Source organism: Sus scrofa, chromosome 6 (assembly GCF_054392235.1).
Source record: "Sus scrofa isolate SSC_HxYL_T2T_F1_AM1 chromosome 6, Sscrofa_HxYL_maternal_Yorkshire_Landrace_v2.0, whole genome shotgun sequence".
In the NCBI taxonomy this organism is placed as follows: Eukaryota; Metazoa; Chordata; class Mammalia; order Artiodactyla; family Suidae; genus Sus; species Sus scrofa.
The window spans coordinates 115,346,498-115,490,676 of NC_139388.1; the positions used below are offsets into that span (position 1 = coordinate 115,346,498).

The following is a 144,179-nucleotide window of genomic DNA, read 5'->3' on the forward strand; positions in this document are numbered from 1 at the left end:
TCTTCATTGAGAATATTGTATGGTTCCACTTAATTCATTCACTTAAAAATATTTATTAAATACCTCTTCTGTGCAAAGCATTTTGCCAGGGGGCATATGGAATATACGATGAATCAGACATTTGTGGAGTCGTGGAAAGAGATGTACTTTGATACTATATGGTCTATTCAAATTCCCAGCTTCATGGATAAATTACTCTTTTTTTTTTTCTTTTTTGTCTTTTTAGGGCCGCACCCAGGCTAGGGGGTCGAATCAGAGTTGTAGCTGCTGGCCTACCCAGAGCCACAGGAATGCCGCGTCTGTGACCTACACCACAGCTCACAGCAATGCGGGATCCTTAACCCGCTGAGTGAGGCCAGGGATGGAACCTGCATCCTCATGGATGCTAGTCAGATTTGTTTCCATTGAGCCATAAATTCTTCTTCTTCTTTTTTTTTTTTTGGTCTTTTTACCTTTTCTAGGGCCGCTCCCGTGGCTAGGGGTCTAATCGGAGCTGTAACCACCGGTCTACGCCAGAGCAACAGCAACTCGGGATCCGAGCCGCGTCTGCGACCTACACCACAGCTCACAGCAACGCGGGATCCTTAATCCACTGAGCAAGGCCAGGGATTGGACCCGCAACCTCATGGTTCCTAGTCGTATTCGTTAACCACTGCGCCACGACGGGAACTCCTATAAATTATTCTTTTAACTGCAGTTTTTAAGTCAGTAAAATGAGGTCGTTGTTTAAAAAAAAAAAAAAAAAAGACAGAAACAAGGAAATGTACCTCCTAGTAACCGGCACATAGAAAATGCGCAATAAATTTTGTTTTCCTCTCAACTCCACTTGAAGTTTTCTATAAAGTAAGTGATCAAGTAAGTCTTCATAAAGTAGGGATGTTGCTATGATTTCGATCATGACATGGATTCTTGATTCGGACTGATTGAGAGGTGGAAGACAACAAACGCAGTAAAGTGTGAGGACTGAGCAGATCCTGTCCACTGAAATAAACAAGGAGGGAAGAGAACTAGAAGCTGTAAAGGTCAGGCTGCCTTCCTACCTGCATAATCTCATTCAGTATAGTGACATTCCTACAAACACATATTAGGACAATAGCCCGAAATCAAGGCATCTTCTCTGACTAGATCTCTAAGGGGCAACTTTTCCATATTTGACTGTATTATTGATTCATTCACCACACACTTTTTTCCAAAGACTACTTAGGCTTGTACTTAAGATCTAAGTGCTAGAATTTGAGGATTAAGAATCAAAAGATATTGTCCTAGTTTTCAGACACACACGTAAATAAATTTAAGTAAGCTTAAGGGTGATAGAGACATTTCCAGCAGCGCTAAGGCAGAAAAAGATTTTTCCCTTGGGGCAACTCAAGGCACGAAAATAGGCACATTTTACAGAATGTTAAATTATACGCCATGCTAAACATCTTGAAGAAAGAAATGGACATTCAAAGATTTTTTTTTTCACAGTGTCAAATGTAACGCTCGTTCTAGCAACACTTTAGAGCCAAACCCGCAGATAAAACAGTGAGGAGGTGTGATTGAGTTCCTATCGAGTTACCGTTCACGGAAATCAGTTCTCCACATCGTTTCCTTAAAAAGTAGAAGCCTATGGAAAGTAACCCTGGCTTTTCAAGGAAAATGAAATGCATCTGGGGATACCAAGGAGAAAGAAGAACGCGGATGCCGCAGTTTTCCAAGTGCAGTCTGCCCTTCCCACGTGGTAGATTTTTGTCAACTCGCCCCTCCTTCCTCCGGATTCTGGGCAAGATTCTAACGGCCTCTGGAGCTGTCTCTAGTGACGTCTAGAGCGCGATTCCAGTCTGTGGCCAATCACAGGACCGGATTCCGGGGGAAGCCCGGGGCGGTGGCGGCGGCCTGTGCGCGTGCGCGAGGTCTCCGCGTGGCTATATAAACATGGCTGGCGTGGCCGCGCGGCCCGGCTGTGCCGAGTGCGCGTAGGGGGTTTTGGGGCGCTCGGGGTTTGTAGTTTTGAAATTTCTGGCGGGGGATCCGCGGCGCAGAGTTTTGGTGGGAGGTGGGAGCCGAAGTGACGCCCTTCCGGGAGCCGCGCAGCCGGGCTCTGCTGCATCGGGTCCTGAGGCTGAGGCGCCGGGTTGAGCCGGCGCACGTGTGAGCGCGGCTGAGGAAGCGGCGAGCGGCCGAGCAGGTGTGGCTGTCGGCGGGGCCGCGCGGACGGGAGGAAGGTCTGGGACGCGGGGGTCCCGCTGTCCAGCCGGCGTCAGTACCTGACCCCCTGTGTCGCGGTCCCGGCGCCTCTCCCTAGCGATGCTGTGGAGCCGGAACTGCACTCTAGTCGGCTCCCGCTTATCAAGCCTCCCCTTGCCTCTGCTCCCGGAACAGCGGCGCCGCGGCTGCCGCTGATCCACCTGGGGGATGCCCGCGGGCCTCACAGAACCGACCGGCGCCGCTCCCCCCGCCAGTGTGGGTGCCTCCGGGACTGTGACCATGGCCCCCGCCGCGGCTCTGCCGGTCCGGGTGGAGAGCACTCCGGTGGCCTTGGGCGCCGTGACTAAGGCTCCTGTCAGTGTCTGCGTGGAGTCCACGGCGTCCCAGCCCCTGCGGTCCCCCATAGGGACCTTGGTGACCAAAGTGGCTCCTGTCAGTGCTCTTCCTAAACTCAGCAGCGGCCCTCGTCTGCCGGCTCCTCAAATTGTCGCTGTGAAAGCCCCCAACACCACGACAATCCAGTTGCCTGCTAATTTGCAGCTTCCTCCAGGTATGTCGCTCACCTTTTCCAGTTTACGGTCCAGGCAGTGGTGACACGGGAAACGTCGCAGCCCCAGCTTGCGCCTTCTTACTGGGAGTTATAAAAAATTCAGCCAAGAGAACCTTTCATAATCTTGACTTGCGGGGCAGTGATTTGGCTTTACGATTAAGATAAGCCTCTTTGAGTCCTTATTGCACAGTTTTTCTTTTCATATTTAAGGAAAGCATTTTTTCATCTAAGTGACACGGTAAAAGCTGGAGCGGCACATTCAGGAGGGCCTTTGAGGCACTGGCTGTTAGTTGGGGGAAAATAGTATCGCTAAACTTAATTTTCATATGAAGGATCAATTTTATATCTACACGCTTAGATTACGATATTTTTTTTTTATTTTTAAAAGGTTCTTGTGTGTTAAGACTGAAAGAGAATTTTAAACAAGCCCCCTAAAAGTTTACTCCATTATAGTGCCAGAAATGAATGTGTTGCGTCTTGCGCAATCTTTACACGAATGATAATTGTAACTTTTAGTTAGAAGAATCCCTTCCATGGGGAGCAAATGCCAGAGTTGACACATCAGAGCCATGGATGGGGTCGTTATTTGTGAAGCAGCATGTTAATGCTGCATTTATGAGCATGCGACTACTTTTTATCCTAGGGTTTATTTCGTTGGGCTGTTTTTCATCAGTGGGGAAAAGCTTTTGCTTTGTGGTCATTTATTTACATGTTGTAAACATGTTGCATGATGTTTGAATGTTCTACCTGATTCTTTTTCCTCAAATGAAAGTTGCTTGAAATTTCAGTGGGAAAAAAATTTCTTCTCTTCTTTGGAGTAAACTCACTCATAATTATACTGTCTTCTATGTATTTTGCTGAGGAGTAATGGGAACTTGGACCGGCCGCGATGTTAAAGAAGTGGAAGCTTTTGATTGATATGATGTCAGTTTCCCCTAGCAAGATGAGAGGGGCTCTTTAGTTACTGTTCTCTTTGGTCACAAACAATGTGGAAAGATTACATTCTTGACTTGGTGAAGCTCTGTTTCAGTTTGGTACATAAGGTACCTGCATTTAAGGCTGTCGGCACCACTGGATACATTTTCTGCTGGTTCTAAATTGTCATCCTACATACACTCTTACAAAGTAGTTATGAATGTGTTTGAATGAAGTTACTCCCTAATTTTTAAAAAATGAAATTCCTCTCTAGTCAGTGACGTTTGTTTAGAAACAAACAGAAAAGTATTTAAGAGAGAAGAACTTTCAACAGTGGAAAGTTCTTCAACATTCCCACTTGCTCTTAAGTGGGAATGATCACTTACTGAGTGTGTACTGTGTTAAGCACTTTTAAAAAATATTATTGAGGTAAATTGACATGCAACATTATATTACTGGGCACTTTCTATACATTATATTCTTTTGGTCGTAATTGATAGGTATCAAATAAGGAAAAAAGATCTGTAAGAGTAAATAATTTGCCTAATGCCAGACAATTCATAGATGTCAGAGGGAATTTGAATCCAGGTCTGTTTAACTCTACTCTTTCCATAACACTGTGCTTACTACTTGGTGTGTGTGTATGATATGCCTCCTTGAGTAGTGCTAAAAGGCGATTTATAGAATTTTAGAGCCTGATCTTTTTTTACACAAAGAAACCAAAACTGAAACTTGCCAGAGCAAAATAGCAGCAAACCAGGACCACAGCCTAAGTATGCACTACACTGAAACATGTTATGCTTTTGACCATGGAGAAATTTCCACAGAAGAGAAGAGTTGCCGTAAGGAATTGTTATTTAGAGAGGAGGGAAGAAGGTACTTGAAGAGCAGCTTTAGTAATTTCTGCTGAGGTGTGGCAGAAGAGCATACTTATGTTTGCACTCTCATAGGTGCACAATGAGATAACTAACATTTGAGGAATGACATGGAAACACTGATTAAAGTAATGTTTTTAAAAGGTTATCAGTCTAGTACTCTTGTTTTTTTTATACCAAGGATTAGCATGTGATTACTCAAGAATGCTTAAATTATATAGGAGTCAGCTCTGATTTTTCCAAAGTAATGAATACTTGAAGTATTTGATTTCTCTTTATCTCAGAAGTTCCTCTGTGAACAGAACTAGTTTTAAAAAATATAGGTATATACCGCAGGTCTTTCTAGGAAACAGGAGCTGGAAACAAGAGGGGTCATTGTGAAGAAATGAAAGGAACTGTAACAAAGCTCTGAAAATTATTCCCTGTTGAATGTTTTTGATAATCTTGTGAACTTGTGGAATTTAGGCCAGACTGTGTGGCTCTTTCTGTTTTTGGTGTTCTGTGCGTCTCTTCTATCATGTTTGAGAGTGATGAGTAAGGACCTGATTGCTACCTTTATGTCATAGACTGTACTTCATAAATTCTACTCCCCGGTCTTATTGTATAGAAGTTTGTGAAAATTACTTGTGCAACGGCTCAGGTTATTTTTCATCAACTGCTTCATGCTGAGACAGACGTGACAGAGGTTTTGCATCTTTCTCAAATTCCTGAATCAGTTCCTAGATAAGCTCTGTGCGTCATCTGCTTCCACAGCTGTCACAGCTACTGGACTTCACGAAATGAGAAGTGATAGTCTTCAGTGCTCACCATATGCGACATCCACTGTTTGGATTTTAAAGGCTGTGGAGTCACTTTAACTCCACAGACTCAAAGGTTGCTGACTTTATGGCATTAATAACAACTACTACCAATAACTTTAAAACTCATAATTTTGCTCAAAGGTATTGTCTCATTTGACTCCAAAAATGATCTTTCAAAGTAGGTATAAGTCTCTCAATTCACAAGCATGGATGTCTTATTTAGATCATCTATAATTACTTTCAATATCATTTTGTAGTTTCCAGAGTATTGATTTTGTATTTATTTTGTTAAGTTTAGTCCTAAAGTATATTATTCTTTTTGATATTATAAGTGGAATTTTTCAATTATAGAAATATAGTTGATTTTTGTTTATTGATCTTGTAACCTGCTTTCTAGCTGAACTTGTTTATTAGTTTTAATAGTTTCTTTCACGGATTTGTCAGGAGTTTTATATACAAGATCATAATATAAGTGAATAGATAGTTTTACTTTCTATTCTGGATGCCTTTAATTTTCTTGCTTAATTGCCCTGATTAGAACTCTCAGTACAACATTGAATAGAAGTGGTAGTGATTGTAGGCATACTTGCCTAATTCGTCATCTCACAAAACCTTGTCTTTCTCCTGATCTTAGGGGAAAAGCATTTAGTCTTTCACCATTATGTATGATGTTAGCTGTGGGTTTTATTTTTTATTTAAAAAAAATTTTTTAGGCCTACAGCCTGGCCTATGAAAGTTCCCAGGCAAGGGGTCAAATCGGAGCTATGCTGCAGCCATAGCAATGTGGGACCTATGCTGAGTCTGTGACCTATACCACAGCTCCTGGCAGCACTGGATCCTTAACCCATCACATCCTTATGGATCCTAGTCAGGTTTGTTAACTGCTGAGCCACGAAGGAAACTCCCTAGCTGCGGGTTTTAAACCAGCCTTGCATACTGAGATAAATATCACTTGGTCGTGGGGGTATAACATTTATTATACGTTGCTGGATTCAGTTTGTTAGTACTCTTGAGAATTTTTGCATCAGTATTCATAAGTCATTTTGGTGTCTAGTTTTCTTGTGATGCCTTTGTCTGATTTTGTAATACTGACCTTACAGAATGAATTGAGCCATGTTTCCTCTTCTGTTTTTTTTAGAGGAATATTTGAAGGATTAGCATGTACTTTTCCTTAGGTGTTTGGTAGAATTTATCAGTAGAGTCATCTGGAACTGGGCTTATCTTGTGGATACTATTTTTTATGGGGGGAGGAGGGCAAGCCTGTGGCTTTTGAGGAATTTCCAAGCCAGGGGTCCAGCCTGTGTCCCAGCAGCAAACCGAGCCACTGCAGTGACAATGCCAGATCCTTATCCCAGGAGAACTCCCTTGTGGATTCTATTTTTTATTATTAATTCAGAGATCTATGCCTCTTTTCTTGAGTTAGTTCCAGTAGTTTGTTTCTAAGAATTTGTCCATTTCATATAAGTTATCTAATTTATGGGCTTACAGTTGTTCATAGTATTGGCTTGTAATCCTTTCTGTAAGGCTAGTGGTAATGTTTCCTCTTTCATTCCTGAATTTAGCATATTTTGAGCCTTCTCTCCTTTTTTTCTTAATCTAGGTAAAGATTTGTCAGTTTTGTTGATCTGTTCAGAAAACCAACTTTTGTTTTGATTTTTCTCATTGTTTTTCTATTTTCTAACCTGTTGACCTCTAATCTTTATTAATTTTCTTTCATCTACTTGCTTTAGTTTTTATTTTGTGTTTTTTACCCAGTGTCTTAATAGGAAGTTAAGCTATCAATTCACATTTTCCTTCTTTTGAATATAGGCATTTACAACAACAGTTGACCTGTGAACAACACAGGTTTGAACTGCACAGGTCCATTTATACTCAGATATTTTCAATAAATGCATTACTATGGTACTACATGATCTGCAGTCAGTCGAATCTGTGGGTGCAGAACTTCAGATATGGAGGGCCAGCTGCAAAATATATGCAGATTTTTGACTGAACGGGGGTGGGGGGTGGGGTCAGTGCCTCTAACCCCTGCATTGTTCAAGGGTCAGTTGTATAAAATCCCCTCTAAACACTACTTTAGCTGTATCCCACAAATTTGGGTATGTTGTGTGTTCATTTCCATTTGTCTTAAAGGGTAGTCCAACTTCCCTTGTGATTCCTTAATTGACTAACTGGCTACTTAGTAATAATTAATTTCTTCATATTTGTGAGTTCCCCCAATTTATTTTTGTTACTGATTTCTGATTTCATTCTGTTGTAGTGGGAGATCACACATTGTATGATTTCAGTACTTTTAAATTTTATTTAAACTTGTTATATATCCTAGCATGTGGTTTATCCTGAGAATGTTCCATGTACACTTAAGAGGAATGCTATTGTTGCATGGAGTATGCTGTAGATGTGTTTTAGGTATGGTTGTTTTATGGTGCAAGTATTTGATTTTCTAGTTGATCTTCTGCCTAGATATCTATGTTTCATTAAAAGTGGGGTATTGAGCCCTCTCAGGTATTATTGATGAATTTTCTACTTTTTATTTATGTTAGCTTTCCTTCATATATTTTGGGCTTTTTTGTTGGTGCGCATATGCTTATAATTGTTAAATCTCCCTGCTACATTAATTCTTTTATCAATTATAAAGTGCCCCTCTTTTCTCTAGTACATTTTTTGTTTTAGAATATTGTTTGGTATTAGCATGGCCACTCCAGCTTTCTTATGGTTGTTGTTGGAATGCTATGTGTTTTCTGTCCTTTTACTTTGAGCTCTTTTGTATCTTTGAGTCTAAAATGTGTCTTCTGTGGGCAACATGTAGTTGGATCCTGTTTTTTAATTGGGTCTGGCACTTTTTGCCTTTTGATTGAATTATTTAATGCATTCACATTTAATGTTACTGATATAGTTGGCGTTAAGCCTGCCATTTACTTTTGTTTCCATACTGTAATTTACTCTTTTTTGAAAATTCCTCCTTTCCCTTGAATTAAGTGAATATTTTCTAGTGTAACATTTAATCCTTAATGTTTTAAATATATATATATGTGTATATATATACACGCACACACACACAAAATTTTTTTTCAGTGATTATATCTTATTAGGATTTATTTCATATTTATATTAGTTTATTTCATTGAGATACAGAAATATTTCTCTTATTTGGCTCATTTCCCTCTTTTTTGTCTTTGTGTATTATTGCTCTACATATTGCATCTAGATATGTTACAAACCCAACAATACCTTGTTAGAGTTATTACTTTATGTAATTATATAAGTTTTAAAGACACTGACAGAAGAAAGGCGTGCAAGGATATATTTGCGGCATTTGTTTTATTACCTTCTTATTTATCATTCCTGGTTTTCTTCATTTGTTCCTATAGATTCAGGTTACTATCTAAGTCATTTCCTTAGTGCAATACAACTTTGTGCTCACCACTTCCTTTGTGTTACTGTTCACAAAGGTTTCTATGTGTTAGAATAAGTTCAAGAATAGAATTATATATATATATATTGTTCTATACAGTTTTTCTTTTTTTGTGTTTTATTTTTATCTTTTTGTTTTTATTTGCAGTTGCTTTTAAAACCAGTTTTTAAAAGGTGGTAATATGCATTTATACTATAAAATTATATAATTAACTTTATCAGTGCCATTTTTTCATGTGAATTTGAGTTGCTTCCTGGTGTTTCTTATTTTTAACCTGAAGAACTTCATTTAGTATTTCCTGTCTTGTGTGTCTGCTGGCAACCAATCCTCTTAATTTTTATCTGAGGGTGTCTTTATTTCTTTTTTTAAAAGATATTTTCAATGAGTATCTGATTGTTGGTTGATAGTTGTTTTTTTTCCCTCAGCAAGTGGAATATGTCTTCCCATTGCTCTCTGGCCTCCATTGTTTCTGATGAGAAGCTAGCTCTTAATCTTCTTGTACATTCATGTGCAGTTCTCTAGTACATTTTTTCTTTTGCTCTTCTTAAAATTTTCTTTGTCTTTGAACATTTTATCATGATATGTCTTGGTGTGGATCCCTTTGAATTTACCCTAAATTTGTTTGTTGGTTGTAAATTGTAAATTTGTAAATTGGTTTGTTGAGCTGCTTGGACATTTAGATTATTTTTCATCAAATTTGGGAAGTTGTCAGCCATTATTTCTTTGAATATTTTTCTGCTCCTTCATTTCTCTCCCTCTTTTCCCTCCCTGCCCACCACATGCACCCCACCCATCTCTCTTTCTGGTACTCACATTATGCCTGTGTTGGCGTGCCTGTTACTGTCCCACATTTCTATGAAGCTGTGTTCATTTTTCTTTACTCTTTTTTCCTCTCCATTCTTTGTATTGCATAATCTCTATTGATCTGTCTTCAAGTTCACTGATTATCTTCTGCTTTTCAAGTCTGTTGTTGAGCCTCTCTAGTGAAATTTTTATTTCCGTTATTGTACTTTTTGACTACACAATTTCTTTCTTTCTTTGGCCACATCCATGTCATGTGGATTTTCCTGGGCCAGGGATTGAACCTGTGCCACAGCAGTGACCCGAGCCACAGCAGTGACAACACTGGATCTTTAACCTACTACACTACCAGGAAACTCTGGAATTTCTTTTTTTATAGTATCTATTTATCTAGTGGTATCCTCTATTTGACGAGGTATCATCATTGTATCTTTCTTTACTTTTTAGGCATGATTTCGTTATCCTTTGATGTATTTGTAATAGTTACTTCTAAGTCTTTGTTAAATCTGACATCTAGTTCCTCTCATAGGTGGTTTCTGTTACCAGTCTTTTTTTTTTTTTTTTTTTTTCCTGTGTGTCACATGTTTCTTTTCCTTTGCCTGTCTTGTAATTTGTTATTCAAAACTAATATATTGTAGCAACTCTAGGTAGTGGTCCCTGCTTTCTTGGGTGGGTTATTGTTGTTTGCTTATTTTTTAAATGGCTGCCTGTATTATTTTAGTGAAGTCTGTTTTCCCTACAGGGTACAGCTTTGGGCATAAGCACAGCCACCCTGGGATGACAGTGGTTTTAGCAGGGCTCTTTTAGAGCATTTCTTTCTCTTATCGCTCTGTTAAGCTTTCTGCCTCTGCTGGTATCATTCTTAGCTTTTAGGCTCCACTCACTGCTAGCCAGTTACCTTCTTATTTTCAACAGTGCCCTAGGGCCTAACTTGCTCCATAGTCTGATCAAATTAAATATGGACTCTTACAGGAATAGTCTTTGAGGTTTGTTCTGACTCCAGAGGGCCTTTCTTATTTGTCTCTTTATCTTGTTCTCTCTGGTGAAGTAGAGATAGGCCTGTGACTTGGGTGCTTGCACCCAAGAGCCTTTTAATTGTTCCATTGTATTTGAGAGGGCCCTTAGCCTTGACCTTTCCCACACTGAAGTAAAGTCAGTTTCTCTTTGGAGATATTTGGAGCTGGTACCTAGGACTGTGGCATGTTTCTTTTTGAGTGACATTTCTGTTTTAGGAATAGGGTACTGGGCATGGGTGGTAGCCTCTGCTTATTACCTTTTCCAGCATGGAACCTACACCCTATGAAAACACCAGGGTGAGGGTGATCAGGGCCCAAGTATTCCCACTGTGCTATCCCTGGGGTAGGGATTTCCCTTTATAAACAGGGATGGGTGAAACAAAAAGCCTAGCAACTCTTGGGTGGGGTGCACTTGTCTCACATTTCTTCTCTGTTGTAAACAGCTTGGAGTGACAGAAATGAGATATGCTGGTGGCCTGCTCCTCTTAGGAAGATACCATAGCCCTCAGTCAGGAACTTGGGAAAGAGGGAGGCCCTGTGTAGGCCACAGTCCCTGAGCTAGGAAGAGAGAGGGTGAGGGTCATGGTTCGGATGCCACAGATTCTTGCTGTTCTTACTGAGTTTTAGTAGATCCTCTTTAATAATTGTCTAGTCATTTTCTCTACGCCTTAGGGAAATTTCCAAAGACTTTAAATGGTTGTTTTTAAAAACGATTTTCACAAGTTATGCTTGTGTCACTGGTAAATGGCTTTGTTGAGGTCTTTATACTGCCATTTCAGAAATAGAACTCCATCTATGAATATTCTTGTTTGTACCTCCTAGTTACATGGATGGAGATTTCTTTAGGTTAGAAATAATGGATTAGAGCATATGCAAATAGGAACCAGTTTGGCACAATCATGTAGAACTGAATAAAGCAGTTGTACCAAATTATACTACCAGCATCAAGATGTTAGTTTTTGTTGCTGCACATCTCTCGTATACTTAATATTGTCATTGGACTTCTTAACCTGTCACTGTCTAGGTAGATATAAAGTGATATCTCCCTGTGTAATTTACCTTTCCCTGTCATTGGTATCTGAGTTTCTTTTGTGCATTTTGGATATTCGTTCTTGGAACATATATGAACCAAAATTTTCTTCAGCTTTGTGATTTTTTTACCACATGGTATGTTTAAGTGTTTACTTTCTATCTTTGTATCCTTAATGCCTTTTGATTTTTGTATAAGGTGTGAAACTTAATCTTTTCTATATAGATAACTAACTGAATAATATTTTATATCATATTTAACTTTTTATTACAGTTGATTTATAATGTTCTATCAATTTATGCTGTACCACAAAGGGACCCGGTTTTATATATATATACACACATACATTCTTTTTTTCACATTATCCTCCATCATGTTCCAGCACAAGTGACTGGATATAGTTCCCTGTGCTATACAGTAGGACCTCAGTGAATAGTAGCTCTTTTCCTCACTGATCTGCAGTGTTCTTAGGAAAATTTGATATGACATTTGCATCCTATTTGGGGGTTTTCTATTCTATTCCATGGATCAGTTTGTTTAGTCTTGTGCTGTTATAATAGCTTTACAAATAATTTGATGTGATGAGGAAAAGTGTTTTGCCTTCTTCAGGCTGTCTGCTTAGATGTTTAATTTTTTTTTTTTTTTTTGTTGTCTTTTTGACTTTTCTTGAGCCACTGCAACGGCATATGGAGGTTCCCAGGCTAGGGGTCTAATCGGAGCTGTAGCCTCTGGCCTATGCCAGAGCAACATCAATGCGGGATCTGAGCCGTGTCTGTGACCCACACCACAGCTCACGGCTACACCAGATCCTTAACCCACTGAGCAAGGCCAGGGATCAAACCCGCAACCTCATGGTTCTTAGTTGGATTCAGTAACCACTGTGCCATGACGGGAACTCCTAGATTTTTAATATTTTAAATAGCTTTGAGGAGTTGCCATAATCGCACAGCAGAAATGAATCTAACTAGGAACCATGAGGTTGCGGGTTCGATCCCTGGCCTTGCTCAGTGGATTAAGGATCCAGCATTGCCTTGAGCTGTGGTGTAGGCCAGCAGCTGTAGCTCCGATTAGACCCCTAGCTTGGGAACCTCCATATGCTGTGGTTGCAGCCCTCAAAAGACCAAAAATAAATAAATAAATAAATAAATAAATAGCTTTGAGTGACAAACTTTTTCCATATTATACATGGTAATTAGTAGGCATGGAATTCAGTATGTACTAATCACTATTGAAGAGCATTTTACAGCATTGAAAGAAATGAGAGAATAAAATATACGATGATTTTGCTTCATTTATTACCTCTTTTTTTTTTTTAACTATAGGAACAGTTTTGATCAAAAGTAACAGTGGTCAGTTGATGTTGGTATCTCCTCAGCAAGCTGTAACAAGAACGGAGGCCACAGGCAATATAACTTCAAGGCCAGCTGTACCAATGAATACTCAAACAGTCAAAATCTGTACAATGCCGGTAATATAAATTATAGGTTTTTTCATCCTCCTTAGTTTTCCAGTTATTATTCTCATAGAAATGTCTATATATTTGCCAGTAAAAATTATAGAAGAGATTATTCTGCTCAGTTTTGTGAATTAAGCTTTCTTTGAATATGTTACTTTAATCAAGATGTTTGGTTTTGTCATTTTGTACAATTAAAAAGTCAGTCTTCGTACTCAAAGATTTTGTTGTCCTCAAGAGAATGTTCAAAGGGTGATTTGCATCTCTAGATGGAAAATCACCATTCTGTTTCCATTTTAATTTGTGGTAAAATATTAACATTACAGTTTATAGTATTCATTTTTATCCATATTTTACAAGAATTACCTTTTAAAAATTCAGAAATCTGCTATAATATTTCATTAACTTGGCACTGTTAGAAAATTATTTATTTCACATACGTGATAATCTTTCTAGGTAACTAAAGCTTGTTCTGTTTGTGCCAGAGTTAAAATATTTTTGTGGGCCTCTTTCTTTGGTTAAACAGAAAATGCTGAATGTAGTATAGCATTTTCTTTTTTTTTTAATTTTTTATTTTTTTGCCTCCTCCCCCTTTTTTTTCCAGGGCTGCACCTGTGACCATATGGAAGTTTCCAGGCTACGGGTCAAATCGAGTTACAGCTGCAGGCCTACACCACAGCCACAGTGGCCAGGATCTGAGCTGTATCTGTGACCTGTACCATAGCTCAAGGCAGTGCCAGATCCTTAACCCACTGAGCAAGGCCAGGGATTGAACCTGCAACCTCATGGTTCCTAATTGGATTCGTTTCTGCTGCGCCGAGACAGGAACTCCTAATATAGCATTTTCTTGATGAATCAGGCTACTCTTCATGAAAAGTTTCATTGTATTCTGTAGTAATACTGTAATATTAATAATACTGTAATACTGAATTCTGCCAGTCTCCCCTACCCCACTGTGTTCTATGCTCTCCTAATTTGATCTAGGTTCTCGACCAGTCATTTTCTCTATTTCTGTATCTGTCAATGGTAGCTGCTCCTTCCCTTTCTTGTTTTCTATGGGTTGAGATAGGTTAATAGATTTTTTATTATAATCATATATTAAATAAGAATCTAAGGTAGAGAGGCAAGGATTAAGAGACAAATAAACTACAAGGGTTTTTTATACTGTACGGAGAACATTGCCAACATTTTATAACTATACATGGGATGTAACTTTAAAAAAATTGTGAATAAGTATGTTGTAAACCTGAAACATAAAATATTATACATGAACTATACTTCAATTTAAAAAAGAAATGATAATTATGTGATAAAGATAGAGATGTTAGCTAATGCTATGGTTGGAACCATATTACATTAACACATTATGCACCTTAAACTTACACAATGTTATATGTCAGTTATATCCCAATAAAAGATAAAGTTTAATTAAAGATATTTTTAATTTTTATAATTAATTTTTTTTTGTCTTTTTGTTTTTTGGGGGCTGCACCTGCGGCACATGGAGGTTCCCAGGCTAGGGGTCCAATCGGAGCTGTAGCTGCTGGACTGCGCCACAGCCACAGCAATGCCAGACCCGAGCCGCATCTGTGACCTATACCACAGCTCACGGCAATGCCAGATCCTTAACCCACTGAGCGAGCCCAGGGATCGAACCTGCAACCGCAGGGTTCCTAGTTGGATTCCTTTCCACTGTGCCACGACAGGAACGCCAAGATATTTTTTTAAAAAGACTAATAAAAGGATGCAAGCAATGGAAATAACAACAACAAAAAAGAATCTTTATGTTTTCCATGTGAGCCAAAATGTTAAATTAAAAATTTTAATGCTGGGGGTTCCCTTCATGGCTCAGTGGTTAACAAATCCTACTAGAAACCATGAGGTTGCAGGTTCAATCCCTGGCCTTGCTCAGTGGGTTAAGGATCCGGCGTTGCCAGTGAGCTGTGGTTTAGGTCGCTGACGCAGCTTGGATCTGGCATTGCTGTGGCTCTGGCATAGGTCAGCAGCAACAGCTCTGATTGGACCCCTAGCCTGGGAACCTCCAATATGCCGCGAGTGTGGCCCTGGAAAAGACCCCCCCAAAAAAAAAAATTTAATGCTGACATACTGTGATTTTTATTTGCTTAATCAGTTGCCTCCTTAGGAATATGAAATGAGTGTCAATGGGCCAATTGACTGGTTAGTTTAATGGTAGAAAATGTGCGTAAAATTCATAAGGTTATAAAATCACTCAAAACAAAGAAGTTTGCTATGGTTAAGTGTTTTGATGTTTGCCATAGTACTGATTGATTTTAAATTACTAAGGCTGATAATTCTGTTTTATCTCTCCCTCCCCCACTTCAAGAATTCCAGTTCACAGTTAATCAAGAAAGTGGCAGTGGCACCTGTTAAACAATTGGCACAAGTAGGAACTACTGTGGTAACCACCGTTCCCAAGCCTTCCCCAGTACAAGTAAGTTGTGACTTGTGGGTATGTGTACCTTAGTTATTTTCCTGTCTTTCATTATTATTTATTATTAGATACTTCCTGCCAGATATATAAGTTGCTGACTCTTGGACACTGGAACGAACAATTCAGTGGTATATGAGGATGTGTATCAAACTGGGAACTGTTGGAAGTATGGGACACAAGATGAACATGGTATATGTTCTTGGAATACCAGTTTTATTTGAATGTATTAAACTAATATAAATGCATCTAATAGCCATGTGTCGTAGTGTCTAGAAGCAGATGCTGGGACAGAATTTTGGTCTATGGGATATTATTAGGGAAGGAGGGTAAGAGTTTGAACTAGATGCAGGCCCAATAAAGCCTCGGCCAAAGTGGTGGAGAGCTTTGGAGCGGGTGCAGCATGTCAGAGTTGTCCCACTGTCTGCCAGCATGGTTGGATGAGCCTTAGTACCCTCTTTGTGATCAGTCGTTGGATGTGGACTCTTCAGGGAGAGTTGTGCTTGTGGGCAAGGTAATTTCTCTGTACCTGAGGAAGACCCCGAAGGAACTGACAACTGTTGTCTAATAGCATTCCCAACAAGTAGGATGACACAGAGCTCTCTTTGTGATGGTATATCACACTCTACTTTTTGCATTGTTGGGATCTGCTTCTCATGTGTGTTGGAAACCAGCTCTTCTTGGATTCCAATAGGTTTCTTCCTTGAGGAAACAAAGAAGAGGTTAGTAGGATAAACTACTGCCCCACTGCTACAGCTTATACCACCATTTCCCTCCTCCAACATCCATTCTAGATTCCCCCCAAACTCAACTACCAACTCTTTACTGGTAGTGTGATCAGACTTTTACCTCTGAGGCATCTGAGGTACAAATTTACACAGTCGTGAGGCAAGGGTTGCTGCACTTGTCCATTTATCATCATAATTGGGCAAGGAAATACCAAGAGCACTTAAGTGGATCACCTGGAGTCCCTGCACAAATTCCTCTTGGCCTCCATTGTGTAAAAGCAGCCCTCCCTATTTAGTTGCCTGTCTCATGGTAATGGCTTTTCTCTTTCCTGATGGTCCCTGGACACAGGAAACTTAAAGTGCCCAAGCAGCAGCCATGCTGTTTAGTTTATAGGGACTCTGGCTATGTCCTTTGATGAAAGGGTGCCTGCTATAGATAGGAATGGAAAGGACAATGCCCCAGTGGTTCTTTGGGAGAAATGGTAAGTGGATCTGCTCATCCTTCTACTCTTTGATTCCTTGGTTCTTCATGTTTTTGTTCTATTGGGGACATAGTACCATACAGAATGTTTTTATTCAGAGATTACACTGAGTTTTGGAAGATGGCGGATGGAATTCTATCTTCATAGAATGTTGTCTCTGAGCTGTACTTCACCTGTGTTTTCTGTGGGCCGTTCTAACACTTTACTGGGCAGGCAGCTTCTTGGTCATGCTGCATATGTATGATACAATCAGTGGATCCCTTGGTCATGGGACCATTGTTGCACTTCCTTTGCTGTGTCTTTGCTGTATTCTTCTGATACATCTTGTTGGAGCATGTTATGTGAAATCTTATGCTGTAGATCAAATGTGGTATTTGGTGATCCAAAATTATTTAACCATATTGCTTCCTCTAACAGATGGTGAGCAGCAAATCTGATTTTAAACATAGCTTCCCCCCCCCCAATAATGGCTACTATTTATTGAGCACTTAATATGTTGGATACTTTTTCAGTGCTTTACATCATTCGTCTCATTTCATCCTGTGACTATTCTATAAGGAAGTATTATTTCCTCTTTATGTGTGTGAAAATAGGTTTAGAGAGGTTAAGAAACTTGCATGTAGCAAAGAAGGTATCTAAGCCAAGGTCTCTATCTAACTCTGGAAACTCTGTTCTTAATGACCTCTGTACTGATTGTCTTAAACTCTAGATTCCCACCCCTGCTCTTTCCGTTATTTTAAGGAGATCACTGGGCCAAAGAGTACAGATTTAGGCCTACTGATATCTAATACATGTTGTAAGAAATAATTTTGTTTCTTAAAACGGGATTTTTTTGATGATCAGTCAGATGTGGACACCAAATAACACCACAGAGAGGTGTATGAAAGTGAAAGAGATTTATTATACTATACTCACAGGTCCTAGAAGAGGTGGGCATGGCATGCCATGCAGGGGGCACCCTGGGGCAGGTTCAGCCAAACAAGTGGGGACCTGAGAAAGAATGAGGACTTAGGGCCAAGTGCCTTTGTAGAGGATTGGTATGAAGTCAACAAGCAGAAGATGTGAGGGTATTTTACTGGTGTGTTGGAATGTCACCAGGTCAGAGTTGGGAAGGCAGAAAGAGAGCCTGTGGCAGAGACTGACCTTATCACACTCATATACCTGGTCACCTGGGGATGTTGAGGCACCAGGAAAATACGGAGTTTGAAGAATTTACAATGCAATTATTTTATGAAAGGGTTTTCACTTCAGCAATACTTTCAGTATATCAGTTTTTTGTTGTTGGATCTATTTCTTTTTTTTTCTTTTCTTTTCTTTTTTTTTTTGTCTTTTTGTCTTTTTTTGATGTTGTTGTTGTTGTTGCTATTTCTTGGGCCGCTCCCGCGGCATATGGAGGTTCCCAGGCTAGGGGTTGAATCGGAGCTGTAGCCACCGGCCTACGCCAGAACCACAGCAACGCGGGATCCGAGCCGCGTCTGCAACCTACACCACAGCTCACGGCAACGCCGGATCATTAACCCACTGAGCAAGGGCAGGGATCGAACCCGCAACCTCATGGTTCCTAGTCGGATTCGTTAACCACTGCGCCACGACGGGAACTCCCTGGATCTATTTCTTAAAGATTTAGTACATATGGTTGTTTTAAAATGGTATATCTATGTTACTTCTTTGGATTATTTTTCCATATATATGTCTACCGTTGCTATTTCTATGTGGGTTGTGTATACCTTATTTATTTATTTATTTTTGCTTTTTAGGGCCGCACCTGCAGCATATGGAGGTTCCCAGGGTCAAATCGGAGCTACAGCTGCCAGCCTACGCCACAGGCACAGCGACACAAGATCCGAGCCACATCTGAGAGCTACACCACAGTTCAGGGCAATGCCAGATCCTTAACCCACTGAGAAAGGCCAGGGATTGAAGCTGCAACCTCATGGTTCCTAGTCAGATTCGTTCTGCTGCACCACAATGGGAACTCCCTGTATGCCTTTTCTTAATTTAGATTCAGTTGCTCCTCAGTGGTAGGCTAAAGTAGTGGAAGTTTATCAGTGAAGTTAGTAATATCTGTGTCCACTTAAGGATAGAGCATTTCTTGGAAATAAGGAGCTAGAACTTGGATGACTCTCCTTAAAAGGCAGTTTAGTTGTAAATTTGCATACAGTTGATTTCACTATTTCTATGTATAACTGATTTTCACAATTTATTTCACATATATCCCAGATCTTTTCTTTCCTGTCCCCCAGACATGCCTAATCAGTGCCAGTGCAGTCTTGGAAAGCATGGAGATAATCTCGCATGGTCTAGAATATTGAGAGTTACGATTGAATTTAAGACAGTCCACCCATTACTGCAATGTGATTACATAGAGTAAGACTGGGATTATGTATCTCTCCATGCCCCTTAAGAGGTGAAATTGGCATGGAAGATGCAAGTATCTGGTAAGGTACAGGTAGTAGCTTTATTAGAAAGGGTTATGAAGGACAGATTTTGAACTGGAGACAAAATAAAATATTGACAAAGAAAGTGGAAATTCTATAAATGCTTCTTCTACTCACAAAAATAGACTCTTTTCCTGAGCTTACATTTCACTGGGCCTTATTTTGCTTCATAAGGAAGAGGAACAGTCTCCTTTGAGGAGCCCCTTCCATCAGTCCTCAGAGGTCATTATAGTCACCAACTAAGGTCTGACATTACCCCTTCCTAAATATAATAGTACAGAGAGTTAATGGCATAGTATAAAATTGACTAACTGAAGAATATGTATTTACTGTACATAAACCTAAAAAAGCTTATTAGAAAATCTCCAAAAGGATTCAGAGGAAACTGCACAGTACTTGTCCTTGAGGAACAGAACTAGGGTGAGAATAAGAAGGAGACTTAATTTTCATTGTTGTTTTTGAGGTCTGTTTAATAAAATTATACTAATTTAGATATGATTTTTAATTTTACCTTTTTTGTTTAACATTACGTCATAAATTTTAATCTTAACAATTAATCAGTGTTTTAAATTTCTTTCCCATTTTTACCCTCAAAACATTCTTGTCTAAGATACGTTCCAGTCTTTCTAAAGTGGAAAATTTTGATGTATATTTGAATTCATTTATCTTGACTGTTGCAGAAATTTTCTTGATAATAACAACCAGAGCTTTCTGTGTTGTATGTCTATAGGACACAAGCATTTAAATTAAAATGATGGTGCAGGAGTTCCCGTCGTGGCGCAGTGGTTAATGAATCCAACTAAGAACCATGAGGTTGTGGGTTCGGTCCCTGCCCTTGCTCAGTGGGTTGACGATCCGGCGTTGCCGTGAGCTGTGGTGTAGGTTGCAAATGCGGTTCGGATCCTGCATTGCTGTGGCTCTGGCGAGGGGCTGGTGGCTGCAGCTCTGATTAGACCCCTAGCCTCCATATGCCGCAGGAGCAGCCCAAGAAATGGCAAAAAGACAAAAAAAAAAAAAAAAAAAAAAAAAAGTGATGGTGCAGTGTTCAGTTCCCTGTGCAAATTGTAAATAACATTCTCTCCTCCACCCTCAAACTTTACTCATGTTCTGTAATTTTTAGTATTTGTCTCTAAGAATTTTTTTTTTAAGATTGCTGCTTTATCTCAATGGTTTTCTAAATTACTACTCAACTTGTGATTTCTTGTATTAAGCTTTTTATCCTGAAGGTGGTGCTATAATCACACTTCATCTAATAGAGGACAGAGGAAGCAAGTCAAATTCTTTTCATTGTGAAAATAAGATAATCACATTTTGTAATGTTTGTTGTGGCTTTTCTAAATAATCTACATAAGATCAGCTAATTTGAATATAAGATGATCAGTTGATCTCTCAGCTTTATACTTAATAAAAAGCACAATATTAAATATTAAAAATTCTGTATTTTCATATAAAGACAACTATTTCAAATCCTTTTTGGAGAAGTATTAAACAATATTATGTGAGGACTGCATGCTTGGCCCTGTTTTTAAAAGATATGATAGTACCATCGCTGTCCTTATTGTTGATAGACAGGAGTCAGAGGGCTAGCAAGGTTAAGTAACTTGCCTTGAGGTCAACAGTTGGGTGAAATGAAAAGTATGTTGGTAGGTGAGAATGAGACCCAGAGCTGCTAGAGTCCAGAGTTGGTACAACAGTGTTTCATTGCCTTAGACTAGTAAAGCAAAATATTAAAAAAAAGCAGGCATGTCAAGATACATTTTGTACTCTATGTATGAAATGAGGCACCCACCATGATACATATTATAGTAATACCTATCTCAATTTCTATAACTTGTAATTTCAGTCTGCGGCTGTGCCAACCACTGTAACTCCGGTAAAGCCGCTGAATACTGTAACTACCTTGAAGCCTTCAAGTTTGGGAGCATCATCCGCCCCCTCAAATGAGCCTGATCTCAAAGCGGAGAACTCAGCCGCTGCTCAGGCTAATCTTTCTCCGGTAAGCTCTCACATTGGGCCATGCAGAAATACAGCTCTTTATGAAGTTTGTTGAATTCTATTTTCTGGCTAACATTTATGTATGTTTATATTTCTATATTTAGACAATGCTAGAAAATGTGAAGAAATGTAAGAACTTCCTCGCAATGTTAATAAAACTAGCATGTAGTGGATCACAGTCCCCAGAAATGGGGCAGAATGTGAAGAAGCTGGTGGAACAACTCTTGGTAAGGTGGTACTGTAAAATCTTGCAAGCTCTTTAAGCATCCATAGAACATGTTTTAAATAGGAAATAAAGTATTTTTAAAGGAGGTTTATCTTAAATTTTCTTTGGATAAACTTTACTTTTGCTTCTTGATAGCATCTTGGACTCATAAATATTGTCTATACAGTCGGCCCTCTGCATCCATTACGGTTGGTTCCAGAACCCACCACGAAGACCAGAATTCACGGGCTTCTCAAGTCCCATAGTTGGCCCTCCTTATCTGTGGGTTCTGCATCTGCGGATTCAACAAGCCGCAAATTGTAACATAGTACTACTCTGATCCTTAGTCGGTTGAATCTGCGGATGCAAATTCGAAGATATGAAGGGCCGACTCTTTTACTTTCTGTTTGCTAGCTTTGCTTTCCCTTAAGCAAAAAAGTGCTTTGGAGAGAAAGTTGACTTGGTCACATAAAAACTTATTACTAGAACTGCATAAAAACTTATTGCTAGAACTGCAAATGCAAGAAAACCAGACTGTCAACAAAAAATGAAATTCAGTTCTGTATGTCCAGACAACAAACTTTGTGGTACCTATAGAAGTAAGTTAACCTTCTTAGGTTTCGGTTTATTTCTTTATAGTCAAGAATAAATGTAATGATATTTGAGGTTTATGTAAATATCTTTTAACTATCAAATTAAACGTCTTCGGTTTCTTATAACCTCTTTCAGGTAAAGCAGATAAAGGTAGAAATTAGCAAATATTACATATTATATGCTTAAGAAATATACTGAAAATGTAACAAATACAACTTTGAATTTGTTTAACTACTAAAATCTACAAATTTTTCTGATGATATAATGAGAATTTTTTTGTCTATATTTCATATAAAATGGTCACTTTTTCCTAGCATAAAATGTGTATAATTCAAATATTGTATGGGAAAACAAGCATAGTTTATAAATATTAAAATAACCTTCTTTATTACTATTTTTTATGCAACCCACAAATTGTTAGAAATAGAGCACATTTGAAATAGTTAAAACTATTTAAATTTAGATATTTAAAACTACATATAAACAAATTTTTAATTTAAACTTTGAGCACCTTTTTTTAAGTTAAACATTGAGCTTTTGATCTTCGATTTTCAAGGTATGCTGGTTGTGAAAGGAGATCTGGTGGCTTGTTTCTCTGAGATGGAATATTCTAGATGGAGAGGCATAATGGATGGAAAGGAACATGTGTTCAAGAAAACATTTAAAAATTTTAAGTGCAAAAGATTTCTGTGAATTTTATGGATAGCTAGGAGCAGTCAGGAATTAAATATTATTTTATCTATTTAGCTTAAAATAGTGAATTGCAATTCTCAGTTATTTCTGTCTAGATACCTTTATAATATTCTTAAAAACTGAGAACTCCCAAATGTTTTTGTTTTTATGGGGTTGGAGTAAAACAGAGAAAATAAAAATTTTTTAATTTACTAGTTTATTTAATAATAACAGTAAATGCATTACATATTAGCATAAATAACATTTAAATGAAAACTCTTAATTTCCAAAACAGAAAATTTGATAAAAATTTTTACTTTGCTTTACATTTTGTAAATTCTTTAATATATGACTTAATGGAACAACTGGATTCCTATATTTGCTTCTACATTTAATCTGTTTTGCAATGTGTTATTTTGGTCAAAGTATTTGGAGAATATTTGGCTTCATGTGAAGAGGTGGTTGGAAAAGTATTTTAAGAGCTTTTCTTCAGATCATTATGCATATTCTTTATAGTCCACTGGGTTATCTTGTACCCTGAATGGATCGTTTACCCATGTATGATTTTTGGAACAGCTCTCATTTGGTCATCTAGAAGATAATGGTTTACTAAGTTGTACAAATCTACTAAAAGTTGTTTAAGATATCAAAAAAATCTCGCAAACAATCTCACCGAAGAATTTTTCAGCACTGCAAAGCTATTAAGCTCAGGATTATGGTTACCAAACCAAATAACTTCTAATTCCAATTGATAAAAAATGTACAGCTCCTGTGTCTTCACTTCTTAATTATTCTTAACAGACTGTATACCATTGCCTCGTTTAGCCAGCCAGCTCTTCTCTCACTTTGCTTACTGGGATCTTAAAAAAAAAAAAAAAATCATTTCTCTCTTGTACTCTTATCTGAAAAAACATCTCTATGTTTATTCATTTCATAGGGGACATGAAAAAAATAATGCCCCCGTTTAATGATGAACTTTGACTTTGTCACTGTTTAAAAGCTTGCTCTGTCTCTGATCATGAGTTACACACTTTTCCTCTTGTAAAATATTTGCAGACCTAGAAGTGTTTTGTTTTTTTTTTTTCTCTTCTGTTTCTCAGGACGCAAAAATTGAAGCAGAAGAATTTACTAGACAACTGTATGTTGAACTCAAGTCTTCACCTCAGCCTCACCTGGTTCCTTTCCTTAAGGTAGAGTTATGTGTTACTATGAAGAAATTGCTTGGATTAGACTACTTTAAAGTAATTTAAAATCTGAATATTTCAGTTTGATCTCAATTTAATGTGAAAATACTAACAGTATAGGGGACACCTCTCAGATGTAATCTGTTAAGCATGTTCATAACGAATATTCTTTGGATTGGAACACATTGGGAAAACAGAATTAACGTCTCATTCATGAAGATAACTTAATGATCATATTATTTAATGCTTGTTTCCGTAAAGATTTTTGACTAACAAATGCAGCCTCTGCTTTGTCCTAGTGACTCATGTTCTCTTAGAAATAAACCATAGAGTGCCAAATTTAGTAGGAAAGCCATTATTTTTAAAGATTAATTTATATTGTTAGCAGGCATACTCTTTTCAAAGATTTGTTGAGTTAATAGAATTTTGATAGAGAACAGTAACTTTGTTAACAAGAGCTTAGTTTTGCAGACTAAAAACAGTGTATTTCTTTTGGATGATCAAAAGCTGAAAAAGAAATTGAAATTTATAAAGCCATTAAAGATTTGGAATTATAGTAAACCAAAGACTTACCTCATATGTTTTGAAATAATATATCGAAGAGTTGCTTTTAGAAAAATTAGGCGTAATTGTCTAGAGGAGATGAAAGAGACCTCACAGTGAAAGACTCTTTTCGGTTGCCTCATGAAAGAAGAATGGGAAAGGAGATGGGGCACCACAGTTTTGGAAGGCTGTTAAAATAGTGGAGATTGTCATTGGGAGGGTGACCATTTTGATTAGGAGGATGCCAATCATGTGATATGAAGTATAGCTGAAGTAACTGAGAATGTTTTAGCCAGAGAAGACTGGTCTGGGGAAGGGAAGATTAAAAGGTCAGCACAGTACAGGACATCCAATGACCAGTGCCCTATTTTCCAGGGCCCCTCTGCATTGAGATGTTAGAGGCAGTTCTTCCTTCAATGCAAATGTTCCGTGAGCTGTAGGTGCTCTTCGTGACACTGACAGCTCTTTTTAGTGTGTCTGTATTTCATGCTCACTGGAGACACTGGGGGAGATGGAGGGAAGTAAGGTAGCATCTGCTATGTGTTCTGTGTTTTGCTAGATACTTTACTTTTGATGTGTATTGTTTGGACTTAATTTTCTTATCAGTCTTTGGAAAATAGGTCCTAGATATTATAGTATTTTCCATTTTGGAGATGAGAAAATTGTTTAAATTGACCTAGCTTTTGATCAAACATATGTGTAGAATATAGCCTGACTCTACTGGCTTACCTTGAAGTTACCAGATTATCACCATCAAGTATATGCACTTTGTATGGGCTGTTATTAAGCTGTATGCTTTTTTTTTTTTTTTTTTTTAAGCTTTATAGGGCCTCACTCACGGCATATGGAGGTTCCCTGGCTAGGGGTCTAATCAGAGCTGTAGCCGCTGGCCTATGCCACAGCAACGCCAGATCTGAGCCTTGTCTGGGACCTACACCACAGCTCACAGTAACACCGGATCCTTAACCCCCTGAGCGAGGCCAGGGATCGAACCTGCAACCTCATGGTTCCTAGTCAAATTCGTTTCCGCTTTGCCACACCAGGAACTCCAAGCTGTATGCTCTTTTCTTGAGAATATTTTTTTCTCATCCTTGAGAACTCTGGAGGTTTGATGTTGCATAGGGTTGCGGGATTTGGCATTTAGGCTTAACTTGGCCAAGCAATCAAGTGATAATTTAACATGCGTATTTTTATTATTGTCTCTAAGTCTTTAACATTTCTTTTCAGTTGTGTTTTTCTCAAGTTCCCTCCCTCTATCTTAGATTTCTTGCTTACAGTTAATTGAGCAAATCACTTCATTTGTTCATGTATTTCCAAACAGCTTATTTTCTGCCAGTTTTAAAGTTTGGTAAAAAGAGCATGAGAAACTTTCTTTCCTTTGATACTATTTGTAGATATATATAATTGAAAACCTCTTTAGATAAAAATTTTTCTCAATCTTTTTTTTTCTTTTCTTTTTAGGGCCTCACCAGTGGCACATGGAGGTTCCCAGGCTAGGGGTCTAATCAGAGCTACAGCTGCCATCCTAAGCCACAGCCATAGCAATGCCAGATCTGAGCCACAGCTGCAACCTACACCACAGCTCACGGCAACACCAGATCTTTAACCCACTGAACAAGGCCAGGGATCAAACCTGCAACCTCATGGTTCCTAGTCAGATTTGTTTCTGCTGAGCCACAACGGGAACCCCCTCAATCTTTTTTAATGAAGAAAAAAAAAAAAAAAAAAAAAAAAGGTAAAAGAAGTAACTAACAGGAAAGGAAGGGAAGAGAAGAGAAGCAAGAGTTTTTTAAGTAAAGACAGTCTGACTGGATTTAAATGTCAAAACAAGAATATCTTCGAAAACAACTCATGAATTTGCCAAAAGATTACCTACTGCCTACCTATTTTTCCGTCTCTTTTCCTTAGTCAAAGCCAAAACCAAAAAATCTAGAGATGAAAAGGGAGAACCTTCTACTTTTTAGTTTAAGCTGTCTTTATTGATTTTTTTCAGCAAGATACAAAGAAAGACCCCCCCCCCAGCTTAAAATCCAGTCAGAAAATATTCTCTCTCAATTAAGGAAATTGACCTTGCTTTCATTAGCTTTATTTTGATATAAAGGTTATCCAGAGTTTGAAAGTCCTTAAAAATCTTTTTTTAGATTCTCTTGTCCAATAAACAAACTTCCAGATACTGAAGTTATGAGTGATCTGTTATGGGGTTTAGATGTATATAAGTAGGATACAGTGTTTTATTTTATCAAACTAATATTTGATACCAAATTGATATCAAAGTATATAAAATAAGTTTAGTACTGAGACATAATGATTTTGTATTGAAAAATAAAGCACTTTGGGGCTTTAAATTGATTGTGTCCTGGATATTGACAGGATATAAATAATTGATTTCCTCAACTGAAACATTGATATACTTTTTATTTTACATTTTAAAGATATAAAATACAAAGTAGTTATGTTTTACTAGAGTTAATATGTTTAGATAAGTGTTTTTTTCCTCCCATTTCTAGAAAAGTGTGATTGCCTTACGACAACTCTTGCCTAACTCCCAGAGCTTTATTCAGCAGTGTGTTCAGCAGACTTCTAGCGAGGTAGTCATTGCTACCTGTACCACAACAGTAACACCTTCGCCTGTGGTGACAACTGCGGTTTCCTCCATCCAACCTGAAAAGTCCATAGTTGGTTCTGAAGCGGCAACACCTGGAACTGTGTCAGTGCAAACTCTGAATCCACTTGCTGGTCCTGGGGCAGCAAAAACTGGAGTTGTGACACTTCATTCTGTGGGTCCAGCTGCTGTGCCAGGAGGAACAACAGCTGGAACTGTTGTGCTTCAGACTCCGAAACCTCTTGTGACATCTCTACAGAACACAGTGACAACAGTGTCACTTCAGCCTGAAAAGCCAGTTGTCTCCGGGGCAGCAGTGGGGGCAGCAGTGACGCTGGCTCTCCCCTCGGTAACTTTTGGAGAAACTTCAGCAGCAGCTCTTTGTCTTCCTTCTGTGAAACCTGTTGTTACTTCTGCTGGGACCACATCTGACAAGCCCGTCATTGGGGCTCCAGTCCAAATCAAACTTGCACAGCCGGGCCCCATCCTTGCACAACCGGCAGGTATTCCACAGGCAGTTAAAGTCAAACAACTAGTGAGTACATTTTATTTATTTCTCAGTTTATTACTTTGAAAATTTCAGTTGTTAAAAAAATTGGCGAGACCAGTAAAATGAGCCCTCACGTATATCTTGACCAAGGGTGACCAGTTGTTAATGTTTTACTGTGTTTGCTTTGTCTCTTCTCCTCTTTATTCACATACACAAACAAACATAATTTTTTCCTAAATCATTTGAGAGTGGGTTTTCTCTTGAGGAAAAGGATTTTTTAATTTTTTTTAGCATAACTTCAATGTACTTATCACACATGGGAAATTAATACTGACACATTATTTCCCCAGTTGTCTCAACAGTGTCCTTTATAGCTATTTTTTTTTCTCTGATATTGTGTGTAGTAAATAATTTGTATACTATTCTATTTGTCATTTCTTTTTAGGCTCCCTTAGTCTAGAACAGTTTGTGGCCTTTTGCAGTTCATTGTGTTGTAAACTTTTAAGTGCCTGGGCTAGTTGTTTTGCAGAATGCCCTTTATTTGGTTTTGTCTGATCCTTTCCTCAGGATTAGATCCAGATTAAATATTTTATAGCAGTGTTTAGTATGTAGATATTATTATGGTAACCTTTCTTTTAAAAATGTGTTGGAGTTCCTGTCGTAGCTCAGTGGTTAACGAATCTGACTAGTATCCATGAGGACTTGGGTTTGATCCCTGGCCTTGCTCAGTGGGTTAAGGATCCAGCGTTGCTGTGGCTGTGGTATAGGCCGGTAGCTACAGCTCCCATTCAACCCCTAGCCTGGGAACCTCCATATGCTGTGGGTGTGGCCCTAAAAAGACAAAAAAATTAAAATAAAAATGTGTTGATGGGGGAGGGGGACAGTGAGGGGAGTGGATGAGGAAGAAGTTGTGTTTTTTTCCTACCCTCAGTAAGTTGGGAGGGTCTTGGGCGAAGGAAATCTCAGCTATCTATTGATTAGTGTTTAGATCTGCTTCACACAAGACAAAACAAGTTTTATGAGAAGACTGTGGGAGTTCCCATCATGGGTCAGTGGTTAACAAATCTGACTAGGAACCATGAGGCTGCAGGTTCGATCCCTGGCCTTGCTCAGTGGGTTAAGGATCTGGAGTTGCCCTGAGCTGTGGTGTAGGTTGCAGACGCGGCTCGCATCCCGAGTTGCTGTGGCTCTGGCTTAGGCCAGCGGCTACAGCTCCGATTAGACCCCTAGCCTAGGAACCTCCATATGCTGCGGGTGCGGCTGTAAAGGACAGAAAGACAAAAAAAAAAAAAAAGAAGAAGACTGTGAAAGTATCATTAACCTGTGGGAGATAGTACGTGGTGAATTAATTAAAAATCACGGTTTTTAGTAAAGTTCTCCCCTACCTTAAAATATACTATAAAATAGCTAACTGTTCTGAGTGTTGGTAATTGCCCTTGTTCTCTCTTGTAAACCTTCAAGGCTGTGTTTTGAATAACTTTGTTTCAGTGTATTCCATTTCTTAGAATAGTAAAATTTAAGTAAACTTCCCAGCCTTGTTTATGCTATTAAGAAAAGACATTAGTATTTATGGATGATGATTGTCTTTGAGGCAGAGGGCAAGCTTTGGGCAGAGAATGAAAGAGGGATGATCAATTTGGATAGTAGTCAGTCTTGGGTAGGTAGGAAGTAATAGTCATTTCTTGGGTGTTAATCTTTTCTCATCCCTTTCTACTCTGGATTCTGATTTTCAAATGGAAAAACATACCTGTCTTGTGGTGTTTTTCTTGGGTGTCTGAGTTTCATCTCAGAGATGAAACCTTTAGAAGCAGTGATTCTTAAACATCAGTCTGAGCAGCCAGGTTTGGGAACCACTGGAAGGTAAATGCCTTGGTGAAAGGTCTCTTTTGGTAGCAGTGAACAGAACTGAAATCCTCTTTATGAGTCATAGCTGACTCTTGAATCAGTGTTAATCTTTATTGAAAATCTATAGCATATCCATTCCTGAATTAAAATAATACTTTATAGTTGCATGGAGTTTTAAAAACATGTCATATATGCAGTACAGATTTTGTAATAGTTTGGTGAAGAAAAGACAGGGAGAAGGGTCCCAGAAATTTTAAGTGACCCATCCACTGGCACTCAGCAAGTAATAGATCTCCCATTAGAACCCAGTGTCTTTTGCCTTAGATGTTGTTGCTTATGGCAAGAACTTCTAGATTTCTAGAGTATCCTAAAACAGAAAACTGTCAGGTAAATCTTGATAGCATTTACATTTTATACGCTTGATTTGTTATATATTAGAAACAATTTGAATGAAGAAAAATGTGTAACACAAACTACTGGTAAATTTTAGGGATTTTTACACTTCCTACTTTCATCCTTTAAAGAATGTAGAATTCTGCTTTCTTGTTTGGCCTTTGTTTCAATTTTAGTCAACAAATTTGATGTCAATATTCATATCTTGTTTAAAATGGCAAAAACCAGAGCAGCGAGACCCTGAAGATGCATTATAATCTGTTTTACAACAGATTTTTACCTGGGGCACAAAACAACATAAGCCGTTTTGTATGATAATGCCACAGTGAGAGTTGATTGAACTAGGACCATTTCTTCCTTCCTTCCATCCTTCCTTCCTTCTTTCTTTCTTTTCCTTTCCTTCCTTTCTTCCTTCCTTTCTTCTTTCTATTTTTATTTTTTTATTGAAGTATAGTTGATTTATAGTGTTTCAGGTGTATAGCAAAGTGATTCACTTACACACACCGAATGTATAACTGCAAAAGAGTAGAATATTTTATTCTCATATAACTAAAAAAAGAATATTCTATTCTATTCTATTCTATTTTATTCTATTCTATTCTATTCTTTTTCAGATTCTTTTCCACTATAGGTTATTATAAGATATTGAATATAGTCCCTGTGCTATATAGTAGGTCCTTGTTGGTGATCTATTTTATATACCCAACTCCTAATTTGCCCCTATTCCCTGCACACTGCACAGAGAGAACTCCTCCAGCATTTATTTTTTGTAGACTTTTTGGTGATGGCCATTCTGACCCATGTGAGGTGGTAACTCATTGTAGTTTTGATTTGCATTTCTCTAAGTTAGCAATGTTGAACATCTTTTCATGTACCTCTTGGCCATCTATTTGTCTTCTTTGGAGAATCGTAGGATGTTCTTTTAAATCAACTAATTTAGAAAGTTAATATTACTTTAAGTTTGAATTAGATCCTTAACCCACTGAGTGGGGCCAGGGATCGAACCCGAGTCCTCACGGATGCTAGTCGGGTTCTTAACCACTGAGCCACGACAGGAACTCCCAAGAATCTAGTTCTTATAAATGATTAATCTTACTGATTATCTACCAATTTAAGCATAGTAATTATTATATGATGTTATACACTTCAACTGAAAGTTGAGTTTGACATTTTTAACTTGGTTTAAAAGTTAATGAGGAGTTCCCGTCGTGGCTCAGTGGAAGTGAATCTGACTAGTATCCCATGAGGATGCAGGTTCGATCCCTGGCCTCGCTCAGTGGGTTAAGGATCTGGAGTTGCCCTGAGCTGTGGTGTAGGTCGCAGACACAGCTTGGATCTGGCATTGCTGGGGCTGTGGTATAGGCTGGCAGCTACAGCTCCAATTTGACCCCTAGCCTGGAACCTCTATATGCTGTGGGTATGGCCCTAAAAAGACAAAAACAATAAAAATTAAAGTTAAAAAAAAAGGTTAATGAAAGAGAGTGGATGAATTGGATTAGAGTGTACCGATGATGGCAAGATAACAAGTAGAGTTAGGATATTTGTGAAAACCCTGTTTTACACATAATTGAGCAAAAGCTAAATTTAATTTAAAGACTATCGTATTAGTTAAATTTAAACTTAATTAGCAAAGGTAATTTGATTTAGAAGAGCTAAATTTTGATTTGTCTCACCATTTTAAAAATCAAATTTTGATAAATTTTAATAATTTTATCATATAAAAGTAATAAGCCTCTTAGATCCACTCATGTGGATAAATATCATGAATGAGAAAGGAAATTAAAAATCCTGGGTTTCTGTTTTTAGAAAAAAGGCTGATAATTTTAGAGAGTAAACTGAATATTGTTACTCTCAGTAATCTTATATGAGTGTGTTCAATATCCTTTTAAAATAAATTTTTTTTACAAGCCACATAATATTGGCCAGTTACTATTTTATTTGAAAATCAAATCTCGGCTTCCCTTCACTTGCAAAACAAGTATAATAGTTACTTTTCAGGATTGTTGGCTTCTCACAAACATTGAATGAAATGATGTATGACAGAGTAATCCTTGATCTTGTCCATGCACTAGACTCACCTGCATGGCCTGTTGAAATTCACAATCAAGACCCCACTCTATTTCAGGTTCAGTGGGTCTCAGTGGGGCCTGAGAGTTGGCATTATATTTCTTTACTTCTTTTTCCATCTATCTTAAAATAATTTTTACTGGGAGATAGGAAGCTTTTGTATTATCATTTGTATTTTCCTTATTTCATATATGTATTTCCCTAGGTGACTCTTACTTGTATTTCTTCTTTAACAGAATTTTAGACATTTGATAAAAAAGTCACCAAGGAGTTCCCATCGTGGCTCTTTGGTTAACGAACCGGACTAAGATCCATGAGGACGTGGGTTTGATCCCTAGCCTCACTTAGTGGGTTAAGGATCCGACATTGCCGTGAGCTGTGGTGTAGGTCACAGATGCGGTTCAGATCTGGTGAGGCTGGGGCTGTGGCTAGGGCTGGCAGCTATAGCTCTGATTAGACCCCTAGCCTGGGAACCTCCATATGCTGCAGGTGTGGCCCAAAAAAGACAAAAGACAAAAAAAAAAAAAAGTCACCAAGTATGTTCAACAACCATTCTCCCAACTATTACTGTTTTGTAGATATAAGAGAAAAACAACTAATTATTAGTATATTGTTAATGTGGTAATTTTCATCTTCATTATGTTGAAGTAAAACTGATCTCCTAAAGTAAATTGACCTGAATATTAGAAAAATTTTATTGTTGAATTGTATTTTTTTCTCATGTCTAATTATTTTGAAGTGGGGAAAACCATTAAAGAATTTTCAACAAGTACGTTTTTGTATGAAATACTGTGTAAGACTTAACTCTGCTGATTGACTTCAGTTCTCACTAGATAAGGGGAATTATTTTCAAGGTGTACATTTCAGTCTGAGTGCAGCTGGCCAGTGTTTTTATTAAAGAAGTTGAAATAAAAAGTTGAAAAAAAATTAGTAAAAGAAAAAACAAGGAGAATGTTCCTTTCACCTTGAAGTTTCCTGTCCATTCCCAGTGAGTCCCCACCTCCATACCTCCAGAAGCAGAAACTCTTTTGATAATTTTCTTCCACAGATTAGTTTTTCTCTTTCTAGAACTTCATATAAATCATCAAACAATAAGCACATTTATTTTTTTTGTTTTTGGTCTTTTGTCTTTTTGTCTTTTGTTGTTGTTGTTGTTGCTATTTCTTGGGCCGCTCCTGCAGCATATGGAGGTTCCCAGGCTAGGGGTTGAATCGGAGCTGTAGCCACCGGCCTACACCAGAGCCACAGCAACGCGGGATCCGAGCCGCGTCTGCAACCTACACCACAGCTCATGGCAACGCCAGATTAACCCACTGAGCAAGGGCAGGGAGCGAACCCGCAACCTCATGGTTCCTAGTCGGATTCGTTAACCACTGCGCCACGACGGGAACTCCTATATTTTTTTAATAGAAGTTTATAGGTTCTCAGTTTGAAGCAGCATTTACTGACTTCTGTAAGTGCTGGTAATATAATTAAGAATTCACTTGAGCAAACTTTTTAGTGTTTAGGTGATCCTTTGTTTATTTATTTATTTGGCCACACCTGCAACATCCTGGGTTAGGGATCAAACCCGAGCCACAGCAGTATCCCGAACCATAGCAATGCCGAATCCTTAACTGCTAGAGTACCAGGGAACTCCAGAGGCCTTTTAACAAATAAATTTCAACCTTTTTTTTTTAACTGAGGTATAATTGATTTACAGTGTTATGCCAATTTTACTGGACCTCTGTGTTAAGATTCAGAGGCTGCATGTGAGTATACAGAAGCATTGGCATTTAGTGTTATATGCCATTGTCCCAGAATATGAGGAGTAGTGGCACAAGAACCACATTGGCTGCTCCTAAGAAATGGTTGATAACTAATATGTATTTCCTGACTTTTATACTTTTTGTTTAGGGCCCTCTATATTCTAGAACTCAACCTTAGTGGTTAAGTGCTAGTAATCACGCATTGACTATTACCTGGAAATTGGAGGAGATATTACCCTCAATTCCAATAACTTTCTGTGCATATACTACTTGAGGTATGTGGAGATAAATGTTTGTTGTGTATTTATCAACAGGGAATTGGTGGGATTGAAATATAGAGAAAGGTGAAGGGTGTTCTCCTACACTTTAATACATACTTTTTTTTTTTTTTGTCTTTTTGCCTTTTCTAAGGCCGCTCCCGCGGCATATGGAGGTTCCCAGGCTAGGGGTCTAATCGGAGCTGTAGCCTCTGGCCTACACCAGAGCCACAGCAACGCGGGATCCGAGCCTCGTCTGTGACCCTACACCACAGCTGACGGCAACGCCAGATCCTTAACCCACTGAGCAAGGCCAGGGATCGAACCGCAACCTCATGGTTCCTAGTCGGATTCATTAACCACTGCGCCATGACAGGAACTCCCAATACATACTTGTTTTTCTTTTCTTCTTTTCCTTATGGAGTTTAAGAACAGTTCCATATCACATATCCCAGATTGTAGTTAATGTAAAAATCATAATTAATTTTTTAAGAAAAACTATCACCTGAAGAATGTTATATAGCTCTAGACCTGCAGTTTCTACAAACTACTAGAACATTAAATTATGTTAACATCCAAGTAACACATCAGAAATTGACTTGTCAAGAGAAAAAGTTAAGATATGTACTGTTTCACTGTTGTCTCTTTCTAGTGGTTCTTTTTTTGGAGGGAAAGTAAATAAAGGACATGTTTTTAGAAATATAAAAGCTCTTTGTTTTGCTCACCAAGTAGGAGCAGATATATCATTTTAGGCATCTTATAGAGACTGAAATCCATCTTTCTAATTTCAGTCTCCGTAAGATGCATAATGTGGTCTAAAATGGTACCTTCTTTGAAAGAACACTAATGAATTCTTTTATACTTTCTCACTCATGGTATTTTATGTTATATTGTTTAGCAAGTGTGCAGGAATATACTGCACATAAGCTACCAAGTGTTACAGTCATTAGGATGAGGAATGATGGGGGTCTAGGGTTATTAAATCAAGTGGCATATTTACCTCCTGCTGCCTGCATGAACTTGCCTTGAATTGAGCTGTAGCCTGGGCCACTCATATCCCTGGCTCAGGAGTGCAAGTGCAGGCTGCAAGACTTCTTGTTCTGTGCTAGAGACATACACTGCTGCTGGGGGCACTTGCCTCTCCACCCCCATCCTTCCTGGCTGATCCCCAGGAAGCATGGAGCCTCCTCTGTCCACCTCAAGAGCCAGCTGCTAAGGCTGTGGATTTTTTTTTTTTTTTTTTTTGAGTATCTGTCAAACGGTGGTATGAAGAATAACTCATAAACAGATTTCTAATAACATTTTATTACTTTCATGATTAAAATACTGAAAAGAATACCAAATAAGAGATATCAAGGAAGAAAATAAATAAGCAATAGGGAGATAAGCCAGAATTGTTAGTGTTTCCGTTTCCTTTTGAGTTTCAATTTGATTGCGTAAATGGGAGTCTCAGTGTATATTTATAGAATTTAAACCTGATTCCCAGCACTTCAAAATGCACAAGTAGGAGTTCCCGTCGTGGCGCAGTGGTTAACGAACCCGACTAGGGACCATGAGGTTGCGGGTTCGCTCCCTGCCCTTGCTCAGTGGGTTAAGGATCCAGCGTTGCCGTGAGCTGTGGTGTAGGTTGCAGACGCGGCTCGGATCCAGCGTTGCTGTGGCTCTGGCGTAGGCCGGTGGCTACAGCTCTGATTTGACCCCTAGCCTGGGAACCTCCATATGCCGTGGGAGCGGCCCAAGAAAATGGCAGAAAGACAAAAACAAAACAAAACAAAATGCAGAAGTATAATCTCAATTGAAATACATCATTGTTTTCAAGAGTTTTTTTCTTTAGAATCATGGCAACTTGTATTTCTTCTTTAGGGGGCGTTAGTTCCTATATGATTATTTACCGGGACATTTTTGGTTTCTTGTGTTACTTACTAGACTTAAAATTTTATTTACAAAAAAATAGAGTATAAATTATACCCCCAGAATTCTGTTCTGAAGTCTATCTCTTAGATCATTTATATTAGCCATATATGAGTTTGAGGACCTATAAATAGCTCACTGTCAATAGCTAGCTCAAATATATGGTGATTTTTTTTCTTCTTTGAAGTGAAAATATTGAAATTCTGCTATTCTATTTTGTCTTCTTCTTTGAAACTGAAAATACAACCCTGCTATTACTTTAATTTTTCTTCCTTTATCCCCAACCCTTATTCTCTGGATTTAGCACTGTCATTTTTCAGATACTTTAAAAAAAAAATTGAAAGTTGTTATCTTTTAGAGGTATATTTTGAAATGCTTATAGATAAAAGATTTATCTGGAATTTGCTTTAAAATTAATGAGGGTAGAAGGAAGTGAGTAGGGATATAGATGAAATAAAATTGGTCAAGAATTAATCATTATTGAAACTGGGTAAAAATGTATAGGTGGTTTCATTTTATTGTCCCTTCTGCTTTTGTATATGTTTGGCATTTTCCATGCTAGGTTAAAAGATGAAAATAGGGTCCATTTGGAGATTTAAATTGAGCAGTATATAAATTTGAATTCCACTCTGAAAATTACAGTGTGAAACTGTCATGTTTTCAACTTTTGAATAAGATAGTTTTGCTACATACAAATTTAAATTTTAAGTAGGCATTCTTGGATGCTAAGATAAAGGTATATTTAGGTATAGTTAGGTGAACACAATCATTTGTTCTGTTTTTACAGTTGAAAGCTGGTTCTTTCCTAAAGCAGGTGGAGTTGAATGATTATATTGATAGTTCTTGTTGTTTCAGGTAGTCCAGCAGCCTTCAGGAGGCCTTGCAAAACAAGTGACTACACTTTCCCATTCCTCAGCATTGACCATTCAGAAATCTGGACAGAAGACAGTGACAGTGAGCACTGCAATACCTGCCAGTCAGTTTCCTCAAGGTAAATTCCCACTTACCCTTGCCTCATCACCTTGTGTTTGGAACATGATGGGGTTCTGTGGATTTCTTTTAAGTTGAGACCTTCAAGAGAAGGCTGCAAGATAACTATTATTTTCTTTGTACAAAGCCACTTTTTAGGGGTGGGTTTGTGTGTGTGTTTATTTATTTATTTATTTTTTGTCTTTTCTAGGGCTGCTCCCGTGGAATATGGAGGTTCCCAGGCTAGGAGTCTAATTGGAGCTGTAGCCGCTGGCCCATGCCAGAGCCACAGCAACGCGGGATCCGAGCCGCGTCTGCAACCTACACCACAGCTGACGGCAACTCCGGATCCTTAACCCACTGAGCAAGGGCAGGGATTGAACCCGTAACCTCATGGTTCCTAGTCGGATTCATTAACCACTGTGCCACAATGGGAACTCCCTGTGTGTGTGTGTGTTTTTTGAGGCACTGGGGGCACTGTGGCCTGTTGAAGTTCCTGGGCCAGAGATTGACTCATAATGCTGCAGTGCCAATGCCAAATTCTTAACCCACTGTGCCACAAGAGAATTCCTAAGGGTATATACTGTTTTATATTAAAAGAAGCACTATTCATGGAGTTTTGTAACTAGATAAAACAATCTACTAGTAAGTAAAGTGCTTTTTTAAACATAAAATTTGCTATTGCCTTATTTCTTTTAAAAGTATGCTTCTTTCTCTGTTTGGAGGTCAGTCTTACAAATAAAAGGGGTTTTATATATTTCTAAAATACCAATAGAGGGAGTTCCCATTGTAGCTCAGTGGTTAACGAATCCGACTAGGAACTTTGAGGTTACGAGTTTGATCCCTGGCCTTGCTCAATGGGTTAAGGATCCAGCATTGCTGTGAGCTGTGGTGTAGGTTACAGATGTGGCTCAGATCCTGCATTGTTGTGACTGTGGCATAGGCCGGTGGCTATGGCTCCAATTCGACCCCTACCCTGGGAACCTCCATGTGCCGCAGGAGTGGCCCTGGAAAAGGCAAAAAAAATAAAAATAAAAAAAAATTAAATAAAATACCAATAGAAAGGAAATATATGTGTGTGTGTATATATATATATATACACACACACACATACATTGTCTTTTCAGGGCCACACCCATGGCATATGGAAGTTCCCAGGAGAGGGGTTGAATCGGAGCTATAGCTCCTGGCCTACGCCACAGCCACAGCAAAGCCAGATCTGAGCTGGGTCTGTGACCTACACCATAGCTTACAGCAATGTCACATCATTAACCTGAGCATGGCCAGGGATCGAACCTGCATCCTCATGGATACTAGTCAGGTTCATTTCCACTGAGTCATGACGGAAACTCCTAAAGGATATATTATTAACATGTTTCTGTCACCTTTTCTGCATAAATATTTTTATAATGCTAGCAATTCCATAGAGAATTTGAGGACCATATAAAAAGAAATGGAGAGGTCTTGATTTTTTTCTTTTTTCTTTTTGTCTTTTTGCTATTTCTTTGAGCCACTCCCGCGGCATATGGAGGTTCCCAGGCTAGGGGTCAAATCAGAGCTGTAGCCCCCGGCCTACACCAGAGCCACAGCAACTTGGGATCTGAGCCGCATCTGCAATCTACACCACAGCTCACGGCAACGCCGGATGTCAACCCACTGAGCAAGGGCGGGGACCGAACCCGCAACCTCATGGTGCCTAGTCAGATTCGTTAACCACTGCACCATGATGGGAACTCCGGAGAGGTCTTGATTTTAATGATTACTTGTGTAGGTAATAAGTTCATTGTTATGAATGAATTTGAACATAATTCTAGGACAGCTTGAAATTTTCTTTGATTGTTCTATACATATTAAAAGCTGTTGTCCTGAATTTTTACTAATGTGGTGCAATTGCTTTTTTAAAAATTCCTTTTCTTTCTTTTGTTTTTATAGCATCCATTCTAAAACAAATCACTCTGCCAGGAAATAAAATTCTGTCACTTCAATCACCTATTCAGAAAAACAAAATAAAAGAGAATGGAACAACATCTTTCAGGTAAATAAATTAAGTAGTTAAAACTTGGTCTCATTTAAAAATTAATATATTTTAAAAAGCGGAAAAGACATGGCAGAATAATACATAAATAAATATAATGATGCCTTTTTAAAAAAACTAATGGTTCTTTATTGGGTATAATTTATAAGCGGTAAAGTGCGCAGATCTTAAGTATAGAGCTCAATGAATTTTGACAAACATTTACCTGTGTAATCATAATTCAGACCAAGATACTGAACATATCCATCATCTTTATGCTCCTTTCAAATCAATTACTTACAACCCTTGCCTCTGGCAGTTACTATTCTTATGTCTATCACCGTAGATCATTTTTGTCTATCTTTGAACTTTAAGTAAATGGAAAAATTACATTATCTACTCTTTTACATTTGACTTTTTTCATTCAGCATTTTTTTGAAATTCATCCATATCATTTTGATTTTTAGATTGTTCTCTTGTACTGGTGAGCAGTGTTTTCTGAATGTAAATATGTTGGTTTTCCTGCTGATGGATATTGTATTGTATATACTTTTTGATGATTCTATATAAAGTTGCTGTAAACACATACAGATTTTTATGTGAACATAGGTTTCACATCTCTGTAGTAAGTATCTAAGAATATTAGTGCTGGGCAATTAGGTAAGTATGTGTTTTACTATTTAAGAAACTACCAAACTGTTTACCAGAGACTATACCATTTTGCAGTCCCACCAGCAATGATGAGAGTTCCAGTTGCTCTCCAACTTTGTCAGTGCTTATTATTGTCAGTTCTTTTGATTTTTACCTTTCCAGTAAGTCTGTAGTGGTTATTATTACTGTCATTAATATGTTGAGCATCTGTCCTTATGCTTATTTGCTATCTTTATACTACCTTCTTTGGTGAAGTGTGTATTCAAATCTTTTTTTTTTTTTTTTTGTCTTTTTGCCATTTCTTGGGCCTCTCCCACGACACATGGAGGTTCCCAGGCTAGGGGTCAAATCAGAGCTGTAGCCACCCTAGATAGGAGCCACGTCTGCAACCTACACCACAGCTCACGGCAATGCCGGATCCTCAACCCACTGAGCAAGGGCAGAGATGGAACCCGCAACCTCATGGTTCCTAGTCGGATTCGTTAACCACTGCGCCATGATGGGAACTCCTGTATTCAAATCTTTTGCTGTTTTTCCTTTGAGTTGTTTGCTTCTTATGATTGAGTTTTTAGAATGCTTTATATATTCAGCATCCAGGCCCATTGTCCCATAGTGATTAGAAAGTATTTTCTTTGTGATGTGTTTTATCATTTTCTTACCAATGTCTTTTTACAGAGCAAAAGTTTTTAATTTTACTGAAGTCTAGTTCATTGATTTTTTTCTTAATTTTGTAGAATATACTTTTCATGTTTTATCTAAGAAATGTTTGTATAAAACAGAAACAGACTCAGATTTTGAAACGAGATTTATGGTTACCAAGTTTAAATGTGGGGGTAGGGAGGAGATAAATAAAGGGGCTGAGATGGACATATGCACATTACTGTATATAAAATGGATAGATAACAAGGGCCTACTGTATAGCACAGGGTAACCTACTCAGAACTGTGTAATAACTTATGTGGAAAAGATCCGAAAAGGAATATATATATGAATGACTTACCTTACTGTACACCTGAAACTAACACAACTTTGTAGGTCAACCATACTCCAATAAAAATTTTTTTTAAAAGTTTGTATGAGCCCAGGTTACAGAGATTTTTCTCTTGTGCTTTGTTTTAGAAATTTTACAGTTTTATGTTTGTTCTTCTTAGATTTATATATTCTTTGATTTCTACCAATTGCTTACTTAAAAATCAGTAATTTAGAACTATGAACTTTATGAGTACTGACTTAACATCCAACTAATTATAGTGTTTTGTTTTCTTTTTCATTCATGTCAAAATATTTTCTCCTTTCCCTTCTATTTAATTGAAAAAATATTTGGGACTTTTCTAGATATTTTATTCATTTGTTTTCTAATGTAATTTTGTTCTGATCAAAGAATATATTCTATAAACATATCAATCTTAATTAAATTTGAGACTCTTCATTGTGGTTAACCTTGAGAATATTTCATATGCCCTTTGAAAAAATGTATTCATTTTTGGGGAGAAGTTTTTTGTTAATGTCAGTCTGGTCAAGGTAGCTAGTAGTGTTTATATCTATTTCTTGGTTTTCTTTTCTTTGTTTGTTTCTTTGGTTTTTTTAGGGTCTTACACTCGTCGTATGAAGGTCCCCAGGCTAGGGGTCAAATCTGAGCTGCAGCTGCTGGCCTAAGCCACAGGCATAGCAATGCAGATCCAAGCCACGACTGTGACCTATACCAGGGCTCACGGCATTGCTGGATCCTTAACCCACTGAGCAAGGCCAGGGATTGCACCTGTGTCCTCATGGATACTGAGCCATGATGGGAGCTCTGGTTTTCTCTTTTTGGACTAGTTACATCAATTACTGAGAGTGGGTATTAAAATTCTAACTATACTAATGAGTTTATTTTTTTTGCTTTAGTTCTGTCATTTTTTACATTATTTCTTTGAAACTTTTATTAGGTATACACATATTTATAATTGTTTTTTCTAATAAATTGGCCTTTTAATCATAATTACATGACCTTTATTTGAAAATATTTCTTGTATTGATGCCTTTTTGTCTGCTGAATATAAACACTTCAGCTCTGTTATCGTTGCATATTATATCTTTTTCTTTCCTTTTTTTAAGCTTATATGTGTCTTTGTATTTAAGTAGTATCTTTTACACAAAGCATATAGCTGGGTTGTACTTTTCCTATCAGATCCTACAATTGTTTCATTTTTAACTGGAATTTTAGACCTTTACATTTAATTTGATTATTGGTAGTTTTATTTAGGTTAATATTTTACTTGGTTGTTGTTGGCTACGTTCGTGGCATGCAGAAGTTCCAAGGCCAGGGATCAAACCCACACCGCAGCAGTGACAGCACCACATCTTTAACTTGCTGAGCTACTACCGAATTGCAATATTTTACTATTTTGTTTGTCTGTTTTTGTCTTTTGGCATAAATAACTATTATTTTATATTTTAATTCTTCTGCTGACTTTTTATTATATCTTTTTGCATTTCTTGTTTGGTAGATCTATAGAGATTACAATATGCTATGATACTCATTTTCAGTTTATCGCTGTTTGGAGTTAATATGGTACTACATATAAAATAACATGGTACAATGCAACAATATAGTTCTGTTTATCCCACTCTCTTCTGTGCTATATATTTTTATTTCCATATGTATTATATTAGCATATATTATAAATAGCAATCTACAGTGTTATGATTTTAGCTTTAAAGTCTTTTTTCCTTAAAATATCCTTTTTTTCTTTAAAACACTTCTAGCACTTGTCATTTTCTTCTATAGAGTTCAGTTTTCATGTATTTTTCCCTTCAGCTAAAGATCTTTCTTGCTTCGTAAGTCTACTGGTGACAACTCTTCTGTGTTCCACTTCCTGAGAAATATTTTTGTTTGCCTCCACTTTTTTTTTTTTTTTGTCTTCTGTCTTTTTAGGGCCACACCTATGGCATATGGAGGTTCCCAGGCTAGGGACCTAATCAGAGCTATTGCTGCTGGCATACTCCAGAGCCACAGCAATGTCAGATCTGAGCTGAGTCTGTGACCTACACCACAGCTCACGGCAACGCTGGATCCTTAACCCACTGAGCTAAGCCAGGGCTCAAACCTGCAACCTCATGGTTTCTAGTCAGATTTGTTTCCACTGCGCCATGATGGGAACTCCTGTTTGCCTTCACTTTAGAAGGGTGGTTTGTTACTGTTTTTAATTATAAATTATAGGCTGACCCAGTCTTTATTGTGAAGACTTAAAGATGTTATTCCGGTATTTTCTGGTTCCCACTGTTTATGATGGAAAGTCAGTTTTCATTCATATCATTGTTCTCGTGTATACACTTTTGTTTTTATTTATTTTTTCTCTCATTACTTTTAAGATTTTCTCTTTAGCTTTGACTTCAATTCTGTTTGACTCTAGCTGTGGGTTTCTTTGTATTTTTTCTGCTTGGGTTTTACTGAGCTTCTTGGATCTATAACTTTTTTTCCCCCTAACTGTGGGAAATGTTCTGTCCTTATTTCTTTATTTTTTTTTTTCTTGGTGCTATTGTCTTTTGTTCTTTTGTGAATTAAATTTCATATGCAGTAGGCTTTGCTTAATATTTTCCTGCCTATACCAAGATTTTTATTTTCTTTGATCTTTATGTTCCTTTAAGTCTATCAGCATATTTGGATGCTTTCTTAAAACTCTTTGCCTGCTAATTGCAATATCTGGCTCATTTTAGGATTACTTTCTGCCAACATTTTTTTTTTTAACTCTAGATCCCATTTTCTTGTTTTTCCTGTGTCTTATAATTTTCATTGTGTTCAGAATATTTAGTGACTCTGTTTTTCACATGTCTAGTAACTATTGACTTTGGATTCAGTTACATTCTTCTGAAAACTGATTTTTTTAATTTAGAAGACTTTATTTTACTTTAACTTGACAGTTCTTAAATTTCAAACTTAAGTCTTTCTTAGTTTGAGTAGAAACTGAAATACTCAGTTCTTTTCCCTTCCTATTGCTGTTGTTGTTAGGCTACCTGGAGTGTTCCCTTGGGTATAAGTAGTTCTTCCATCAATCAATGATTAGGTCAGATTTATAAGCAGATTTGAGAGATTACTCCTCTGTTGAGCCTTATATTCTGGTATATCTTCTCTAAGTCTGAGTGCTTTTTTAGCATCGCAGTCTGTCCTCTGACATCAGAAATATAGCTGCACAGACTGGAGTGTGCTTTCAGACCAGAAGACATAAACTCACAAATCTTACCTATTGTTGTTTCCAGATTTCAAGGATTGACTTCTCTCTAGTTTCTGGCTGCTTTTTTTCCATTTTAAAAAATGGTTCCCTTGGGAGTTCCCTTTGTGGCTCAGCAGTTAATGAACCTGACTAGAATCCATGAGGATGTGGGTTCAATTCCTGGCCTTGCTCAGTGGGTTAAGGATCTGACATTGCCATGGTTGTGGCATAGTCCAGCAGCTGTAGCTCCAAGTCAACCTGTAGCCTGAGAACTTCCATATGCCATGGGTGAGGCCCTAAAAAGCAAAAAAAAAAAAAGTTGCCTTTTTAAAATGTATGTTGATTTTATAATGATTAAGCTACTCTGCCATTATCAGAAACCACAATCTGCATTTATTTTTTAATAATCTTTGTTCTCTATTTTTAACCATCTTCTGCCTTCTTCAACACTTGGTCATTATTATTTTAAAGTTCATACCTAATGTTCCCAACATTCAGGTTATCTGTAAGTCTTTTTCTTTTCTTTGGCTTTTTAGTCCTCTTTCTTGATGTGAACTTAGTAATTATTGAGTCAGTGTCAAATACGTGTAAAAATAATTGTAGACGTTTTGGATTAATTGCCTCCAGAAAGAGAATTTATCTAATTTCCTGGTTGACAGCAGATGAGCAGATTGACCAAGATTGAATTAAGTAACTAAATTCAAAGCTAGATTGTAGTTTTTCTTTTCCAAGACTCCTTGTCTCTTTGGTTCTTCCTGGCTCCAGGATGTAGTACCTAGGAATTTGAACTAAGACTTAGGGTACTTTTCTTTGCTGTATTCTGAACCCCAGGTTTATTTCCTCAGCTTAAAATGCCTAAAACTCAGTGTGCTTTTTGTTGTTTTAAACTGGCCTGATTCTTTTTCCTTAACTTTAAAATTGGTTGTAAACTACACTTAAGATTTACCATCTTAACCATCCTTAAGTGTACAGTTCAGTGGTATTAAATACATTTATATCACCGTCACCACTGTCAGTCTCTAGAACTCTTAAGTATCTCATGTAAGTGGAATTGTACACGTTTTTGTGTGTGTGGTGTGTGTGTATGAGACTGTCTTATTTCACTTATAATAATGTCCTCAAGATTAATTTGTGTTGTAACATATGTCAAAAAAAATTTTTTTTGGTGTTTAAAGAACTTTTTTTTTTTACACCTTTATAATGATTTTAATTTTTTTCATTATTCCTGGTTTACAGTGTTCCGTCAGTTTTCTGCTGTACAGCATGGTGACCCAGTTACACATATAAGTATACATTCTTTTTTCTTGCATTAGCATGCTCCATTGTAAGTGACGAGACATAGTTCCCAGTGCTACACAGTGGGATCTCATTGCTTATCCAATCCAAAGGTAATAGTCTGCATCTATTACCTGAACCTCAAGCTCCCAGTCCATCCCACTCCCTTCCCCTCCCTCTTGGCAACCACAAGTCTCTTCTCTAAGTCCTTGATTTGCTTTTCTGTGGAAAGGTTCATTTGTGCTGTATATTAGATTCCAGATATAAGTGATGCCATACGGTATTTGTCTTTCTCTTTCTGACTTATTTCACTCAGTATGAGAGTCTCTAGTTCCATCCATGTTGCTGCAAATGGCATTATTTTGTCCTTTTTATGGCTGAGTAGTATTCCATTGTGTATATATACCACATCTTTTTTTTCTTAATTAAAGGTGGGAACCAGGGGACTCAAGGTCTCAGAGACAAAGAGCGCCACCTCAGGAAACCTCACTGTTTTTATTGTGCTCTTTAGGATTACGTCAAGTGAGGAGGGGGTTGTAGGTGCAGGATATAGGGTTTTTTAAAATTATTGTAAAAGTCACATAGCTGGTTGCTCATTAAGCTTTTATTCTGACCTTTAGGCATTTAACAATCATTAGCATTGAGGAAGCTTGGTGTTCAGCTATCTATGCATAGCATCTAGAGAATCACCACTGTGCTTCTGCAGACTGTGTGCCTATCTGCAGCAACCTGAGGTGCCTAGGTTTGTACCTCAGTTCTCCTTGCTAATGCATATCTTGGTAACGACCCCTCATAAACCCCTTGGGGCCATGAGGCTCCTCTTTCTTTTATTCTTTAGAGGACATACCATGCTGTGCAAATGGCATGCCTATACCAACTCATTATGTCCTCATTCAACTGACCGCATGAATAACTTACGCCTTTAGGTCTTTGTTCTTAAGCTTAGATCATTTACTAGCACTGTGACGGTTTTTCAAGCAGGAATATGGGTTAAAGTAAGGAAGGACAAGATGGAGTTTTCAGCATAGAAAATAGAAGCAAAGAGGCTAAGAAAATATTGTAGAAACATGTCTCTCGACAAAGCATCAGAGAAACTCAAAGGTGGGAGCCTGGGTTTACGACAGGGAGAAGCTTAGAGGTCGTGGGGAGACTTGGGAAAATAATGTTTTTGATTTTTGAAATTAATTTTCTTTTTTTTATTACTCAAATGAATTTATCACATCTGTAGTTATATGATGATCATAACAATCCAGTTTCACAGGATTTCCACCCCATAACCCAAGCACATCCCCCCACCCCCCAAACTGTCTCCTCTGGAGACCATAAGTTTTTCAATGTCTGTGAGTCAGCATCTGTTCTGCAAAGAAGTTCAGTTTGTCCTTTTTTCAGATGCCACATGTCAGTGAAAGCATTTGATGTTGGTGTCTCATTGTATGGCTGACTTCACTTAGCATGATAATTTCTAGGTCCATCCATGTTGCTAAAAATGCTGGTATTTTCTTCCTTTTAATGGCTGAGTAATATTCCATTGTGTATATGTACCACATCTTCTTGATCCACTCCTCTTATACCACATCTTCCTAATCCAATCAGTGGACATTTGGGTTGTTTCCATGTCTTGGGTATTGTGAATACATGCAGTGCATGTGTCTTCAAGGAAAGTTTTGTCTGGATATATGCCCAAGAGTGGGATTGCTGGGTCATAGGGTAGTTCTATGTATAGATTTCTAAGGGATCTCCATACTGATCTCCATAGTGGTTGTACCAGCTTACATTCCCACCAACAGTGCAGGAGGGATCCCTTTTCTCCACACCCCCTCCAGCATTTGTTATTTGTGGACTTACTGTTGATAGCCATTCTGACTGGTGTGAGGTGGTATCTTGTGGTAGTTTTGATTTGCATTTCTCTAATAATCAGTGATAACTGAGCATTTTTTTTCATGTGCTTGCTGCCCATCTGTATATCGTCTTTGGAGAAATGTCTACTCAGGTCTTTTGCCCGTTTTTCCATTGGGTTGTTGGCTTTTCTGCCATTGAGTTGTATAAGTAGTTTGTATATTTTAGAGATTATGCCCTTGTCAGTTGCATTATTTGAAACTATTTTCTCCCATTCTGTAAGTTGTCTTTTTCCCTTTTAAAACTAATATTTGGAGTTCCCGTCGTGGCGCAGTGGTTAACGAATCCGACTAGGAACCATGAGGTTGCGGGTTCGGTCCCTCCCCTTGCTCAGTGGGTTAACGATCCGGCGTTGCTGTGAGCTGTGGTGTAGGTTGCAGACGTGGCTCGGATCCCGCGTTGCTGTGGCTCTGGCGTAGGCCGGTGGCTACAGCTCCGATGGGACCCCTAGCCTGGGAACCTCCATATGCCGCGGGAGCGGCCCAAGAAATAGCAACAACAACAACAACAACAACAAAGGACAAAAATACAAAAAAAAAAAAAAAATTAAAACTAGTATTTCATTGTGTATACCATATTTTGTTTATTCATTCATCCATCTGTGGCAGTTGGGTTGCTTCCACATTTTAGCTTTTGTGAATAACACTGCTTTTAACATGAGTGTACAGATACCTTTTCCAGTCTGTTTTCAATTCATATATACCCTGAAGTAGAATTACTGGATCATATGGTAATTCTATTTTTAGGACGTCAGATCCTTAACCCACTGAGCAAGGCCAGGGATCGAACCTGCAACCTCATGGTTCCTAGTCAGATTTGTTTCCACTGTGCCGTGACAGGAACTCCTGTTTTTAATTTTTTGAGGAACTGATATTCTGTTTTCCATAGCAACTCTCCCATTTAAAAAAAAAAAAAACAAACATATTCTGTTTTCCATAGCAACTCTACCATTTTATAATCCCATTAATGGTGTACAAGGGTTTGAATTTCTCTGCATCTTTGCTGACACTTGTTCTTTTCTGATTTTGTTTTGTTTCATTCGATAATAGCTATGCCAGTGGATATAAAGTAGTACTTCACTGTAGTTTCAATTTGTACTTCCCTGATAGTTAGTAATATTGCACATCTTTTTGTGTGCTTTTTGGCCATTTGTATATTTGGAGAATTCACCCTTTTAAGTACTTTGCCCATTTTCTTTTCTTTGTTTTTGTCTTTTTTTTTTTTTTTTTTTTTGCCATTTCTTGGGCCGCTCCTGTGGCATATGGAGGTTCCAAGGCTAGGGGTCCAATCAGAGCTGTAGCTGCTGGCCTACACCACAGCCACATCAATGCGGGATCCGAGCCGCGTCTGTGACCTACACCACAGCTTATGGCAGCACCGGATCCTTAACCCACTGAGCAAGGCCAGGGATTGAACCCGCAACCTCATGGTTCCTAGTCGGATCCGTTAACCACTGAGCCACGACGGGAACTCCTGCCCATTTTCTTTTCTTTCTTTCTTTTTTCTTTTCTTTTTTTTTTTCTTTTTAGGGCCTCACCCATGACACATGGAGGTTCCCAGGCTAGGGGTCGAATCAGAGCTATAGCTGCAGGCCACAGCCACAGCAACATCAGATTGGAGCCACATCTGTGACCTACACCACAGCTCATGGCAACGCTGGATCCTTAATCCACTGAGAAAGCCAGGGATCAAATCCGCAACCTCATGGTTCCTAGTTGGATTTATTTCCGCTATGCCATGACAGGAACTCTGACTTTGCCCATTTTTTAATCAGGTTGTTTTTCTGTTACTGAGTTTTGGGAGTTCTGTATATTACTCCCTTTTTAGATGAGTGATTTGCAAATATTCTTTTCTGTGGGTTGTCTTTTTTACCCTGTTAAAACTTTTGATTCACAAAGTTTAAAAATTTTTGTGAAGTCCAACTGTCTAATTTTCTTTTGTTGCCTGCGCCTTTGTTGTCATATCCAACAAATCTTTGCCAAGTTCAATGTCAGGAAGCTTTTGCCCTGTGTTTTTGTAGTTTTAGGCCTGTTAATTTTAGTTTGTTTATTGTGGGTTTTGTTTGTTTTGATTTGTTTGTGTAGATGACATTAGTGTCTTCACTAATGTAAAAGACAAAGCTTGTCACTTTAACCTGTCTTCAACAGTTATGCTAATATTTTTTTTCCCACACGTTGCTAATCCATTCAGCCATTACTTATTGTCTATTTTGTACTAGTCATTGTGTTTAGTATGTTATGATTGGTTGTCATTCTGGTATTAATCTATCTTGTCTATCAGAAATGTCATGGAAGCTTTTTTTTTTTTTTAATGAGTGGCATTTCTTAATTATTCTGTATAAATCAATATCTATAGTCCTAGATAATTCTTTTGACCTGTCAGTCTATAGGCTTATTTAAAAAGTCAGAGCTGGAGTTCCCATTGTGGTGGAGCAGAAATGAATCCAACTAGGAACCGTGAGGTTGAGGGTTCGATCCCTGGCCTTGCTCAGTGGGTTAAGGATTTGTTGTTTCCACGAGCTGTGGTCTAGGTCGCAGACTTGGCTCGGATCTGGTGTTGCTGTGGCTCTGGTGTAGGCCGGTGGCTACAGCTCTGATTTGACCCCTAGCCTTGGAACCTCCATATGCCGCAGGTGCGGCCCTAGAAAAGGCAAAAAAATAAAAAAATAAAATAAATAAAATAAAATAAAATAATAAAAAGTCAAAACTTAGTAATTATTACTCCTTACAATGTACCAGGTGCTATGCTAAGAAAAGTTTTATAACAATTTACTTTTCCTAGTACCTCAATGAGGTAGGTATTATCATCATATCCATCTTATAGGAGAGGCATTTAAGAAAGATTATATTGAAAACCTTTCTAGAAGACTTTTAGTTTACTTTGCCCAAATCCATCAGAGGAATCACTGTCTGTGATCACAAATATCACTTTACAAAATGTGTTTCTCTAATAGTAAAACTTGAAAGATGAAATGAGCATTTCCCATTGTGGCTCAGCAGTAATGAACCCAACTAGGATCCATGAGAACATGGGTTTGATCCCCAGCCTCACTCATTGGGTTAAGGTTACAGCTTTGTCATGATCTGTGGTGTAGATCGAATATGTGGCTTAGATCCTACATTGCTGTGGCTGTGGTGTAGGCCTGCAGCTACAGCTCTGATTCGACCCCTGCCCCCCAGCCCGGGAACTTCTATATGGTGCATGTGTAGCCCTTTAAAAAAAAAGAAAGAAAGATGAAATGACTCCTTGATCCATGGGCTGCAGAGCTTTAGCAAACATGAAAGCAACATTAATCTTGTACATTTTCACCAGTGCTCTTGGGTGACCAGGTGTGTTGTCAGCAAGCAGTAATATTTTGAAGGGAATCTTTTTCCCTGAGCAGTTGGTCTCAACAGTGAATGGATTTAAATACTCAGTAAACCATGTTGTAAATAGACGTGCTGTTATCCAGGCTTGGTTCCATTATAGAGCACAGGCAGAGTAAATTTTAGTGTAATTTTTTTTATTATTAAAGTATAGTTGATTTACAGTCTTGTGCCAATTTCTGCTGTATGGCAAAGTGACTCAGTCATACATATTTTATATATATGATATGTACATACATATGTTCTTTTTTTTTTTTAATTTTAGCGTAATGCTTAAGGGCCTTAAGGATTTTCAGAATGATAAGTGAGCACTGGCTTCAACTTAAAATTGTCAGCAGCATTAAATCACTAAAAGGAGAGTCATCCTGTCCTTTGAAGCTTTGAAGCCGGGCATTGACTTCTCCTCTCTGGCTATGGAAGTCCTAGATGGCATCTTCTTCCAGTGTAAGCTGTTGTGTCTACATTGGAAGTATGTTGTTTAGTGTAGACACTTTCATTAATTATTATCTTAGCTAAATCTGGATAACGTGTAGTAATTTCTTTATCAGTACTTGCTGCTTCACTTTGCACTTTTATGTTATAGAGACAGCTTCATTTCTTAAACCTCATGAGCCAATTCTCACTAGCTTCATACTTTTCTTCTGCAGCTTCCTCACCTCTCTCAACCTTCATAGAATTGAAGAGTTAGGACCTTGCTCTAGATCAGGCTTTGGTCGAAGACAGTGCTGTGGCTGGTTTGGTCTTCTAACCAGACTTGTAAAACTTCTTCATATTGGCAGTATGGCTGTTTCACTTTCTTACCATTTGTGTGTTCACTGGAATGGTACTTTTAATTTCCTTCAAGAATGTTTCTTTTTGTGTTTACAACTTGACTACCTGGCACAGGTGGCCTAGCTTTCTGCCTCTTGGCTTTTGGCGGGCCTTCCTCATAGTCTTATCATTTCTAGCTTTTGATTTAAAGTGAGAGACAGTGAGTCTTCCTTTCACTTGAATGCTTAGAAGGCATTGTAGGGTTACTACTTGGTCTAATTTCAGTATTATTGTGCCTCAGGGAGTAGGGAGGCCTGAGGAGAGGAAGAGGGGAACAGCTGGTTGGCAGAGCAGTCAGAGTACACACAATATTTATCCATTAAGTTGGCAGTCTCATGGGTGTTGTTTGTGGTGACCCAAAACAATTACTGTAGTAACATCAAAGATCACTGACCACCATTACAAGTATAATAATAATGAAAAAGTTTGAAATGTTGTGAGAATTATCAAAATGTTAGAGTCAAAAAATGAGCAAATGCTGTTGGAAAAATGGTGCCGATAGTTTTGTTGCCACAAACCTTCAGTTTCTAAAAAAACTTACTATCTGTGAAGCACAGTAAAGTGAAGTGCAGTACCTGTATAGGCATGGTCTTTTCTAGGCTTACCTATTTTTTCATTTAATTTTTTTTTTTTTTTTCTTTTTAGGGCCATACCTGTGGCATATGGAGGTTCCCAGGCTAGGGGTCTAATTGGAGCTACAACTGCTGGCCTACATCCCAGCCACAGCAACGTCAGATCCGAGCCACATCTGCAACCTGCACCACAGCTCATAGCAATGCCGGATCCTTAACCCACTGAGCGAGGCCAGGGATCGAACCTGCAACCTCATGTTTACTAGTTGGATTCATTTCTGCTGTGCTGTGGGGGGGTCTCCATAATCTTTTTTTTTTTTTTTTTATTTAATATATATTTTTAAATCTCTGTTTTATCTCATTGGTTAATTTGCATATTTCTAATAGCATACTACTCATTTTACTATAACTTCAAAATAAATTTTACATCTGTGAAGGCATGTTCCCTACCTACTTCTCTTTCTTTTTTATATCCCCTTCTATTTCTACTTTTATACCTTCCTTCCTCCACTTTCAACCCACTTTGCCTGCTTTTCTATCTTTTTCTTTCTTTCTTTCTTTCTTTCTTTCTTTCTTTCTTTCTTTCTTTCTTTCTTTCTTTCTTTCTTTCTTTCTTTCCTTCCTTCCTTCCTTCCTTCCTTCCTTCCTTCCTTCCTTCCTTCTTTCCTTCTTTCCTTCTTTCCTTCTTTCCTTCTTTCTTTCTTCTTTTTAGGGCTGCACCTACGGCATATGGAAGTTCGCAGGCTAGGGGTCCAATCCGAGCTGCAGCACAGCCACAGCAACGCCAGATCCAAGCCCCATCTGTGACCTACACCACAGCTCACAGCAGTACCAGATCCTTAACCCACTGAGAGAGGGCAGGGATAGAACCTGTGTCCTCACGGATATTAGTTAGGTTCGTTACCACTGAGGCACATTGGGAACTCCTTCACTGCTTTTCTTGATTAATATCACTGTTCTTAGGATTTTGCTATTCCATTTAAATTTAAGCATCAGTTTAAATTCCAATGCCCCCCCACAAAAAAATCTTTGCCAGAATTGGAACTGACATGGCCTTGAGTCCATAGGTCCGTTGTTCTTCAGTTAATTTCTTTATAATTTTGAGGCTTCTAGCTATAAACATGATTTATGTCTTTATTTATGCACACCTTCCTTAGCATCTTTCAATAAAGTGTGATGTAATTTTATCTACACAGATTGCATACCATTTGTTTCTTGTGTTTACTCCTAGGCTTTTTTTTTTTTTTTTTTGCTATTCTAAATAACATTTGTGGTAATTGCCTTTTCTGCTCCTAGTATATAGAAATGTAGATTGCTTTTAAAAAAATCATATGCCAACCCCCTGTTAAGTTCTTATTTCTGACAGTTTTTAGATTATGTTATTTATGTAGACAGTGATGTCAGGAACGAGATCAGAATTATAGGTTGGCTTTTTTTTTCTTTTAGCACTTTAATAATGTCATTTCATTCTTTTCTGGTATGTATGCACATGTTCACCTTTTTTAAATTAAAGTCAGTTAATTTACAATGTTGTGCCCCTTTCTGCTGTACAGCAAAGTGACTCAGTCATACATATATGCATTCTTTTTTATATATTGTTTTCCATCATGGTATATCCCAGGAGACTGGATATAGTTCCTTGTGCTATATAGTAAGATCTTAATGTTTATCCATTCTGAATGTAATAGTTTGCATCTAATAACCCCAAACTCCCAATCCATCCCACTCCATCCCCCATTCCCCATCCCCCTAGGCAACAAGTCTGTTCTCTATGTCTGTGAATCTGTTTCTGTTTTGCAGATAGGTTTATTTGTGCCATATTTTAGATTCCACATATAAGTGATATCATACGGCATTTGTCTTTCTCTCTCTGACTTATTTCACTTAGTATATTTTCTAGTTGCCTCCATGTTGCTGCAAATGGCATTATTTTGTTCTTTTTTATGGCTGAGTAGTATTCCATTGTATATATGTACCACTTCTTAATCCATTCATCTATTGATGGACGTTTAGGTTGTTTTCATATCTTGATTATTGTGAATAGTGCTGCAGTGAACATAGGGGTGCATGTATCTTTTTGAATGAATGTTTTGTTTGGATATATAGCCAGGAGTGGGATTGCTGGATCTTATGGTAGTTCTATATTTAGTTTTCTGAAGAACCTCTGTAGTGTTTTCCATAGTGGTTGTAACCAATTTACAATCCCACCAATAGTGTAGGATGGTTCCCTTTTCTCTACACTCTCTCCTGCTTTTGTTATTGTAGATTTATTATTGGTGGCCATTCTTACCAGTGTGAGGTAGTGTATCATTGTAGTTTTCATTTGCATTTCTCTACTAATTAGTGATTTGAACATTTTTTCATGTGCCTACTTAGGCCATCCATATGTATTCTGGAGAAAAATATCTATTTAAGTCTTCTGCGCATTTTCCAGTTGGGTTGTTTTTGCACAGGTTCACCTTTAAAGGTGAAACCTATGAGGAAAAGTCACCCTAAGGGAAGTAGCAACACAGTTGGAATGCTAATGACTTCAAACATTGGATGGTCAATTATCCAGTATTAAAAACCTTTATAAACAGTTAAAAATAAAAGTTAGAATCACAGAAATGAGCAAGTAACAATTTTCTATTAAAAATGAATGCAAAGATATGATTTAATAAACCAAATAGGACATTTAGAAGTGAAAAATGCAATTGTGGAATTTAAAACTCCAGTAGATGGGTAAATCAGATTAAAGCTGACAGCCAAGATTGAGTTTGCTTTATTCCAGAGAAGATTTGTGACTATTTCTTGTAGGAACCAGAAGTGACTATTGAGTTAGGATCACATTAGCATCTGTTCCAGAGAACTTGACTTGATCTAGCATCTCCTACAGAGTGTTCCACTTTAACAAAGGCCTGAAAACTAATGCTAGCCACAGGCATTTGCTTCTGAGGCAATTCTGCCTTTGGAGTATACTCATTGCTTATTTTTACTGACACTTTTTTGACAACTTCTGTGTACCCAACACTGGAATGAAAATGTCTTAAGTTGGTCTGAATTAGAATGTCACATAGTTCCTCATCGGTAAAGCTAGTCCATTTAATGCCTGAAGCAAAAGTGTTACCATTAATATTTTCTCTGGGTAGTTCTAGCATATTAATTTTGCTCATTTATCTATTGAATGCTTATTGCTTTCTAGACTTCTCTATTGGAGAATAGTTCTTTGTTGTGTGTTGTAAATATTTTTCTCCTGATCTTTTAACTTGTAATTTCATTTTTAGTGTCTTTTGTTATTTGAAGATTTTTAGATCATAATGTTAACTTTATCAGTTTCGTCCTTTATGGCTTTTTAATTTTGTATTAGTCTAAGAAATCTTTTCTGGTCCTCAGCTCATAATGATGTGCTCCTATATCAATACACACCTCACATATGCACATAGACTTCTACAGAATCTTGTCATTCTTGATTCTATCTTTGTAAATGTCCGAAGCTGAAATTAACTTTTTCCCGATTGGATTGCTTATCTCAACAATAGTTAAAGATTCATTACTTTCCTGATTTGAGATGCTACTTTTTACCTTTTAGTAAATTCTCAGTTATTCAGGATATATTTATTTTAGTGCTATATTTTTTTGTTTTATTTTTGTACTAATATTTTTGCATTTTCAATTACCATACTTTCATTATTTGTTTTTATAGCTGGATAAATCCTTTCTTTTTTTTAACTCTCTCTTTTTTTTTCTTTTTAGGGTCGCACCTACAGCATATGGAAGTTCCCAGGCCTAGGGGTCAAATCGAAGCTACAGCTGCTGGCCTATGCCATGGCCACAGCAACATCAAGATGTGAGCCGCGTCTGTGACCTACATCACAGCTCACAGCAGCACCAGATCCTTAACCCATTGAGTGAGGCCAGGGATCGAACCTGCATCCTCATGGATCCTAGTCAGGTTTGTAAACTGCTGAGCCACGAAGGAACTCCTCCTTTCTCTTTTTTTAATCAAGAGGGTCTTGACTTGTTATTTTTCTTTTGTGCATGGACTTTAGAGTCAGCAGACACTGCTATGAAAATTTTGTATTGAGATTACCTCAAACCATAGTTATATTTGTTTAGAGTTCAGTGAGGTTGTAGTTAACAGAAAAAAGAAAAAATAGTAGCATAAGCAAGATAGAAGATTCTCCCTCATCTCTCACGTTCAGGAAAACTGAAAGTAGGCAGAACATTACAGGTATCTGCTTAGAGAGTCTTTGCTTGGTCAACGATGTAAAGTAGCCTTTTCTGTCACATCCGTTGTCTTGAAGCACTTCCCTAAAGTTATCCTGTTCATTTATTTATTTACCCTTCCTTATGTTCCCCACTCCTTTTTAAGGCTCTTTTAGAGTTTACAATGACATTTGTATACCTTACATTTAGAACAATGCCTGATTCATAATAAGCATTCAGATATTTGCTCAAGTAATAAATTTTGAAAAAGAGAACAAGAGTATCTATAATCTTAGCTATATTTAAGATATATTTTATTTTTGGAGTTCCCATTGTCGTGCAGCAAAAATGAATCTGACTAGGAACCATGAGGTTGCAGGTTGGATTGCTGACCTTGCTCAGTGGGTTAAGGATCCACCGTTGCCATGAGCTGTGGTGTAGGCCACAGATGCGGCTCTGATATGACATTGCCGTGGCTCTGATTAGATCCCTATCCTGGGAACCTCCATATGCCTTGTGTGCAGCTCTAAAAAGACAATAGCCAAAAAAAAAAAAAAAAAAAAAAAGATATATTTTATTTTTGAACTAAGATATACTTCTTATTTTTGTATAATACTTTCTAGTAATTTGGGTCATATATGGTTTTGTGCACATCTTTTTATAGTGATGCCCTTTTTAAAATTTAAGTTTGCTTTCTTGGATACTTAATATCACTTTGATTATCATTAAAATCAAGCTTAAAATAGATCCTTGCTATTGACTCTTGTTCATTAAAAGGTAATAGTGTATGGCATTAGGTCTTGCCTTAACTTAACTGGATGAGGTTTAATAATGTGGAATGATATCTGCCTGTATTTTCAAAATTAACTGTTTAACTGGAGAAAAATTATTTTGTTTGTGACTTTTTCCCTGAGCAAATTATATTTTCTGTTGTGCTTATGAGTACCCCTGGATGAATAAAGGAAGCTATATAGTGTTTAAACACCAGAGGGTGCCAGAAATTCATATTTTAGAACCAGAAGTGATAAATATTATAGTACCTATGCATGTTTGTATAGTTAACCCTATTTAAACTGATTGGCTATTTGATGATAGTAAGAATTTTTATTGATTTTTTGAGGTGATAATAATGCCTTGTGGCTAAAGTCTTTTTTTTTTTTGGCTTCATATTTTAGAGAGAAATAATAGACTATTCATGGATGAATTATATATATGTATACCCATATATGTATATATGTAAAACTTAGTGAAGGTATTTTAACAGAGGTTTAGGTCTTTTTAAAAACTTGTTTTAAAATATATTCTAAGGAACATAATATAGGACACTCTTTGCACAGATAGTATTACTCCACCAACTTTAATGTCCCATTTTTTTAATCTTACAGGAATTACATTCTTTAGTGTAGATTAAACATGTACTCTATCTTGCTTCATATGTAATTAATTGTTTAGTCATATATTTATTGAGAGTCCTTATATGTACAGATGTATTAGTCACATATACTAGTTATATAATATTAATGTAGATGGTTAATCATTACAAATAAGCTATTAGAAAACAGTCTCTGGTAACTAAAACTTAGAAAGACAGGAGACAGGGAAGAGGTGTTTTTGTACCCAGAGATTAACCCTAAATCTAGGGTTAAAATTCAACAAAAGAAGTCTTCTTGGAGGAGCTGCCTTATACTAAATCTTCCAAGAAATTAGGTCTTTTGTGTTGTTTTGTTTGTTTGTGTTTTAGAGTCACACCCACGGCATATGGAAATTCCCAGGCTAGGGGTCCAGTCAGAGCTGCAGCTGCATACCATAGCCATAGCAACACCAGATCTGAGCTGCATCTTCGACCTACACCACAGCTTGCAGCAACGCTGGATCCTTAACCCACTGAGCAAGGCCAGGGATCAAACCTGCATCCTCATGTTTGCTAGTCATGTTCTTAGCCTGCTGAGCCACAATGGGAATTCCCTTGAAATTAGGTTCTTAAATAATCTTCACAGGGAAATTACATGAATGAAGACTTAGAGATGAGATTGTGAAGTCTTTCATAGTTTTTTTGTTTTTGTTTGTTTGTTTGTTTGTTTGTTTTTGCCATACCCAGGGCATGCAGAAGTTCCCAGGCCAGGCCAGGGATTGAACCTGAGCCACTGAAGTGACAACACCAGTATTTAACCCACTGGGGCCACACAGGAACTCTTTCTTGAGTCTTTCATAGTTTTTAGCTAGATTTTCTCATGGTAAAATGCTATTTAGGAAAAATTATGAATTATGTTTGTGCTTACATGCAAGGTGAACTAGAAAGGAAGGACATTAGACATAAATACACCATGAGGCAAAGGTTGAAGTTATGATGGTAGGAGATGCCGTGTATCTTATTTATGTCATGGGCATCCTCAGGAAGGATCAAAGCCAAGAGACAGTGATAATGCTGTGGTATGATTATAATAAAAATTTATTTACTGAATTAACAATTCAGTTGAGAATATATAAATGTAGTAAAGGGATGGTCATACTTTTGAAACAATTTCTAAATAAATATTTGCTAGTATAGTATAGATCAGTAATTTTAGGATTACACAGGAAATTTGATAAAATTCTTGATTGTGGGCTCATCCAAAATGAAATCTCTGGAGATTGGACCTGGGCAGAAAACTGTATTTTTAAAATCCTCATAGTATTTCTGGTGTTCACTATAGGTTTAGGACTGTACATACAACCCAGCAGGCCTCAACATAGGGTCAACAGAGAGTAGTTGTTTTTTTTTTTTTTTTTTGCTTTTGCTTTTTAGGGCTGCATCCACAGCATATGGAGGTTCCCAAGCTAGGGGTCAAATTGGAGCTGCAGCTGCTGGCCTACACCACAGCCACAGAAACACAGGATCCGAGCCTCGTCTGCGACCTACACCACAGCTCACAACAACGCCGGATCCTTAATCCACCGGGTGAGGTCAAGGATCAAACCCACAGCCTCACAGTTCCTAGTTGGATGCATTTCCACTGTGCCACAACGGGAACTAGAAAGTAGTTTTGAAATTGAAACTCCTTCAGAGGGTTTGCAAGGTCAAGACAGTTTTCACAATAAAAATAATGATGATGTTAGTTGCCCTTTTTTCAGTGTATTATTTGTATTGATTGTTCAGAACCACGGTGGTCAAGTTGCTGGCACCTTAACATTGATCAAAGCAGGGGGATGAAATCATAGTAGTAGCCATTTATTCTTTACCCTGATATACTCAGAATAAATTTAAAAAAGCTATTTGTTTGTTTTTTAATGAAGCAGTACACATTATTACTTATATCTTAACCCTTGAGTCTACACTTTTTTTACTATTCTTTATGACAAAATGGGAAATTTGTTCAATGTTCTGCTGCTGCATGTCAGAGTGTTGTGATGGTCGCAAAGATAAATGTTTATGCTTATGTTTTTTTTATTTTTTTAAATTTTATTGAAATATACTTGATTTACAATGTCATAATCATTTCTGCTGTACAAAAAAGTGATTCAGTTATACATGTACACACATCCATTCTCTTTCAGATTCTTTTCCCACAGAGATTATCACAATGTGTTTCAGTTGTGGGCTGAACTAACCACTTTATTCATGGAGCACCATTTTTACTTGAAAGAACAAAGAAAAATGACAAACAAACTAGGGTTATTTAGACTGGAAATTTGATATTTTCATGAAAATGAAAAAAGTTTGCTTGTTACTTAAGGGAAAACAACTGACAGTATTTTTTGCCAATGATAAAGTTTGAGCATCTCAAGCAGACGTTAAGTTTTAGAAAACTTATACCCACTATCATGAGCTTAACTTCCCAATATTTAGACTTTCTGATTAGATTGGTACAGATATTAATATGTGATTTTGGATTATGTATACTGAGTCTAATTTTAAAAGATCTATATTTCTCAGTGAACCAGTATTTTCCAGATTACCAGCATAACAATGATGTTAGAAAGTTATGCATCAGTAAAAGATCCATTCACAATGAAGAAGAAGACCAATGGGTTTTAAAGAGATTTGCCAAAATAGAAAACAGTTCTACTCTTCTATTTTTTAATTGTAGTGTTAGTTTTCATTTAAATGTTATTTGTTAACATGTAATGATTTTATTATATTTCAATGAATAAATAATACTCATTTTTAGTTTCTTATACAGTTTTCATTCAAAATCATATAATACAGTCTACATTCAAAATCATATAATAGGTATAGTTTTCACCTCTGTGTTACAGATAAGGGGATTACTGAATAGAATGGTAAGAAACTTGGAGTTCCTGTTGTGGCTCAGGGGTTAATGGATCCAACTAGGAACCATGAGGTTGCAGGTTCCATCCCTGGCCTCGATCAGTGGGTTAAGGATCTGGTGTTGCCATGAGCTGTGGTGTAGCTTGCAGACGAGGCTCAGATCTGCGCTGCTGTGGCTCTGGCATAGGCCAGTGGCTACAGCTCCAATTTAGAGCCCTAGCCTGGGAACCTCCATATGCCACAGGAGCAGCCCTAGGAAAGGGGGAAAAAAAAAAAGAATGGTAAGAAACTTTTCAGTCATCCTTTTAAAAACTGTCAGAACAGGGATAGAAACCTTGGTCTCTTTAACACCAGAATTGATTCTCATTAATTTATACAGCTCAGTATTTTTCCAAATGTGGGCCATAGAGTATTTGTATCACAGTCACCTAAGTGTATTTGTTAAGAAACTTCAGGTTTGTGGTCTCCATCCTGGGCCCACCCACCATGGGTGCTGTGTGGGTATATGTTTGATTATAAATTTTAAATATACTGAGTAGTTCCTAAAAATCACTAAAGTTTGAGAGAAATACTGCAATATGCTATGCTATGTTTGAGTTAAAAAGGGGAAAGGGATTTTCCCACAAGGAAAAAAATAACTTTAAAACACATAGAAGGAGGAATAAGGACAGTGTTGTGTGAGTTTATAGACTGGCTGTGGTGACATAGAGAGGTTATACCCAAGGATGGTGAAAAAATAATATTGAAGGTAAACTTATTTTACCAGGGATTAGTAATCTAAGGGAAGAACTTGATCTTCTTATTCTTTTTTTTTTTTTTCCAAGGCCGTATCTGCAGCATGGTTCCCAGGCTAAAGGTTGAATCAGAGCTGCAGCTCCCAGCCTACACCACAGCCATAGCAATGCCAGATCCAAGCCGCATCCAAGACCTATGCTGCACTGCAGCTTGTGGCAACACTGGATCACTAACCCAGTGAGCGAGGCCAGGGATTGAACCCATATCCTTGCGGATAGTAGCTGTGTTGGTAACCCACTGAGCCATAGTGGGAATTCCAGAACTTGATCTAAAAAATTTTTTGTTTGTACTTTTATTTTTATTTATTTATTTATTTATTGTCTTTTGGGGGGGTGCACCCACGGCATATGGAGGTTCCCAGGCTAGGGGTTGAATTGGAGCTACACCTGCCGGCCTACACCGCAGCCATAGCAACGTGGGATCTGAGTCACATCTGCAACCTACACCACAGCTCGTGGCAACACCAGATCCTTAACCCACTGAGCAAGGCCAGGGATCGAACCTGCGACCTCGTGGTTCCTAGTTGGATTCGTTTCTGCTGCGCCACGACAGGAACACTCGTAATTTTGAAGGAGATTATTTATTTATTTAACTAGGTAATATATTTTATATAACTTTTGAAAGAAACAAAAGGTTGTACAGTGGGGGAAAAAATAAAGTTCTCTCTTGCTTCATTTTCCCTCTGCTACCCAGATTCCCAGCTTAGAGGCAATCACTGTTAGCAATTTCTTGTGTCTCTCTGTAGATACAATCTTTTTAACACAGATGGCAGTATACTGCACATAATGTTTTATATTTTGGTTTTTACAACTTAGTCTTGGATATTGTTCTATATTGGTATATAATCACTGTGATTTGATATTTTTTTAACAAAGTTACTTAATGATAAATATTTAGGTTGTTTCCAGTATTTTGTACTAGGAAAACATAGTTGCAGTGACTGTCATTTCATATAATTTCTAGAAAGAGCAGTTTATTCATTTTAAGTTGTCAGATAATGTGAAATAACTCTCCATGGAGGTTGGATGAACAAAGTCTGCTCTGAGCAACAAAGCTTAGTATAGCATATGTTCACATGTTCTGGTGAACTTTGACAATCTAACAGGTAAAAAAATTATATTTCATATCTTTCCTATGAGCAGGGTAAAACATGTTATATCTGAAATCAGTTAAATTTTTTTGTTAACTTAAAGTACATATGCTTTGTCCATTTTTCCCTTGAACTATAGGTCTTTTCCTTAGTTATTTATAGGAGATCTTTATATATTAAAGAAACTCCTTTTTCCATGATATGAATTGATTCCTTCAATCCTCAATCTAAGGTGTAGGGAGTGTTACTGTCTCCATTTCACTGATGATGCAGGTCTAGAGAGGTTAATTAATTTGCATTATTTCATATAGATAGGGGCAGAGTCAGGATTCCACAGGAAGGCAGTTTCACTCATTTTTACCCACTATTCTGAACACATAGAAATACCTCAACTATTTAAGTACCATTTATGACTACTCTGCTAGGAATGATAGGTGATAAAGATGATTAATATGATCAATAAAATTAGTCTGGTTGAATCATAAGGCAAATATGTTGATTATTGGAATAGAAGACAGAGTAAGACCTACCATTACAGAGATAAAATGTACTCTTAGAAGTTCAGAGTTGTCACAATTGGACCAATGCTTTAAAAGTATAAAAAACCCCAGCATTTCCAAAGTAAGCATTTGAGGTAGGTGTGGCGTATAGACAAGGCATTGACAGCTGAAAGATAATAAAGCAAGAGGAGTTGAAGAAGAGAACAGGAAAGGGGGAATAGCCTGAGGAAGGCCAGAATCACTAGGAGCTATTTGATGATGTGCTATTTGTCAAGTAATGGGAAGGGAGAGTGCTAAGTTAAGGTCATTACCTGGAAGGCCTTGAATATCAGGTTGAGTTCATGGGATCAGCAAAAGTTGTTGTTTTGTTTTGTATTTTGCTTTTTAGGGCTGCACCCGAGGCATATGGAGGTTTCCAGGCTGGGGATCAAATTGGAGCTGTAGCCGCCAGCCTTTGCCACCGCCACAACAAGGCGGAATCCAAGCTCTGTCTGTGACCTACACCACCACTCACAGTAACACTGGATCCGTAACCCACTGAGCGAAGCCAGGGATCAACCCTGCGTCCTCATGGATACTAGTCGGATTCATTTCCGCTGAGCCACAACAGGAACTCCAAGAGAAGTTTTGGAATACAGGAAAGTAATGTGATTTTCTCTGCTAATAGAAGAATTAGTCTGGTGCTATTACAGATTTTAAGAGGGTAGGAGAGATTTAAGGAAGTAAGCACACGAGGTGGTTAACTTTATTAAAAGCTAAAGAATCAGTTTCAGAAGCCAAACTACAAAGCATTAATGACAATTGGGTAATACTTCTTTAATTTTTACATAGTGACCTATTATCCCCCCACATACAGAATCTTGAGTTGGAAGCCTTTTTCTCCTGAGGCACTATTAAATTTCCTTTTTGTATGTCTTTTAAAACAAAACAGAATAGGTTGTTTTTCACAGCACCTTCATTAAAAGACATGCTGCATTAGACTAGAAGACCTGAAAATGTGATTTGGAGATTCTCACTTTTTTCTCCTTTAAAATTAAAACCAATCCAGAATCACAAATGCGCCTTGGCATCAAGGCCTTTATTACTGCCTTGGCCTATCTTAGGCTTAACCGTAATGCTGCTATAACACTGTGTTGTCTTTGCTTTCCTTCAGTCTGTTTCCTTTCTTAGAGGAAGTTTTACATGGTTCAAGTGCTGTTTATTGTGGTATCTTTTGCTCATCCCTCATAGGAGTCTTCCTCTACTCCTGCTGCCCTCTGTAACCATAGCAACTGGCATCTGTGCTAGAGGGAGCTGTATTCAGCTTGGGGCAAAATTGGAGGAGGGGAGTGAATAAGAACAAATTTTACTGGATGGTTAGCTCCCTGCTTATTTTGGGGAAGAGGCTACAAGAATATTCTAAAAGTCCTATGGATAGTCTCCTCATTGCTGAATTCTGTCCCGTTCTAGTGATGTGTGTGATACTGGTAGTAAGGAGACCTGGTACTGGTCTTTCCCATCTGTGTGTGAGATCTCAACAGGGACTATGCAGGAACTCACCTATGGAAGCAAGGTGCAGTTTACAGGGCCTGCATACCTGACACACCCCTGAGATTGTAAACAGTGAATGTTGTGTGTATGTGTATAAAGGCCATGTGCTGTGTACCTTAAACAATTCTGATTTTCTTTTTTAAGGAAAGGATGAGGTCCTATGTCTAAACTTCATCATATTTTCTCTCTTCAGTTTTCTTTCTCTGCTTATTATTTTCAAAAATATCACTAATTATTTAATTGGGTAACCCATGAACATAGTACAGCATTCAGAATGTAGAAAGGAGTGTAATATGGTATGATATGTCTTCTTTTTATCCCTAGTTTCTCATTTCTCTCTTAAGAGAAGAATTTCTCATATATCCAGAGATATGTTATGCCCATGTAAATGTTTGTGTCTATATATTTTTTTTTCAAGATGCAGTCTAGTCTGTACCTTGTTATTTTTTTTTTTTTCCCCATTTCACAGTACACTTTGGCAGTTGTTCTGTATCAGGCCAAAGAGGGCTGCCTCATTCTTTTAAGTGAATGAGAGTGACCTTAGGAAGCACCTCATCTAAGTTATTCATTTTTAAGAGGAAGAAAAATTTGAGTCCTAAAGGTGTTAAGTAACTGGTTGGGATTCTGTTTTGTGTTGAACTGACTTTTAATTGATATGTATTTGGCCTTTTTAAAAAAAATATGTTTCGTAGAGCAATTTTAGAATCATAGCAAAATTAATTGGACATGGTAGAGAATTCCCCCTACCCCACATATACATAACCTACCCTATTGTTAACATCCCCCACCACAGTGGTCCATTTGTTACAATTGATGAAGCTGCATTGACACATCATTATCACCAAAAGTTCATAGTGTACATTATAGTTGACTCTTGATGCGTGGTTCATTCTATGCATTTTTTTTTTTATTTGTTTTTGGTTTTCTTTTCTGGGCTGCACCCACAGGGTATGGAAGTTACCATGCTAGGTGTCAAATTGGAGCTGCAGTTGCCGAGGTATACCGAAGCCACAGCAGCGCCAGATCCGAGCTGTGTCTTCAACTTACACCTCAGCTCATGGCAATGCTGAATCCTTAACCCACTGAGCAGGACCAGGGCTTGAACCCACATCTTCATGGATACTGGTTGGGTCCATTACCTCTGAGCCATGACGGGAACTCCACATTCTGTGGGTTTTGATTATATGTTTCACTGCCCTTCAAGTCCTCTGTGTTCTGCCTGTTCATCACTCTCTGCCAACCCCTGGCGACCACTGTTCACTTTATTGTCTCCAGAGTTTGCCTTTCCTAGAATATCATGTAGTTGGAATCATCAGTATGTGATTGTGAAACCAACCCTTTCGGATTATTTTACTTCACTTAGTAATATAAAGTTTCCTCCATGTCTTTTCATGGCTGCGATATCATTTCTTTTTAGTACTCAGTGACATTCCGTTGTCTGAATTTACCATAGCTTTATTCAGTCACCTGCTGAAGGACATCTTGGTTGTTTCCAAGTTTTGACAATTAGAAGTAAATCTGCTGTAAACATCCATGTACAGGTTTTTGTGTGGACGTAAATTTTCAACTCCTTTGAGTAAATACCAAGAAGTGTAATTGCTGCATCATATGGTAAGAGTATGTTTAGTTTTGCAATAAACTGCCAAACTGTGCCAGTAGTAGCTGTGCCATTTTACATTCCTACCAGGAGTGAATGAGAGTCTCTGTTGCTCCACAACCTCATCAGTTTTTGGTGCTGTCAGTGTTTAAGATTTTGGCCATCCTGATAAGTGTATAGTGGTTTCTCATTTTAATTTGCATTTCAATGATGACATAGGATGTGGAGGATCTTTTCATTTGCTTGTTTATCATTTGTGCCCTTTTTTTGGTAAAGTGTCTATTAGGTCTTTGTTCCCCCCACCCCCTTTTTTTGGGCCATGCCTACAGCATGCGGAAGTTCCTGGGCCAGGGGTCAAGCCCACACCACAGTAAGTGACCCGAACTGCTGCAGTGACAACACTGGATCCTTAACCCACTGCACCTCCAGGGAACTGTTGTTTTTTTATTGTTGAGTTTTGAGAGTTCCTTTTTTTGTGTCTTTTTAGGGCCGCACCCACAGCATATGGAGGTTCCCAGGTTAGGGGTCACATTGGAGCTGTACCTACTGATCTACACCACAGCCACAGCCACATGGAATCCAAGCCACGTCTGCGATCCACACCACAGATCATGGCAAAGCCAGATCCATAACCCACTGAGGGAGGCCAGGGATTGAACCTGTGTCCTCATGGATGCTAGTCAGATTCGTTTCTGCTGAACCATGATGGGAACTCCCTAAGAGTTCTTTATATATTGGACAACAGTCCTTTATCATATATGTCTTTTGCAAATGTTTTCTCCCAGTCTGTGGCTTGATACAGACTTCATTCTCTCGATACTTGTTTTTTTAAGAAGGTATTATTTACTCAGACCTTTAAAATATTTTTTTTAAAACTCAGATCTTGGTCCATCTTTAGATTTAGGGTTTCTACCATTCTTACAGTTTAAATTTTAAATGTTTAGATATTTCTGGAATACTATTTTATTTACAAAGGTGCATGTATTCCTAGAGCCATTCTTAGCAGCTGGTACCTCTGACAATACCTCTGTGATGTTTGATGAGGTGAAGTCCAACTGTTTCCACATGGTTTCTTTATATTGCATATTTCATTTGGTCTATTTAAGATTCTAATTAAAAATTTTTCCTTTTTCCTATTTCAGGGACCCACCTTTTAATATTAGGCTTTTAAATATACTGTTCAAATTCATTTGCAACTGCTGTGTCTAGCACTTCACTTTCTTTCATTTAGTTTGAATCTTTGATACATGTGTGAGTATGGGCTCTTTCCGCCTCACCCCAACATGCTGCTTTTTAAAGGTAAACACCAGGAGATGTTTTACTACTGCATTACTACAAGGAGGTTCATAATTCAAATCTGTTGACGCACGACCACATGAAACGTGTTTTGGCCTATGTAATAAATAGAAACAATGTCTTTTTTATATAATCATGTTTGTGTGAATTATGTTATGCTTTGGTGCATGAGTTATGATCAGTAACATACTTGTTGTTACATATGGTGTTAAGGATGCCATAAGGGAAGGGTTTAATGTTTCTTTTGTCTCTTCTCTATCCTTAAACATATATACTCATCTTAGTATTGTAGTCATGTAGCAATTATTTAGATAATTATTAAAACAATTTTAATTTTGCTGACAATGCAGAGAGCTCAAACATAGTTTGTTTTTAAATGTATGTCTTTTACATATATGTGTATAATTTTGTATTTTAAATATAAGCCCTTTGTAGTCATTTGCTCGAGGATGTTGGTATAATGAATCAGTTGGTGCTGTTGGAACACACCAAAAGTCTTAAGCAGAACACAGCTAGTTTTAACCATAAGAGAATAGCTAGTCTCTTCAGGAAATCTTCTTCTCAAGGGCATTTACATGGATGTGGACGTTTCAGGATCAGGAGATTTTTCCTGCTCCTCAGTGAAACATTGGAGTGCACTGGGGATATCAGAGGGGTTTTTAATCATCTTGGATGAAAACAGAGAAGTCTGTTTTCATTTGTCTTCCATTGCAGGCAGTTTGCAGATAACTTAGTATAATTTCCAAATCCCTCTTAGTGTATCTTATTTAGTAAACAGAGAGGAAGAGATGGGTACTAGGAGACAAAGTTGCTTCCAGTTCATTTTTCTGTTATTAAGTGCGTACTAGTCATTAGAGATAACAGTTAATTTTAAAAGCTAACAGAGAAAGATAGTTATTCTTCAGTTCTTCTCTTGCTTGGATGACTCGAATAACAATGTCTTTAGTGATAAGGAGAGATCTATAATTCTTTGCTCTCTTAAATCACTTGTACACACCACTGCCACCTAAAAGCTTTCCTTTTTTCTTATTAGAGATGAAGACGACATCAATGATGTGACTTCCATGGCAGGGGTCAACCTCAGTGAAGAAAATGCCTGCATCTTAGCAGCAAACTCTGAATTGGTTGGCACACTCGTGCAGTCATGTAAAGATGAACCATTTCTTTTCATTGGAGCTCTACAAAAGAGAATTTTAGATATTGGTAAGTATGATTATTGACCTGATAGGACTGTCTGTTCTGTTGAGAGTATTATCAAAAGAGATAGCCCAGGTTGGTTTTTCTGCAAACTCTGAGGCTTGAAAAAGGCTCTGACAGTAATCAAGATTTCATAGATATAATAGAAAAAAAATGTTTTATTTTTAAAAATGTTAATGTAACTTAAATCATATAATCTGTGTTTTCTAGTGTAGATAATAGAAATTAATGTTTTATTCATCTCAATGGGAGAATAGGTATGTATATTTTTAAATGAATATATACTTACAGTATACTTTTTGTTCTGTTCTTTCTTGGTTGGCTACTAGGCATCTATCTTATAAGTTTGTGTTTATGAAATATGGAAACAGCCAATGAGAGTAAGTCCCTTTTTCCTCATCTTAACCCTGAAATTCAAATGCATCCTTACCTTAAAAGAGCTAAACTAGACTATCAGGGTTCTCTCTGACCAGGAGTGGTTGTTAGGTGGCTGAAGTATGAGAAAGGAAATGGAAGAGAACATACTCAGACAGCTTTTTTTTGTTTTTGTTTAATACCAAGCTGAAAGTGATAACTGAAAAAAGAGATTGGAGAGATTGCTGCATGTGCTTTATCTCTTTTCGTGTACCCTGATATAGGGACTTCCCGGGAACTAGCTCTCCTCCTTTGCCCATGCCATATTTGTAGTATGCTTGAGAAAGGACCTTTGCATTGTATTGGAGGCCTAATAAAAAATGTGAAGGTTTCAGATTTTTGATACATTCATGGTATATTTATGGACAACAAAATGCATTACTATTACATATCCTAAGTTTACTTCACAATTACTCAATAAAGAAATATTTGACCTCCTACTATATGTTATACAGATGATCACCTTCTTTTCACCTCTAGTTTAAGTTCAGTATATGTTATCCTTCTCTTATCTCGGAAAAACTAGAAATTACAAGTAGTGTAAAAGGATGGAATTCAGAAGAGCTAAGGGTGAATGTTTGTTTATTGTTTGCTTTTGTTTTGTTTGACCTCTCTCCATCCCTCCCTCTTCCTTCTCCTTCCCTCTTTTGTTTTCTTCTTTGCATTGTATTTTGTATAGAAGATGGTGCCTTAATTTTAGAACAAGCCCAAGCACATTCCTTTTTTTGATGGGTTGAGAAATTTACTGGGGTTTTAACTCTTTTTAGCCATATAATTATTTAGAACCCTCGTAGAGTAGAGCTAGATATGTACTTAGCTACATAAATTCCCTGACCACCTTCTAAGGAAAACTTTTAGTATTGAAAGAGCATTTTTGAAGTTCCACTTGTGGCTCAGTGGTAACGAAGCCAACTAGTATCCATTATGATGTGGTTCAATCCCTGGCCTTGCTCAGTATGTTAAGGATCCGCTGTTGCCATGAGCTGCAATGTAGGTCGCAGACGCCAGCAGCTACAGCTGTGATTCGAACCCTAGCCTGGGAGCTTCCATATGTCTTAAGTGTAGTCCTAAAAAGACAAAAAGAAAAAGAACATTTTTTTTTTTTATTATTTAAGACAGAGATTGACTATTTTTTTCCTTCAAAAGACCAGATAGTGAACATTTGTTACTTTGTGGGCCATGTAGTCTGTGTAGCAACTGCTCACCTCTGCTGTTACATTACATAAGCAACTGCAAACAACATGTGAACAAATAGGAAAGACTATATTCCCATCAGACTTTAGCTATAAAGATAGACCAGATTTAGTTTGCCAGCCTCTGCTTTGAAGGAGAATTCTGGAGACAACTCTTTGTATTTTCAGTTCTTAGTGATAAAACACAAAGTTGTCATTTAATATGATGGAAAATCTCAAAAGTTCTTGCCTCTAAATTACCTAAATTTTAAAACAAAAGCCATGGAGTGAATGGAGTTATTTCCAGGAATGTCTTTCATTTACAGTAAAATTCCATGGTAACAGAATAGGTCAGAACTAAGACCATTTCTTAATAGCAGGAATTATAAATTAACCCAAAGATGGAGTTCCCATTGTGGAGCAGTGGAAATGAATCCGACTAGGAACCATGAGGTTGTGGGTTCGATCCCTGGCCTCGCTCAGTGGGTTAACAATCCTGCATTGCCATGAGCTGTGGTGTAGGTTGCAAACATGGCTCGGATCCCGAGTTGCTGTGGCTGTGGCCTAGGCCGGCAGCTGTAGCTCTGATTAGACCCCTAGCCTGGGAACCTTCATATGCCACGGTTGAGACCCTAAAAAAAGACAAGAACTAAATTAATTAATTAATTTACCCAAAGAATTTGGGGAGGATGGGTTTTTTTTGTTTTTTTTTTTTTGTTTTTTTTTGTTTTATTTCCCCGTCTTTTTGCCTTTTCTAGGGCCACTTCCTTGGCATATGGAGGTTACCAGGCTAGGGGTACAGTCGGAGCTGTAGCCAGCGGCCTACGCCAGAGCCACAGCAACGCCGGATCCAAGCTTGTCTGAAACCTACACCACAGCTCACAGCATCGCCGGATCCTTAACCCACTGAGCAAGGCCAGGGATCAAACCCAAAACGTCATGGTTCCTAGTTGGATTTGTTAACCATTGCGCCTCAATGGGAACTCCCTGGTTTTTTTTTTTTGAGTAATGTTAGGGGGGTAAACATTCCAGTTCCCCTCCTTTTTTGTTAATAACCTAAATTAATTTATGCAGACATTCTATAAAAATCACATCGTATGCTTGCAAACACCAACTAGATCCCCTTAATCAGTTAATGTTGACTTTTTAGTAAAGCGTTTATTTAGTTTAATTTTTTCATTGAAAATTTTTTTATTATAATTAGGAGTTCCCCTTGTGGCTCAGTGGTTAACGAATCCAACTACAAACCATGAGGTTTTGGGTTCGATCCCTGGCCTTGCTCAGTGGGTTAAGGATCAAGTGATGCCATGAGCTGTGGTGTAGGTTTCAGACACTGATCGGATCCCGCATTGCTATCGCTCTGGCGTAGACCAGTGGCTACAGGTCTGATTGGACCTCTAGCCTGGGAACCTCTATATGCCTTGGGTGTGGCCCTGGAAAAAGACCAAAAAAAATTTTTTTTATTATAATTAATTTGCACTGTTCTGTTCATTTCTCCTGTACAGTAAAGTGACCCACTTATATATACATTCTTTTTCTCACATTATTCTCCATTATGTTCCATAACAAGCGATGAGTTATAGTTCCCTCTATGCAGCGGGATCTCATTGCTTATCCACTCTAAATGCAAAAGTTTGCATCTACTAACCCCAAATAGTGTTTTTTTTTAACGTGAGAGTTTATAACTTTGTAATTCTGTCATGTTTTATTATTAGTTTAGTGAAGATATTAGAACATTTGATTGTTTACTAAGCCCTGTAATTATTTATAACTTTTAGCACTTGTTTATTTCTAATGTTTTAAAATGAGTTTTTCTTTAATAAAAGTTTTCTGCTTTATAAATATATATGAAATTATTTTCAAAGTTACTCTCCAAACACCAAGTATTCTTAAACATTGGTTTTCTTTAAGCATGAACTGTCATCCTTTACATACCCTATGTTTAATTATTATTGTAATCATTGTATTGTTTTGAAATTGTATTATTCCTTCTGTGGAAGGCCCCCACTATTTGTTTATGCTGACAGTTTAGTAAAGTAGATTTGACTTTTCAGTGTTTTTGCCTTCCTTAAGTCATAAATTGGTGGTAAATTCAGTTTTGCTACAAAGTAATGAACTACACTTTAAAGGTTTGGTGTAAGAGAAGCTGAATGGTTTTATATCTTTTCCTGTTTGATTTACTAGAAGCCCATATTTTGAACTAAAGCTTAATATTTCTTATGGAATAATGTTAAAGAATGCGTTTAAGATTTGTTGGCTTTTAATTCAAGCTTATTTTTGCAACACTCACTCTTTGATGAGTCTGTAAGAGTATGCTTCAAGTAGAGTGCAAAGTCAAACAATATTTTTAACATTTGTGAAACTGCATGTTAAAAACAACCACCATAGCACTTTTAAAATCTCATTTAAATTAGATTACCTAATTGCCTGTATCTTTAGAGTTAGGTCTCTGATGATACAGGTGGTTTCACTGAGCTGGAGAATTACTATTTAAATACTGATAAGTTTGATTTATAAATGAGTTTCTGCTTTGGGGTATGTGGTCCAGATTGTTTTCGTGAAACTTTCTTCCTAATTTTCAGAAGGAAGAATAGAAGTTTGGTTTATTTGAGTTCCCGTTGTGACTCAACCATAACAAACCTGACTAGTGTCCATGAAAATGTGGGTTTAATCCCTGGCCTCTCTCAGTGGATTAAGGATCTGGCATTGCCATGAGCTGTGGTGTAGGTCCCAGATCTGGTGTTGGTGTGGCTGTGGTGTAGGCTGGCAGCTGTGGCTCTGATTCGACCCCTAGCCTGGGAATTTCCTAAGAAGCAAAAAAAAAAAAAGGTTTGGTTCATTTATGGAAGGAGATACAGTGAGAGAGAAGTTATTCAAATTAGTGAGTAAAATGATGAGGCTTTGAACCCATTTCAACTTGTAAGTTAATTACTAGGACAATTTATAGAACACAAGTTAGTATAAAATAAGCATGATTGGTAATGGACAAAAGGAGTATAGGTGTGTTGTGTAGACAAGGCATTATAGAGACACACAATCTGAATTCATTGAAACAAATGTCATAAATTGTTAACAGTGTCAAACAGGGCAAAATGTAATTTTCTGTTTTTTTAATTACTAAAATTAACAGAATACAGCACTAATTTCTGCAGTTTCCATTTTCCTCCCTGAACACTAGACTTGATTTGTGTTCTTATTAACTTTGTCCTATAAATGACCTTGCAAGGAGAATGATTCTAGAGGCTAAGTGAAACAATGTCTATATTTTCTGAGGCTTCAGGCTAGGTTTTATTAATGTAATGTCTAAGATCTTTGAAGTTGTGACTTTACCGCGAAAATCATAATCTCCAAACCTTTATTCATAATGGGTATGACTTCCAGGGGGAACAGAATACCTGCTGTGCTAATTATTTCAATTATCAGCCACTACTAAAACACGTAATGGATTTTCTCTGCTTCCACAGGTAAAAAGCATGACATTACAGAATTTAACTCTGATGCTGTGAACTTGATCTCCCATGCAACACAGGAGCGATTACGAGGCCTTCTAGAAAAACTGACTACAATTGCTCAGCATCGAATGACAACTTACAAGGTAAAAGAAATCATTGAAGAAGTACAGACTCCTCTGTCTTCTCCTTGTTGTGTTAAAGGTAGCTTTTTCTTATGGATTCATATTCTAAGTATATTTTTCAAAGAAATGGTTAAGACATATTTCATATTAGTAGAAAAAGTCTTATTCCTTATTTGCCTTATTTAGATAGATATGCTTATATGACAAATAAAATTAGAATTTGAAATGGTATCCTAAGCTTCTATGTCAGTGTAGATGGAAATATTGCATCTGTTGTGCCTGAGGCTTCTCCTCCTCAAGCTCTTGATTGGGAAGGAGAATATGTTAGAAGGGAATATTGGATAGCTGTGTTCTCTTCAGTGATCTGTACTTTGCTAGCATGCCTGTTCCTTTCAATAAGTTAAATGATTGCATTGAATGCTAATACTGTTGCACTTGATATTGGCTACTTTTATGAATAATTAAGTGCAAGAATAGCCTGTCTTATCCCTAGTGGTATGAACCAAATCATTTGCCATCATCAAGACGAAAGCACTAGATTTATTTTCATTATGGTTTTGATAGAGAACAAATTTATTGGGTGATAAGGGTTGAAAAGAAAAAGATAACCTTCCCCCCATGTCAAAAACTGCCTATAGCTAGGTTTTGTACAATATGGTATGTGAGTAACCTTATGAAGTTTTGAGTTTGCAAGAATGGTGATTGTCATGATGTCCTAGACATAGGTTAAAAGGAATCCATGACAGTATCAGCTGCCACACTACCAGTAAGTTTCCTGGAGGAAATCATTGCTTTCTCTCCTTTCTGCTTCATTTAGAATGTCAAAAGAACTATAGTTGCTGGGGTCCTCACTTGTATAAATCTTTTTGAGAATTTGATGAACTGAAAATATATGATCATCAGAAAAAGCTGTGTAAAAAACCTGATATCAGTATTTACTTTTGTGTGCTTCTAGAATTTATCCATTACTTCTAGGTTATTTAATTTATAGGCATACATTTGTTGATAGTATTCTCTAATAATCCTTTTTATTTCTGTAAGGTCAGTAGTAATGATCCTCCTTTCATTTGGTTTCCTGAAGGTGTAAGATTGGTTACTGATTTAAAATCTCTCTTTTTAATATAGGTATTTATTTACTGCTATAAATTTCCCTCTGAACACTGCTTTCACTGCATTCTATAAGTTTTGGTACATTGTGTTTTTGTTTTCATTCACATCTTAAGTATTTTCTAATTTCCTTTGAGATTTCTTTTATCCATTGGTTGTTGAGAGTATGTTGTTTAATTTCCACATATTTGTGAAATTCCCTGTTTTCTTTCTGTTGTTAATTTCTAGTTTTAGTCCATTGTTATCAGAGAATGTTCTTAGCACAATTCAGTTGTCTTAAATTTATTGAGGCTTGTTTTGTGGCCTAACATATGGTCTATCTTGGAGACTGTTCCATGTGCACTTGAGAAGAAAGTGTATTCTGCTGTTGTTGGGGAGGAATTTCATATATGTCCATTAGGTCCAGTTGGTTTATATTGTTATGTCCTTTATTTCCATTTTGATATTATGTCTAGGTATTCTATCCATTATTGAACGTAGGGTATTAAAGACTTTACCTATTATTGCAGAACTATCTATTTCTCTTTTTAGTTCTATTAATGTTTGTTTCATATATTTGGAGGCTCTGTTGTCTGGTGTCTCTGTTATCTTCTTGATGAATTCACTCTTTTGTCAGTATATAATGTCCTGATCTCTTTTAACAGTTTTTGACTTAAAGTCTCTCTGACCTGAAATTAGTGTAGTCATCCCTGCTTTCTTTTGGTTTTATTTGCATGGAGTATTTTTCTTTTCCATCTTTTGACTTTCAACCTATTTATATGCTTTTATCTAGAGTGAATCTCTTGTAGACAGCATATAGTCAGATTATGCTTTTTAATCCATTCTGCCAGTCCCTACCTTTTGATTGGGGAGCTGAATCTGTTCAGATTTGCAGTAATTACTGATTAAGGAAGAACTTACTTGTGCTATTCTGCTGTTTTACCATGTGACTTATAGCTTTTTTTTTAATGTCCATCTTCTTCAACTACTAACTTGTTTTTTGTTTGATTTTTTTTGTTTGTTTACTGTTTTGATTCCCTTCAGTGTGTGTGTGTGTGTGTATTTTAGATATTTTCTTAGTGGTTACCTTGGGGATTAAAATTAGCATCCTAAATTTGCAATAACCTGGTAACAGCTTCTTTTGGGGTGTAGGGGGATTTTTCCAGTCTTCCTTTGGGGGTTTTTAGAGTAACTTCTTAAAGAGCCTTATCATTTTTCAAATCACGCTTCTCCCCTTTTCTTGTCTCAATCACCTGGTTATTTTAGAGATATATGAGTGCATTTCCATTTACAGTGGGAAGTTTTCATATAAAACATAGCATGTACATATAGTATGGAGTGGAATTTTTCCAGGTATTCTGAGTGCCATCCAAAACTCTGTTATGTATAGCCTACAGATGGAATTCTTCTAGGGTATATCAGTAGCACCTATTTCAAGGATTAATTGCTTCAGGCAAAATGGATAGTATCTACCCCACTTGAAAACTCAGTAACTTAGCTTAAAGCTAACACCTCCTTAACCTTCTGTTTTGACGCTGCCTATCCTGATTGATTTCCCCTGTCTACCTTTCCACATTCATTTTTTTTTTTTTTTTTTTTTTTTGCCTTTTCTAGGGCCACTTCTGCGGCATGTGGAGATTCCCAGGCTAGGGGTTGAATCGGAGCCATAGCCACCAGTCTACACCACAGCCACAGCAACGTGGGATCCGAGCCGCATCTGCAACCTACACCATAGCTCACGGCAACGCCAGATCCTTAACCCATTGAGCGAGGCCAGGGATCGAACCCGCAACCTCATGGTTCCTAGTCCGATTCGTTAACCACTGCGCCATGACAGGAACTCCCACATTCATTTCTTAATACAGCTAATGCCACTGTGTGAATTTGCACATACAGAAAGGCAGCTACATGGTCATCTTTCTTTAAACAAAATAATAATCATTTAAATATATTTGAAACTAGTTCAAAATTATACTTATTTTATAAACTTTTATTGCAATAACCTTTGTGTCACAGATTCAGCCTGTCCTTATATTTCAGTTCATCCCTGGTAGGATTTATTTTTATCTGTACAGTGTGGGAAATTTTGCTCCATGAATTTCGCAAAAGTGAGCTACTTTTCTGAAAAGCAAAATCCAACCATCTTTTTCCGTGTAAAAGCCATCTACTTTTGATAATCTTTCACTTGGTTAGATGTAATTTTCTAATTAATTACAGTCCATAAACTGAGATTTAAGTTAAGAAGTAGAAAGTGACACATGTGATACAAAGCTTTTGATTTGGCTGCCAGGTTTTTCCCCACTGAAGAGATATTAGAGTCTTCTATGTGCTAGTGGCTATGGAGAAGCTTCAGTGTTTTCCAGCAGAAAGGGGCTGTAGTGCTTTCTTTAAATGGGATTCACTCGATGATGTTATCGTTTGGTCTGAGTCCTTATACATTCATTGCTAAACCACCTTACTTTGTGGTGCGTGAAGACTTCAGTTAGACCAGCTGGGTAGAAAGGAAGGAACACGATAAGATTGGGTTTACTGTTGTTTAAATAAAGCTGGAGACTCAGTGTAAATAGGAAAGACACTCATTTGTTAGGATGCGTTAAGCAAGAGGCAGTTGTATTTAGTTAGAAGAGAGAGAAGGAATCTTAGCATGGAAATGAGATTGGGTTCAAATTTAGAAAGTCTGTGCCTCTTTTTAATTTAGCATTTATTGTCCTTTTAAATTAAATCCTGTCAGGAAACTATCTCCAGAGCATCTGAACAGAAAAATGGTAAAAATGAAGTATTTAAGAAACCACTGGTTATTATGTTTATACCTCTATGGTTGGCCTATAATGTATTCCATATTCTATCATGTGTTATTTAACTTTAAAAACATTTGAGAATTCTTTTTGTATTAAACACAAAGTAAAATAAGTAGCACTAATGCATTTTTGTTCATTATACTATGTAATACTCTTTTGATCTAGTTAAATACCAACAATAAAAATTTAATTTAAAAAGAATCTTGGGCATATGAAATCTCTCAGTCCCAGTTAATTGAATCAGCCATAAGCATGGGATAAAACAAAGATGGGAATGGTGCTGTACCCAGGTTTCCAAGCTAGGCGCTGACTGTTGGACTAAATGTTTAAAAACATTCAGTTTTCCTCTTATGCAGTCTCCCTTCTATAGCTTGATTGTCTGAATTACTGAGATGAGTAGATGGCAAGAAGTCATCCCCTACCTCTCACAAGCATATGTGTATTAAGAGAAGAGAGATAGGTAGTCATATCAGATGAAGAAAACTGTAAGACAGATTATAAAGCACTGTTTTGCACTCTGGAATATCAGAATAAATGAAACAGTGTAAATTTTGTCATTTTATGGAACATTTAAGACTAATAATTGTACTTCTCTGTTACGGCTCTTATTTATACATTGTTTACTTGATTTCTTTGACTATAGTATCTGCCCAAGGAAATCCTCAAAACAAGGTTTAGGATTTTGTTTGCCATTTTATCTTATATCATATTTTGATAGAAGTTGCATTCACTTGTCAAGATTAGACCAGTTCTACAATAGAAACAACGGTGATAACTTTCATCTTGGGTTTATTTTTCAGAGAGGTGATTATTTCTTGGTTTTTTTTTTTAATCTCTCACAGGCCTAAGATTTAATTAGTCATCACAGTCTACTGAGATGAACAATAGTTTAAAAAGGTTTAGATTATAGGTAAATTGTCCACTCTCTTGTTTTTTACTTCCTATTATTAGGATCTGTTTGGCTTAATTCCTGTTTTCTCCCCTTTGAATGAACCTTACTAGGAAAGCTCTTTGAAATTTAAATGCTTAGACATCTCTCAGATTTTAAGGATGGTTCAAGTTCTTCTTTCATTTTTGTTTATTTTGCTTTTTTTTTTTTTTTTTTTGCCTTTGTAGGGCCACATCCATGGCATATGGAAGTTCTCAGGCTAGGGGTTGAATCAGAGCTGCAGCTGCCAACCTATACCACAGTCACAGCAATGTGGGATCCAAGCCGCATCTTCGACCAACATCACGGCTCACAGCAACCCTGGATCCTTAACCCACTGAGGAAGGCCGGGGATGGAACCCATATCCTCATGGATACTACTCAGGTTCATTACCTCGGAGCCATGACAGTAACTCAAGTTCTTCTTTTGTTGTTTGCTTAACAGAAATAAAAATATTATCTCCTAAAAATTTAGCTCCCTGTGTATGTTGGTGTTGACTGTCTTTAGCTGATTTATGATAATACCTAATGTACAATTTGCTGCCTAGGATCATTGTAGGCCTTTTTTTTTTTCCTAGGCAAGTGAAAATTACATTCTGTCTAATGACACCAGGTCACAGCTCAAATTTCTGGAAAAGCTAGATCAACTGGAGAAGCAGAGAAAGGATTTAGAAGAAAGAGAAATGTTACTTAAGGCAGCCAAGGTAAGGTCCTATGTGATATATGAATGAACATGGCCTGGCAAGGAGGTCAGAATTTGCTTTATTGTTGGTTCACTGTCTTGGTTTTGTTAGACCTTTAGATTTCTCTGAAATATTTCTTAAAATGAAATAACTCATAAATTCTCTCATAGTCAAAGATGGTGTGGTACAGTGGCTTTCGGTTAATTTAGCTTAATGAGACATAATCTTTTGTCTCCTCCTTCTCAATTCCTGTGTGTGCCCCCCCCCCGCCCCCAAGTAAAAATGTTCTGTAACATTTTCAAGATCTATTTAGGGATATGATTTGATATATGCCGAGTTAAAGTTGAGAGAGGAAAATTTGGAAAGTGGACAGGAAGGTAAAATTAGGAGTAATTAAGATTATATGGAACAAAATAGAAGATTAGCAGGAATGAGTTAGAGAGACACTAAGGGAGAGAACTGGAGTTTCCTTGTGGTACAGTGGGTTAAGGATCCAGTGTTGTCACTGCAGCGGCTCAGGTCGATGCTGTGGCAGAGGTTCGATCCCTGGCCTGAGGAACTTCTGCATGCAAATAAATAAATACAACAAAATCAAACAAAATAAAAGAAAGAACAGGTACTCTTAATGATTTCCTTCCTTCCTTCTTTAAACATTTTCCTGGGCCATTAGCGCCAGATGGAGTGAAAGCTAATTCCATCACAGTTTATACTTTGTTGCTACACATTTCTTTGTAGGCCTGGGGCCTTGGGGAGCTATCCTAAGGGTTGGATACTAGTGTTATTTTTTATTTAAAACACTTAAATTTTGGTTTCCAATGTTCTTGGCAGCCTCCCCTTTTAGCTCCTAATCACATAATCACTTTTTAAAAATTAATCTATTTTGAAATTATTTCATACTTACAGAAGAGTTACCAGAACCATACAAAGAATTCTCATCTCCTTTTCACTTGAGATTTCCCATTTTTAACATTTTATTGCATTTGCTCCATCTTCACCCTTTCTATACACACGTACACACTCCTGTTATTATTATTCTCTTTCATTCATTTTGTTCTTTTTTTCTTTCAATTAAGGGGTTTCTCATACATTTGTAAAATTGTGCAACTATTGTCTCTAATTGGTCTTTTTCTGAGCCTTTTGACTACAAGCTTCAGACGTAATGTCTCATCACTCCTAAACATTCTAACATGTATTTGTAAAAGCAAAGACATTCTCCTGTATAACCTTCCAAATCAGGATGTGAATAATATGGTTCTACCATCTAATCCACAGATCCCTTTCAGATTTCACCAGCTGTCTCAACTCCCTTTTTCCTTCATGGTCCATCTTCCCATTCAGGAATATGTGTTTATTTGGTTGCCATATCTTTTCAGACTCCAGATTTTCTCACTCTCTTCCTTTCATGTCTTTGACCCATTTCAAGAGTATACAGGCTTTATCTTCTGAAGGGTGACTTTCAACCTGGGTTTATCCTATGTTTCCTCATAACTTGACTTAGATCATGCATTCTTGGCAAGAATACATAGAACTGATGCTGCGTTCTTCTCAGCTGATCATATTGAAAGCAACATTGGTCAGTTCTCTTCATTTTGGAGTTCCCTGGTGGTGCAACAGGTTAGAGATCTGGTGAGTTGTCACTGCTGTGGTTTGGGTCACTGCAGCACGGGTTCAGTCTCTGGCCCAGGAACTTCTGCATGCTGAGGTGTGGCCAAAACAAACAACTCTCCATTTTAAATTTGCCCCTTTTCCTCTTTGTAATCAGTTAGTTTTTTGTGGGATGGTGTTGTGGAATTAGACCAATATCCTGTACCTCATCGAACCTCCACAGGGCAACTTTAGCAGCAATAGATGATATCTGTGAATCAGCAACCTCTATGATGGTTGCCAAATGGTGATTCTTTATTCTTATCGTCCCTTTTATGTTTTTTAGTATTCTACTGTATGGAAGACCTTTCCTTTCTCTTGTTCATTCGTTCATAAATTCATTTATATCAGTATAGCCTCATGGATTTCTGTTTGATTCAACAGGTTATAACCCATTACTGTCATTATTTATTTTGGTGCTCAAATTGTTCCTGAGTAGACCCTTCCAGCTGGCACTTTTGTCCTTTAGTCATGTTTCCACCATTCACTGAGCATGTCTGTCCTTTTAGACACAAGATATTCCAGGCCCAGCTTTTACTTATCCTTCCCAGGCCTGGAATCATTTATTTCTCTAAGAAACTCTGTTTTTTTAGTTGAGGATGATATCCAGAAACCAAGATTAGAGCATACAGTGTGTTCATTTCTAAGAGGCTATCATTACATGTAGATCCTCTCAAATGGACAGGTCTAGGAAATATATGTATGGTATGTGTATATGTACACATATGTATATAAGCACACATAGGTCTATAACTATTTTTTTGTGTATATACATTATAAAACTATAAGTTTCTAGGAGTACCCCGACTCTAATTAATACCTTGGAGTTCTTCCTAGCCTCTTTAACCTTTCCATATTTATAAATATTAACTCTGTAGTTAGAAACTTGGCTCTCATTATCTTTTACGTATATTCTCAGTTTACTTATTTGATCAGTGTAACTCATCTCCCAAGCAGCCATGCTGACTGACTCTTCTGTCTGCTACCACTGTTACTCCTGCCTCATTTCATTGCCCATGTAATTGGACACCATGCCCACTAGCCCAGGCCTTGATATGTCTCCCCAGCCCTTCATCACCCTGAATTCTTGGCCTCTGCTCTACACCTTCGTGTGCCAGGGCACACCACAGCCTTGTCACTGTGCAGATTCTTATTACCACAGTCTCAGTCCCCATTCTGACCCCTCTTGCACTGGGAAGGCAGCTGGGACAGGAAGATGCTCTTTCTTGAGCCTTTGAGTGCTGTAAGCAAGCACTCAGCCAATGTAATGAGGTGGTTTATTGGTACTTTATTTCCAATTACTCTGCTGCAAACAAGGTTATAAACTATTAAATACTTGTTTAGTTATTATTGGATGTAATATATTATACTTGCTCTCACTCTCTCTTAGTTTTTACCTTCTACTCTTACAGGTTTCCTGATTCAGTAAATGATATCATTGTTTACCCAGATGTTCAAGCCAAAAAAACCTAGGAGTCATCTTTAACTCCTCTTCCTTTCTTCTCTTTTCTGTTCCTACATCCAGTTCACTTCCTATTCTATTCCCCAAAATGTATCCATTGCCTTCTCTTTATCACTATTGTCACCACTCTGGTCTAAGTCATCTTTTGGTTTGGACTTCTATCATGACTTTTAACTGATTTTCTTTTCTTTCTACAATCCATTTTTTTCTTACTGTTGTCAGGATAATGTTTTCGTAATAAATCATATGTATCTCTGTTTCTTAAAATCCTTCAGTGGCTTCCACTTACACTTAAAATAAAATAGAAACTTCTTACCAAATTTTAAAGAACATCTACCTCCCTCTCAGAACTTGCCTCATGTCACTGCCTTCTTCACTCATTCTATTCCAGTCACAGTGACCTTGTATACCAAGTTTGAGTTGACTATTAATGAGGCATCTAAAACTGAACAGAGTTCCCTTCTCCTAAATCTGCTCCATTCTTTACCTTCTCAGAAAGTTGGAACTGTCATCCTTCCGGTTACCTGAGCCACGGTCCTAGTAGTCATCCTTGATTCCTCTCTTTACTTTACACCCTATATCTAATCCATCAATAAATCTGGTTGGTTCTACCTCCTGAATATATTTCAGTGTAACTGTTTATCATCATCTTTCTGGTGTGATTCTGGTTCAGCTTGCCCTTGTCTTTTTTTCAGTCTTGTATTCACCACAGTTTTTCTAGAACAATCTGTTACTCTCTGTGTGCTGTGCCTCAGTCTTGGGTCCTTATGTGTATCCTCTACTCAGCAGCTAGAGTAGTCTTTCCAAAGTGTCATGTCAGTGGCCTCTCACTCCTGTGCTTTAGACCCTCCAGTGGCTTTTTCTCATAACTAGAACCAAACCCCGACTCTTTATCTTGGTTTTCAAGGCAGCACATGGTCTCCAACCTTTTCTCTTTCGGGTTTTCTCTGTGTTCCAACCACCCCAGCCTTCTTTATGTCCTCAAGTATGCCAACCATGTTCCCATTTTGAGGCTTTTGCGATGACTGCCTTCTGCTTGGAGTGTTTTTCCCACAGGTCTTTGTTTGGCAGCTCCTTCTTGTCATTCAGATCTCTTCTCAAATGACACTCCTCATAGGTGTCTTCTGTCCAGTTCTAGCTGTAGAGCTACTCCCTTTCCTTTCCATCACATTATCCTATTTTATTTTCTTTATGCATTTATCACTATCAGTTTTTCCCCCATCATAAATGTTTTACATTTCACAACTGTGCTTAATTTTTATAAAATTGTTTTATTATTTTTCTCTTAAGATACAAGTTACTCAAAAGCAGGGACTGTCTTGTTATTTCATTTCCCTGTCTCCAAGGCTTAGAACAGTGGCACACAGAGTAGGATATAAACTATGGAGAGTCAATAAATATTAGCTTACTGAGAAAGATATGATACCCAAATGTGCCCATTCTATACTTGAGCAAAAAATTACACACGCACACATTTTTATATAAGTACATATATACACATACCCATTCTCCTAACATAGGTGGAATAATAAAGGAGTTTTCTTAGTTTGGACTGGAATGCAGTTGTTTTCTTAGACCAGAGAAAAAATGAACAAAAAAATTAATTAGCTTTGGGTAAAATCTTATGTAGGTGTTTAATTAAGATGTTTAAAATTAGTTGACACTCTTAAATCTAAACAGTTTCTTATGTTTTCCTTGAAACATAAGTACTCATAAATAAGTAAAAAGTTATCAGTTAAAGTTAGCAAACAGGAAAATACAGTTAGCTTTTATTTTATTAGCTATCTTTAGTTAGCTGATGTTGCATTTTATAGAACAAATATTCAAATTTATAAGGAGTTAGGTAACTGTGTTAGAATGAGTAAAAGGGTACACGTATCCATAGCATAATTTTCAGTGAACCAGTGTCCACGGTGTCAGAAGGAAAGTTCCTTCCTTACCCGCATTCACATTGTGGTTTTATGTGTAGAAAGTAGTTCTCTTCTTATAGCAAGAGATTCTGCAACACTGTTCGTTTTCAGAATGTTAAACTGAATCAGTATGGAAATTGACATTCCGTAAACATTAATTAGACATTAACTTGGGCACAGCCTCTGTTAAATGCTCTGGAAGACCCAAGGTAAGATACTCTAATGAAAACATTGGAGTGTATTTTCTACTTAACTTTTTAAAATTACCCTTTTGAAGAGAGAGATTTGGGTCAAAGTTCGTCAGGTTCTTGATTTTAATAGTCCTTGAAATACCATGTTTTACCAAAATGGTTTCACCTGAAGAACAGCCAGTGTTGATTGTTTTCATTCATTTGAGCCAACTATTATCCTTTTCTTTTCCTTCATCTGTACCATCCGTTTTTCAGTTTTTAGCGTTCCAACAAGAACAACGTCATGCCTCAACTGGACCTGACTGACATTGTTAGCATCATTTTCTGTATAAGCTTCCTCGGGGCTAGAACTGCAGCAGTGGGCCCAGATGATGAGAGGGAGGGGGAGGAACGGAGGGAGAGCACTAGACTGGATTGAGGCATTTTCCCCTGGAGCTAAGGTTTTCAATCACAAGAGAAAATTGTCATTTATTAAATATTTAACGGCAACTATGGTGTTTAGATGCTAGTAATTTCTATTAAAATTTCCTTTTCCTTTGATAGAGTCGTTCCAATAAAGAAGATCCAGAACAGCTGAGATTAAAGCAGAAAGCCAAAGAGGTAGGACTTTCAAGTTACCATGCTTGTCTTTGTGTTTGAGGGAAGGTTGGCAGCTCTCTCCTGGCAATTAGGTCAGGGTTTATTTTGCTGTTGCATACCATTTGCCGAAGCCTTGGGGAAGGACAGGAACTGCTGAAGGCAAGGGCAGTACTTCAAATGAGGTCAATGAGTTATGTGCTCTCTTTCAAAAATTTATTTTCAAGGCTTAGGCCTGTCTAGAAATGGCTCTTTGTAAACTACAGCAGCGTTCTTGGAGGAATATAATGTGGGATTAAAAAAAAAAAAAGAAAGAAAGAAACTTCTGAGATTTAGCATCTGGGACTGTACAATAGGCTACATTTTTCCAGGGTAATTGTTCGTTTTGTAAATCTGATACTGCTTATAATTCTTTGGCTGGGAGGTGGTACTGGGATTTAGTTTTAAATGGAAAACGCCTCTGGCTTTTAATTTTCTGGGCCCAGCAGTTTTCTGTTCTGGAATGGAGCCCTTGTTTCACACAGTTCATGTTTAGCTGCAGGGGTTTTAGTTTATAGCTTAGACTGGTTAAGCTTTTACTCCCAGAGGCCTCTGCATAGCAACTGTAGAAATCAACAAATAAGTTCATTTATGTCTGCAGCCTCCTCTCAGTAGCTGACTTTTTACATTTCCCAATATCCATTTCCTGACTTCTCTAGCCCCAGAGAAAAAAGCTCCACTAATTGGAGCTTATTTTAATTGAGCCTTAATATTGGATCTCACTGGAGTTGCCCCCAGAGCTGCTGAGAACAGAAGGAAATGAAAGTACCTAAGGTTGAAGATGTGGTGTGTGTATGGGTGTGTGTGAAATTTTTCACTTGACCTACAGATTCTTTTCCCTGCTGAATAAATCATCAAGCCTGTTCACATTTCTGATTAAGGATCTGACAGCAGACGATAATAAAGACAATTGAGGTGTGAGACGTGTGATATGGAGCTGAAGAAATTGGTTTCTATAGTTACTTGACTGATTTCATACAATTTTTAAGGATCTTTGTGCTAAATAAGAGTGATTTCCTGAGCAACCTTTCTTCTTAACTGTGCCTCTTGAACTATGAAATTTGTTGTTGCTTAACATTGCTGCACTGGCTCCTGGGTGCCAGCAGCAGCAGGTTATTTATGAATGTTTTAAAGGCCGTTATTGTTTGGATTAATGTAGGAGCTGAGGCAAAACAAATGGAAATCTAGTAAGATTCTTACAATCAACGTGGTGTGTTTTCACTAAAATAGAAAAAGAAAAAACAACTCTGCATGGAGGGGTTTTCTGGATTGTGGTGAGGAGAACTGGGGAAGGAGAACATTAAAAAGGGCTTAAAACCAGAATCATTTTATTTCAACAATAAAAAAATTTCTGGTACTCTTTCTTTCCATTGGAAAATGTACCTAAAATATTATCTGAAAAAATTAACATGAAGACCATACCTATAATCTTTAAGCAAGCCTGACTTGATGATAGATTGTTTGGGAATGGGCAGCCAACCTATTGTTATAGAATCCTGGGTGTCCTTCTTTGTTTTCTTTAGGGACTGATTAGATGCTTATCTTTCTTCTAATTCCACCCACTTTTTGGAAAATATTTGTATCGGACAGTTTACCCTTTTATTCTTAAAGGTCTTACTCTATCTCTTCTTCCTTCATTAACCTTCACAGACATCTGAATCATAGATTAATTATTTTTCCTTCAGGTTTGTATGGAATGGTTTTGTTTGTTTATTCTTTTAATATTGTGTTTAATTATTCCCTCAGGGATGAATAGGTGGACAGGAGTTTTTGAAGAAAATTGTTAAGAACAAATGTAGAACAAAAAAAACTATCAACGAGAGCAGGTGGTAGCAAATCTATTTTTCCTCCACTCTTTTTGCACTTCCATTTATTTCTTTTTCCTAGCAAGATTAAAAGGACTGTGTATTTTCTTTACAAAATATTTTAAAAGTTTTTTAGTTGCTTCCTATACTAAATCCTCTTTGATTTAAAAATAAAGTAAAATAAAATACATTGGCCTAGTTCCAAGAACAGAGCCACTCTTGTAATAGTTGCAAATGTTTGATGAAAGTAAAATATTGTCATTTTCGTCATCCTCCTGCCTCCTATAACTCTTAATAACTTTAACATTCTGAGGGGCTCTCATTTAGAATCAACACACCATATTTTGTTAAACTGTTTGCTTATATGGTGATTTGTGAGGTTATCATTTGGAATATACTACTTGTTGTCATCATACTTGTAAAAAACTATAAAATAGCCTTGGTTTTTGGTTATTTTTTTTTTTTTTTTTTTTTTTGGTATTTGGGTGTTTGGGAAGTTTTCTTTGTCTAATTGTGAAAAATTAGCACAGATTCCTTACAACCTTGCTTTTCCTTTTCTAGGTAACTACCCACCTACCAAGCTGGTCATAGGAAATAGATTAAGGATAGTATCTTACAAATATATAAACTCCAAAGAACTGTTTAGGGAGGTTGTAGGCTTTATTGATCCTGGCATATGTTTCAGCACTGATGTTTGTCATATAAATGTTAAATCACAGCTTGAATCCCCTTCGTACATAATCTTCTAATCCATGGTTGCTTTCAGCTATTAAAGACTGGAGTTTTGATCTTGATCATTTCTCCTGTGGGTTTTCTTCTCTCTGATACAGTTTTGAGTCTCTTCATTTCTTGCTTGCATTCTGATGTTAGGTAGGGCAGGTTTTTATAAAGGTATCTAATTTCTTTTCATCCTTCCTATTGACTTCCTCCAATTTTGTCTTCCTCATTTGGCACTTGAAAAAAAAGAGGCTGCCTTTGGGTTTGCCTCCAGCCTAGTCTCAATCCATTGAAGTAGCTCCTGCTACATACTGTTGTTATTGACCGGACAGGTTATCTATTTGAAAACCTTGTCGTTTGCCTAAAATGTCTGTAGATATCCCTATAATTCAAGCATTTTGGTTCTAACTTTGAGGCTTTTTCCTATTTTCTGTTTTTGCCTGAAAAAAGCACTATCAGTGTTCTCTGTTATAACTTTAAATATGGACACTTTTAAATCATGATGTCTTTTTTTCCCCTAGCTACTTTTACTAAAATGTGACATTTTTCCATTTTACCTTCAATTTGGTTTTAAATAGATTATTAATTGCCAAATTCTAACTTCAAACAGGCAGGCACATCTTTGTCTCATGCAACTGCAGACTTGTCTGAAGTTTGTGCTGTGTCTCATAGATTACCATCTAGCCTTCAGTGTTTTCCTTTCTTACCACATCATCCACAATTCTGCAGAGCAAGCCATCTGACCTTGGAGTTCAAACATCCTGATTCCTTAAACATTCGTTATATATTTTGTGACCCTTATTTCCTTTTGAATATCTTCTTTCTCCTTTGGGAAAATGAGTTCAGTACATCTGTCCAGAGTGAGACAAAGAATTCATTTACTTTCTTTTTAACAATTCCTAACATTCCCACTTTCATTTGTTATCAGACAATAGGAGAAAGAAAAAGGAATGCAAGGCATGTACCTGCTGGCACACTAGCTTCACAGTGCAACCTGTAGAAACTAGGCAAAAGAATAAATCTTAAATTATTAAAATGTGTAACAGATTAGGAAACTTATACCCTGAAGTACTTGGGATTTTTGCTTATAGAAAATATAGGATGGAGAAACTATAAGAAATGCAGTTCTCCATAAAGCATTATTGTATAAAAAATAAAATACTGAATCAGAAGGTTCCATACTCATCAAAAAGTATATATTATTCAGGTAAAAGAAGGGCAAGGAATTTTTTTTTTTTTTTTTTTTTTTGGTCTTTTTGTCCTTTTTAGGGCCGCACCCGCGGCATATGGAGGTTCCCAGGCTAGGGGTCTAACCTGAGCTGAAGCCTCCAGCCTATGCCAGAGCCCCAGCAACGCTGGATCCGAGCCACATCTGTGACCTACACCACAGCTCATGGCAACACTGGATCCTTAACCCACTGAACGAGGCCAGGGATCGAACCTGCAACCTCATGGTTCCTAGTCCGATTTATTTCCGCTGCGCCACGATAGGAACTCCAGGGAATTTTTTTTTTTTAAGTGAAATTTTAAAAGACACGGAGTCAGTGAAATGTGATAGTTAAGGCCAGCTTTTACAACAACTTGTTTAAACTTTATGCTAGTTCTGCATGAGTTAAAACTCATGGAACACTGGACAGGGCAAAATGAAATTTTTCATTAATAGTGCATTCTAGCAATCAAATTAATGTGCTATGGAGATGTCCTTAAAATGACAAGTTATAAAGAGCTTGTGTACATAGCAGAGAAACAGAGATGCTGTGTTTCAAAGCATTGATAGTCCAAGACAGTGGTTTTCAAACTTTGTTATGCATGAAAATTATCTGGAAGGCTTATTAAAACAGATTGTGGGTTAAGCAATGAGTTCCTGCTGTGTATAGCACAGGGAACTATATCTAGTCACTTGTGATGGAACATGATGGAGGATAATGTGAGAAAAAGAATGTATATGTATGCGTGTGTATGACTGGGTCACTTTGCTGTACAGTAGAAAATTGACAGAACACTGTAAACCAGCTATAATGGAAAAAATAGAAATCATTAAAAAATAAAAATAAAAAAGACAAATTGTGGAGTTCCCATTGTGGCTCAGTGGGTTAAGAACCCCCCAACAGGAGTTCCCATCGTGGCTTAGTGGTTAGCGAATCCGACTAGGAACCATGAGGTTGCAACTAGGAACCATGAGGTTGCACGTTCAATCCCTGGCCTCGCTCAGTGGGTTACAGATCCGGATACGGCATTTCCATGAGCTGTGGTGTAAGTTGCAGATGCGGCTCAGATCCGCTTTGCCGTGGCTCTGGCGTAGGCCAGCAGCTACAGCTCCGATTCAACCCCTAGCCTGGGAATCTCCATATGCTGCGGGAGTGGCCCAAGAAATGGCAAAAAGACAAAAAAAAAAAAAAAAAAAAAAAAAAAAAGAACCCTTCAATACAGTGTCTATGAGGGTTTGGGTTCTATCCCTAGCCTTGCTCAGTGGGTTAAGGACCCAGTGTTGCCGCAAGCTGCAATGTAGGTCACAGATGCAGCTTGGATTTAGTGTTGCTGTTACTGTGGTATAGGCCTCAGCCATAGCTCCAATGTGACCCCTACCCTGGGAATTTCCATATGCTGTAGGTGTGGCCTTAGAAAGAAAGAAAGAAAAAAGATTGCTGGGTCTTGCCCCTAGAATTTATGATATAGTAGGCCTGAGTGAGACCTGAGAATTTGTATTTGCAGAAGATTTCTATTTTTGCTATTGCTGCCACTGCTCTGGAGATCACACTTAGAATCATTGCCTAGAGCTAGACAAAAGGGGGCCTTTAAAATCAATCACTTTTTTTTTTTTTTTTTTTTTTTGCTTTTTTAGGGCCACACTCATAGCATATAGAGGTTCCCAGGCTAGGGGTCGAATAGAGCTACAGCTTCCAGCCTATACCACAGCCACAGCCACACAGCATCCAGGCCTCGTTGGCAACCTATACCACAATCATGGTAACAGATCCTTGACCCACTGAGCGAGGCCAGAGATCGAACGTACAGACTCATGGTTCCTAGTTGGATTCTTTTCTGCTGTGCCATGATGGGAACTCCAAAATCTATCACTTTAATTTCCTCATTGACTAAATAGTCATAGAAAGTCAAATAAAATACTGTGGTTTGGCAGTCCGAGAATTGGCATCTTGAACTGACATAGTTCAGTGACCATCCAGCTACTGTATAGAGGTTCTCCCTTGGAAGCAGAAAAGCTACACTAATTTCTTTTTTTAATGGATATCTTCACAAGAGACCTTTGTTGATTGTATCGCTTGATTGGGGTACCATATATAGAAAAGATAACATTTTTTTAGAACTTCATCAAAAGGTTGTATGCATCTTTAATTTTGAAGCATAGGATCTGTGTGTGTTGAGAGACATATTATCCTTTTGGTAGAGGAGTTGTGTATTGTAGAAGAAATAGCATTTAACTAGAAGGCAGGAGTCTTGAATGTTAGGTTCGGCCAGACATTATTTAGATTTCACTTTGGAAAAGTTACTTGACCTCTTTGAACTTACTTGTTTCCTTGAATTTAAAATGAATGTAACAGTACACACCCCATTTATGTTACAGAGCTGTCATAATTTAGGGAAAGGTGAAGTATTAGAGGGAAAACCAGTAGCTTAAAAACATTAGCTATAGAAACATTTAAAAAAGATGCCATCAAGCTTTTAAATGTAAGCTTGAGATTGACCATGAATATGTCAGTTTCCAAAAACTAACTGATGTGTTAGATTTTAGTTTGGTTTTTGTTGTTGTTTCCCAGAGACCTGGAAAGAAAGTTGGTAAGAAAAAAGAATGTAAAAGTAAGAACTGGGAAAACAGTTCTGTAATCTAATATGAGTGTAGCACATGATCTTTCATTTTAACAATACATAAAGCAATGTTTGATTGTAAGGGGAAATGTATCTAATTGAGATTATTATGTGGAATATATTGTTTTCCTATAAGATAGGGATGGATTAGAAGGGCTGACTGGTAAGGCATTGGAGTATACATTTCAAGTTCTTTTTTTTTTTTTTTTTAACATTTCAAATTCTTAAGTGTCCCAGGTGGCAAACTGTAAACACACAGAACAATATTCAATATCTTATAATAACCTATAAGGGAAAATAACCTAAAAATATATATATGTACACATACATGTATATAAACTGAACCACTTTGCTGTACACATGATACTAACACAATGTTGTAAATCAACTATATGTCAAGTTAAAAAAAAATTATCAATGGGGGAAAAAAAACCTTTAAGCCAAATATCTCAGGTGTTCTGGCCAGTGTCCTGAAGTCATAAGTATTAGCCTTAATGGTTAGGAGAAAAAAATTAATCAGATCCAATAACTGGCTTGGTAGAATGCCTGCTTATCATTGTCTTTAAGGGTTTAGTTAAAAAGTATCCTGTGTTTCAATTGTGGTATCCTTGACTTTATGTGAGAAGGGGAGTTGATTTTTTATAACTTGTATTTTAATCTTTTGTTTCTTTGGTTTAAGATTCATGTTAATAGAGTTTGGTGCATTTGTGGTATATTTTAGGATTTAACCTTGCTTTTCCACAGTAAATTGAAGTAATTTAGAATTTAGCATTGCTGAGAATTTTAGTGTTTGCTCAATTATTTTTTCAAAGCACATCTTTTTAAATTTATATTTTTAAAAATATCTATTGCTTGGTGGTTGGGCTTTATTGCTATCTCTATGTACACTTGTGAAATCTAAGTAGGACATTATTCTTAATTCTTTGCATGCTGAATTCAAAACTTGGTAGTGTACTTTATTTCTCTTATTTGTTTAGATTCTTTCAAACCTTCCTGTTTGGTGGCATTAGCAGCTTTCTTTGCTACTAATGTGTTTGTTATTGGACAGCACACATAAGCTTTGGGGAGATATTAACTTACCTCTTCAGTAATTTATTTTATACCCTTTTATCACTTTCTAAAAGTTTGTAACAAAATCAAACTGAAGATAACACACTACTGCATATTTTTAGATCATTTGTAATGAAGGACAGCTCTGCTGTTGTCTTTTGTACTCTATGTGCCCACATTTTTTTCCCGTATCTTGCCTTCCTTGAGCACAAAAAAGAAACACATTTTTGGATTCCCTTTATGTCAGTGCCACAATTATCTAGATAATGTAGCCCTTCCTATAAAATATGTCCCTATATCTGTTGAAGGAGTTGGCTGTAGGTCACTGGTTTATTTATCCTTCATGTGGTTCCTCTGATTCTACCTAAGCTTTTGGTTTCTGTTTTTATTGGTTTTTATTTTCCTATATCTTTTGTTTTTGAAAATTATGTGCTTAGCATTAAGAAGTACCTCTATTGAATTTTACCTCTGGGAGTTTATGTGATCTTCAAGGTAATCTATTAATGTGTTTTGGATCTTGATTGAAGTCAGTACTACCACACTTGTACTTTAAGAGGAACAGAGACAAGTACTAAATACCAGGATAAAATAATTTTTAACTACAGTTGCTCTGTTACCCTCGAGGTCACTGATGACTTGAATTAGGGGACCTCTTCTTAATATCAGAGAGACTATGATAAGGGAGATGAAGGCTTTTTCCTTTTGCATTAGTCATAAAGGAAGACATGAGGGTACCCCTAAAAGAGAACTTGCCAATCATGTCTTTGTTGTTGTTGTTTTTTGCTTTTTAGGGCTGTACCCATGGTGTATGGAAGTTGCCAGGCTAGGGGTCAAATTAGAGCTGCAGCTGCCAGCCTACGCCACAGCCACAGCAATGAGGCTCAGGCCTCATCTCAGATTTACACCGCAGCTCATGGCAATGCCGGATCCTTAACCCTCTGATCGATCGAGGCCAGGGATTGAACCCTCATCTTCACGGATACTAGTTGAGTCTGTAACCTCTGAGACACCATGGGAACTCCCAAAGCCTGTCTTTTTGGATTGGGTTGATTGTCACTGGTGTAGGTAAGCAAGTAGGCTGAAATTTTATGAAGTAAATGCTAGTAGCAATATAATACAATGGAAGCCTGTTGTCAGAATTCTAATTAAACTAGCTCTTAGAGGTTTCAGTTAAGATGGAGTAAAAACATTCCATACCATTTCTCCTACTGAATACAGCTATAAAACCTAGACAGAATGGAAGGAGCAGATATTTGAAGGCTTTGAAAAGTAAATAGTAGGCAAATTGGAGAAGATTAGAATTTAAACTGTCTTTTGAACTAGCAGTGAGGTTGCCATCCTCCCCTCCACTTTTGTTTTTGTCTTTTTAGGGCCGCACCCGTGGCACATGGAGGTTCCCAGGCTAGGGATCGAATCGGAGCTACAGCTGGCGGCCTACACCACAGCCGTAGCAACTCGGGATCCGAGCCATATGTGCAGCTTACACCACAGCTCATAGCAACCCCGGATCCTTAACTCACTGATCGAGGCCAGGGATCTGACATGGATACTTGTCAGATTCCTTTCTACTGAACCACGATGGGAACTCCTTGCCATCCCTTTTTTAGCCCTCCTCCCACCCGCTTTTTTCTTGCTATTTGACCCTAGGTGTGGACAAAGTTGCAGAACTATGTGACAAAGAGAAGTAACTGAAACCCCAGCTTTCTGGCTAGAGAACCAAAGAGGAACCCCAGGGAATCAGAAACTGCTGGGAAGATTGTAGAAGGGGAGTGGGAGGGACTGGAAGTTTGGGGTTAGTGGATGCAAACTATTATTAAATTTAGAATGGATAAGCAATAAGGTCTTGCTACCCTTCTCTCTCTCTCTTTCTCTCTCTCTATAGCACAGGGGAACTATATCCAGTCACTTGCAGTAGAACATGATTGAAACTAATATGAGAAAAAGAAAGAACATATATGTATGACTGGGTCACTTTTCTGTACAGCAGAAATTGATAGAACATTGTAAATCAACTGTACTTTAATAAAAAAAAGTTATTTTAAAAAAACAGGCTCAAGGATGAAGGAATAGTTAAAAAAAAAAAATTGTTTCCAGCTTTACCTTTACCTTGACTTTATATAGAAACAAGCTTTATGTGTATGTTGACCTTGCAGGTCGTCTTGCTAAAGGTTTTTTGTTTTTGTTTTTCTGTGACTACCTTGAGGTTTTCTGAATAGATAAGCATGTCATTTGCAATTCTGTTTCCACCAGCAAGCTTCTAATTCAATGGCTGTTTCTACTGAACTGGGTTTACTTGACATCTTCACCCACTGTGTATGCCAAATCCACGTTAATGCCCAGAACATCCTCCTGTTCCAGTTTAAAGTGCCTAGTTTTTCTGCATTTTGCTGGCCAAAATACATTGTTTTTAAGAAAGTTTACATAAATACAACCAACTATGGTCAGTTTCCATTTTCATTAAATGTTTGCAAAATTTTCTAAAGCATTGTATGCGAGATTTCAGAAAACCAAAGTGTAATTTGCAGAGTTGAAGAAAACATTTTATCACATAGTTAAGGGAATTTGATGACAGAGGTCAATTTAAAAATTGTTTATTTGGTGTGACTATCTTGCAGATGTCATTTCTCTACAGGGAAAGACTTTAAAATATAGCTTATTTTTTGATTTGTGCTGCAGGGTAGATTAACTAAAATTGTATTTTGTTGCCTGGAAGTTCTATATTGTGACAGCATCAGACTCTAAAACTGTATATTTTATTTAAAAGACTACCATCAACAAAAGATAGTTTACAACTCCTGAGAATAGTTTTCTAGCAATTTATATATAAGTAAATACACAATTTTAAGCCATGTATTTCTGCCCTGTAATTTGTAGATCAAATGGAAAGTGGTTTCCTAGCTCATTTTCTTTAGTTAAGTGTTTTTTGTTTTGCTGGACTTGATAATCTATGCCTTATTCTTTCTTTTTCCTCTAATATTGTAAAATAATTTGAAATGGTCTTTGTATCTCTCTGAGACTGCCTATTTCATCACACACTATTTCCTGTTTTCACCTAGTCTTTTTTTAAAAAAATTATGTTAAAAATTTGGTTACCACTCTTTTAAAAGAATATTCTCAGTATATATTTAGGGTTCACCAATAGGTTATTTTCAGTTGACTGTCTTATAACAGTGTGATCTTATTTGAATATTTATCTAGCGAACCAATGCCAGCTTCTTTCTTCCTTTTCCTCCATAGTAATGAGACTTTGATGAAAATTGAACATTGTTTTTCTTCTGTAAAAGCTTAAGGACCTGTGTAGTAATATTTTATTTTGACTTCTTCACTTTGTTTTTTTTTTAAAGAATACCATACCAACTTCTTGCCTTGGTGAAATGATGCTATCTTTCATGCATTTATTTTCTAGCTTTAATATCTTAAATTTATCTACCTTAATGGATCGTCTTTGACATAGCCCTGTACAACAAAACAACATTAACTCACTTTCAATTTTTGACAAGAAGATAGAGTAAATCCATAAGAAAGTGTGATGTATTGAAAATGTTTATGATGGAAATACTTGTTTCTGAGTTCAGTTTCTACCACTTATTTGTGTGACTTTTATGAAGTTTTCTTAACCTTTTAGAGCCTCACTGTCTCCCTTGGTTAAAAAAAAAAAAAAAACATGAAGTATATGTATAATTTTCTTATGTTATTACAGCAATTAATATGTACCTTTCAATGTGTTTGTGTTAAAGAGTTAATTTTAAGGAAGTTCTTTATAAACCATTCAGCATAGAACTGTTTTCTAAAATATACAGAAACTGTCTTTATTTTTAAGTTCAGTTGACCCTTGTACAAGGCTCGAACTGCGTGGGTCCACTTACATGAATTTTTTTTCCACTAAGTACCTACTGTAGTGCTACACGATCCGCCATCGGTTGTATAAATGGGTGCAGATCCACGTGTGTGGAAGAACCTCAGATATGGAAGGCTGACTATAAGTTACACATGGATTTTTGACTGAGGGCCAGTGACTCTAACCAGCCCCTACATTTTTTGTTCAAGGGTCAACTGTAATTTTCTTTAATCTGAAAAGTTGGACTATAATTTGGCCACTTTCCTCCAATTTATTCTTCAGGCATTTCTTTCTGTGCTTAAACTAAGGAGAGGTAAAGCTCAAGATGTCTTCTTTTTCTTTTGTTCTGTACTTCTTTCTTGCCTAAATTCTGCTGCTTCTATTTAGAGATTCAGGCCTATAGCTTGTTAGGGGAAGGAAGTCAGGAAATGATGTACCCTTGGCTGGTAGGGAAATCTGATATTTATTTTACACTGTCACATATTTGATAAAGAACAGAGAAATGGGCTTAATGATCAGTTTCTTTCCCCCTCTGAGCGTGGCTGTATGTAAACATTGATCTTTTTTTTTTTTTTTTTTTTAATTCCATCTTCTAGTTACAACAATTGGAGCTCGCACAGATACAGCACAGAGATGCTAATCTCACTGCTCTTGCAGCTATTGGACCAAGGAAGAAGAGACCACTAGAATCTGGGTCTGGAAGTGAGGTATTGAAATACTGTTGTTATTTTATTTTTTATATTGAAAGAACAAGCCTAAAAGAAGCAAAGAATGCAAATCATTTACTCTGCCTTGCACACTATTACTGTCAAATGCTTATTAAAACTCTCCTTAGCGGTTTTTGTTTTTTGTTTTTTGTTTTTTGTTTTTTTTTTTTTTTTTTTGGTCTTTTTGTCTTTTTAGGGCTGAACTCTCGTCATATGGAGGTTCCCAGGCTAGGGGTCTAATCGGAGCTGTAGCTGCTAGCCTATGCTGGAGCCCCAGCAACTCGGGATCTGAGCCGTGTCTGTGACCTACACCACAGCTCACGGCAACACTGGATCCTTAACCCACTGAGCGAGGCCTGGGATCGAACCCGCAACCTCATGGTTCCTAGTCAGATTCTTTTACCATTGAGCCATGACGAGAACTCCTCCTTTGCGTATTTTATAGAATCTTAAGTTTTGCCTATTTTTTAAAATACATGTTGCTTTGAACCTTACTCTTATTATTTATTTTATACTTCTTCCTATCTCTCATCTCTGGTCATGTTAAGTCTTACTATCTCATTTTTTTTCTGTGCATTTTCTAGCAGTATTATGTAATTTTCTCCCCACTGTGTCTAAATCCAACTCATCTGTTAAGATCAAATCTGCCTTCTCATTTCTGTCTTGAACCTCTACTCTACATACCCACATGGACTTCTTTTCTTAGCACATAATGTGTTTGCATGACATTAATTGTCCTCTGTTCCTTGCATGCATACTTTTTCTTCTGTGAGATTATGAACGTCTTGAACAAGACTATTATCCTTTGCTCTGTATCCCCCACAAGACCAGGCCCATATATATTTAATAAATATCATTGATTACTTGATTAACACTAAGGAAGGATCTTACTTATATCTTTAGAGCAGTTATTTTGATATAATGTTAGACTTTCAGATCAGCATAGGGCTGAGATCTCTGTGGTAAGAGCCCTGAGTTGAAGTCCACAGTAAAGGAACCAGGGCTCATCTGCTCTGCTCTGTAAAACCTAAATACGTTTTGAGATGAGCTCCTCCCAACGTTGACCCTAAACATTGACAGTTCCTAGGTGAATTACAGTCATCTCAATAGAGGAAAGATTTAAGAAATCTAGTTGTTTTTATTCGTAAAAATGTAATAAATACAGTATGTTCACATGCAAGAAATAATTCACAGTATAAAAAATGTTTGGAAAAAAATAGAAGTTTCCTCCTCACAGATTTCCAGTCTCCCCCATCCCTCTGCCCAGCCAGATGTAACCATCATTAAAATTTTCACACATCCTTCTAGAAATTTGTTATGAATATGGGCATGTGTCTTCACAAATCCACATTTGATTTTGTTTTTACTAAACACAGTCAAACTCTACCTATTGTTCTGCTCTTGATCATGTCCCTTTTCCATAATCTCTCTCATATAATTTACCTCCATACTTTTTAAAGCTATATGATATTATTGTGTTCAAATAAGCATAATTTACTCAGCCAGTCCTCAAATGGGAATTGAGGTTGTTTCCAGGTTTTGCTTTTATTGCCCCACAGGACATCCTTGTGCTTAATTGTTGTGTGCTTAGCCAAAGTAACTGTAGGCTGAATTCCTAGAAATGGAATTCCTGGATTAAAGAGTGCGCATAATAGGAAAAAATTTTTGGAAAAATGCAAACATACTCAAAGATAGAGTGGTATAATGAATCCCCCACATACCTACCATCCTGCTACTATCAATTTATGCCCACTTTTGTTTCATTTATATCTGCACCAACCTTCTCAGGTAGGTTTTTCATGCCTCAGTTTATTTTAAAGTCAATCCTAGACTCTGTCATTCTACCCTTAAATATTATTTGTTGCTTTTGATTTTTGATAAATACTCTAAAATTACTTTCTGAATAAGTTGTAAGTAATCAGGTTTTATATCCATTAGTGCCTATTTTCCCACATTCTCATTAACACTGAGAATTATCTTTGCCATCAGATGGTTAAAAACATAATTTTTAATAGAGTGTTTAAATTATAAGTGAAATCGAGCAATTTGTTCATGTGTATTTTGGCACTTTCAATTTACCATTTCCCCACTGACTTATATTTTTTAATAGATTAAGACACCACACTCCCCTCCCCTTTTCTTTCAGTTTGTCCAGGCTTTATTCACCTAAAAGTTTTTATTTTCCTTAAAAAAAAAATCAGTCTTTTACTTTTGTCTTCTGGGCTTCTATTCTGTTCGGAAAACCCTATCTTAATAATCAGACTTATGTGTTAGTACTTTTATCATTTTCCCCTTTAAGTTATAAATCTTTGATTCATTCAGAATTTGTATGGTCTTAAGAGTTGAGATATGGATTTAGCTTTATTCCCTTAATCCTTCCTTATTCTCCCCCGAGCTGGCAGATTGTCCCAACACTCTTTATTCAATAATTCTTTCCCCACTGATTTGAAATGCCACCTTAATGACACACATTTTTCTGTTGAGTACAAGCTCCCATATATATGAGTCAGTTTTTGTGCACTCTGAGCCAGTGCTCTCTAATAGAACTTTCTGTGATGAAAGTGTTCTCTGTGTGTGCTGTCCTCAACAGCCACATGCAACTGTTGAGCAGTTGAACTGTGGCTAGTGTGATTGAGGAAATAAAGTTTCAGTTTAAAAAAATTAATGTAAATTTTAATAGTCACATGTGACTAGTAGCTACTATATAAGCGCAGCAGGACTAGTCTACTGATGTATGGCTATGATGAATGGTGTTCATGGCTGTTTTATGTATTGGTACCAAATCTTTTTTTTAGCCATCTTAACCATTTTTAAGTGTACAGTTCAGTAGTGTTAAGCATTGTTGTGTACCATATTGCCAGAACCTTTTCATCTTGCAAAACTGAAACTTCTATCCATGAAAAAACTTCCCATCTTTCCCTTTCCCAGCCCCTGGTAACCACCATTCTACTTTGATTGTGTGGATTTGACTACTTAGATACCTCATGGAAGTGAAATCATATAGTGTTCAGTATTTGTCTTTTTGTGACTGGTGTATTTCACTTAGCATAATGTCCTCAAGGTTCCAAACCTTACTATACTTTAAAATGTGGTAAAATTATGTGTTTCTACTTCTTTAGCACAGGACAACCTACTGCCTTTTATTTTTGGTCTATTTGTATATAAATGTGTAAATATTTTATTAAAAGTGGAGTATGCTATTTCATCACTAAATATGTTCTTTAAAATATGGCCTGGTTAGCATACTGTTTGCTTTTTGGCAAAACTAGTTATTTGTAATTTTTTTGTCCACATAAAGTTATTATTTATTTATGATAATTCCTTTGAGAAAGAGCAACACTTACAGGGATGTAAGGTCCTGCCCTACTTTTTGTTTTTGTTTTTTTTCTTTTTTAGGACTGCACCCGTGGTATATGGAAGTTCCCAGGCTTGGGGTCCAGTTGGAGCTGTAGCCACCAGCCTACGTCACAGCCACAGCAACGCCAGATCCGAGCCACATCTGTGACCTACACAACTCACTGCAATGCCAGATCCTTAACCCCCTGAGCGAGGCCAGGGATCGAACCCACTTCTTCATAGATGCTAGTCAGATTTGTTTCCACTAAGCCACAATGGGAACTCCCTGCTTTTTGATTATAGTAGTTTTATACAAAATATTCTGTTAGGTGTTTGTTTTGTAGGGAAATATTGTAGCCTGTGGGATAAGTACATGTAGTTTGAACTCAGACAAATCTGGGTTTGGTTCTTGAGTTTTGTAACCTTTGACGAATTCTTTAAACCTCGTACCTCAGTTATCCCTATTTGGAAAATGGGCTTAATACCCACCTTTTACTGTTTTGAGGATTGGATCACGTAAAGTGCTTAATTAGTTCCTGGCTTCAAGTCAGATCTAATAAATTGTCGTCTTTGTCATCATAGTAATAGTACCATTATTTTAGCTTTTAAAATAATTTTATAGGTAGTATTAATGATCCATGGTGAATTTGAAATATTAATCATTAATCTCTTCAAAGCTTCACTTCTGTGTCTTGATTTTGTCCCAGATCTTAAACATAGTAAACATTCCCTGGTTTATAATAATCAGAGGTTTAGAAATATTTTTCATTAATTATATGTTTGAATCTGAAAAAGTCCATAGGTTATAGGGCGGGGGGATGGGAAACATGAAATGCACTGTTGATGTTGAAAACAGTGATTTAAAAAATCAATTTATATGATTTATTTATCAGCATTAAAATGCAGAATTATTAATATTAAAATTTCTAAACAAATGTGTTCTAACATGGCTGTAAATATGTTGATTTGTCTGTTGGCTTGGTGCTTCTTCAGTTTTGAGAATTTAGGCATGTATATTTTCCCCTTTATTTCCTGGATTTTAAGCTTAGATCATTGTCAGACTTTCATTGAATTATAATAGCCAATACTTTAAGTAATGCTAACCTGAATTAAAAATATCCATTTCTTTAATGAGTTGTGACCTTTTAGCATAATCCTTATTTTAAATTAGTGAAGACTACTTTCTTTTTTGTTGAGTTTTTATTCATGGTGTCTTAACTTTTAAGGCAGCTTCTTTGAAAAATAGGAAACTGGAGAGAACCCTGCTGTGTTCAGTGTTTACATACACTGTTAAATGATTTGCCCCTCCAATCACTTAAATTGAGTTAATCGGGATTTTTAAAAACCCTCTAAAATTTGTTTTTTTTTTTCCAGTTCCCTCACAAATAACACAAAATTGATAAATGAAACCATTTATATTTTTAATATTCTATGCCTTGGAAACCAAGGGTCTGCTTTTGTCTGCCTCTTACTTTATAGGTGGGAACTTGAAATATTCCCTATTTGGTTTAAATTTGCTCTAAGCATGTTATCCCAGAGAGGAGTAAGGTAGAGCCTGGTAACCCCTTAGTTCAAATGCAGGGTTTTTAGTACTAAAGGGGAGAGCTTTCACTTTGAAAGGTTTCATAGAATGATCATGATTTAAAAACATAAAATTCAGGAGTTCCCATCGTGGCTCAGTGGTTAACGAACCTGACTGGTATCCATGAGGATGCGGGTTCCAACCCTGGCCTCGCTCAGTGGGTTAAGGATCCAGCATTGCTGTGAGCTGTGGTGTAGGTCAGCAGCTACAGCTCCGATTGGACTCCTAGCCTGGGAACCTCCATATGCCGCAGGCATGGCCCTAAAAAGACAAAAGGCAAAATAAATAAACAAACAAATAAATAATAAATAAATAAATAAAAACATAAAATTCAGAGAATTAAGCTTAGTACCTTCAACATTCATGGATTACCATTTTTGTTGATAATAAATCAACAATAATAGTAAATTCAGAGAAATTTGGTTTAGATCTTCTTCCTTTAGTATTTTTCTTCTGTTACATAACACAAAGCAAAACTTCCTCTTCTCCTTAAAAAGATTTTTCTATTTGTACAATTTATATATTAAATTGGCCTCTGTAGAGTTTAAGTTTGATATTCTCAGAAGTCTTGGTAAAGTTGAATAGCATCAGCTACTATCTCCTCATGTTACCCTGGCAAAAAGCAACAAGTACCAATTATCATTTAGAAGCACATACTTATTTCATAAGCCACTTGGCTCTAATGGGGGAAACTATTAAAATCTATTACTTCAGAGTACTTAATTTGTCCTTAATTTATTGCTGTGGGATGAGGTTTTATATATTTATATGAAATTAGTTCTAAAATTAATATACAAATAACCTATGTAGTAAACTAGAACATACTTCAAGATTTACAGTGTTTGCATGTGTGAACTGTGTATGTATATTGCTTAGGTGATGTGTTCAGGCCCTTTTGGAATGTTAAATCATTGTTAACTCTACTACTGCATTAATTTTAACTCCTTGAATTAGAAAGGATCTATCTTTTCTCTTTTAGAAATATTTTCAAATAGTTCACCTAACATATTAATGATCCAAAAGTCATAAGAATATTTCTCTATTTTTTGAATATGAAGGTAGGTTTTATTTTAACTTTATAACTGACTTGAAAATGCTGATATTTTTTAAAAAATAAAGTGGTTACAGTGCCAAATCAACTACATGGTGCTTACAGTATTGATATACCTAGTATATATTGCTTAAAACAGTGTTTATTTGCTAACCAAAACAAAGAAATTATTATCATGTAGATAAGTATATGCCCTTTGTATCTAGAAGTAGATTAAAGTGTTTCCCTGTAAAATTGTAAGAATTTTAGAGGAGGATAGAGTGGCTTTTTTGAAACTTTGCTGAGTAATAAATTAGAAAATTTGATTGAAATCAGAATTGCTTTCAGGTTTTTTTTCCACAGTTGAATTCTAATTCAGAGATGAATGTCAGATATCGATAACAATTTCACCATCTTTCCTCACAATTAAAGATGTGTTCCTGAAATTCATTTCTTATTTATTGGTACCTTTTTAATTTGCCTACCTTGAAAGCAAGGCACCTCATTTAGGCATCCTGGTAAATATTTTTAAACCAAGCATTCTTTAAATATAATTAGCCATGCAAATATTCTTTGGATAGAACCTATAGGATGATTCTACTTCAGAACTCTAAATCTGTATTCTTAATGGTCTCACTACAACATTAATAATAGAAATCATCACATTGAAGTATTTTATGAGCAGACTAAATAGGGGAAGGAAGGCGAGAAAGGACCATTTTAGAGTAAGATGTTGAATTCCTCTGGCAAGAGTATTTCATACTATAGCTTACAGAAGAGTGACTTCTTCTGTAAGAAGAAAGTTTCATTGATTTTTACATGTATTTAGAGATGAACTTTTGAAAAAAAAAAATCCTGTACCACAAACAGTATTCCACAACAGTTTGCTGTAGATATTGTTAGAATTTTTTTGTATAAACCTGAGGTCTTGTGATAGTATCTATTGTGGCAACTTACCTTTCCCTTTAGCTCCAATTTGGTGTGTAAAGTACTAGAGTACTTTGATTTAGGGAGGGAAGGGAGTTTTCAGAAGACCACGGGCCAACAGCAATAAAACAAATCAGGATAAAGAAAAAAATGATGATGCTATATAAAGGACACAGAATAGCTTTAACAATCTCTCCTGTATGTTTTCTTTGTTATTTTATCCTGTGTGTGTGTGCCTTAAAACACAAAATAGTTCTACTCTGCTAGACATCTGGTCCTCTCAAGGGCCAAATATATCATTAGGGGCCAACCTGTTTTATGTTAAAGGTATTGTAGAGTTTGAAAATTCACTCATGTTTACTTTTTGGCACCTGGTAACAACTTTTAAAATTATGTGGGAAATAGAGTTCTTTTTAGAAAATAAACTGGAATTGTTTTGAAGAAAAAACAATTGATTGTTTGTTAACTGATTCACAAGTTACTATGAATCAGTGCTGAGGCAGTATAAAAAGTAATAAAATGTGTGTGTGTGTTTTTTTTCCTTGAGCTGTTACATAACAAGTATGTGAAAGAGTGTGAGGTAACTAAAAAGAAATAATTTTGCATTAATTTCACAAATCGAGTGCCTACTATTTTTTTTTTTTTTTTTTTTTTTTTTGTCTTCTTAGAGCCTCACCCGTGGCATATGGAGGTTCCCAGGCCAGGAGTCCAGATGCAGCTGTAGCTGCCAGCCTGTGCTGCAGCCATAGCAATGCAAAATCCGAGCCATGTCTGTGATCTACACCACATCTCATGGCAACACTGGATCCTCAACCCACTGAGTGAGTCCAGGGATCGAACCCGCATCCTCATGGATGCTCATCGGGTTTTCTAACCGCTGAGCCACAATGGGAGCTCTGAGTGCCTACTATTTTGAAAATTTAATATAATTTTTATGAAAAGAAAAATAATTGTAGTCACTTCAGTAGACAGCCAGAAATAACTTGAGCACTCCACTAATTTGAATATATCTGAGAAAAAATTTACTAGTCATAGAAGGCACAAACAACTTCTTATTTTTCATCATTTAATATTATATCCTCAGTGTTTTAGGATGTCATTAGAACTCAATGAAAGAATTACTTAATGGAGTCCCAGAACCATCTCAGATTCTGAAGAAATCTGTGTGGTGGGTAGCCCTTTTTTCCCCTCTATGCTGATCCTAACAAGGATTTCTTCCCTCTCCCATTATTTCTGCTCTTTGGTGTTCCACCCTTTAAGTTAGCTGGTTAAGTGCCAGTAATGACGCACCTGTTTTTTTTTTTAAAACAAGCACTCAGCAGCAGCTTCTGGCTTATAGGCAAAAATGAAGTCTGGGGAAGGTGGGACGTCCTGGAAAGGTGGTGATGATACTACTGAAAAGTGTTCTAAGAACAGATAGAACTTTAATGGGTTTTGTGTATGTCTATCTCAGATAAGAGAAAATAAAAAAATACCAGGAGACAGAGTAGGATGGAATCCATTGCTTTATCTTCTTCAGAGAAGATGGTATCAGGGACTTCTGGTCTTAATTATTTTCCCCAGTATTGCTTTTCCAAAAATCATTTTAAGGTGTAGCTTAAGCACTGGACCTCTGATGGTCTCAAACACAGAGTGCTCCACACATTTCTTTGTCAGAAAATATTATTTTGTTTTTGTTTCTTGACTCTTTTTCTGTCAATATTATTTTTATTTCTTGACTTTTTTTTTCTCTATTTGTACCCATCTTTATATAAGGATAGTTATATGGAATTATTAAAACCAAAGCTCTTTGGAATGTAATATTTAGAATAGATTTCAGTGATAACTTTTCTTCCATTGTTTAAAACTAATGTGAATTTACCTAGATATGTAATCTCTAAGATCCTGTCTAGTACCTGCAAATTTCTTATGAAGTCTTAAGTTCCTCTGAAATAAAGAGGACCCAGTTTCTCGAAGGACACTTTAAGGTGGTAGATTCAACAAATGATTTAAGGAGGTTGATTCAACACATGATTATTGATTATAGGGGGAAGAAAGAGGTCTCGTATGTCTGTTCTGCTCTTAAGGTAGTACTGCTTAAAGCTGGGGGAGTAGGATAGATAGCTTTTTATTTGGGAGAAATGAATGTGTCCTAACTCTGATCATGTTGAAAGTGTCAAATGGTATAGAGAGTATTAAAACAACTCTTGAATTTCTTGGACTATTCTTTCCAAAAATGTACATGCGTATATTAAATTAAATCATAGGAACTTTCCGTTTTCATAGGTGAAAAGCTATTAAGTATTGGCAATTTCAGTAGTTCTACTTAATACAATCAAATATATATGTATTAACAAATGCATATATAATAATAATAGGGTACCTTTATCAGGCACTTAAAATGTATTATCTTCTTTAGTCTATGTAAATTCTTTGTAAAATCATACTATTATTTTTCCTAAATGAAAATGTTGCGGTATAAGGAAGATTATTTTCCTGGAGTTCTACAGTTCCCAAATATATATCCAGAGAATTTGATATTAGTCTGTGCTCATAACCACTATAATGAGATCATCCTATTCTTCAACTTATGAGGCAGTGTGTCTTGGACATTTTCACGTACTGGCACATACTTTTGTGCCAAAGTTCTATGATCCACTGATACACATTTAGAATATTTTCACTTTTTTATTATGAATGGTTAACATCCTCTATCTTCATGTATTCATTTATTTTGCAGAATTGATTTCTAGAAGTGGAACTTTTAGGTCAAAGGGTGTGCACATCTTAAATTTTAACAGAAATTTCCGTAGAGCTTTCCAAAAAGTTTGTGCCAGTTTCTACCACAGTGTGAATGCCTTATTTTCCCATTTCCTTGTTAGCAACAAATATGATCAATCATTTTAAAATGTCCCGGTCACTACTAATTTTCATTTATTGTATCTCTACCATTTCACTGTGCCCTCTTCAAAGGTTGAGTTTCTATTTCTGTGTGGAAACATGGTTTAGTAGTGTTGAACATCCTCTAAAATAACTTATGAGGAAATGCTTGAATTTTTAACAGTTTATTTTAGCATTTAAAATTATTTATGGGTGATTTTTTTTTTTAACATAACTTAGAAATATGTGGTGGGTTGGGAGTTTTTTTTGTTTGTTTTTGCTTTTTAGGGCCACACCTGCGGCATATGAAGGTTTCCAGGCTAGGGGCTGAATCTGAGCTGCAGCCACCAGCCTACACCATAGCCACAGCCACAGCAATGACGAATCTGAGTGTGTCTGCCACCTACACCACAGCTCATGACAATGCTGGATCCTTAACCCACTGAGCAAGGCCAGGGATTGAACCCTCATCCTCATGGATCCTAGTCGGATTCATTAACCGATTCATTAACCACTGAGCCACAGAGCTCAGAAATGTGTGTGTTTTAAAATAGAGAAGTGGAGGAGTTCCCGTTGTGGTGCAGTGGTTAATGAATCCGACTAGGAACCATGAGGTTGCAGGTTCAATCCCTGGCCTTGCTCAGTGGGTTAACAATCCGGCGTTGCTGTGAGCTGTGGTGTAGGTCGCAGACGTGGCTCGAATCCCGTGTTGCTGTGGCTCTGGCGTAGGCCGGTGGCTGCAGCTCCGATTGGACCCCTAGTCTGGGAACCTCCATATGCCGTGGGAGCGGCCCAAGAAATGGCAAAAAGACAAAAAAAAAAAAAAAACCTTATAAGTATTTGAATGATAGGTCTTACATAGATGTCATTTTTTTGCCATATTTACTAAATTTCATCATTGGAAATGTGAGTATATAATTGAAATGTTAAACCTGAAATGATTTAGGGAAATGCAGCAGTTTAAAAATCTACTAGGGGACAAACAAAATTAGAGATTTAAACAGATTTGTTGTCATCTAAGACTTTTATAAATATCATGTAGATCATTAGAATTTAGAGCATGTATTACTTTAAATAAAGAAGCAACTTTTTATGTTTTGTTATATGTTTTTTACATTTTATTTTGTTCACACTTCCATAAACAAATCTGCCTTTTTTTCGTAGATTTAATTTCGTAGATGAGTTAAACATAAATGTAAATTTTAGTTGGATCTTTAAAATTTTCCAGATATTCAAATATTGACTCTTTGCTAACTTGTCTTCAGGGACTCCCTGTGAAATATGTTGAATTGCACACTGTGGACTTACCTTTCTTTCTTCCCAAATGCCCCTTAAATGTTACTAACGAGTAAAAACAACATAAATACACAAGAATAAAGAAGAGAGGAGAAAATTGCAATAAAGGTATTCAGTAGTATAAATGGCATTAAGTTTCTCTGCGAAAGATTCCCAAATAAAATGTTTAGATTTTTCGATTAATGTTACAGCAAAAACCCTGGTTTACATGGAAAAAACAATGTATCAGCCTTATAGGTACTGCAGCAGTACCTATTTAGAGTATATTGTTTAATTCCTATTTATGCATTTTTTCCCAAGAATTGCTTAGAGTATTGAAAAGAATAAATATAATTTGGTTTTGAAATGTTTATTTGTACGTATTTGGTTTATCACACTGTGCCAATCATTTAGGGGTTTTGTTGAGATAAAATTCACATACCATATCTCTTATCATCTTAAAGTGTACAATTCATTACATTTTAGTACAGTTGGTTCTCCATATCTGCAGGGTTCCACATCTGTGTATTCAACCAACCATGGATTGAAAATATTTGGAAAAAAAAAAATTCCAGAAAGTCCAAAAAAGCAAAACTTGAATTTGCCAAGTGCTGGCAACTAATTACATAGTCTTTACATTGTATTAGGTATTAAAAGTAATCTAGAGATGATTTAAAGTATACGGGAAGATATAACGTGGGTAATATGCAAATGCTGTGCCACTTTATATAAGGGACTTGAGCATACCTAAGTATCCATGAGGGGTCCTGAAAGCAGTATAACTAGGTACAGCTGCATTTACCAATGGCTGTGCAACCATCTTTCTCAAAAGGATTTGCCTATACTAGGCATTCTTATAAAAGGAATTATACAATATTTGGCCTTTTGTGTCTAATTTCTTTAATTTAGCATAGTGTTTTCAAGATCCATCCATGTTGTATCCATCCATGTATCAGTACTTCTCATTAATGGTTGAATAATGTTCCATAATTTGTTTTCTTTTTTTTAACTACAATTGTACATTTGTCTGTGTTACCCGCCAATTTGCGTTTATTTTAGTTGATTGCCTAGGTGCAAACACATTATGTCTTTTTGATGAATTACTCCCTTTTGTAATTGTGGAATTGTTCTCATCTGTGGTAATATTCCTTGTCTTAAAGTTTACTTTGTTTGATATTATTATTATAGCCACATCAGCACTCTTATGCTTAGTATTTACATGATTTATTGTTTCTCCTTTCTTTTGCTTCCACCCTATCTGCGTCTTTATTTAAAGCTGGTCTTTTATGAGTAGCAGATAATTGAGTTTTGGATTTGTATCCAGTCTGAAAATTTATTTGGACTATTTAGTCCATTTCCATTTAATGTAATTATTACTGTGATCGGATTTGAGTCTGTCATCTTGCTATTTTCTATTTGTCCCTCTGTTTTTTTGTTTTTTCCTTTCTTGTCATTTTTTTTGTTAATCCATTCTGTATCCTCTTTTCGCTTTTTAACTATGCCTCTTATTTTTGTAATGGTTGATGTATATATCTGTTTAAAGGTACAATGTGTTTCCTTAACTGGCTACACTCAATCTTGAATTAATGCCACTTCACATATCATGTAAAAGCCTTTTAACTATATAATTCCATTATACAAATATCTCTCATCCTTTGTGCTGTTATTGTTACCTATTTTACTTATACTGTGTTTTAACCTCCATAGTACATTGTTGTTACTTGGTCATATAGCTCTTAAAGAATTTCTGAAAATAAAAATAGCTTTTTAATATTTAACAATTTTAGTGCTCTTTCATTTTTCCTATAAATTTGAATTTCTTTTTCCATCAGTCTGTATGCAGTTCACCAACTCTAGATTTACCAGAGCTTTAATTAAACAAAAGCTACTCTTAATTCATTTAAATACATTGGTAAATCTGCCTTTAGTTATAAGGCACAGCAATCTTTACTGATATTGTAGCTTTTAAAAAAAATTCACAATCCTTCAAGGATAAAATCAAAGCTTGTTCTGAAAGAAAAATATTTAACTGGCAGTCCTTGAAAGAAGTTCTTGTAAAATAATAGATAAAACTTATTTCTGGACATAGTTTACTTGAGTTTTTGGAAGCTTTTGTAAGTGTCTTCATTAAAGGTTAAGGAAAATAACTAGAGTTAAGAGGAAAGTCCTGACACAGGCTTTTCAACTTGCAATAAGTGACTGCTTTTCAGAGTTGACTGTTATTTGGTTATTGGCTGTTCTTTTGTGCTGTATTATGTGGTGGGTTGAAGCACTTGTTCACTATTTGGAGAAAGTGGCAGAAGAGAGCCTTTTGAGCAAATCCCATCTGACGGCAGCTTGGTGGGGATGAGAAATGCTGAGGAAAAAATCATCAAAGAACTTTACCTTTACAACTTTTCTCCCAGATTGATTTGGCTTAAAAAGTGAAGGATGACAGTAGGATCTTGGTTTAAAAGGTTCAAAGCCCATAGTTGGCTCATATTCACTGTTTGGCCATTCACATAACTGATTATTATTGGGTGGGTGGCACTTGATGCATAATTGCACTACAGACTTTGATGGATTACAGCTATGTGCCAAACGCTACATAAAGTGTTAACAGGTACAGAATCCTTCCTTTCCAGCAAATGGGAAAGTTGAAGAGGTAGATGGTTGAATACGTGTGATCTTAAAGTACAGAGCACCACTGAAGTACACAGGAGTTGCACCTGATCTAGACCTGGAGTTAAGCTTCTGTTTGTAGTAGCATTGGGGAAACATGTTACCTGAGTTAAGTCTTAGAGAACTTAGTTGGATGACGTGATGCAAGGTTAGGACAGAGAGATTAGAGAAGAAATTCCAGGAGAGAATTAACAGTCTGAAACAAAGAGGACAAAACATTCTATGGCATGATCAATAGTTTGAGATTGGAAGAAAGGAATAAAAGATGACAATGTGGAGATAGGTTTGGTATGCTCATAGACAACTATTTATGTCATGCTTAGATACTTGGACTTGGTCCTATAGGAATTTTTTAGCCATTGAAACATCTTAAATAGGAATTACTGTTTTAGAAAGATCATTCTCACTGTAGTGTGAGCAGTATTAATACTGGCAATAGGGTAGCTTCTTAGAAGGTTGATGAAGTCATCTTAGGCAGAAGATAATGGAAGTGAAAATGGAGGAAGATGTAGATGACTTGGAAACTGTTAAGGAAGTAGACTGATAAGGAGTGGTAGATGGAATGTAAATGAAAGAAAGGTGGAGGGTGACACCAGTTTTCTGGCTTGGGCATTGGAGGTGAATGGTATTACCATTCCTTTACATAAGAAAGAAGAGGAAAAAAGGGAGGAATAATGATTTGAAACATGTTGAATTTAGGATACATAATTAGGAGATTGAGCAATGAGGTCTAGGATTTTTGAAAGGATCCTTTTGGAGATAAAAGTTAGGGTGTGGTCAGCGGTGGGGCAGTGAGTGGGATGGACAGGGAGTTTGGGGTTAGTAGATGCAAACTGTTACGTTTGGAATGGATAAGCAGTAGGGTCATACTGTACAACTCAGGGAACTATGTCCAGTCTCTTGGGTTAGAACATGATGGAAGATAGTATGAGAGGAAAAAAAAGACTGTGCATGTATGTATGACTGGGTCACTTTGCTGTACAACAGAAGTGGAAGGAACATTGTAAATCAACTTTTTTTTTTTTTTTTTTTGGTCTTTTCTAGGGCCGCCCCCACGGCATATGGAAGTTCCCAGGCTAGGGGTCTAATCAGAGCTGTAGCCATGTGCCGACACCAGAGCCACAGCAACACGGGATCCAAGCTGAATCTGAGACCTACACCACAGCTCACAACAACGCTGTATCCTTCACCCCACTGAGCGAGGCCAGGGATCTAACCCACAACCTCATGGTTCCTAGTTGGATTCATTAACCACTGAGCCACGATGGGAATTGCTAGATCAACTATTCTTTAATAAAAATTTAAAAATTGTTTTTTAAATTAAAAAAAGATAGGGATAGTCATTAGCATTGGACAACCAGCTTTGTCTTTATAGCTCTCATAATTTCACAACTAGAATTAGAACTCAAAACCCATGATTACATGTCACATGAGTCTACTTAGACATGTTAGTTCCATAAAAGACAGTTGAAATGAGACACTTAGAGGTGACAGGATTCTAGGGCGGAAGTTAACCTGCAGGGTTGTCTCTATTCCTAAATAACTCAAAGGAATGAAACAAAATTGAGAAAAGTGAGGGATCTGTTACTTAAAGTTCTGCTTGTTGACCAGCAGAGGGCAGTCAGTCTCGCAGCTCAGTATTTTCTGTGCTCTGCTGCCCTTAAGGCCTAAAAGCTCAGGTCTTTCAAATGTGGATTTTCAGTGTATTTGTTTTAGGAAGGCCAGGCATCCTGAACACTTTTGTCTTTGCTTCCAAGACTTAGAAGATGTTTGATATTTGTTCTGGAGCTAGGTCTTCTTTCCACTTCCTGTTCTCTATGTCTAGTTCTTATTTTTCCTTCAAGTGTAAGACTTGAGTTATCCTTTAAAAGCTGTCCAGGTGACATTGGGGTTCAAATCAAGTAGAGAGTCTGAGAAATGTAATGAATCTTTGCCACTTAGAGGTAAAAACATCCAACTTCTGTTCCTGGTTAACTGTTAAGATTCAAGGACACATTGGTGTTTTCTTGGTCTTGTGATTCAGGCAATAGAGTGGAAGAAATGGACATCTGCTCCTGGAAACAGTATTGATAAGTGTGGTTGGATTTGAGAAGCTTATGAAAACCTTCCTATCCCAGGATACATCCTTTTATCTACCTACCATTTATCTGAAATGCCCAGTAGTTAGCTTTTTAGCTTTAAGCCTTCAGAACTCAACTAAAATACAAAAATTTCACTAAGAGGGACAAGGTAAGACAGGACAAATTATTTCTTTAAATTAGCCAGGACTTAAGAGAATAGGACATGGGCAGGAAAGTTTAATTTGATTTAACCGGGGATGGAAAGAAAGATCTGGAAGTAGGATTATATTGTTTCCTGCTTATTATAAGCCCTCAATGCCTCCTAACTGATGAACGACATTTATAGAGTATATACTGTATGCCAGGCATTGTTCTCTTTTAATCCTCAAGCCGACCTTATGAGATAATTACAGTTACTGTCCCTATTTTGCAGATTAGGAAACTGAGGCACAGAGAAGTTAAGTAATTTGAGGTTGCTTATGGAGGAGACAACCTGTATTCACCACTGTTCAGTCATCCTGTATATCTTATGCTACCAGAACAGTTCCTTGCCCATGGTAGTTGCCCAGGAACCCAGATAGCTCTTGGATTGAATCAGTGTGAAGCTAAGCAGCCTTGGATGGTGGCTCTCGGAAACAGAGGCCCCTGAGAAGTCACCAAGGCCCTCAGAAGGATTCATGAAGCCCCTGGGCTCAAAGATGTTCTTTCTACTTCTCCGTATAGCGGTAACATAATTTAAGGAAACACGGGAAAAGATGAGACGCTTTTAAAGGTTTTACTTCATGGCACCTGCTCTGTTAAGTTGGGTGGGGTGTGGATAACTGGTTATTTTTAATTTTTAGTTTCTTTCTTAAAATGGTGTTATTTCTCAAACTGGTAACTGACTGTTCTGTTTTCTCTTGTTAGAGCAAAATAATTGCTCAGAAGTTTCATTATAAAATAAGAAACTTTATTTAGTAATATAATTGAACAGATTAATGAAGGCTAACATATTGACCTGACAGTGTTAGAGAATTTTTACATTTAGGTTTGATTATACTTCTGAAAATATCTCTTGTGCACTTAGTGAATTATTTGTTTCATCTTCATTGAATTTCATCTTCTGTTTTGCCTTTTTTTTCATCTAAGTGAAGAATGCTGATTAAGGGATATCTTCATGGGGAAAGTCAATTGGGAAAACCCTCTATTTAAGAAGCAAATAGTACATTCTCAAGAGTTTTTTTTTTTTTTTTTTTTTCTTTTCTCTTCTTACGAATTCTGGTCTCTTTGTATTCATGTTCTTTAGCGTCGACAGTATAGTGTAACCAGAAAACAGTCGTAGACAACTTTGAGGAAAGGACTTGGTCAAGAAGAAAATTAAAACTGATGGTGCAGGCAGGTTAGAATTTCTTTTCCACCCTCCTTACCATGGATAATTGAGAGCTAGCTGATTATTCTGGCCAGGTCAGTGTGAAGCTGACAGGTCAGGTTGTGCTTTTCCCAAATCACAAGCTGTGTCTTTGTATCTAAGTTCAAGAAAGATTTACTTGCCCAACAGTCACTATTTGGGGGAAGAAAATGCTATCACCTTTGTAAAGCTGTGAATTGTAAAAGACATTTCTGTTGGGTTACTGAATGTCCCTTGGGGTTTGTTTCATTTCTAACATTGCCTCAGGCCTTCTGCCGCATCCTGTTGGAATGACCTCCTTTTCAACCCTGTGCTGGCAGCTGTGATAGGGCTCTTTCCCTTGGATCCTTCAGGCTTGTCACATGACGGACGTGAACTGTGACCCCTTTGTTCCTTACCCAGATGATTAGGTCGCCTTGATTTTTTTCTATTTAACAATTTGCCTAATTTTCTTTCCTCCTTGTTTCCTTTTTAAATTTCCTACTTACACAAGATTTTTTTGGGTGCCAATTTAAATTTTTTTAAATTGAAGTATATAACATCGGTGCAGAAAAGTATACATGAAATCATGAAAGCTCACTGAATTTCCACAGCACAAACATACTTATGCAGGCAGTGCTCAATTTAAGAAAGAGAACATCACCAAATCCCAGAAAACCTCTCCCTTAAGGGGAATCATTGTTCCAACGTCTATATCTTTGCCTGTCTTTTATTTTTTTGCTTTTTAGGGCTGCACCCACAGCATGTAGAGGTTCCCAGGCTAGGGGTCAAATTGGAGCTACAGCTGCCGGCCTATGCCATAGCCATAGCAACACCAGATCCGAGCTGTGTCTTCGACCTACACCATAGCTCACGGCAATGCCAGATCCTTAACCCACTGAGCAAGGCCAGAGATTAAACCTGCAACCTCATGGTTCCTAAGTCAGATTCATTTCTGCTGTGCCATAACGGGAACTCTTTGCCTGTTTTTTAAACTTTATAGAAATGGAATCAAACCATATTCCTTTGCATCTGGATCCTTTCATTTAACATTTTCATGATATTGTCCTTGTTACTTGGTTTGTTACTACTGTGTAGTATTCCAGTTGTATGAATAGTCCACAGTTTATTCAGCTCTTAATGAACATTTGGACTGTTTCTAGTTTAGGGTGATTATGAATAGTAGTGCTAAATACTCTTATACATGTCTTTTGTTAAACACATGACATGTTTCTGGATGTTTATATAGAAATGAAATTGCCAAGACATAGTGTATCCATCTAGCCATTTAATTTAAAATTTAATATAAAACACTAAACGAGGGATTTTTGGCATACTCTTGGTAGGAAACATTTATAAACATATATAGATTCAGCTTTAGCATAATATATCTAATTTTTGGCTAAGAAAAGTGCCTCTAGCTAAATGTACTGTAGTTTTAAACACACATCTCCTGTATACAACAAAGTTCCTGCTCAGTGCCCATGATTCGTTTTATTAACTTCTTCCCAATGTGTCTTTTTTTATCAGTGTTCCAAGGCTGAGTTGCGTGGGCCCATTCTGTAAAATTCTTATAAGATTATTTTGACAGTGATGATTTATAAAAGAGTACATCTGTGTTGGGGAGTTCCTGTTGTGGCTCAGCAGTTAATGAACCTGACTAGGATCCATGAGGATACGGGATCAAACCTCATTCAGTGGGTTAAGGATCTGGTATTGCTGTGGGCTGTGGGGTGGGTTGCAGATGCAGCTTGGATCCTGTGTTGCTGTGGCTGTGGTGTAGGCCAGTGGCTGTAGCTCCGATTAGACCCCTAGCCTGGGAACGTCCATATGCTGCAGGTGTGGCCTTAAAAGACAAAAAGACAAACAAAAACAAACAAACAAAACAAGAGTGTGTCTGTGTTATGCTGCCAGCTAAGTTGTGGCCTCAGCAGGAAGGAGTGGTGTGCTAGTGCTTGACTGCCATGTTTAGCCAAAGCTCAGAGGCTGGCACTTGTATTTGTAAAACTTGCGTTCATCACCAATAACCTTGCCGAGGTGAAGAGAGACTGGCTTCACACTGAAGAGGGGCTCCAGGAGAAGTAGCCAGGCAGTTATGCAGCCCACGCTAATCTTTTTGTCTTTATAAAAAGATGTAGACTTTCCAAAATTGGTTCCAGGGCTGCTTTTGAGCAAGTTTAATGTAATGAGTATAGAAATGTGATTGTGACATCATATTCTTTCAGAAGTGAACAGTATCTTTGAAGGAATTTTATTTAACTGTGAGATAAAGTATTCCCAGTCCTTCTGTGAACGTATATGGAATTAAGTTGACTTGTTTTGACTATAGTGTTTTAGAGCCCTTAAAGAGGATTTCTTTACCTTCCATCAAAACAAAACTGAAAACCAAAAATGCAGAGGGAGTAATTAAAATTTGATGATTATAAAAAGAATATTATAGAACCCTAAGATTTTCTTCCTATGCTAGATGAATGTCTTTCCTTGTATAAGTTTTTCAGTAGGGAAAGGAAGGTTGCCAATCCAATTGAGATGTTTTCGAAACAGTTTGGTTAAAAAAAAAAAAATGAGAGAGAGAATGGGAGAACAAAGGATTCATTTTTTTGCCAAAATACCGTTTGTTTGAGTAGTCTGTGTTTTTTATTTCTTCTTCCAATCTGTTTTTAAAAACAGTGACGTATAGGCATATTGATATTTGAAAAATATCAATACGGGAGTATTGAATGTCATTTGATTTTGAATGACATTTAGAACTCACATTTGCTGTTCTGTTTTGAATTAGGACATCCAGTTGAGAAAGTATTGCTGAGAATCTATGTTGTTCTAGGAGGCGTAGAAATGATAGTCCCTGTCCTCAGAAAGCTTATGATCTAGTGGGTATGTGGTGGTGGTGGCAGCATATAGAAATTACTGTAATACAGTGTAAGGTAATTGCCACAGTGAGAATTCTTATGGGGAAGGGAGGGCAAGTAGAACCATTTGAAATGACTCTTAAAGGATGAGTAGATGGGCCTGGAATGGCCTTTTGCCAATCTCTGCAAAGGGAAGTAAGGCTGAGGGGAAGCCGAGTAATGAACTTGACCTGATGTGGGATATAATATGGAACAGACTAAGAGCGTTCACTTTAGATCAAATTTAAAATTGAGTCCCAGCTGACTGTTGCTGGGTGACATTAAATAGGCCCAGTTTCCTCATTTGGTGAATGGGGACAGCACCCATGCCACTTGCTGCAGTGTTGTAGGAAAGAAAAGAGATAATATGTAAGGCGCTTAGCAGAGCTCTCAGAGTACAAGTGTTCAAGTCGCTGCCCTGGACGGTGAGGAACAGTTGAAGGTTTTTGAACCATGGAGTGGTAGGATCTGAACCATATGAAGCTTTTACTTTTATAATTGACATGCAGAAGCCTACACACAGTTGAAGTGTACAGTCTGACAGGTTCTTACATATATGTACACCTGTGAAATCATCACCGCAGAGTAATGACCGCATCCATCACTCCAAAAGTTTTACCTAAGACCTTTAAAGAGGACAGTCTGCCCTGCGATGTGCAGCAAAGAGCGGAGTGAAGTGGAGAAGCCAATTAAGAGACTGTGGCCCTGGTCCAGGTGAGAGAGCGTGTGAAGGCATGAATTAGTTGCAGCAGCAGTGGGTCTCCCCAAGAGCCTGGGCCACTGGAGAACAGGGTGGAGCTGCACCGTGATATTGCCTCCAGCACCTAACCCAGGGGCAGAGGCTGGTGGGCTCTTGCCAAGAGATGGGTTCTCTCTTTGTGAAAGATTGCTGACTTTAAACATGCTTCTTTCTTTATTTTGTTTAGGGCTTAAAAGATAACCTTTTTGCTTCTGGGACATCCAGCCTGACAGCCACCAAACAGTTGCTTCGTCCAAGAATCACAAGAATATGCCTCAGGGACCTGATCTTCTGCATGGAGCAGGAGAGGGAGATGAAGTATTCCCGAGCTCTGTACCTGGCCCTTCTGAAGTGACCACGGCCCTCTCCATCCAGATCCTTGCTGTTTACTGCCAAAGAAGACATAGAGAGCGTTGTCGCACTGACATGAAATTTCAGTTTCTGGAAAATCATCACCAATAGGGAAGACCATTGTTTACAGTTACAAACTTTTCTTATATTTTGCTTGTCTATCCCATGAGGTTCTTAATGACTAGGATTCAGCTTTGTCTTGTGAAAATTGGTTGTGAAATATGGTTTGCACAGAAATAGGCACCTGCCTACCAATGTGTTTAATATTGCAAGGCCCTGTTTGTTAGTGCCTGCCTCATTTGCCCAACAGTTAACAAGTAAGGTGTCTTTCCCTGATACGCCCTGCACTGAGATGCTGGGAAGAAGAGTCACTGCTTATCACGAAACTGTATGTATTTCATCCTGTACAGAATTGACTCAAAGTGTTAGATTTGGGGGCTAGAATCAGAAGTTGCTTAGCTAATTATGACCATCACCTTCTGTAGTTGAAGATGACAAGCCACAGGGTAAGGCCTGTGGCGACTTTGGTCAGCTGAGTCCCATTGTTGTCAAGACATTGACAAATGGGGATAGTTTGTGCTTGAGGTTGCTATTCCCTGGTTTAAGGTCACCACGTGCTGCTTCTGATACTGAAGGGGGGAACATCCTTGTTGGGGAAACCCATAAAATTGATACTGCTGATATACCTCGTTGAAAATGGAAAAGACGAGCATATAAGAAGGAATGGTGCATCCAAACTGATGGGGCTGGGCCAGCAGGAATGAAAATGAAATCATAAAACAGGAAATATGCTGCATACAGCTAAGAGGGGCAGGGGTTGAGTTGGAATTCCAAAGCAACCAATACATATTTTGCTGATAGGAAAAAAAAAATCACAGCCCAACCAAAAAAAAAGGAAAATACATCAAACTTTTTCAAATTATAGTATTTCAAAAGGAGGAAGTTTTTTCTTTTGTTTTGTGTATTGCTTTAAATCTCAAGAAGGATAGTTTTATAAACTCTTTTAGTTACTCTTAAACTTTAAGCATCTTGTTGCATTTAAGAAATCCTAATGGATGATTAGAAATTTTCAACAGTAGGATTCCATTTGGGATTCTATACTCAAAAGGTAATGTCAGCATCTTACTCGTGGAGATCTCGGCTCTAAATATATTAGGAGAAGCATGTTATATATATTCCTCTGAGGAGGAAGCTGACATTTTGCAAAACAAATCCTGTTTTGTTTTGTTTTTTTTAATTCCACTTTTGTGGCATGTAGCCGGTGAAAAATAATAGCTGTAGTTAGAATCACATACAGAAAGAGCAAGTAAATCCTCCAAAGAAGGTTTAAAAAAGAAAAAGGGAAAGCTGTGCTTCTTAGGAAAGGAATTCAGGGGGAAAAAACCTCAAGTATGTTATTCTTCATCCTGTTCTTCCCATCGGGACTGTTATGGCCATATTCTATACTGTAGTTAAGTTTTAAACTGGCCACGTTTTTTTGTTTCAGCAAGTTCTTATGTAAAATGCTATAAATTATGTATATGTTAAAAGAGTTCTTTAAGAAGAGATCTATACCTAAAGTTGTTTTTGTATATTTAAATGCTTAGCTTTATTTTTTGGTAAAGTGCAGCATAATCCCATATTTGTGTATAATCTTATTGATCAGATGTTTAAAATTATTTCAAATACTTCATTAAAATAATTATTTTATTATAAGAACAACTTTGTTCAATCACTAACTTTGAAAATATGGCCCCTGAAGCTGGGGCCTGGGCACTGGATCTTTCTTGGCTCAGATTGTTCCTTACTTTGGAGTGTGAACATTTGGGTTCCAGAACCTCACTTCAGATCCAAGTTCCTGTATATTAAAATAGTTGTAAATTTGCACAGTATTGACTCACAGTGAAAGCTACACATATCATTCCAAAAGCTTTTCTTGGCCCGTCTAGGTTTTCTTACAAAGGTATTCTTTTTCAAGAGGTATTTTTTAATATACATGTTTAAACTTTGTGTTGCAAAGTATATCCTTACACACAAAATAACAAAAATAGAAGACCCAAGGTATTCTTCCACTCAGTTTGCAAAATGGTGACCTTGGGGGCAGATTTGATCCATAAATGCATTCTCTGTGACTCACACAGTACTGCCAATATTTTAATCACACACACAAAAAAATCTGTATTGTTACTTCTTTTGAAAAATTAGAAGATCTAGAATGTCTAGATATACCCATTTGTATGACAGTCTGCTGGATGTATGGGGGGCATAAGTTTACTTTCCTTTGACCCCTTTAAGCATTGAAGTTTGAGACGCTGCCTTAAATATTTATCTTGTGATGAACAGTAAAAAAGAAAAGTACCAGAAATTCTCCATTTACTGTTTTTGTAGGCAACTTTATTGAGGCATGTTTACAAATAAAATTCACCATTTTATCCATTTAATTTTTAATATGACCAATGGACCTTTTAAATTGTTGCCTCCTGAAACAATTCTTTTTTTTTTTTTTTTTTTTTTTTTTCTTTTTAGGGCCACACTCAGGGCATGTGGAGGTTCCCAGGCTAGGGGTCAAGATGTAGCCACTGGTCTACACCACAGCCACAGCAACGCCAGATCCGAGCCACATCTGAAACCTACATCACAGCTCATGGCAACACCAGATCCTTATCCCACTGAGTGAGGCCAGGGATTGAACCTGGTCCTCATGGATACTAGTCAGATTCATTTCCGCTGAGCCACAATGGGAATTCCACATTTTTTCTTTTAAAAAAAGGAAAGTTTTCCATTGTATTAAAGCCTTTATTTCTTTTTCTTGTTTTTTTTTTAATTGAATGAAAGATTCTTTAAATTCTATAGTGCTTTACAGTTTTTAAATTTTTCACACCTATGATTTATTTTATTACTCAACGAATTTATTACATTTATAGTTGTACAATGAGCATCACAACCCAATTTTATAGCATTACCTTCTCACAACCCCAGTGCATCCCCCCACCCTGGAACTGTCTCCTTTGGAAACCATAAGTTTTTCAAAGTCTGTGAGTCAGTATCTGTTCTGCAAAGAAGTTCATTGGGTCCTTTTTTCAGATTCCACATGTAAGTGATAGCATTTGATGTTGGTGTCTTGCTGCCTGACTGACTTCACTTAGCATGGAAATTTCTAGGTCCATCCATGTTGCTGCAAATGCCATTATTTCTTTGCTTTTGATGGCTCAGTAGTAGTCCACTGTGTACATGTACCACATCTTCCTTATCCACTCCTCTGTCTGGTGGGCATTTAGGTTGTTTCCATGTCTTGGCTATTGTATATAGTGCTGCAATGCACACTGGAGTACATGTGTCTTTTCAAGTCCTGGTTTTCTCTGGATAGATGCCCAGGAGTGGGATTGCTGGATCAAATGGTAATTCTATGTTTAGTTTTCTGAGGAATCTCCAAACTGTTTTCCACAGTGGTTGCGCCAATTTACAATCCCACCAACAGTGTGACATGGTTCCTTTTCTCTCCAGACCCTCTCTAGCACTTATTGTTTGTAGACTTTTTGATGATGGCCATTCTGCCTGGTGTAAGGTGGCACCTCATAGTGGTTTTGATTTGCATTTCTGTAATAATGAGTGATGTTGAACATCTTTTCATGTGTTTTTTGGCCATCTGTATGTCTTCCTTGGAGAATTATCTGTTTAGATCTTGTGCCCATTTTTGGATGGGCTTGTATGGCTTTTTTTTTTTTTTTTTTTTTTTTTTTTTTTTTTTTTTTTGGTGTTGAGCTGCAGAAGGTGTTTATAAATTTTGGAGATTAATCCCTTGTCAGGCACTTCATTTGCAAATATTTTCTCCCATTCTGTGTGTTGTCTTTTCATTCTGTTTAGGGTTTCCTTGGCTGTGCAGAAACTTTTAAGTTTAATTAGGTCCCATTTGTTTATTTTTGTCTTTACTGTCATTAACTCTAAGAGGTGGATCTGAGAAGACTTTGTTGCTGTGGTTTATGTTGGAGAGCGTTTGGCCTATGTTTTCCTCTAAGAGTTTTGTAGTGTTTGGTCTTATATCTAGGTCTTGAATCCATTTTGAGTTTATTTCTGTGTATGGTGTTAGGAAGTGTTCTAATTTCATTCTTTTACATGTGGCTGTCCCGTTTTCCCAGCCCCACTTACTGAAGGGGCTGTCTTTTCTCCATTGTATATTCTTGCCTCCTTTGTCATAGATGAGTTGGCTGTAGGTGTGTGGGTTTAATTCTGGGCTTTCTATCCTGCTCCACTGATCCGGATGTCTGTCTCTGTGCCAGTACCATATGGTTCTGATGATTGCTGCTTTGTAGTATAGTCTGAAGGCAAGGAGCCTGATTCCTCCAGGTCCATTTTTCTTTCTCAGGATGGCTTTGGCTATTCTGGGTCTTTTGTGCTTCCAAACAAACTTTGAAATGTTTTGTTTGAGTTCTGTGAAAAATGTCCTTGGTGGTTTGAGAGGGATTGCATTGAATCTGTAGATTGCCTTGGGTAGTACAGTCATTTTGATAATGTTGACTCTTCCAATCCAAGAGCATGGTAGGTCTTTCCATCTGTTTGTGTCATCTTTGATTTCTTTCATCAGCGTCTTCTACTTTTCAGACTATAGGTCTTTTGTCTCTTTAGGTAGGTTTATTCCTAGGTATTTTATTCTTTTTTGATGTGACGATAAATGAGATTGTTTCCCTCATTTCTCTTTCTGATCTTTCATTGTTAGCATATAGACATGCAGTCGATTTCTGTGTGTTCATTTTGTATCCTGCGACTTTGCCAGATTCATTGATGAGCTCTAACAGTTTTCTGGTAGAGTTCGTGGGATTCTCTAGCTATAGTATCATGTCATCTGCAAACAGTGATAGTTTTACTTCTTCCTTTCCAATTTGGATTCCTTTTATTTCTTTTTTCTTCTCTGATTGCCGTGGTTTGGATTTCCAAAACGATGTTGAATAGAAATGGTGAGGGTGGACATCCTTGTCTTGTTCCTGATCTCAGCGGGAATTCTTTCAGCTTTTCACCATCAAGAATGATGTTAGCTGTGGGGTTGTTGTATATGGCCTTTATTATGTTGAGGTAGGTTCCCTCTATGCCCACTTTCTGAAGGGTTTTTATCAGAAATGGGTGTTGGATTTTGTCAAAGGCTTTTTTTGCATCACACCTATGACTTTATGTAAACCCATTATAACCTTTTTTCCCCTAATCCTATATTGCCCTTCCCCACTTCCCTCCCCCCACTAGTAACAATTAGTTCTCTATATCTGTGAGTCTGCTTCTTTTGTGTTATATTCACTAGTTTGTTGCATTTTTTAGATTCCACATATAAGTAGTATCATACAGTATTTATCATTCTCTGATTTATTTTTCTTAGCATAATGCCATTGAGGTCCATGTTGCTGCAAAACAGTGGAAGTTCATTCTTTTTTATGGCAGAGTATTATTCCATTGTGTATGTGTGTTTCTGTATGTGACATCTTCTTTATCCATTCATCTGTTGAGGAACACTTAGGTTGCTTCCATGTGTTGCCAATTGTGATAATGCTATTATGAACATTGGGGTGCATGTATCTTTTCAAATTAGTGTTTTGGGGGGCTTTTAGATGTAAACCCAAGTGGAATTGCTAAGTCATATGGTAGTTCTTTTAGTTTTTTGAGAAACCTCCATATACTGTTTTCACAGTGGCCGTACCAATTTACATTCCCACCAACAGTGTAAAAGGGTTCCATTTTACCACATCCTTGGCCACCATTTGCTATTTGTGCTCTTTTTGATGATATTCATTTTGACAGGTGTGAAGTGGTATCTCATTGTGGCTTTTGTTGTTTGGGTTTTTTTGGTCTTTGTAGGACTGCCCTCACTGCTTGTGGAAGTTCCCAGGCTAGGGGTTGAATCAGAGCTGTAGTTGATGGCCTGCACCACAGCCGCAGCAATGTGGGATCTGAGCCATGTCTGTGACCTACACCATAGGTTGTGGCAACACCGGGCCCTTTAACCCATCAAGCGAGGCCAGGGATTGAACCCACATTCTCATGGATACTAGTCGGGTTCTGACTGCTGAGCCACAGTGGGAACTCCCTCATTGTGGTTTTGATTTGCATTTCCCTGATGATTAGCAGTGTTGGGTATCTTTTCATATGCCTGTTGGCCATCTACATTTCCTCTTTGGAAAAAATGTCTCTTCAGTTTTTCTGCCCATTTTTAATCAAGTTATTTGGGTTTTTTGTTGTTGAGTTTATGTGTGTTGAATATTGACCCCTTAGCAATCATATCATTCGCAAATGTCTTCTTGCACTCAGTAGGTTGACTTCTCATTTTGTTGGTAGTTTTATTTGCTGTGCAAAAGCTTTTAAGTTTAATTCAGTCCTGCTCATTTTTGCTTTTGTTTCATTTACTTTTGAAGATGTATCAAAAAAAAAATTGCTGCAGGTTTACGTCAAAGAGTGTTCTACCTGTTTTTCTCTAGGAGTTTTATAGTAATTGGCCTTATATTTAGGTCTTTAGTCCATTTTGAGTTTATTTTTGTATGTGGTGTTAGAGAATATTCTAATTTCATTCTTTTACAAGTGACATCTGGTTTTTCCAACACCACTTATTGAATAGACTGTCTTTTCTCCATTGTATATTCTAGCCTCCTGTGTCTTAGATTAATTGACCAAAAACATGTGGGTTTATTCCTGGGCTCTCTGTTCTGTTCTGTTGATCTATGTGTCTGTTTTTGTACCAATACCATACTGTTTGATGACTGTAGCCTTGCAGTGTAGTCTGAAGACTGGGAGTGTGATTCTTCAGTTCTGGTCTTCTTTCTCAAGATCATTTTGGCTATTTGGGGGTCTTTTGAGTTTCTATACAGATTTTAAAATTATTTGTTCTAGTTTTGTGAAAAAATGCCATTGGTCTTTTGGTAGAGATTGCATCGAATATGTAGATTGCCTTGGGTAATATAGTCATTTTAATTATTAATTCTTCCAATCAACGCAGTGTTTCTTTCATCAGTGTATTATAGATTTCTGAGTACAGATCTCTTACCTCCTTAGGTAGGTTTATTCCTAAGTATTTTATTATTTTTGATGCAGTGGTAAATAGGATTGTTTCCTTAATTTTTTTGTGATAGTTCTTTGTTAGTGTATAGAAATGCAACAGATTTCTGTGTATTAATTCTGTATCCTGCAACTTTATCAAATTCATTGATGAGGTCTAGTTTTCTGGTAGCATCAGTAATTGTGTAGGAAATAAAAGCATAGTATATTTTCTGTTTATATGTGACCTGGTAGCCAGTTTTTGTTTTGTTGTTTTTAGTGTTCTTATCTTTTCAGATACTTTAATATGTCTTGTTCTGCAGAAATAACTTTTTTTTTAACCTTTAGGCAGAATTTACATCTGATACCATTTTCTTTTTCTCTGACGTTTTAACAACCTCTTAGTATTTTCACATGCATTTCACTCATATGGCGTTGGTGCAGTTGTGTTTTTATTGAAGTTATTCTACCAGTAGGAATCCTCAAGAGAATATTTTTGCCGTATTTTTTGGGGGGGAAACTTTGAGAGACTGCTCTGCATGCAAGAAACCTGAAGTGTTGGTCACCACATACTTGGACACTGACTGGTTAGTGAGAGGAACACATAATAGTAATGGGTTTAGAATTTATGTGGACTTTGCACATGGAATATTTGTAGGAAGAAAATATTTCCAAGGAACTCACTTGAAGACTTTTGACTTTGTTGGTAATACATGATGAGAGCAATTCTGATGACAGCTCTTCTCCTTAGAAGTAATGAGACCAGACCTAGATCTTCCTCAGTTCTCTTAGCATAGGTGATACTGAGGCAATATCGCCCTGGCTGCCCTTCTCAGCCTTGCCTCTTACCAGTAATGTGACCTTGGGTGAATTATTTAACTTCTCTGCCTTTGTTTCCTCATCTGAAAATATAGTACCTACCTATGATATGCTTGTAAGAATTTAATGAATTTTGGAGTTCCCATCGTGGCTCAGTGGTTAACAAATCTAACTAGCGTCCATGAGAACGCAGGTTCAATCCCTAGCCTCGCTCAGTGGGTTAAGGATCTGGCATTGCTGTGTCTGTGGTGTAGGCCGGCAGCTACAGCTCCAATTCGACCCCTAGCATGAGAACTTCCATATGCCACAGGTGTGGGCCTAAAAAGGGAAGGAAAAAAAAAATTTCTGTATATGGGACTCTGAGGAGCAAAGATGCACAAGACAGTCCGTGTCCTAGAGGGGTTCTCTAGTCAGAGAGATGGACTTTGGATTCATAAACACACTAATAAGGCGAAGAAGCATATTCTCCTCCTAAGCAGAGGTGTAAATAGCAAACTCTCATAGCCGCCTTTAGAAAAAAGGTATTACTTCCAAATGGAATGATCATGTTTAATCTCTCATAGAAGAAATAAAATTTGACTGGAGCAATGAAAAGAATGGTTAAGATTTTTTAAGTCCTGTGTTCTAAGGCTTTCTAAGGGAAATGGTTGAAAAACAAAAGGGGGGGGGCTGGGGATAAAGTACTTTTAGGGAAGTAAATATTTAGTTTGGTTGATTTTGAAAGTTATGTATGGGAGAAATGGAAAATAATGTTGGAAATTAAAGCAGCAGCTAATGTTGGTGATGTCAAAAATTCATAGTACAAAAGAATATAAAAGTCCCCTCCCTTTGTCTTCTAAATGAATTATTTACAATTTTTATTTAAAAGAGATTATAGAAAAAAGAGAGTGCTAAGAGCTGCCTGAAACCAACCCCCTCCCCATCCAGCATTTTCCCTTGATTATAACAATGATATATTCTCATTGTAGAAAATTTAGAAAATAAAATACTATTAGGAAAATGAAAATACTTAATATTTCATGCATTTCCTTCTATCCTTTTTTTCTGTGCTAAATCTATAGACATTTTAGGTCCTATAGTTGTTGCAGCTTTGTATCTTTACCTACACACCATTGGGAACAGCACCAAAATAAAAAAATAAAATAACAAGAGAGAGAGAAGAAACACAACTACCAGAATAAAACATCATTTCTGAGTTCTATCATTTCAAAATGATGTTGAGGCCATGTTTTGGTGCCCTCATCTAGCATCTGGATTTGTTTAAAACAATTTGAATTTGCTGCACTGAGGGATGAAATGAAAATACTCTTCTTTTCTCCTCATTACTTGCATTGAGCCTCTATATGAGAAGGTAAAGTGGGAGTTCCTGTTGTGGCGCAGCAGGAACAAATCCAACTAGTAACCATGAGGTTGCAGGTTCTATCCCTGGCCTCACTCAGTGAGTTGTCATGAGTTGTGGTGTATGTAGGTCCCAGATGAAGTTTGGATCCCAATTTGGCCTGGGAACATCCATATGCTGCAAATGTGGTCCTAGAAAGCAAAAACAAACCAAAAAAAGGTAAAGAAGAATTGCCATAGTTCTTTGTGCACTATTGAGCAAATCCAAAGCAAGTAGAAGTGTTACCCATAAGGTTTAGGCTGAGACTGATAACTTTTCCTGTTTGTAATTTTAATGGAAGCTTTGCCAGCAGATGAGGGAAGGTAGGGATTTGCTGGTTGGCTTCTTGATGAAATCTCATATCTTAGGTTTCCATTTCCCTAAATGGGACTGTGAAGTTGTGCCAGACAGTCTCCAAGGAACTTTCAAATGGCCATCTGAATATCTCACTGGATGCTACTTAGGAATTTTAATTCCTATAAAAGTAGGCAGAGTTTGCCACTCATGCCGAGGAGAGCAAGTAAATAAATGTGGTGTCGTGTCTTTTCTGCCATTATCACAAAATGTAAGGCATGTGCGGTGCTGGGCCAGGCCCCAGTCAGAGAACAGTGCAACCATCCTTGTTGGCCTGTATCAAGCTGGATGAGTGTCCTAGGGCTGCCTCACAAATTGCCACAATGGGGTTAGGGTTAGGGTTTAGGGTTAGGGTTAGAGTTAAAACACAGTTAAATTCTTTCACCCTTCTAGAGACCAGAAGTCTGGAATCAAGGTGTCGGCAAGGCCTTGCTCTCTCCAAAGGCTCTGGAAAGAACCTTCTCAGCTTTTCCAGCTTCTGGCGGCTTGTGACATTCTGTGGCCATGGCAACAGAACGCCAGTGTCTTCCATCTTCCACCTTCACACAGTCGTTTCTGTGTCTTCTCTGTCCTCTCCTCTTGTAAGGACACCAGGCAATGAATTCACAGCCCACTCTAATCCAGTATGATCTCACCTTGACCCTTAACTAACATCAGCAAAGGTCCTCTTTCCAAATAGAGTCCCATTCTCAAGTTCCAGGTGGGCCTGAGTATGGAGAGACAGGAGCATATGTATATGATCATATATTCTTGATAAGTTTATTTTCTTCCTCCAACTTCAATAGTAGTGAAAAACTTAGTGGTTGTTAAAATGTAAAGGGGTGTCTCCCTAAACAGGTAACTTAGAATCTTGTGGTCTGTCAAAAGACCTGCCCTCCTCTTCCCCCACCCGACTTCTCTCCTCTTTAGGCTCAGAAGTTCCTAGTAGGCAACTCTGTTCTGAGAAATGTCTTTGATATGGTTTAGACTGTGCTGGTATTTACAGAAGTATATTCAAGTGACTTTGTCTTCAGAAGCCTTTTGAGCCTTTGAGTGCTAGGTACATGTTGACTGTTCTTAAGGAAATTCTCCACACTATGAGCAAAGCATAAGTTTATTTCACGTGGAAGGGGCTGGTTCCAATGGGTGTCAAATATTAGAATTTTTTTTATGACAGTGGTCACTTCAAGAGAGCACAGGCATACCTCGTTTAATTGCGCTTTGCTTTATAAATTGAGGGTTTGTGGCAACCCTGCGTCAGGCAAGTCTACTGGAGCGTTTTTTTCAAAAGCATTTGCGCACTTCATGTCTCTGTGTCGAATTTTGTTAGATATCTCGCAACATTTCAAACCCTCCACCAACCAAAATTTACAACTCACTGAAGGCTCAGAGGATGGTTAGCACTTGTTGGCAATTAGGTATTTTTAAGTTAAGGTTGTACATTGCTTTTTTAGACATAATGCCATTGCAAACTTAATAGATTACAGTGTAGTATAAATATAAGTTTTATATGGACTGGGAAACCAAAATATTTGTGTGACTCTCTTTGTTGTGATACTTACTTTATTGTGGTAGTCTGGCCCCAAACCCACATCTGAGGCCTGCCTGTCTAGTCCTGAAATGAGAATGTGCCAATATGTGGAAAATGTCAGTAAATGCTCCTTTCACAGTCTCTAGAGTGCCAGCTGGGGACCCAGTCCCAAAAAATCAATCAAACCAGTTGATTTGACACTGGCAGTCTCCCTTTTGAGCTGGGAGTCTGTATCATTGGGAAAGAAAAGGAAGAAGCAAATGGGAAGAATTACCAGGCAGAGACATATCACTGAGAGATTTGGAAATTGTGAGTTCCCATCGTGGCTCAGTGGTTAACGAATCTGACTAGGAACCATGAGGTTGCAGGTTCGATCCCTGGTCTTGCTCAGTGGGTTGAGGATCTGGCATTGCTGGGAGCTCTGGTGTAGGTCGCAGACACAGCTCAGATCCCACATTACTGTAGCTGTGGTGTAGGCCAACGGCTACAGCTCCAATTAGACCCCTAGCCTGGGAATCTCCATATGCCGCAGTTGCAGCCCTAAAAGACAGAAAAAAAAAAAAAAAAAGAAGAAGAAGAAAAAGAGCAAGAGAGAGAGATTTGGAAATTGGACAAACATCAAGAATAATTTTTCTAACTACCTACCCCTCACAGGTACTACCATCAGGCATTATTAGCCTCTGGAACTGGGAGTTGGAACCAGAAGCAAGTTCTAAATCTAGAGTCCCTATAGGCAATTTGGGTTTTTATCAGATTTCTTTTGTGAGGAATACTGAAATGATCCTAACTAACTTTTTAAAAAGAATGTGTATTTTGCCTACTGCTGCTTTCAAAGACCATCCTCTGTCTACTTCTTATGGATTCACTGAATAGGCAGACAGTTTACAGGAGTTTGGGGAAAACACCCTTAGAAATCTGCTGCATTCTAGGCAGAAACCCACAGAAAAGTCAGAACAGCCGGCTCTGCCTAAAGTGGTAACATAGGGCCAGTCATCTACCAGATTCTCAAACTTGTTTTCATGATATAGTCTGCAGTTGTCTCCAGGGAAGACTCAAATCTCAGGTTCCTAAGATTAATTTTAATCCATCGTTTGATGGGTGCAGAGGTGGGCATGGGGATAAGGAGAGAAAGACATCAAATCAAGCAAAATGATGGGATGTCACATCCACTCTCTGGTTACATCTGTTTCAAGATTACTGAGTGCCATCAGTCACTTAGGTGCAGGCTAGGTTACAAAGATGAGTGTCTGTATAGATTATAAGGATGGTTACATACATAACCATATATGTAATAATCCTATGCTATGTATATTATGATGTACAGTATAACTATAGCAGCTAAATTGTTAGTTCTGCTTTACAGATAAAGACACGGGTGCTAAGAGATTAGACATCTACATCACAAGGATGTAGATGTAGTCTAGGCTCCCACATTGAAGTGCAAACCCCTTTAGATGCAAGCCACTTATCTGCAGCCCAAGGTTCTTGATATTTCTGAGACTGTCCCCAGATTAAGTGGTCCAACATTCCACCTAATTAAGCAGTTCCCTCCCTTTATGAATAAAGGACCCTGAATCCTGGGTCATCTACTTCCAGTGCTGGGAATCTTTTTTTTTTTTTTTTTTTTTTTTTGGTCTTTTTGTTGTTGTTGCTATTTCTTGGGCCGCTCCCGCGGCATATGGAGGTTCCCAGGCTAGGGGTCCAATCGGAGCTGTAGCCACCGGCCTACACCAGAGCCACAGCAACGCGGGATCCGAGCCGTGTCTGCAACCTACACCACAGCTCACGGCAACGCCGGATCGTTAACCCACTGAGCAAGGGCAGGGACCGAACCCGAGACCTCATGGTTCCTAGTCGGATTTGTTAACCACTGCGCCATGACGGGAACTCCCAGTGCTGGGAATCTTACCATCTTATCAGAAGCCATAATTGAACTATTATTTCTGTGTTTTGTCTTGATTTGATTTGAAATCTACTTTCCTATAATTCACCATTTGGGGCCTACACTTGTTCTCCAAAGTTATGTAATAACAGCGCTTTGTTGCTCACTGACTCTAACAGAGGCCAACCCAAGCATTCTACCTGCACCATTTATATCATCCACCTTCACAGCAGCTGTTGGCCAAACTCATTTCCTGCTAGGCACACGGCAAGATCATGTTTCTGAGTCTCCCTGTCATTAAAGGTGGCCTTGAGCCTGAGGTCTGACCAGTGACGTATAGGCAGAGGTGATGTGTGACGTATCAGAACTGGCTTATGACAACCCGCCATGTATGACCTTGTGTGCTCTTTCCCTTTCCATGGAGACCCTGGAAGGCTTGTGGAGATGGAAGAGCCCCCAGATGGAAGGAGCCTTGGTCACTGAATCATGACTCAGAGCAGCATTGTCTGCTAATCAGAGATACCAATTTTGGACAAGTGAGAAATAAAATTAAGCAGTTAATTAATTGGTAATAACCATAATGTAATAGTCCTATGCTATGTATATTATGAGGTACAGTATAACTATAGCAGTGAAATTGTTATTTCTGCTTTACAGATAAAGACACTGGGATGCTAAGAGATTAGACAACTTAGTGGAAGTCCCAGAGAAAGTAGTGGAGTTGGGATTTGAACCTTGGTCTCTCCAATCCCAGAACCTGCACTCTTGATCCTTACCCTGAGCTGGTGGGGAGGTTGTTGTATCTTGTTTTGTTTTTGTTTGTTTGTGTTTTAATTCTTTGAAGGTCCTCTCTGTCCCACGTGGCAGCGCTTTAAATGTTTGAGGAAAGCTACCCATGTCTTTTCCTACACTTGTTCGCTTCTGTGGGCTGGAGTCCTGGTTCCTTCCATTCTCACCATGTAGATGTCTCAGAATTTTAATTGTTCTTTTGGTCACATTCTACTCTGCTAAAGGCCACATGGAAATGTGTTTTCTGTGCTACACACAACACAGCACAGGGCCTGGGGGCACCGCAGGATAGCAGGTGTATTCATACACCTGAAGTCAGATGGTGATTGTGTGCTTGTGGTTGATTAGTTACCCCAGGGCTTCTTCACCCTCGCTATTCTGAGAATAGCCAGTGGACCAGCAACATCGACTTCATCCAGGACCTTGCTAAAAAGGCAGGCTCTCAAGCCCCCACTCAGGACCTACTGAATCAGAACCTGCATCTTAGTATGATCCCCAGGTGATCCCTGTGCTCACTGCATTTTGAAAAGCGCTTGTCTGTCAATTGCCTCTGTCAACCTAAAGAGAAAACACTGCTTTGTTCTACATGCTTCATTTTGTTCATTTTGGACTGTTATTCTAGCTAGTCATGCTCATTCAAATTTTGACTCTGTTACTCATTGAGGACATTGGAGTGCAGGTGACTCCATCAATTATGCAACCCGTTATCCCTCTCAGCCTTACATCACCCACACCCTTCATCAGCATGCCCTCTGTGTTTATTCAACATGTCCATAAATTGTGTTGAACAAGACAGGGCTGGCTATGAGACCATGAAGCACATTGCTGCCCTCCCAAACCAGTGTATTAATTAGCACTGATACCGCTCTGGCCCGCTGGGGCTGTATCCAACTGACCTTGCCTTTGCAGAGCTCACAGAGTCTTCGCGGGCAGCTCTGGAGAACCTGCTCCAGCATATACACCTTCTAGCACGTGGTGGACCAGCCTGGCAGCCACCTCAAAGAGCAGGATGATTGGTTTGAAAGATCTTCACCTGCTATCAAATTCTCATGTTGACATCGTCACCCCCAGGACTTCAGAATGTGTATCTAGAGAGGTCTTTTTTTTTTTTTTTTTTTTTTGTCTTTTTGCCTTTCTTAGGGCTGCACTTGTGGCATATGGAGGTACCCAGGCTAGGGGTCCAATCAGAGCTGTAGCCACCAGCCTACACCAGAGCCACAGCAATGCAGGATCCGAGCCATGTCTGCAGCCTACACCACAGCTCACGGCAACGCCGGATCCTTAACCCACTGAGCAAGGCCAGGGATCGAACTCGCAACCTCATGGTTCCTAGTCGGATTCGTTAACCACTGAGCCACCACGGGAGCTCCTAGAGAGAAGGTCTTTAAAGAGGTAGTTAAAATGAGCTCATTAGGGTGGTCATAATCCAATGAGACCAGTGTCCTTAGAAGAAGAGGAGATGAGGACACAGGCACAAGTATAGAGAGAAGACCATGTGAGGACACAGCAAGAAGGTAGCCATCTACAAGCCAAAGAAAGAGGCCTCAGAAGACCTCAACTCCTCTGACACCTTCATCTCAGACTTCTGGGCTCCAGAATCATGAGAAAATATTCTGTTTTCTAATCCCCCCAGTTTGTGGTACTTTGTTATGGCAGCCTGAGCAAACCGCCATGCCATCCTTCCCCTCTTGCACCATTGCGTTTTGGTAGAATTGGTTATCTGGCTCTGGAAAGGTGTTCTGAAGTGGTACCTTTATGGCTCTGTGGGAAACGTGGACAAATTATGCTGCCTTTAAAATGCCTGTTTGCTCCAGGAAAGTCCTGGGTTGGACTCCCCGTGGCTCACAGCATAACTATAGGAAAGTCCTGGGTGAAGAAAAGGATTGACTCAAAGGGCAGAATCACCTCTAGGGTCCCAAGGTAGAGAGGAATGTTCAAGGTGTCTGCGTTTATGGGCTTTAATCCCAGGCTTATGGGGAGTGCCAGAATACAGCACCCCTGAGGCCAGGCTTCTGGGATGGTGAAAACATCATCACCATACAGCACACAATCCAGCAGCCCCGTCATCCTGTCCCATCAATGGCAGAATCCCTTTCTCTTAACTCTAGTACTTCTGACGTCAATGTCTCAGCTGCTCAGCCCCTGCTTCTCCTGCTAACCTTTTTGCTACTGCATTTGTTCTGTTCAGTGCTTCCTCCTTGCACAGGTTTGCATCTGTGACAAATCTGTGTCACATTCAAACCTCCCAGGAGAGAGGAAGTGTTTGCGTGGATTAGATGCCCTTCCATGTGGATATTCATGCCTTTTGGATAGTGGTTTTGTGCTAAACTATTTCACAAATGACTGGCAGGCCTATAGATGACTGCTCTGGTGTGAGGTGTTGGTCCCCGGGGGCAGACAGCTGTGGCCAGTGTGGCCACGTCACAGATATAAAGCAAGACAGGATTCTGCGCCGGGAAGCGCCCTTGGCAGTGGTGTTGACTGGAAGGCCTTAGCATATTATTCAAAGTGTGGTCCATGGACCAGCAGCACAGGCATCACCAGGAACTTGCTAGATGTTTTGGCCCCACCCAGAGCTTCTCAATCAGAATCAACATTTTAACAAGATGCCCAGGGGATTGGTATGTGTGTTATAAGTTTGAGAAGTACTGTTTGACCAATTCTCAACCCTATTGATGTTTGGTAAATTTGGACTTTTCTGAATATCACTTTTGCTTAAAACTACATACCCCTGTGGGTCAGATCAGATCCAGGTTTAGAAGTTTTCAAGCTGTCCTGAGCCTTAGCAATAAAATCAGACTTCAGGATGAGAAGTTTGAAGCCCGGAGAGATTAGTTTGCCTGAGAGCACAGCACTAGAGTGATTTAATTAGGCACAATTTTCTAGGAACACTGATAATATGAAAAAATTGTTTTCTTAACCTGGCATACGTGTCAGTATATAAATGCAAGAACTGGGCCTAAACTTATTAAAGCACTGGACAAATTAGCTGGCTACATACATTAACTGCATTCAGAGGGGTTAGTGCAATGGAGGGTTGGAGAGAAGTTGGAAAGATTGTCTGCCAAAGAAAAACACCACTGTGCTTCCAGTGACAAGGGGCAACACTCGGCCTAGAGTGTCGCTATATTGGGTCTTACCCTCTTAAGAGAGATTATTAAAGTCTGTCCCATTTCTAAGCAAATTCTCCCACATCTTTTATATTTTTAATTTTTACTTAGGCGTTCCCTTGCATCTCAGTGGGTTAAGGATCTAATGTTGTCACTGTTGTGGCTCAGATCACTGCAAATAAATTGAAGTTCCCTAGACTGAGGAAGAACAAAAGGCAAAAGGCAAAGGTCCATGGCATGTCTTTATCTGGGACTTGTTTGTTTACTAAGGCTGGAGCACATCAGGAGAAAGTACAGAATGACAGCTTCTGGAAACCAGCTAGGAATACAGGAGTTGAGCTTCTGGTGGCTGCACAGGGCACAAATCCCACACTCCCTTGACTCTGGGGCCATTTATTTATTAGACTTTTCCCAACCCTTTCTTTGGCTACCCTGCAGCATATGGAGTTTCTGGGCCAGGGATCAAATCCTAGCTGCAGTTGCAACCTCATCTGCAGCTGCAGCAGTGCGGGATCCTTAACCCACTGTCCTGGGCCGGAGATTGAACCTGTGTCCCACCGCTGCAGAGACACCATCCATCCCATTGCGCTATAGTGGAAACTGCTGGGGCCCTTTAAATGAAAGTATATTGATGGTACACACAGGCTTCCTGAGAGGTAAAGCTTGCTTGGATTTAGGTAGGCTTTCATGCAGTCTCCCCTTCCTCCCACCATTCACACCTACCCATAGCCACCTCCGTGGCGGGCTTTGGCCTTTCACACGTGGAAGGACTAATGATAAAGCCTCTCATGGCGCCCTGCCTATCTGCTAAGCACCATCACCAAGGGAACAGCCAGGGATGGGTCACTGCCCAGCTGCCTGAGCCCCCGCCCTGTAGGACTCTGGAGCCTCTTTCTGCGGGCTTCTCCACCCCATCCCCACCCTCTCCTCCTCCTTGGTGGGATCAGTGGGGTCGCTCCAGGTTGACTGGAGGCAGCCTCACGTTGGGTTGGTCCACTGAGGCCCCACATGACTTGTGTTGTGTAGCAAGCAAAATAAGTGTCCCTTGACTGCAACCTTGGGAAACTCCCATGTCTGGTTAGAGGTTTGAAGGTTAAGGGAAGGCTTGTGGGCCCAGGGGGATGGGGAGAGGGGGGCGGGGCGGGGAGCCTCAGCACCAACAGGTCCCCTCCCCAGGCACTGGCACCTGCAGACCTTCTTAGCCACCTGCCAGGTAGCTTGAGCCTGGGGGAGGAAGTGCCTACAGAAGCTGTAATTAGGGATTTTGTCATCCTTTTTTAGCTCCTCTGGAATGGAAATTCTGGAAGTCAGCAGGAGCCAAACTGGCTGGGCGGGGTCTGGCAGTGGTTATCTTGACTGGTGGTGGCAGCATAGGCTGCCTTTGGGTCACAGGCACAGTCCTGGAGCTCCTCCCGAGGCAGCCTAGGTGGGGCCTCCAATTGCAGAACCCTTTGAAGTTGCCTCCTGGAAGCCAGACCATCAGGTCGATTGTGTGTGCCATGTCAACCATGAACTCTGGTTAAGCACTTTCAAACGTGCTCTGTAGTTCTCCTGGCTACGTCTCCTCTCCTCCTGCAGCCCCTCCTCTGCCTCCTCTGGGCAGTGGTCTTGGGTGTCTCAGTCATTTCTCCCCGACAGGACTGAATGTTGTCTCTCAAACTGGAAAAAGGAGAGAACCTGGTGTTTTCCCCTTTCATTGCCCGCTGTCCAGGAAGTGAAGCCTATGGCTCCACAACCAAGATCGTGTACCTGTCTTATTTCCAGACCCTTCTATCCCTAACCAGATAGGGTACCAACTAAAGGCCTGTTGACCAACCCGGGGCTCCCTAGTCATCTTGGGAGTTGGGTGGGTGGGAACTAGTTTATTGCCTGTAAGTTAGTTTATTGCCTACAAGCCTACTCTGTCCACTATAGGAAGGGGTTTGGGAAAAGAAATTCCCTCCCAGTACCATGGTGGGCTGTGGACTGAGCCCCAGGGGGTTATGTGGGGTCAGGTGTGCATTCATGGGTGATAGGGGGATGAGTATCTCTCCCGAGGCCCCCACAGCCCTGCTGGTGTGGCCATCACCATCCAGGCCAGAAGGAAAGCCCTGAGTTACCACGGGGACAGGGGATGCTGGCAGGGAGATGGATGCTGGGCGGAGGTCTGGCCTGGCTCACAGACCCCATGTTAGAGGCCATGGCTCCACACGGCTCAGGAGCATGGCAGTTAGGAACCCTCCTGGCATTTGTTCTGCTTCTACCTCAGTGTGGGACAGGAGGCCGGCATTGTCTCTGGGATGCACTCCAAGCGGAGCATACAGTTAAAGAGCTCGCTGTGGCCCTAAATAAACAAGATCGAGTGCAATATATGAGCAGAGCCATGGGAGCACCAAAGCTCCTCACTCAAAATTTGGATTGGTGACTTGACTTGGAGAACCTGTAGCTGCTGTCTCCCCAGGCTCTGCCTCAGGTCAAGTTCATGCTGCTTCTCCTGGGGGTTGCTCACAACTCACCCACCAGGATGGCGTAGGGGCCACAGGAGGAGAGCTGAGATGGATACAGCGAGAAAGAATGAGGACCGGGCAGCAGGCGGCTCTGCCTCCTGAGCCCTCAAGGACAGAGCAGCCTGTGTTCCTGGGCACCTTACTCTCCTCTCCAACCTCTGTGGGTCCATCTGTGCCAGGGAAGATGCCTACCTTGCAGGATCATTGGATGTCTCAATATGCAAATGCCCAGGGCCAGCCTGGGATGTGTGAGATGGTTAGCACATGAAAAGGTAAGCGAACAAACAGACTTCCTGCTAAATCTGACACCCTGGAGATAGTTCCTTTTGACCCAGGGCAACCTCAGCTTCGAGAATTGCAGCTATAAGGAAGTTTGATGGAAAAGAATTTGTGAAATCTTTCCTGGCAGGAAGCATGGAGTTTGGAAATCTGTCTTGCACGGCCACCAGGAAATGTGTGCAGGAAAGAACGGCGTGTGGGGGTGGTTACCTCTGTTCGGCACCCCCTCTGCAAGCTTGCTATGTCCTCTGCCAAACCTCTTCAGGGTCTAAATAAACAAGATCGAGTGCAATATATGAGCAGAGCCATGGGAGTGTCTTTTCATCCTGGATTGAACAATTTCAGACTTTCATCTGATGTTTTTTCAGGGGGAGGGAGGGGGAGGGTCTTAACTCTTAATAAAAAGTCAGACCTCAGCATCTCCTGTAGAGCTGAGGCCTCTGGTACTGGACCTGGAGCTTTTGAGCTCTGAGAGTTTATTGTAAACATCAGTGTGGCCAAAACCCACAATTGAGTGCTGTTACTGGGAAGTAAGGGGATGGAAGATTTTTTTTGTTTGTTTTAATTTGGTAAATAACATGGCTTCTCTCTATATCTTTACTTCTCACGGGCTCTGGCTTTGCCAAGCTGGTCAGTCTCTTTTATAGATAAATATGTGCCCTTTTTATTAAAACAAAAGCCTCTTAAATGCAGATGGTATGCTTCCTGCCTGCTAGTCCTCACAGATTCCTTGCTGCAACCGAAGCGGGCGTGTTACTTTGATAGTAAGTATGAAACAACCTTAACTTTGCCGGAGGATATTTATAACAAAACATGCAGAATTATTGCACCATAAAGCTTGCTTCACTGATTCTTGCTGATTAAAAACTTTTTTTTTTAAGACTAATGTAATAAAAACCAAAGACCCAACAGCTGGAGCTCTGAGGACAGCCCAACTGGAGCCACCGAGACTCCCCCTCCACCCTTTGATTCAGACCTTGCACCCTTGGAAGCCAGGCCAACACTGTGGCCCCTTCCCAGAGGCACTTCATGCATCACCGGCCTTCCTGCTCCAAGCCCAGGCGAGGAATGAATGGCCTGGAAGGGACTGGCCTGTCTTTCTGCCATGCTGGAGGCCAGCGCCAAGTTTTGCTTCAGGAAAAATCAAGGCAGAGCAATCCTGGGATTAAGCAAGGCCAGCGTATCTCACCCTGTCCCCTGGCAGACAGGCCAAACAGGAACAGAGGCATTTTTTTTTTTATTTTATTTAAAAAAAATTTTTATTGTAGTTGGTTTACAATGTTCTGTCAATTTCTGCTTTACAGCAAATTGATGCAGTTATATATTTTTTTCTCACATTATCCTTCATCATGTTTCATCACAGTGATTGGATATAGTTCCCTCTTCTATACAGCAACACCTCATTGCTTTATCCACTATAAATGTGATAGTTTGCATCTACTAACCCCAAATTCCCAGTCCATCCCACTCCCTCTCCCTTCCCCCTGGGAAACAACAAGTCTAGGACAAAGGCATTTTAATTGATGCTTGCGAGGATAAAAATTTGGAAAACAAACAACCCCTTCAAAAAATGGGCAGAAGATCTAAACAGATAATTCTCCAAAGAAGACATACAGATGGCCAAAAAACACATGAAAAGATGTTCAACATCACTCATTATTACAGAAATGCAAATCAAAACCTCTATAAGGTAGCACCTTATACCAGCCAGAAGGGCCATCATCAAAAAGTCTACAAACAATAAGTTCTGGAGAGGGTGTGGAGAAAAGGGAACCCTATTACACTGTTGGTGGGAATGTAAACTGATGCAACCACTGTGGAAAACAGTATGAAGATTCCTCAGAAAAACTAAACGTAGAATTACCATTTGAGGAGTTCCCCTCTGGCTCAGTGGAAACAAATCTGACTAGGAACCATGAGGTTTTGGTTTCAGTCCCTGGCCTTGCTCAGTGGGTTAAGGATCTGGTGTTGCTGTGAGCTTTGGTGTAGGTTGCAGATGCAGCTCGGATCTGGCATTGCTGTGGCTGTGGTGTAGGCCAGTGGCTGCAGCTCCAATTCGACCCCTAGCCTGGGAACCTCCATATGCAGCAGGTGTGGCTGTAAAAAGACAAAAACAAACAAACAAACAAAAAAAAACAAGAATTACCATTTGATCCAGCAATCCCACTCCTGGGCATCTATCCAGAGAAAACCAGGACTTGAAAAGACACATGTACTCCAGTGTGCATTGCAGCACTATATACAATAGCCAAGACATGGAAACAACCTAAATGCCCACCAGACAGAGGAGTGGATAAGGAAGATGTGGTACATGTACACAGTGGACTACTACTGAGCCATCAAAAGCAAAGAAATAATGGCATTTGCAGCAACATGGATGGACCTAGAAATTTCCATGCTAAGTGAAGTCAGTCAGGCAGCAAGACACCAACATCAAATGCTATCACTTACATGTGGAATCTGAAAAAAGGACCCAATGAACTTCTTTGCAGAACAGATACTGACTCACAGACTTTGAAAAACCTATGGTTTCCAAAGGAGACAGGTTGGGGGGTAGGGGGATGTGCTGGGGGTTTGGGATGGAAATGCTATAAAATTGGGTTGTGATGATCATTGTATAACTATAAATGTAATAAAATTCATTGAGTAATAAAAAAATCAATTCCAGGTGGGCCAAAGAGCTAAATGCAATAAATAATACTAAAAAAGCACCTTTTCATTTTTTTTTTCTTTTTTGGACATGCCTATGGCATGCAAAAGTTGCTGAGCTAGGGATCCAACCTCTACCACAGCACTGACCCAAGACATAGCAGTGACAACACCTTATCGCTAACCCACTGAGCCACCAGAGAACTTCCAAAACTTAGCATAAAATGCAATTTAGGAGATTATCTTTATAAACTTGTATGCAGTGGGGAAGCATTCCTGAAATAAGACAAAATTATACAAGTTCTAAAGGGAAAGTTTAAAAACTAAACTATAGTTAAAATTACAAAGAGAGTGTCATATAAGCCAAATCTGGGAGTATATTTTTGCAGCAAACATAATTGACTAAAGATTGCTATCCAAAATATATAAAGAACACCTATAAATCTATTAAGAAAAATAGGCAAAATATTTTAATAGGCATTTCATAATGGCTAATTGGTATATTAAAAGATACCCATCCTCATTAACCAACAGGGGAATTTAAGTTCCCTGAAGAAGAAGCCACAGTGAGCCATCGTTTTCTGCTAACTGAACTGGCAAAGATTCAAAACAATATCAAGTGTTGGTAAGAAAACAAGTGGTACACTTACTACACTGCAGCAAAATGGAAAGTGATCTAGCCACTTTGGAAAACTAAAGATGTACCTGTTCTAGAACTAGTCATTTTACTTCTAGAGCAAGTCTGAGTAAGGAGATATATCTAGAATGTACACAGCCCAGCAGGGAAGTCTGAAGTAGTACAAACCTGAACACAACCTAAATGTCCATTGGAATCAATATCCACAAGATGGTACTCAATGCAGCCACAACGCTGAACAATTTACAGCTGCACCCAAAATGATGCTTCTCAGGAGCCTGATGTTGCCAGAAAGAAGAGGTGTAGGAGAGTATTATTCCCTTATGTAAAGCACAGAAACACACAAAGTGAATAGTCTAGTTAGAGATACTCAGTACACATGAAAATGTAAAGAAAAGCAAAGGCATGGGGAACACACAACTCAGGATGATAAGTTTTACTTCTAAAGTGAGAGTGAAGGAGGGTCTAGGAGTGACCCCAGAGCTAAGAGCAATGGCCTTTTATCCAAAGGGGCTGTCGGGCATGTGGGTGATCCCTGTATCAAGAATCTTTTCATTCTATTCAATCTCACTGTTAAAAACAGTGACGGTCCCCCAGGATTGGCGACTGGCAGCCAGAGGAGACTCTACTGGACAGCGATTCCTACTCAGCCTGAGCTTCCAGACAGTCAGGCTCAAGAGGGATGTGTTGTAATTCTCTTGGCTTACCCCTCAGGAATAAGAAAATACCTTAAGCAAACAAACAAACTAGCTTTTCCACCTGAGCTGTCTGTGGCCAGGAGAGGGGGTGAAAAAAGATGGGGGGAAGTGAGAAAAGAGGAGAGCGTGATGAGGGTGCTGATTCAGGCCCCAAAGACAGGCACCAAATGGGCGAGGTTCTGGAAAAGCTCCTCTGAGCACTCAAAGAAAAGAAGTGTTTGTGCTGAATGCACAAATTAACGCATGTGGTGTCTACAAAGAGCCTGATGAAACCAGTTGGATTCTGGCCAACTGCCAAGGGGGAGGGGGAGAAAAAAAACCACTGGATCTGATTTCACAGCCCTTGAGGATGTGCCCGGTAAATGGGCCACTTAGAAGGAGGAAGAAAGGGTTGTGTCCGTTCCTGCCAAATTCTTATCCTTTTTTAAAAAATATTATTACTCAATGAATTTTATTACATTTATAGTTGTACAGTGATCATCACAACCCAATTTTATAGCATTTCCATCCCAAACCCCCAGCACACCCCCCTACCCCTCAACCTGTCTCCTTTGGAAACCATAGGTTTTTCAAAGGCTGTGAGTCAGTATCTGTTCTGCAAAGAAGTTCATTGGGTCCTTTTTTCAGATTCCACATGTAAGTGATAGCATTTGATGTTGGTGTCTTGCTGCCTGACTGACTTCACTTAGCATGGAAATTTCTAGGTCCATCCATGTTGCTGCAAATGCCATTATTTCTTTGCTTTTGATGGCTCAGTAGTAGTCCACTGTGTACATGTACCACATCTTCCTTATCCACTCCTCTGTCTGGTGGGCATTTAGGTTGTTTCCATGTCTTGGCTATTGTATATAGTGCTGCAATGCACACTGGAGTACATGTGTCTTTTCAAGTCCTGGTTTTCTCTGGATAGATGCCCAGGAGTGGGATTGCTGGATCAAATGGTAATTCTATGTTTAGTTTTCTGAGGAATCTCCATACCGTTTTCCACAGTGGTTGCGCCAATTTATATTCCCACCAACAGTGTAATGGGGTTCCCTTTTCTCCACACCCTCTCCAGAACTTGTTGTTTGTAGACTTTTTGATGATGGCCCTTCTGGCTGGTATAAGGTACTACATTGATTTGCATTTCTGTAATAATGAGTGATGTTGAACATCTTTTCATGTGTTTTTTGGCCATCTGTATGTCTTCTTTGGAGAATTATCTGTTTAGATCTTGTGCCCATTTTTGGATGGGCTTGTATGGCTTTTTTCTTTTTTTTTTTTTTTTTTTGGTATTGAGCTGCAGAAGGTGTTTATAAATTTTGGAGATTAATCCCTTGTCAGGCACTTCATTTGCAAATATTTTCTCCCATTCTGTGTGTTGTCTTTTCATTCTGTTTAGGGTTTCCTTGGCTGTGCAGAAACTTTTAAGTTTAATTAGGTCCCATTTGTTTATTTTTGTCTTTACTGTCATTAACTCTAAGAGGTGGATCTGAGAAGACTTTGTTGCTGTGGTTTATGTTGGAGAGCGTTTGGCCTATGTTTTCCTCCAAGAGTTTTGTAGTGTTTGGTCTTATATCTAGGTCTTGAATCCATTTTGAGTTTATTTCTGTGTATGGTGTTAGGAAGTGTTCTAATTTCATTCTTTTACATGTGGCTGTCCCGTTTTCCCAGCCCCACTTACTGAAGGGGCTGTCTTTTCTCCATTGTATATTCTTGCCTCCTTTGTCATAGATGAGTTGGCTGTAGGTGTGTGGGTTTAATTCTGGGCTTTCTATCCTGTTCCACTGATCCAGATGTCTGTCTCTGTGCCAGTACCATACGGTTCTGATGATTGCTGCTTTGTAGTATAGTCTGAAGGCAAGGAGCCTGATTCCTCCAGGTCCATTTTTCTTTCTCAGGATGGCTTTGGCTATTCTGGGTCTTTTGTGCTTCCAAACAAACTTTGAAATGTTTTGTTTGAGTTCTGTGAAAAATGTCCTTGGTGGTTTGAGAGGGATTGCATTGAATCTGTAGATTGCCTTGGGTAGTACAGTCATTTTGATAATGTTGACTCTTCCAGTCCAAGAGCATGGTAGGTCTTTCCATCTGTTTGTGTCATCTTTGATTTCTTTCATCAGCGTCTTCTACTTTTCAGACTATAGGTCTTTTGTCTCTTTAGGTAGGTTTATTCCTAGGTATTTTATTCTTTTTTGATGTGACGATAAATGAGATTGTTTCCCTCATTTCTCTCTCTGATCTTTCATTGTTAGCATATAGACATGCAGTCGATTTCTGTGTGTTCATTTTGTATCCTGCGACTTTGCCAGATTCATTGATGAGCTCTAACAGTTTTCTGGTAGAGTTCGTGGGATTCTCTAGCTATAGTATCATGTCATCTGCAAACAGTGATAGTTTTACTTCTTCCTTTCCAATTTGGATTCCTTTTATTTCTTTTTTCTTCTCTGATTGCCGTGGTTTGGATTTCCAAAACGATGTTGAATAGAAATGGTGAGGGTGGACATCCTTGTCTTGTTCCTGATCTCAGCGGGAATTCTTTCAGCTTTTCACCATCAAGAATGATGTTAGCTGTGGGGTTGTTGTCTATGGCCTTTATTATGTTGAGGTAGGTTCCCTCTATGCCCACTTTCTGAAGGTTTTTTTTTTTTTTAATCAGAAATGGGTGCTGGATTTTATCAGAAAGGCTTTTTCTGCATCTATTGAGAGGATCATACGGTTTTTATTCTTCCGTTTGTTAATGTGGTGAAACACACTGATTGATTTGAAGATATTGAAGAATCCTTGCATCCCTGGGATAAATCCCACTGGATCATGATGTACGGTCCTTTTAATGTATTGTTGGATGCGGTTTGCTAGCATTTTGTTGAGGATTTTAGAATCTATGTTCATCAGTGAAATTGGCCTGTAGTTTTCTTTATTTTGTGCTATCGTTGTCTGGTTTTGGTATCAGGGTGATGGTGGCCTCATAGACTGAGTTTGGGAGTGTTCCTTCCTCTGCAATTTTTTGGAATAGTTTCAGAAGGATAGGTGTTAGCTCTTCCCTAAATGTTTGATAGAATTCGTCAGCTCTTCCCTAAATGTTTGATAGAATTCGCCTGTGAAGCCATCTGGTCCTGGACTTTTGTTTGTTGGAAGTTATTTAGTCAGAGTTTCAATTTCAGTACTTGTGATTGGTCCATCATCTTTTCTATTTCGTCCTGGTTTAGTCTTGGAAGATTGTACCTTTCTAAGAATTGGTCCATTTCTTCTATGTTTTCCGTTTTATTGGTGTATAGTTGCATATAGTAGTCTTTAATGACC

At 38.1% G+C, this 144,179-nt stretch overlaps 1 protein-coding gene across 2 annotated transcripts; it reads left to right on the forward strand.

Annotated features, from left to right (window-relative positions):
* Positions 1 to 1,902: 1,902 nt before the first annotated feature.
* Positions 1,903 to 119,017, forward strand: TAF4B (TATA-box binding protein associated factor 4b). Of its 2 annotated transcripts, XM_003127875.4 has the most exons (15): positions 1,903 to 2,737; positions 12,912 to 13,057; positions 15,387 to 15,494; positions 20,983 to 21,135; positions 21,239 to 21,361; positions 23,706 to 23,795; positions 26,840 to 27,469; positions 36,501 to 36,636; positions 38,547 to 38,649; positions 67,666 to 67,835; positions 72,880 to 73,010; positions 78,380 to 78,505; positions 84,235 to 84,291; positions 96,138 to 96,248; positions 117,159 to 119,017. In XM_003127875.4, the coding sequence occupies exons 1-15, from the start codon at positions 2,395 to 2,397 to the stop codon at positions 117,324 to 117,326; spliced, it is 2,595 nt and encodes an 864-aa protein (XP_003127923.1). In that variant the 5' UTR covers positions 1,903 to 2,394; the 3' UTR covers positions 117,327 to 119,017. The 2 variants fall into 2 exon arrangements, 1 of the variants encoding a protein (XP_003127923.1); XR_014807742.1 differs by lacking the exons at positions 36,501 to 36,636; positions 38,547 to 38,649; positions 67,666 to 67,835; ... (3 more) ...; positions 96,138 to 96,248; positions 117,159 to 119,017 and adding an exon at positions 28,628 to 28,718 and having other exon boundaries at positions 26,840 to 28,195.
* Positions 119,018 to 144,179: the final 25,162 nt, after the last annotated feature.

Coding starts and splice junctions, on each gene's coding strand:
- TAF4B (XM_003127875.4), top strand. CDS start 2,395: ATGCCCGCGGGCCTCACAGAACCGACCGGCGCCGCTCCCCCCGCCAGT. Junction 78,506..84,234: donor TGTTACTTAAGGCAGCCAAG/GTAAGGTCCTAT, acceptor TTCCTTTGATAG/AGTCGTTCCAATAAAGAAGA. Junction 96,249..117,158: donor AATCTGGGTCTGGAAGTGAG/GTATTGAAATAC, acceptor TATTTTGTTTAG/GGCTTAAAAGATAACCTTTT.